Source organism: Manis javanica, chromosome 13 (assembly GCF_040802235.1).
Source record: "Manis javanica isolate MJ-LG chromosome 13, MJ_LKY, whole genome shotgun sequence".
Lineage (NCBI taxonomy): Eukaryota > Metazoa > Chordata > Mammalia > Pholidota > Manidae > Manis > Manis javanica.
In genome coordinates, this window is record NC_133168.1 from 95,364,067 (window position 1) to 95,480,512 (window position 116,446).

The following is a 116,446-nucleotide window of genomic DNA, read 5'->3' on the forward strand; positions in this document are numbered from 1 at the left end:
GGGTCTCCTGTGTAGGCCCTTGCCCCCGTTGGGGCCCCGCCAGCCTCCAGGCAATTCCCCTACTCCCTGATGGAACCCGTGCAGCGCGAATGCAGCCTCCATGCCCTGTGGACACGGGAAACCCCTTCAGGCCCAGTTCCCAGGGACTGACTGGCTTCAGCCCCACCTGGAGAGGCCGAGCTGCTGCCCAGGGAAGGGCACCGGGCAGGGGGTGTGGCCACGACGGGCGGGCCACCAGGACTGGGTGGAGGGTCCAAAGTAAAGGCAAGAGCGAGGGGCAGGTGTGGGCTGACCACCGTCTACACACACAGCCACTCTAGTGACAGACTGAGAAACAAATGTGTCCCGTCCTGCTACAGTCTCTGGCAGGAGATGGGGGCCACAGGCGTCCTGACCGCTCCAGCTGCATGGCCAACCTGGCTTGGAGCCCACGAAATGCTCAGACCGGCCCTGAAGAGACAGTGGCAGCCGTGGGTCCAAGGTGGGGCTGAGTGTGAGGTGCTCCAGCCACAGCAAGCCGTCGCATGCCCTGGAGAACGAGACTCCGGCGCAGCCTGGCAGGAGGCAGTCCAAGTGGCTCCATGCCCAGACTGAATGGAGGGACAGCTGCCCTCTCGGCCAAAGGCCTCTCGGGGTCAGCAGACTAGGCTTACGGAGTGGGAGAGGGCCCCCCAGGCCAAGCACATTCCCAAAGGCACACGGGGAAAGAGGGGCAGTTGCCAACTTAAGGAGCTGGACTGGGGCATGCAGCTACACCCCAAGGTGGCACCTGCACCCCATCCCTAAAATCAGGCCCCAGAGAAAGAGGGCAAGGGAGTGGGCCTGCGCATGGGAAGGGCTGGAGCTGGCAAATAAGCTCTCACACTGGGCCTGGCAGCAACTCAGCCGCATTTCATTGACTCATTTTGGCCTACAAAGGCCACTTGACCCAAACCGCCCTGGCTCTGCCGCCTTCATTTGAACACAGGATGCCAGCAGGCAAAGCGAGTTTCTGCCAAGTCTCAGCCTTTTATTGTGCACTTAAGTACTGGGGTCCTCCCCGACGGGCTGAGCCGGGTGCAAAGGCCCCGGGCCCCACCCCCAGGGGGCTCTGCCTGCCCCACAAGCTGCCCACCCTGGGCTCGGGCTGCAGGCTGCCTCCGGCATTCTCTGGGTTGCATTTCCCTACATCTGGCATCAATTCGCTCAATTAGACCCAGCCCCCATCCCTGTGATTTCTGCTTTGTGGGGAGCAGCCCTCCATCGGGGTTCCTGCTGCACCCTCATGCCCGAGGGCTGTCATGGGGTGGTGATGTCTGCCTGGCCACCAGCCCGGACTGCCTGGTACACGCTGAGGAGGGAAGAGACAGTACCCAGGAGGCCCACCAGCCATGGGGGGAAGCAGCCGGCCCACAGGATGCCCTGGGGAAGCCAGTGTATGGCGTTGGCCAGGTCAGCCACGTTGCTCAGCAGTGTTAGCACCTCAGCCTGGACCTGGGCCTCCATGGCCCTGCGCTTGCTCCTGGGCAGCCGGCTGTCAGAGCAAAAAGGAGACACCCAGGGAAGGGTGTGTGCCCACACCTACCCACACAGGCACGCAGACGGGTGACAACAGGCCTGCTTGTGAGTGAGGATTGGTGGGGTGGAGGTGGCTGTCCCCAACCACTCCTGACCCTTCCACTGGAACTGCGTCCCTGCCACCCCTCCCCACTCCAAACAGAGCCCATGGCGTGAACAGGGCACACCCAGCATGGAAAGTCCCTAAACCACACCTCAGTCCCCCTGAATCCCTGGAGACAGACAGGCAGGGAGAGGGGAGAGGGTTGCCTGGGGCAAGTTCCAGACCTGTGCCAGGCAGGGCTTTCCCCCAGCTCTTTCCAGGGATGTGAGGGTGACGGTGACCAGGAAACTGACTCTCCCATCAGCCTCCTGCAGGGGGCGCAGCCAGGAAGGCTCAGCCCTAGAGTCTTGGCTCTACCACTTCCTGCCTACAGGACCTCAAGCAAGCCTGTCTCCCCATCCGTACCACCCCTGGAGCCCCAGGCCCGGCCAGCTGGAGGAAGTCAGCCTTCCTCATAGGGGAACCCTGGAGGTCATACCTGGTGAGGGCCCCCGTGGGGCTCCTCAGCCTCTGTCTCAGCTTCAGAACCATCCACAGGGACCTGCAACACCAGAGAGGATAGGAGGACACCCTCTGGAGGGGCAGGAGAAGGAGGGGGCACAGGAGTTAGCCGCCAATGCTGGCCCGAAGGGAGGCTCGGCCACTGTGGCCACAGGGTCCCTGTCAAGGTTCCCGAGCTCTCCAAGCGGCTCACACCATCCTGAGCCCTCCCAGAGCTCCAGGCCTGGCTGTGCCTCTGAAGTTCCTGGGGACTTGTTCACAGTTGCGACCCTGACCTTCCCAGGCCATCGGCACCAGTGCACAGCTTCACCTGCAAACCACCAACCAAGGGCCGCAGCTCAAAGGAGCATCGTGCCACACTGGGTGCTGTTGGCCCAGCCTATCTCTACATGAGGACACCAGGCTGGCCCACAGCTGGACTGGCCTGGGGAAGCCGTTTCCCGCCCTGCCCCGTGGCTGGCTCACCAGGTAAATGTGGTCCAAATAGGCACCATGTCCTTGGTCCCCTCCACCCCAAACACACACACACCCTACACACTGGCCTGGCCTGTCTGAGGTGAGTTGGGACAGCTCTCTGGGCCTGGAGGGCAGGCATCTGCAGGCAGAGGAAGCAGGCAGCAGGCGGGCAGCCTCTGCTGCTCCCAGGGCACTCAGGGGCCCTGCACGATGCCCCCCAGGCTGACCTCTTGGCCCTGTGGCCTAGGAAAGTGGGTATAGGGATGTGTCGAGTTCTGCCCGTTGAAGGGCTGCCCTCAGCCAGACTTCACAACTGGGAGAGTCAGGGCCAGCCACCATGTACCCGTCCTCAGGGACACAGGGTGACACCTGCAGCAAGGGAAAGGGGTCTGTGTCAGAACCCCCTGGGGAACTAGGGCAAATGCCGATTCCTGGATCCCGGGTCCCCAGACCAGTGGAATTGGAACCTCTAGGCACCTGGCCTGGGCATCTGCATCTCAACAACCTCCCCGGGAGATTCTCCAGCACCCTGAGGTCTTAACCAGCACACACCAAACACTCCCGCTCCCCACCCTTGCTCACACCAAATACAGAGAAATGAATGGAATAACAGCTGGTCAGAGGGTTTCCACAGCATAAAGACACTCTGCGTAATACTGTGATGTGGACACATGTCAAACATTTATCCAAACCCATTGAAAATACAAACCGGAGCGACCCCTAATGCAACAATGGCCTTGGGGTGATCCATGTGGTGGGAATGCTGATGGTCTGGGAGGTGGAACGGGGTGGCAGTGGGGCACGGGGTGGCACCGAGGGATGGAATATATCAGTGTTGCTGTGAACTTAGAACTGTCTTAAAAAATAAAGCCTATTTTTAAACATCAGCAGAACCAAGGCTGCCCCTAAAACAGGAATGTGAGGCACTGAGAAGCCGAGAGCCACGGCCCCCTGGGAGGGGCAGCCTCAGCCCACTGGCCACCAGGGTCCCCGGGCGCACAGGGAAGGCCAGGGCCAGGCCAGACAGAATGTCCAGAGCCACAGAGTCCGTGACCATGAGGGACGCTGAACTCAACAAAGAGCCGCATCTGTGAAGCAGGACCAGAGAGCCCGGTGAAGGCACGTCGGCAGCGTGTGAGATCGAAGCCTGGGAGGGATCGCCAAGCACAGAGGGGGGATCGCTGGGGCGGACTGGGGGCTGCCAGAAGCTTCCCCTTTGGGGTTTGCTCATTTTCCAGACCATCTCCAATATGTGGATTTAGAACATTGAATGGGAGGCAAACAAGGGCGACTGAGGGTCAGTGTCCTATGCAGGGACAAGGGACGGCGGACGTGACGCTGCCCGCCCACCTCCCCGCCGGGATCTGGGAGACCTCGGCTGCCGTGGGAGGCCGGCTCCCCCCGGGCTTTCCGGGGCAGGAGACTCTGAGCAAACCTAAGCAGCCAATGTGCAGAGAGGAAAATGTTTGGGAGGAAACCATCACTTTAAAGCTCTAGGAACCATACGGTTTTCGGAAGCTTGGAGCCAGGCAGGAGACTCCTGGCTATTTTATCAGGGGATGTTTGCTGATGAAACGCCAGCAGCGCTCAGGGACCCTGGGAAAGACCACCACATCGGTCACTTCTGTCCAGGCCCCAGTGTGCTGTCTTCTTCCTGGGCCTGGTGGGTGCTGCCATGGCCTCCAAAGGTGTCCACGTCCTAATCCCCAGGACCTGTGAGTATCCCCCTTACACAGCAAAAAGGACTTTGCAGATAGGATTGAGGTAAGTGTCTTGAGATGGGAGATGATCCGGAGGGTCCTCATAACAGGGAGACAGGAGGGTCAGAGTCAGAGGAGGCGGAAGCAGAGGCCGGAGGGATGCAATTCAAAGATGGAGGCAGGGCCGTGAGCCAAGGGACACGGGTGCCCCCTAGAAGCTGGACAAGGCGGGGAACAGGCCTGGAGGTTCCAGAAGGCCCTGCCGATGCCTCAATTTCAGCCCAATAAGACCCATTTTGGACTTCTGACCTCCAGAACTGTTAAGATCGTCAGTTGTATTGTTCAAAGCCACCAAGTTTTGTGGCAGTCTGTCACAGCAGCCACAGGGGACAGATACAGCAAGGTGGCCACAAGGGGCAGAGGCCCACACACTCTGGGGTGTGGCAGATGGGCCCTGGGATCTCAGTGCTCCCCACAGCCTGCTGGCGGATGGCAAAGCCGCTTACCTGGCAATCCCCAGGAGCAGGGAGAGGCCCCAGAAGGCCGTGCTCAGTGTCCACCACCGAGCAGAGTCCACGGAGAGGATCTTGGCATCAGCAGCCCAGGCCATGTGCTCACAGGGGTAGTAGAGCTGGTCAGCTAGGTTGCCCAGGACAGACACACAGCGCACAAAGATGTCCTCCTCCTGCAGGGCCAGGAGAGAGAGGGGATTGGGCCTGGGGTCAGACTGGCCCACTGCTCACTTGAGGGGCACAGGCCAGGCCAGGTTGTGGCTGGCCTCTGCAGAGACAAGAGGCCTGGTTTCTGCTTCTCAGCAGTGTGGCCATGATGGCCCGGTGGGGTGTTGGGTCTCGCCTATGCTGCTCAGGGGCATCCCTGCGGAGCTACAAAATCCCAGGGATCCTACCTCACTAGGTCTGGGGTGGGCTGTGATCCCGCCTCCCTCTGGGCTTTGAATCACACTCCAGCTCCCCCATCCTGCCTGGGACTTTCTGGTGCGTTCTGGAACATTTTGCCCCTCCATTAGGATAGGGCCCCCGCCACCACCCCAATGTGTGCACCCCCCTGGTGTTTCCTGAGAAGCAGAGATGTCTGAGCCCTGCGCTGCAGACACACAGGGCAGGGGGACACACAGACAGGAGACCCAACACATGGGGTCTTCTTCTGGCCAAGGGACATACGAGGTACAAAAGGCCTCCCACCCTCTTCCAGGGGCCTCAAGGGAGTCTTCTTTCGCAAAGGAGATGTTGGAGGGGATGGGATAGCCCTCCAGGGATGCATGGGAAGCGTGCCCTTATCAAAGGGTAGGGGATGGGTGTCAAAACAGGAGGAAGGTCCAGGGAAACACTTGGGATTTGAGATGACTGGATGGATCATGGACACTGGGGCAGAGTGGGGCGCATCTGAGCAACGAGTGGCTCAGAGAGGAGACCCCTGGGAGGACAGCCGAGGGAGGGCATGAGTCAGTCAAGCTGGCATCCCCTGGGCAGACAGGATCGCCCTTGAAGCAATGCTCTGGACCTACCGGCACTCCTGTGGGATGATGCAGTGGTGTTATAACAGGAAACAAGAAATTGTATCAATAATCTACACATCCATCGACAGGGGATCAGTGAAACAAATCAACGTCTGGCTATATAGCAGAGTACTAAGTGGCCATAAAGAAGACAGGAGCTCTTTGTGCTATGGAGTGACCTCCCAGCTGTACTGTGAAGTGCAAAAGCCAAGCGGCCGAACAGCGTGAATGGCCCACAACTATCTGTGTAAACCATGTGTATTCGCTGTGCAGGCACAGGCTATCTCATGAGGAAAATGCAGGAAGCTGACAACGTTGACTGCCTCTGGGGGCCAGAGGATCATGCAAAGGAGAGATCTTTTTAATTATATAATCTTTGGGAAATGTGCAAATGTATACGTTTTTTTAATTTAAATTACAATGAGAACATTTGATCATCTCAAAAAGGAAAGTAAAATTGAAAAAAAAAAGTAAAAAACTGAAAGGAAAGGAAAGTTGAAAAAAGTTATAAACTGTCCACACAAGTTGCCTTCAGATAAGGCAAAAAAATGCCGACCGCCCGGGGTCTGCACCCCCGCCCTACAGCCCCCCCATTACCTCTGCCCCCAGGCCATACTGCTTAGTGTAGATAAACATGGCTGCATCGTCAAAGAGTCGCAGGACGGTCCTGCAGCGGCTCAGCTGGGAGGACAGTTCCAGCAGGCGTGTCCCCACATCTGACCTGGCCGGACACCGGACCACCAGGGCCCCGCCGACCAGCTGGCAGCAGTAGCTGAGTGTGCGGATCTGTGGGAAACCAGAGGCAGTCAGCCCCGCCCTGCTCCTGGACGGACCCGGATCACCCCCCACCTGGCCGTGGGCCCCATGGGACCAGGTGGGGGGAGAGTCTAAACCAAAATACAATTCTAATAAAAGCTGAAAGTTTAAAGAGATCCCTGTAGGTGGAATCAATGGAAAGACAGGACATCAATGTCCAAAAGGCACTGTGGAGACGCTAACAGAGCTGGCTCATGTCACAGAGGGCCACAGCCTTCGGAGACACATGTGACAGAGACAAAAAAAAAAATACAGAACCCCCATTTCCCACTTCCTGGTTCCTCCTTTTCTCAGCAGGCTGGAGGACTAGGCGGGAATGTACATTTGCAGCTACCTGGCTGGACCAAAGTTCATGACTGAGCTGGGGAGTGGGGAGATGATCGGGGTTCAGCCAGTGGACAAAGGGATGATTTGCTTGAATTACTATCGTGAGAAGGAACCCACTCAGTGGGTGATTTGGGGTATTCAACACCCTTCCCTCTTTATATTTCGTCCGTTTTTTTTAAATTGCTTTTTCCTGTTGTTTTATTCATTATTTTTACTTGTAATTCCTTTCCAGCCTCTTTGTAAGGAAAAAACGCTGCACTTTAAATGCCCAGTTGTAGGGGATTTGGCTGGAACCTAATTGCCCTGCCACCAGTACATTCCCTGGTACAACCTGAACGCCCACCTGTTTAAGAGACTGGCTGGGACGAGCGGACAGTTTGCCTTCTGGGGGATGGATGGAGTAAACCTAAATGTCCAACCCAAGAGGATGTGGTCCAGCTGTAAGGGAAGCCCTACATAATCCCGCATCCCCATAGGAGACTGTTGGGGACAACCCAGCAACCAACTACAGTGACTCAGTGAAATCCTAAATGTTCAAACATGGGGATTTGGTTGCCATGTAAATGGCCTGCCCTATTGAATTGGCTGAAACAACCTATATGCCCAACCATAAGGGATTTGATGGCAACCTGAATGTCCAGCCACAGGGGTAGTACTGAGACATCGTAAATCCCCATGAGATTGTTTGGGACAACCCAGTGGCCATCTTCAGTGGTACGGCAGGATCTGCTCGGTAGTGCAAATACCCTGCCACACTGGGTTAGCAGAAACAACTAACACGTCCCCAGCTGGAGGACAGGGCCTCTGCGATGGGGGATTCTGAGCGACCCCGCCCCTGGTTGGCCTCACTTTCCCCGCCTCACCAGGCGGTCCCGGCCCCTGTACGACTCCAGCGCCGATACGAGGCCGCTCAGCGCGGCCATGGCAACTCCGCCGTGACGTCACCGCGCGCCGGCGTCCTCTCACGGGACGTGGCCTATAGACCACACCTCCCACCTGGTAGCGTTCTGCGCAAGCGCCGCCGCAACGCTTTGTACCCCCCATCGGGCTCACTGTCCGCTGCGGCGGGCCCAGGGTTTGTAGCTGCGCCGCCGCCACGTGTGCGCTTCCCTCTTCGGGCCTGTGCACCCAGGACGGTACTGCCCCACAGAGGCGCAGAAAAGAAGAGTCCACAAAAACGATATCCCAAGCAAAAGCCTCATCCTGGTGGCTCTGCTTCAGGGAGGGCCATTTTCATTTTCATTTCTCTGCCTCACCCTTTCTGCAGTGTCTGCTTGTCTGCGTGGTGCACGTGTATGACTGTTGTAATACTGTATAAGGCATTTGTAGGGAGTTAAGGAAACTCATAGAATAGACGAGAATCTGGTAACCGGAGTTAAGCTCCAGAGAGAGTAACTGGGTGGCTGGAAAGGGGATTCGATTGTTCACCTTTGTCCCACTTTGTAGCTTTTCATTCTTCCAGTTCTATTGGGATATAATTGACATAACTCACGGTGCGTGTTTCAGGTGTACAGTGTAAAGATTTGACAACATATTTTGTGAAATTATTACCACACTAAGTTAACATCCATCACCTCATGATTTTGTAGCTTTGGAATTTTGCAACACTCCTCTGTTATCTAATCAAAGAAGTCAAAAGTTTTCAAAAGGGAACATGACCAGTTTCCTTTTTTTTTTTCTTTAATTGAGGTAAAATTCATTTAACATGAAATTCACCATTTTAAGGTGTGCAATTCAGTGACAGTTAGTACACCTACGTCAAAAAATGTTTCTAGTTTCAAAACATTTTTATTACCCTGGAAGGGGACCCTGTTTGAAGCCATCCCTCCGTCCCTTCCACCACCACCACCACCACCCCGCAACCCCTGCCAGCCACCATCTGCTTTCTGTCTCTACACATTTGCCAATTCCATACATTTCCCATAAATGGAATCCTCTACTATGTGACCAGCTGTGTCCAGCTTCTTTCACTTAGCATGATGTTTTTGAGGTTCATCCATATTATCGGTTACATCAGTCTTTCATTCCTTTCGTGGCTAAATAATATTCAATAGCATGGGTGGGATTTTGTTCCACATTGTGTTTACCTGTTGATCAGCTGATGGCCGCTTGGGTTGTTTGCATCTTTGACTGTTGTGAATGGTACTGCTGTGACCATGGGTGTGCGTGGACTGTTCCAGGGCCTGCGTTCACTTCCTCTGGGGAAATATCTCAAAGTGAAATCGAAATTGCTGTATCATCTGGTAACTGTGTTTGACTTTTTGAGGAACCGCCAGACTGTTTTCCACAGTGGGTACACCATTTCACATTCCCACCAGCAAAACACAAAATTCTCCACATTCTTGCCAACACTTTTTTGTTGTTATTGTTGTTATGGCCTCCTACTGGGGGTAAAGTGGTATCTCACTATAACTTTGTTTTGCATTTTCCTAATGACATTGACTGGTGGCCTTTTGCAAAATATTTCCCTTGATTTCAACTCCTGTTATTCTTCCTGCCTCATTCACTCCTGTCCAGCCACCTTGCCTTCCTCCTGTCCCTTGAAGTTGCAGGGCCTTGGCATTCGCTGTTCTCGCTGCCTGGAATGCTCTTCCCCGTGGCTCCCTGGCTGACCTCCCTGCGTTCTCACCACGCTCTCCCAGACACTTCCAAACCACACTTCCTGCTGCCTTGTTTTTCTCCTTAGCATGTCCCATTAACACAATTGTGTATTTTGCTTCTTTAGTTGCCTGGTTTTTTGTTAAGTTATCTAGTTATTTGTCTCTCCTAGACAGAACATAGACCCTGCCAAGGGCAGAGATTTTGATCTGTCTTGACCAAAGCTACATCCCCACAGCCTAGCACAAAATAGGTGCTCAGTAAGTACCATCCCCAGGGCCCAGCTCTCGCTCATGGTCCATCCACACTGTCCAAGGGAAACCTGGTCCACTGCCATGACTTCCTGAGCCACTTCTTCACTGGCCTGTCCCTCATGTCTCTCCAATCCTGTCTCCTGCTCCCACCTACCTCCTGACCATTTCCCCTGCACATCCCATGATGCTCCCATGCTCAGGAGGTCCCAGCTAACAGCATCATCGCAAACACCTTGCTCTCTGGTGTCTCCATCTCCTGGCTGCCCCACCAATCACCAGGCCACTCGGCACACCCCTGGACCTCATGCTCACCCCTTCCTCTCCACACATCCCAGTGGTCACCAACATATCCCTTGAATTCACCCACTTTTTCCCAGCCGGCAGCCCCTCCACCGGGAGCCCCCACTCTCTTGTGCCTGGACCTCAAGCCCCTGCCTTCCCCACCGCATCCCAAGAGCATCTTTAATCTTCACATCAGACCGCAACCCTCCTTGCTTAAGACTTGGATGCAGTGTCTCTGTGCACCCCCACCCCGAGCTCTGGGCTCTGTTCCCGCAGCAGAAAAAATCCAAGTCCAGCCCAAGGCCTGCAGAAGGAAGGGGACCTCGGGCTGCGTAAGTGACTGGATCCTTTCTCTCAAGCCTCTGCTATCCCCAGCAGCCTGGTAACAGCACAGTGCATTTTTCTGTGTGCCAGGCCCCGTGCTGGGCACCAAGCACAGAGCAGTGTGCCTGGGGGGAGGCACCGACCAGCCCTCCCCATCATTCTCCACCGCCCTGCTAGGGCTGAGCTTGACCTTTGAGAAAGAGACAGGCGCTGGCCTGCCATTCACAGCTGACTTTGTTGTTGCTAGGCGCTGACCTGGCAGTCACAGCTAGGCCCTGGTGTTCATCTGCAGGACATAAATAATTTCGCAGAACGCCAACATCAGACAAGGCCACTCTGTGACCGTTGTGGAACAAGACAAAACAAGCTCACTCCATAATCGTGTCTGAACACAGGCAAAACATGAACCCAGTCGGAACCACAACATTGTGCAGACGTTTGCTTTTCCTGGCTGATCTGAGCGACTGCGCTTCGTTTTACAGAGCACAGGTTTATTCCTGCTTCATTCCTTGGACTTCTTGATAAAAATTATGAAGATCTTCAATGATAGAATAATCACCTCTCCCCCTTGCTCCCTGAGAGCATGCAGGATCCACCTTCCGGATACCCCTTGCCCCAGTGTGCTGGAGGTCAAGGCTCAAATGTGTATTTGCATCAACCTGGCTGTGCCAAAGCCCTCAGCTGGGCTCTGGCTGGGGAGCAGATGAATGGGGCTCCACGCAGTGGACAAAACCCCAATTCGCTTGAATTTCCTGAGAAGGAACCCACTCATTAAATCAGTCCTGGGGGCCGAAACACAGTGCAGGGATTATACGCAACAAAGCTGTATGAGAAAGTTTAAACTGGCTCAGAGATTAGATTTTAATTGTCCCCACCACAAGAAATAATAACATGACGTGACAAGAGATGTTAGCTAATGCTATGGTGGCACTTGTATTGCAATATAAAATAAATAAAAATCAATTCAGTATGTTGTACACATCACACCTGTACAATGTTACCCATCCATTATATTGCAATTTAAAAAAAGGAATCCTTTCAGGAGATGATTGGGGTTATCATGAACGATGAAGGCTCACCACCCTTAGATCTTTGTTTCATCTAATTTTTTTTAGGAAATTGCATTTCTTTAAAAAAAAATTATGTATTATGAAAGGTATCTTGAAAAACCGAATTTAATCTTAACCATTTCTTTCAGTGTCCAGTCTAGCGGCATTAAGTACATTCACATTGCTGGGCAACCATCCCCACCATCCATTTCCAGAACATTCTCATCTCCCTGAACTGAAATTCCGTCCCCATGAAACACTGACTCCCCAGCCCCTTTCCTGTTGTTTCAGACATTATTTGTATTTGTCAGATCACCTCAAAAAAGAAAGTCAAAGTTCCAGCCAGTGAAAGCATCCCCCGTAGAGCACAGCCCCATTTCTGTACGCCTCCCCAGAAGCACCGAAGGCAAACCAGGTCTGGTCAGTCTTTCCTCTCATCCGCCTGAGATGCACACTTCCCTGTGCTGTGCACACACTCCCTTGCCGCCGTCACTAATAAGCCTGGATTTGCTCGACAGCAGGTGTGTTTCTGATGGTCTTGGAGCTGGGAAAGCACTGATATCTTTAAGGAAACCTTGGAGGTCTGTGAGCCCTGGAGTGACATTAAGTGGTGCAGGAGCTCAGAGAGGTTTCTCTGTCCTGTGTGGGGAGTGTTAGGAAGCAGAGAGCAGGAAAAGTCAGACACCAGCAGCCTAGTGCATCACACCCTCATTATTGCTCATGTCCTGACGTGAGAACCATCCTCAGCCCCATTTTCCAGATGACAAAGTCAGACTGCGAGAAGTCAAGTCACTTGCCAAGCTCCCTCGAGCTCTTGGAAGGCAGGATCCTCTGGGCTGGCTCCTTATGTCGCTCCCGGCTGCCCCGAGAGTTGCTAGGGGACCACTGTGACAGCGTTATCCGGGGAATTCCTTTGGGTCGCAATGGACAGGTCTGGTCCACACTCAGACGCAGCCATGGAAGGAACACGTGAGCGTCCTCTAGGACACTGGGGACAGAGGGACTCTCAAGGGTCAGGCTGGTTGCCAAGTGCCTTCTCTAAAATGAATTAGCCTCATGCCAGCCTTTGAGGTAAGTACGTGGTCCTCATTCATCTGTCTTATGGGAACTGAAGCTCAGAGGAGCCTACTTGCTTATTCCAAGGGAACTCAGCTAGTAATTTCAGGTCTCAGATTCTCTCATAAGCTATTTGAAGTCTTCTCAACTCTCAACCATTTTAGGTGGCAAAAAAAATCAAAAAGGTAAACTTAGACCCTGAAAAGCTGTGGTTTCATTAAAACCCTCAATGTGTGTTTTCTAAAAAAGTCGACATGAGCCAGTAGTTGTGGGCTGCAGTGATCTGGGAGGGCTTCCTGAAGGAGGCAAGCCCCAGCCAGGATCACTGGTGGCTCCAAAGAGGCTGCTGTCTGGGTGCCCAGGGAGGAGGGTGGTGGAGACACCTCTGCTCTGACCAAAGATAAGAAAGTCCCAATCAGCTAAGTGTGGTGCTGGGAGCCTGGAGCTGAAGGTCAGAGAATGGAGTGGGAGGTGTGTGAACCTCAGAGAGCTTGGAGGGGTGAGGGCAGGGTGTCCAGAAGAATAGTCAGAGCCCAGGACAATTGCAGAGGGCAGAAAGACCAGTGAGGAGGTGTGTGGCAGGAATAGGACAGTGGCCAGGGTTGGGCAGAGACAAAGTGGATTCCCAGATGCAGATAGGACAGCCATGACCTTGACAACTAAGTGTATCACACAAACTGGAGAATGTTGCAGTGGTTAATTCTGTAGCTCTCCCCAGTACTCACTCTGCACCAGCCTCAGGGCCTTTGCACCTGCTGTTCCTTTTGCCTGGAATGCTCCCAAATGCCCCTTCCCACCTTCTCAGCTCTTTGCTCACCTGTGGTCTCAGTGACTCCTTCCCTGACCACCCTATTTAAAACTGCAACCCTCACACCCTCACACCAACCTCCCACCCTGATGACACTTTACCCACAGCCCTCAGCACCTTTGTAGTCTGCAATTTAGGTTATTGTATTTATTCATGATTGCCTGTCGCCTGCTGCCCCACTGTCAACTCCACAAGGGCAGGGCTCTTGTGCTGTTTTGTTAACTGACGTCTGCCTAGAACAGTGCCTGGCACTCAGTAAGTGCCAAAGGAATGGTATTAACATCTCTCCTTTCCCTGGGTGCAGGCACGGGGGCTGCTCCTGTTCCTTAGGATGCCCTCGGCTCGGAGCCCACAGGAAGTCTGCAGTGTGCTCAGTCCCGTTATCTCTGACCCCTCGCAGGTGACGCCATGTCCCACGAAGGCCACGATGGCCCTCCTGCCGTGTCCGCTCTCACGCCCGGCCTTCCTCAAGGCCTCGCACTTCGCGCTGGGGCCCGACCCGCGGCTGCACGCGGGCGCCATGCAGTCCACCACGCACCGAGACTTCCCGGGATACGCGGGCTGCCCCCGCGCGGGGCTGGGTGCGCCGCCGCCGCGCGCGTGCCTCTTTCCGCGGGGCGCGCGCTGGGAGGCCGGTGGCCTCGTGTCCGAGACCCACCGCGCGTTCCTGCCGCCGCCGCCGCCGGCCCCCGGGTCCGCCACGCGGGAGCGCACGCAGGGGCCCACGCTCGCCAAGCTGGCCAGCAACGTGCCCTTGCAAGCCGACGAGCGCGCGCGACCTGGTGTCTCCACCGCGCGCGCCGACTTCGGCGAGCCCGAGCAGCCGGCGCGCACCCGCGAGCTGATCCAGGGCGCGTACCTCATCTCCGACCGCGACTCGGTGCCGCCCGGCGACCCTGCCAAGTTGTTATCACGCACACCACCTTCCAGGCGCTCTTCCCGCCCCGTGACGTGGGCCCTCAGCCCTGCGCGCACTGCTGCCACCTCGGTGAGAGCGCCCCGGCCGCCCCAGGGGTCTGCTCCACCACTCGAGGTTCCAGCGACCACAGGGGACATTTGGCAATGTCTGCAGATCGTTTTGGTTGTCGCCACCCAGGGAGGGCGTGCTCCCGGCGGCGAGTGGATGAAGGCCAGGGATACCCCTAGCCATCACAGCATGCACATGACTGCTCCCCACTGCCAGGAATTATCCAGCCCACCATGTCAGTAGTGCCCAGGTTGAGAAACCCTGGAGGCCACTTGAGCCTGTACGTGCATCCGCAGAACGGCCTACCTCCTGAATCATTTCTGGGGACTGTACTGAGGGCAGAAGCCACCAATGCTGGTCTGGGGGGTCAGACACACCTAAGTCCCCCCACCTACACCCTAGCTTGGCCACTTTGGCAGTGGTGTGACTCTGAGCAAGTCAACCTTTCCAAGCTTTAGTTTCTTCACCTGCAAAACGGCTGCAGTGACAGGGCGTACTTCATAACAGCTGGTGAAGCTGAAAGAACCCAGTAGTTTTGTAATTTTTATTGTGTTAAATTGTCATTTTATTTTTATGTTGTTGGTAGTTGGAAGTAGTGAGATGCTCTGGGCATTTAGGGAGCGCTCAACAAAGCATAGTAGTCCTCCATGTGATTTTCTAATTCTGTGACTCCAGGGACCCTTCTGGGGACACCACTAGTCAGAGTACCTCCAAGCTGGGCTCAGGGATTGTCAGACCTGAATTTGGTAACGTTCCAGTTCTGAATTTCTGTGATCTCTGACAAGTCATCTGACCTCTCTGAGGCTCCAGAAGGCTATAAAGTGGGGGAATAAGCCAGTCCCCCAAATGCAGGGCAAAACACTTAACCTGGATGCCTGGCTCAATGCTTGGTAGTTATTCTGATTATCATTATTTAATTATCTGGTGTGTTTTCCTAACAGCCCTCAGGCTAGGCTAGTCAGGACCACCCGCTGCGAAGGGCAAGGAATTGGACCCCCTGGGCCTGAGGCGACAATCTCACTCTCTGTCTTTTCTTGCCCTTCTTCAGGGGGCCCCAACCCCCTCAGGTGGGACCACAGGAGAGAGGACCAAGGGACCTCCTGTCAGAGACAGTTCCAGGCCCTGCCGAGCCCACCAGCCTCGATGTGTAAGAAGGTAAGTCAAGGCAGGGCTGGTGCTGCTTGGGGAGGGCTGCGGTGGGGCTGGGTGTTCTTGGCCTTCCTACCCCTGTCTACCCACAGGCCTCCTCTAGTGTGAAACTGGGAGACTTCAAGACTGGCTATGGGCCAGTCTATTCTGAGCAGAAGCAAGCCTACAAGCCCCAGGGCCTGCCCCCAGACAGGTACAAAGCGACAGTGCCTCCCAACAAGACACTGCAAAGGGCTTTCAGAGACCTGTGGGGTGTGCCACCTAAGGTTCTAGGGCCATTACTGTGCTTTTGAGGTCTCCATCACCTGCAGGCAAGCCCCTACATTAGATCCCCATGGCTTGCCCATTGGGAAGGCTGCCTCTCTCCCTGTTCCTAGGATTTCCAAGGACCTCGATCAGATGGTCCCCCCTTTATCTGCAGGTATGACAAGGCCCAGGCCTCGGCCCACATCCACTATGTAAATATACCTCCTGAAGATGGCCTCTTCCTTGACAGGACCACCAAGGCCGAACACTTCTATGCCCGGGAGCCAGGTGAGAGCCCGGCGCCTGCCCCCGCCCCTGGAGCCCAGGGCAGCCTTCCCGATCTGCCCAGCATCTACTCTGCCTCTGGCAGATCGCTATGTTCTTCACCACGACCGCACCCCGGAGTCGCACATCCTAGAAGGAAATTGGTGCCCCGGCCACAGCAGCCTCACCACCTCCTCCCACTTCTTCCATAGCCAGGTCAGTGGGAAGGGGGAGAAGGCGTCAGGGCTCATCAGGGAAAAGAGCTTCCCAGGCAGAGAAAACAGCAAATGCTAAGGCCCCTGAGGTAAGCATGAGCTTCACATGTGTGCGGAGATCTCCTGGATCTATTTGCATGATCTAGGGTAAGTCGCTTCACCACTCCGAGCCTCAATGGCTCTGTCTGTAAAATGAAATAACAATACCAACTCCCAGCTCCAGTACATGGGGCCCAGAGAGGGTGGAAGCTTCCGAGGTCACACAGTTCTCACCTCTTACCTCCAACAGTGTCCTGGGACATCCCGGACACGGGAGCTTTCCAGATGCCATGTGGTCCTACAGCCGATGCCCGCGACCAAGCCACCCAGCCGCTACGTGGCTCATGAGAAATTGCAGAGTCACGTGGACCTAGGGAACTCGTCGCTGCTCGGACAGTTCTTCCAGACCACCATGGGCACGGACTACTGCCCCCCTGGGCCGCAGCAACCACAGAAAGCGTCCCAACCTCCACTTGCTGCAGAGCAACCTGCCCCAAGGTACCGGTGGTGAGCTCGGCCCGGCCCCGCCCCGCCCCGCCCCGCCCCGCCCCGGAAGCCCCGGAAGCCCCGGAAGCCCCGTCTCCGCAACCGCGCTGGCTCCGCCCCCAGGCCAGCCCCGCCCCGCCCATTGCTCGACTCGGCTCCACCTCGTGAAGAACTAGATCCCACTCCTTGGACCAAGATCCCAACCCCGCCCCCTCGTGGTCTGACTCACCATCCCCCACCGCCGCCATGGCACCGCCCCCTGCAGGACTATAGCCCCGCCCACCCACACCTTCCGCTGACGCTAACCCCGCCTCCTCTGTCGGACTCTCCCCACCCTGGGCCAATTAGCCTACCCTACCTGCCCCTCCCCCGACGCGCCCTGGCTCCAAATCCGTCCTGAACGCCAACTCCAGCGTTGGCTCTGAACCCCGTACCCCCTCTCTAGTCTCGCACGACCCTGTCCCTTGGGCCCCGCATCTCCCCACTCAGCCCCTCAGCTCAACTACCCCCAACCAAATCTCCAGAACAAGATTTTTTTACCACGAACCAAAAGATGCTGAAGCCGCATAGAACAGCTCCGGCCTCCGTGACGGACCAAATGCTACAGCGGGTGAGGGACGGGGAGGGGGTGCCTCCCTGACCAGGTATCCCCCCAAATCAGTGTGGCGTTATCTCAAGATGTTTTTGCAGTGACCTCAGACTCCGAATGAGCGTCGAGTCCGCTCAGGGTCCCTCTAGGGTTACCCCAGGCTCCCGCGCATCTTAATGTCATTCTGAGCTCATCCCCACAGTCACGTCAGGATCAGCACAGGGGCATCTTCGTATCACCTGCCATGGTTATACCCCAAGCTGAGGCTCAGCTCAGGGTTGCCTAGGGTCACTCCACCCCTGGGGTCATTCCAGGGCCTCCCACCCCCGGTTTCCGTCTAGCTTCTCATCCAGCACCTGTGATCAGCCCAAACCAGGCCCAATCACCAGGGTGATCCCCCAGGTTGCATGGTGTGGGGACCACGGGGTGGCGCAGCAGGTCAGCCACCCTCCAGGCGGTCCTGCCAAGCTGTTACCACCCTGACTCCACAATGCAAGTATAGCCACATCGAACCCCCACTGGGTACCAGGCGCTTCTTCTTAACCCATCACAAAGACGACTTTACTGTCAAGTATCAAGGCCCAGCAGTGCTGAGATGGGGCAACTTCCAGGAGAGCCACGTGCCTCTGGGCTCACCCCACCAGTGTGGCTGGGGGGTTGGGCAGGTAGGCCCTCAGGCCCCCCAGGCCCCTATCTACTCGTACCCTAGGCAGCAATAAACACTGCTTTGGCAAATCCCACCCCTCTCCATTGGTCAATCATGGAGGATGCTCGGAGAGGTAGGGACTGGACAGGAAAGAATGACTCCATCAGGAAGACCCTGAACAGACATTTGTGTGGAGCCTGGGGGTCACTTCACTCTGGGCAGGAAGGCCATCCCAGCTATTGCCAAGGCTTGGTGGTGGGACTCAGTGTAAGCTGTTTGGGTTCAAGGACAATGACTTGCTGTCAGCATTGAGCAGAGACAGTATGGTGAGGCGTTGAGAGCACAGACAGGTTCCTGGGTCGAATGGACAGTCCAAATCCTGACTCCCCCTGGATGGTAGTCTTGAGCAAGTCACTGAATCCTTCTGATCCTCCGTTTGCTCATCTGTAAAATGAGAATTGTTTCCACTTGTCTGTGTGTGGCTGGGGGGTCGAGGAGGGAGAGAGCATCCCTCAAGGATGAAGGGGAAGAACGGAAGATGAGGTAGGTGTGCGAAGGAGCTTTCAATCATTGAGAGACTGGGTGGGGCATGGAGAGGCCATGGAGAGGTGGACAAGCTGAGAATGGCCAGCAGTTTCCCCCATTGTGGGCAGAGGCTGGAAGCTCAGTGGTGCGCTGGTTGGCTGGGTGGCTGGCCTCCCCAGGTCAGAGCTGGGTCCAGGGCCAAATCAACAAAAACTGTCAGGATATGACTGAATCAAAGGGGGTAGGTATCCAGCCAGGGACAAAATGAAAAAGAGTGGAAAGGAAGAGGATGGGGTGAGGCCTTGAGGCCCGTGGGTGACAGGGCTTAGCAAACATGGCAAGGAGCAGTACTCTGGACAGCAGCGCCAGCTTGGAGGTCTGAGGTCTAGTGAGATTAGCACCAAGAAGCTGGTGCTGTGTGGGATAGACAGGTCTTGGTGGCCATGCCCGGGCCCTGCCTCTGCAGGCTGTTGAGAATCCAGTTTTAGGGAATGAACACAGCTCCCTGGCCTGTAGTCAGACCTTCATAGACCAAGGACCCCAATCCAGTAGGCCACTAAGAGCCAACCTCAAGGGTGGCCAGGAGCCCCTCCTGTGAGGCCAAGGTGCCATTTCCACAGGAAAGACAGGAATCCAGTGTTGGGTCCTAAGGGACAAGATGGCCTTTTGGCTGCACTCATGGATCCATGTTAACTATAGGGGTCTGCTAGCTGCAGAACATCTCTTCTGCTGGCTTCCACGAAAGATTCCCATAACTCTCTTCTGAATTACCTGCTGATAAACTAGCATTTCTCAATCTCAGCACTACTGACGTTTTGGATAGGATCATTTTTGCTGTCAGAGACTGTCTTGTGTATTGCAGGATGTTTGCCATCATCCCTGACTTCTACCCACTACATGCCAGTAACACACTTCCTCTTTCCCACCCAGTTGTGACAGCTAAACACATCTCCAGACATTGCCAATGTCCCTTGGGGGCACTGGTTGAGAACCATTGCAATAAACCCACCCTACAATAGTTCCCAGGATAAAATCAGGCTCTCCTGATGAAGCTGGTCTGCTTGTTGACCAAACTACTCAAACAAAAAGCATTTTCCTTTTTGCCTTGCCTGCCAGGAAGCTCAAAAAACTTAACTTTGGTGCTCAATTCCATATAGCTCCAGTTGCAGGATTATCTGTGCTCCTGCCTTGTTCTAAGAATGGTTTAAAAACCACTCAGACACCAGATGAGAAAAAACAGGTAGGAGTTCCAAGGAAGCAGATTTTATCACCACTTGAAGCATTTTCTAAAAATGGAACTGAGCAGCCCTGGGATGGCTTGCCAGGAAATAACATAAACTTTACTGGAAACATTTTTAATGCAGAAAGACCCTACATCATCATGATTCTGGGTGTATTTTGTGGAGCTATGTCTATCCCTCCTATATCCCACCTCCACCCCCAAAAAAGGCACTTCATGTAAACTATAGAAACTAAAAAGGCTTATGAAATAAGGTTAATAATTTTTTTAAAAAAGCTTTATCTAGCATAAGCAGAAAGCGGAAATAAAAAAATAGAACTGAATGTGGGAAAACAGAATAATTTGTAAGGGAAAACATCTTGTCAATGTTAAGTGTCAGAATTCAGACGGTCACTTACTGTCTGTTCCTGGACAAGTGATGTCATGCTCTGGGTCTCACTTTCCTCATCTGTAAAATGGGGATGGCAATAGTTTTTCATTCCTAGAGTGGTTACAAGAATGAAATAAAATGTTCATGTACCATTCTTACTACAGGTCCTAGCCCTTGGCTGCAGCTCAATGAATAGTGCCTAAATTTTTTTAACGTCTTAGGTAATTTTTGTTACAAGTGACAGAAACCCAGCTCTCTCTAGCTAAGCAGAAAGGAATTTTATTGACTTAAAAACAAGAAAGTGGAAATTAGGTCTAACATCAGCTGGTTCTCTCTCCCTCACCGTTTGTCAGTCCGGTGTGCCTCCAAGCGGTGGCAAATAAAAGGACGCTGATTGCCCAAATCCTTATGATCAGAAAGCCCCAACGGAAATGGGGAGGTCTTGCCCCCAACAACTCAATTTGAAATTTGAGGAAGCCTCTGATTGGACACTTTGAGGCATGAACCAATCACTGTGCCCAGAGGGATGCAATGCTGTGATTGGATGGCCCAGTTTAGCCCACCCCTGAGTGGTGTGGTTACACCAAGCTCCCCAGGATCTTTGACTCTGGAGCCCAACTTTGTTAGACTCCGTCCCCTAGCAACAGACCAGTGCCTGTCCTAGGGCTTAGCATCTATCTTGCCCCAGGTTACTATCCGGAGGGTGGAAAGACTCAGTAATAGACTCTTCCCAATGAGGGTAATTGTACCTTTATGGATAGGGAACGTTCAGTGTTTGAGAGTAGCCTGGGCATCAGGCGGTCCTAGAGCTCTGATAATCCCAATCTTATCTTCTAGGAATGGTTTAATTTACTTCCTAACTTCCTCTTTTAGCTTGTGACGGACAGTTCTGGTGGGGCAGTCTCACATAATGCAAGTCTCTGCTTTGAGGAGGAGCACAGAGAGAGGGAGCGTGTGTCTGTCTGGCAAGACCTTACTGAAGACTTCATGATAATGCCCATGTATATCAACATCCTGACACTTTTCTCCAGAGCCCTTCAAACCACAGTCTCAGGAGACACATGGTTAGAGTCCCAAGATAAAATAAGCATACAGCTTTCTCATTTACCGGGGAGGGTTCTTCCAAAGACAGGGCTGTCATATAAATCCAGGCAGGTTGTGCACTCTACAAATAGGGAGCCCTATTCATTTACGGTGAATGTTCCTGTTAGAATGGCCACTATTTCAAAAGATAAGAAATAACAAATGCTGGTGAGGATGCGGAGAAAGAAGAACAAACCCTCCTACACTGTTGGTGCGAATGTAAATTGGTGCAACCTCTCTGGAAAGCAGTAAGGAGGTTCCTCAAAAATCCAAAACAGAAATACCATTTGAGCCAGTAGTTCCACTCCTAGGAAGTTACCTGGAGAAAACAAAATCCCTGACTCAAAAAGATATATGCACCCCTACGTTTGTCACTGCACTATTTGCAACAGCCAAGAAATGGAAGTAACCTAAGTGTCCATCAGTAGATGAATGGAGAAAGAAGAGGTGGTATGTATACACAACAGAATATTATTCAAACATGAAAATAAAAGAAATCCTACCATTTGCAACAACATGGATGGATCTACAGGGTATTATGCTCAGTGAAATAAGCCAGGGGGAGAAAGACAAATATCGTATAAATTAACTTATTTGTGGAATATTAAAACAAAGCAAGACAGAAGGAACAAAACAGCAATAGACTCATAGGCACTGAGAAGTGACTACTGGTTACCAAGGGGGAGGGGTTGGGAAGGGTGCCCAGGGGAGGGGGAGGGGGATAAAGGGGCATAAAAATTCGCAGTCACAATATAAATTGGCCATGGGGACTGTTGAACCACTGTGATGTACATTTGAACCCAACGTGAGATTGTGTATTAATGACACTTTAATAAAAAAAAAAATTTATGGCGATTGTTCATATGTGGTGGTCCTGGCCTTGTACCTCACCTTTGCTAAGCCAATTCCACATTTTAAGTTACTTCTCTCAATACTCTTCCCTTTCCAGGGAAAGGATACTAGTTTTCCAGGTACCAGTTTCTAATTAGTCAAGACCATTGTGGATTCAGGGACAGAAGCCCACTAAAACTAGCTGAAATACCCAGGCAATTTGTTGGCTTATGGTATTGGATAGAATGAGGGCTCTAGCTTCAGGTATGGCTCTATCCAGGTGCTCAGCCAATACTGTCAGAGCTGTTGCTCTGACTCTCTCTTGTATATACTGGTATACTGTATGCAAATTATTCTTCCAGATCACTGGGGAAGGTGAATGCAGGTAGAATGAGGCCCTATATAGAGCTCATGACCCTAAAGGAAGAATGAGACTTTCCAACATAATGTTCTCATCCCAGACCTAATCACTGTGGCCAGGGAATGGCGTTCTCTGACATGGTACTGGGGGTGTTGTGTCAGGCACAGGTCCAACTGGAGTAGTGGAAGGGGGAATCCACAAAGAGAAAGCAAGAAGGTGTTAATAGAGATTCTTAGCAGGTAGAAACAACAGCCGTCATTACAAGAATCAGTTGTAATGGGATCATCCTGAGGTGGCTGCATGAGGAACCAGTTACATAATCCAACTGCAGTCTCAAATGTCTCAGATCTGCTCTGGACTTTTCCAGAGAGGTGGAAAGCTGGTCTCAGGCCATATATTCAGCACAGATCTAGAAGGTTAAGATCAGAAGACTCCTGGAGGCCTGATTCTCTTGAGGCTGTGTTCAAGGGTAGGGTGGTGTTCAAATTCACCAGCCAAAGACCATCAGAAGCACACCTGTAGTCAAGGAAGTTTTTGGCTTGCTGTGGCACAGAGGACCACATACCACGGAACCAAGGGGCACCTTTTTAAGAGGGAGTTGGGAGTCAGGAGGGCATCTCACAGGATTCAGGCATGTGCTGGGTAGTTTTAAAGAGTGTTGAAGAGAGTAGAAGCAATCCTAGGTGGGTGCTGTCAGGAAGCAGAGCAGATAGGTGACCGGGAATTTTGGTGATTTTTATCTCAGAAAGAGGATGGAACTGAGGCTGTCACTGGTAAGAAGTGGCAGTCACTTGCCGCACTCACGTGCATTAGGCGGGAGAGAGGGATGTGTATCCATTTTTGTGGTTGCCAAGCGTCCTTGTCTCTGGCTTGGTTCAGACATGGTCACAGAGTGGCCTTGTGTGATCCTTGTTTATATTCTGTGACCGTTGTTTGTGTTCAGTGAAGAACATCAGGGCCCAGCTGCCAGCTTGCCACGCCAGTTTTGCACTCTCTCTTTGTGGGGATCTGTGTCTCCAGGTAACGTCTGCCCTGCGTCCTTCCCAGACTTGACCCAGGCTTCTGCAGAGATCACCATACTAGTGAGCGGCAGGCACAGGGGGTCTACCAGTGATAGCAGTGAGTGACCCACCAGCCAGGAATACTCAGGGACAGTGTCCCCAACACTCTTCCTTGGGGAGCTCTTAAAAGGAAACGCTGGATTAAGCCAAGATGAACAAATGTATAAACTGCAGGGCTTCTCAGAGCCTTGACTTCACATAGGTGCCTTGAGAATGCGCCAGAGAGAGAGAGAATGGTGTTTTCTGAACAAAGAGTCAGAGACATGGCAGGAAGCTGAGACAGAGAAAGAGCGGCGGCCAGGGCAGGGGGGTGGGTAGACAGAGGGGCAGAGGCATAAAAAGTGGCAGGAACAGAGGCAAAGAGATTGAAATGGAGAGAAACACAGAAACAAGGACTGACAGAGGAAGGAACAGAGATGGGGAGAGAGACGGGGCAGCGAGAGCGGCGACAGGGACAGGAGCAGGCAGGAGCAGAGAGGGGCAGCGGCGCTGACTGAGACGGGGGCACAGCGAGGCCGGGCGCGGGCCGCAGAGACAAAGGCGCGACCGGGGCAGCCGGGCCGGGACAAAGGCTGGCCCGGGGGGCGGGGGCAGCGATGGCGACGGCCGCGGCGGGCGCGGGCGAACTACAAGTCCCAGCAGCTCCCGCTGCGGCCCTCGCCCGGCCCCTCTGCTCCCCGGGAGCGCCTGGCGGGGCCGCTGGGCCGAGGGGGCCGCCGGCGGGGCTGGAGGGCGGGGGTCTTCCTGCGGGCCCGGGGGGCGCGGCGGGCCGGGCAGGGGCGAGGGGCGCCGGGTGAGTGTCCCCGCGAGCGGGCCGGGCGGGCGGGGACGGGGGCGGGGGCCGGGCGGGGGCGGCCGCGGGGCGCGGCCCGGGGCGACCTCTGTGCGGCCCCCGCCCGCCCGCCGGTCCTGCAGTGCCGGGACGCCGCGCGAGGGGAGGGGGCGCGCCGGCCTAGCGCGCCCGATCCACCGCCGGGGCCCCGGGGAAGGGCCTGGAGGATCTGGGCGCCTTCCTTCGGGAGGTGGGGGGGCCGCCTAGCCGGAGGTCGGGGGCTCAGGCAGCACCCCTCCCCTGGAGGCGACCCAGACCCCCTCCTCCAGGAACCTTGGAGGGGACCGCGGCATTGTTCTCCCCTGCCTCCGGCCTGGGGTCGGGAGTTCAGGAGGACCTCCCCGGAGGGGACGATACAGGGTTCCCTCGGCCCCCAGGACCCCAGTTACTGTTCCCCTCACTCTCCAGTGTTGGGGTCCAGAGTTCTGGAAACCCCCTCCCCCAGGAGGTGATCTAGGGGGCCACCTGCCCCCCAGGAACTTAGGGAGGACCTCAGTTATTTCTCCCCGCATTCCAGCTAAGAGATGGGAATCTGGGAGACCCTCGGGAGGCAATCTAAGAGTCCCCCTGCCCCCCAGAAACCCAGGGTGTACCCAGGCATTGTTCCCTCCATCCTCCAACTGTGGGATCTGAGCTGAGGAGGCGGTCTAAGAACTCTGCCCTGTCCCTTTGCTTACCCACTCCCAGCTATTGGGTTGTGGCTCAGGATGTCCCCTCCCCAGAAGGAAAGCCAAAGGCCCCCAAACCCCAACCATGGGGTAGGTAGCCCAAGACATCACCTCCCCATCAGGTACTTCAGAACTCCCTTTGTCCCTCTAGTGGGGGTCCCAGCTATTGTTTCTTCACCCACCACCCTCCCTTCAGGTATGGGGGCTGGAATTTAGGATCTTTCCTCCAAGAGGGGACAAAAGTGTCCTGACACCCGTTCCCATACTCCAGCCATGGGATCAGTTGCTCAGGAATCTCCCCCTTCCTAGGAGGTGGCCCAGGAGCCCCCACAACCACCGCGCCCCCAGCCCCAGTAACCCAAGAGGGGCCCTGAGTATTACTTTACCCACCCCACCCCCTAGCTGGGGTCAGAATTCAGGATCTTCTATCCAGGTGGGTAAGCAGGCACACTGCTGGACACCTGTGTCTGCCCTCCTGGCCATGGGGTCTGTGGGTTTCCATGTCCTGCCACAGGTCCCACAGATTCATTCACCACCCTCTCTAGTTTTAGGAACAGGTGTTTGGAAACACAGGTGTTTGACAGTTACATGCACGCAGGAACTTGAGGTCAGGCATTCAGATAGTCTCTTTCCCAGGAAGTAAGCTGGGGTGCCACTGCCCTCCCCTGGTGACCCACAAAAAGTACCAGATGTTGGCCCCCTGACGTATCCCCCATATAGAGGCTTCAGAGTTCAGGATGCCCCCTCTCTGGAAAGTGAACTACAGATCACCCTTCCTACCTGGAATCCCCAAATATGCAACCCCAACTATAGGATGGGGGTTCAGGCCCTGTAGTTAGGAGCAAGCCCGGGAACTCTGACACGCACCCTCTTCTGCATGAGAGGAGTCTGAGCAAGGGGGTTGGAACCCAGGACTCCCTCTCCTCACAGGACTCAAGCGTCCCTGGAAAGGAAAAGTCCAGGATGGAGGGAAGGGAAGAGCCGTGGAGCTGGGCTCTGGAGACCTCTAGTGCCAGAGCCCATGACTTCCATCCAGGTGTGGGGCTGAGAAGGGAGGGTGCCTCCCCCAGCACCATGTCCCACCAGGACCCTCTCCTTATTCTGGCTGGGGCAAGTCACAGGTCTGCCTATAGTCTTGAGACAGGAGAAGGATCCGTCTATGTGTCCGGGAGTGAGTTCTGGGTCATAGCCTGGCTCCCTCTCCCTCCTCTCCCCAGACTGCAAAAGAGACCAATCCCCGGACCCTCCCTCGATCCACTCTCTGTCCTTACCTCGCAGATCCTGCCCTGGAAGCAGCTGGCACTTCCACATCAGGGATGCGACGCTCGGTGCTGGTCAGAAACCCAGGCCACAAAGGCCTGCGGCCCACTTATGAAGAGCCTGACTCTGACCCAGAAGAACTGGACACCAACCCTGAAGAGCTGGACCCAGTTTCCGAAGACCCGGAGCCTGACCCGGAAGACCTCAACACTGTCTCTGAAGACGTGGACCCCAGCTATGAAGATCTGGAGCCCGTCTCAGAGGATCTGGACCCGGATGCCGAGGTTCCGAGCTCTGTCTCCGGGACCCGGGACTCAGATCCCCAAGATCTCGACCCCATGTCTTCGAGTTTCGACCTCGACCCAGATGTCATTGGCCCTGTCCCCTTGGTCCTCGACCCTAACAGCGAAACCCTCAGCCCCACCACTGCCCCAGACCTGGACCCCCTGTCATCCGGCCTCACTGCCACCCCCGAGGTCCTGGCCACCAGCGCCGCAGTGCTCCCTGCCCCCGCCAGTCCGCCCCGGCCTTTCTCCTGCCCTGATTGTGGGCGAGCCTTCCGCCGTAGCTCGGGGCTGAGCCAACACCGCCGCACGCACAGCGGTGAGAAGCCGTACCGCTGCCCCGACTGCGGCAAGTCGTTCAGCCACGGCGCCACGCTGGCCCAGCATCGCGGCATCCACACGGGTGCGCGGCCCTACCAGTGCGCGGCCTGCGGGAAGGCCTTCGGCTGGCGCTCCACGCTGCTCAAGCACCGCAGCAGCCACAGCGGTGAGAAGCCGCACCACTGCCCCGTGTGCGGCAAGGCCTTCGGGCACGGCTCTCTGCTGGCGCAGCACCTGCGCACGCACGGAGGCCCGCGGCCGCACAAGTGCCCAGTGTGCGCCAAGGGCTTCGGGCAGGGCTCGGCGCTGCTCAAGCACCTGCGCACGCACACGGGCGAACGGCCCTACCCCTGCCCGCAGTGCGGCAAGGCCTTTGGCCAGAGCTCGGCGCTGCTGCAGCACCAGCGCACGCACACAGCCGAGCGGCCCTACCGCTGTCCGCATTGCGGCAAGGCCTTTGGCCAGAGCTCCAACCTGCAGCACCATCTGCGCATCCACACCGGTGAGCGGCCCTACGCCTGCCCCCACTGCTCCAAGGCGTTCGGGCAGAGCTCGGCGCTGCTGCAGCATCTGCACGTGCACTCGGGAGAGCGCCCCTACCGCTGCCAGCTCTGTGGCAAGGCCTTTGGCCAGGCCTCCAGCCTCACCAAGCACAAGCGGGTGCACGAAGGCGCCGCCGCTGCCGCCGCCGCCGCCGCCGCTGCTGCCACCGGCCTGGGCCTCAGCCCTGCTTCCATGTTGAGGTCGGGGCAGGTCTCTCTCTTGGGTCCTGATGCTGTCTCTGTGCTTGGCTCTAGCCTGGGCCTCAGCCCTGGCCCCAGCTCTGGCCTTGGCCCTGACCCTGTGCTGGGTTCCCACCCCAATCCCAGTCCCAAACCCACCTCTGGCTCCAGATCTACCCCAATCCCGGATCCTGTCAAATCTTCTGACCCTAAGCCTGGTCAGGACACCAGCCCTGACCACAGATCTGATCCTAGCCCCTACTCGGATCCCATGCCCAGCCCCGCTCCCAACCCTGAGTCCTTCCCTGAGCCCTGCTCTCCCACCCATGACACTGTCAGCTCAGCCCTCCCTACTGGCGAAAGTCCCGAGTGGGGGCAGGAGCAAGGGGCACTTCTGGGGCCTGATGGCTGAAGGGGACGCTGGCACCCACAGGGGCCTGCAGAAGTTGTGTGTCATGCAGTTTAGTAAAATCCACTGCCTCCTGGTTCTGTGCTGCGGCTTGCCTGTTTTTCTTCTCCTAATGCACGGTCCCTTCCTAAGGGAATGGGAGGGTGTGACCTGAGCCAGCCATACATCTGGAATCCCGGTATCTCGGATTAGGCCCACCACATCCCCAGGCTTCCCAGCTTCCCCACAAGGTTTCACACTAGTCAGAGACAAATTCATCCTGGAGGTGGTCTAAGAAGGATCCCATCCCTCTGGCTTTTCCACAAATGGGGGAATCTCTGGCGCGTTGATAGTCTAGTGGGCTAATAACGGATGCTGATATAAGATTATGAGGGTGGCCTGACCCCATCTGCTCCCCTAACCTACCCTTTGCCCTAAAGCTCACATTATAGGTACACGACTGTAGGAGGTGACTCATTTATGCGTTCAACATAAATCTGTTGATTGCTGGGGTCTCAGCAGGGAGCAAGATAAGTACGGCCTTGGCCTTCAAGGAGCTCACAGATACCGAATTCAGAAACATTTAACAAATAGTTCCAGGGTATAGTGCATTCTAGAAGAAGCATAGCAAGACTTATTTAGTTGAGGATGGCTTTCCCAAGGAGGGATTTTATAATCCCGATAACCAGTAATTTAATAATCAGTACTGTTTGCCCAACCTTGTGCTATGCTCTTGCATTTTGTTAATTAATCCATGAGGCAGATAGCTGTGACTGAGTATTCCCATTTTGCAAAGAAGAAAGTGTAGCACATGGGGTTTAAGGGACTTATGGAAGACAGAAGTGGTGGTTGATAGCACCTAGATTTAAACCTGAATTGTCTGCCCTGCAGACCCTGCATTCTTAACTATTATGCTCCAGGGCAAGAGTGTGCAAAGGCCCTGAGGCCACAGAGATGTGCAAGAGGAGTTGGTGGGGCCAGACCCTAAGGCTCTGGTAGACTGAGGTGGGAAGTTTACTTGTCATCCCAGAGCAATGGGAAGCCACCAGCAGGTTCTGCCAGAGGATATGAATTATTCTTTGAAGATGCTTCTCACTGCTGAAAGGAGAGTGGAATGGAGGGGGTCAGGAATGGAGCCTAAGATCAAGGAGGAGGTTGCTGCTGTGGTCCAGGCCAGGAATGTTGGGGAACTCTAGGCTGATGGCTATTCGAGTAGAGAGAAGTGATCCTATCTGGGACATAATTAAGAAATGAAATAGGATTTGCTGACAGTTCAGATGTGGGGGGCAGAAGCGAAAGGAATGGAGAGTGAACACCAGCTTTCTGGGAGGTTGGAGGGGGTCATCCCTGAGATAATAGGATGCAGGGTTATTGCCGGACACCGCAGAGGGTAAGGAGTCAAGCACTGGACATGGAAATCAAGAACCGGCACTGGACGCGTACACGACAGGGACCAGGACCGAGCCAATCCTACGCAGGAACGCTCAGAGGACCCCCATTCCCCAACACAGTGTCCGACGGTCGGCGCTAGGATCTCGCAACCGCCTTGGGTCCGCAAGCCCGCACTTGAGGCACGCATGCGTACTGCTCCCGCTGGGGTTGTGGCGCAAGGGGCGGGCCCGGATCCGGTCCTGCGGCTCCGGGGGCACCCTCGTCACGTGGCCGAGGCTCCTGTCAGCTGATGCGGGAGTGTTTGAAGCTGGACCGGGAGGGCGCGACGCTGCAGTGACGGCCGCGGGCGCTCGGACCCCTGCTGCCCCGCCTCGCCCGCCGGTGTGCGGCCCTCCCCGCACAGACATGGCGGCCCCCGGGGGCCGGTGCGGTTCAGGTGAGGGCGCGGGGCTCCAACGCAGGCGGCGAGCAGACCGCCGGCCGGCTTCTCCGACCTGTGGCGGCGGGCCTCGCATTTTCCCTTTCCTAAAGTCCCGTGCTGACTTGTCAGCTTCGCGGTGATGGAGATAAAAGCAGACGGCTCCTAGAACCTGGGCGGCGGGAGGGCACCAGCTTCCCCGAGCTCTGAGTGGCGGGACTGCCAGTTGCCCTCTGGACCCAGGCTCTGCTCGGAGTTCCTAAACTCAGGCAGTGGGCGGGCGCCAGCTTCTCCCACTAGGGACGGCGAGGATCCCAGGATTTCCATTCTGAGCCTAGGTTCAGATTGCTAAGCTTTGCTAGAACTCAGACAGCGGGCACCAGCTCTCCAGTCCGCACGTGAGATATCCAGGCTTCCTTCCTCAATCCAGGAGGCCTGGGTTGCTCAGCTTTCCTGAACTCAGATCGTGGGTGGCCCCTTTCCAAGCACTTTGGTCTCCACCTTTTTGGGGGGAGCCTGGAGGAAGACCCCTGTGTTGGTTTTCCCTTCATGAGCTAGCTGGGGACACCTGAAAGGTGCCCCAGCTGGTAGGGTCTGGGGGTATTTACTGTGATCCCAGCTAGGGAAGCGGCTTCCCCTCCGGCTTCCCACCTGGCTGTCTCATAAACAACCACAGCAGCATCCAGGCTCCAAAGGGATGGGTCAGGAGCTGGCCCTCCCTGCAAGACAGGCTCTGACAGTGCCTGCAGCCATCCTGGCAGCCGGGGCAGGTAGGGGACCAGCCAGGCCCTGAAAAGAAGCAGCATTCTTCCAGTGGGGGGTAATGGGGGCTGTCAGGGAGGGTCCTGGGCTGCTGTGAGCAGCTTTGACCCCAGTGGTTGCTGAAACTTTGTGCCTACCTCTTAGACTGGTCAGGATTCAGGGGAATAATCAGTGCTCAGAATAGTACCTATTTGCTCAAAAATTACTGAGACTCGGGCTGAACTGAGGCTTTTATCTTCTCTGCCTCACTTCATTCTCAGAGTACTGTCAGGGTTTCAGCCTCAAGGGTATAGACGTCATTTCCACTTTTCAGATGAGAAGACTGAGACTTACAAAGGTGCCCAGGATCCCTCAGATGGGAAGTGGCAGTTCTGGGATTTGGTCCTAGGGCTCTATTTCCAGACAGCTAGCGCCCTTAATAAAGATACCATTTTAGCTCATAAGCTAACACACGGCAGTGCTGTACTGACATCCACTGGCACCCAGTGGGCCTTCAGCAAATGTAATCCTGTTACCGTCAGTCCCCCATCTCCATGCCTGGGGCTTGTGAGAGCATCACCCGGGTCAGCCAGGCCATGACGAGTGGGAAGGTCATTCTTGGGGTGTCTGTCCAAAAAGAAGAACTGGAATGTAGCTGAGCTCCATGCTCATGCCTGGAAGCTGGAGTTGGGATGAGCCCAGGAGTATCTTGTGAGGAGCCAGTGGAAGAAATTGATTCTCTCCCCACAAATCGGCCACAGGAATAATGATGGGATGTTTTGATATTCTTACTATGTACCAGCCCCTATGATAAACCTAAATATCAAATTCTGAGTTCTTTCTTGGCTGGAACACGGGACCTGCCTCCCCTGTTGGCAGGTGGGCCTACCTGGGCCTGGCCTCCACTGCCTTCTCCTGCTCTCACAGAGACCGAGCGCCTCCTGACCCCCAGCCCTGGGTATGGGACCCAGGCGGAAGCTTCGCCGGCCCCTCCAGAAGAGGAAGACCTCCGCCGCCGGCTCAAGTACTTCTTCATGAGTCCGTGTGACAAATTTCGGGCCAAGGGCCGCAAGCCCTTCAAGCTGATGCTGCAGGTGGTGAAGATCTTGGTGGTCACTGTGCAGGTGAGACACCAGCAGGATGCCACCTACAGCCACTGTTCTCTTGGAAGGAGAATCTTGTAGCTGGAGCCTTGTCTTGACTCCCTGGTGACATGATTACAGTGATAATGGCAGCAATCAGGAGGCTGCCTGAGCTCAGTATGGGAGCAGCTCCCTGTAACCTCACAAACACCTTCTGAGGTCCCAGCACCTGCTATCGCCCCCCATTTGGTAGATGAGGCAACTGAGGCTTAGAGAGGGACTTGTCCAAAGTCACATGGCAACCGAGTGTTAGGAGCTGGCCTTTGAACGCAGACAGTCTGATGCCATGAAGACTCTCAAAGAGAACCAACCCAGTGGCTTAGACAGATTAGTTGCCTCCCGTTCCCATGCCAGATCCTGTGCTGGGCTCTGGGGACCCCCAGATGCATCAGACCCAGCCCCTGCCCAGCATTGCTGCTGGTGTGTTCTAAGGCTCTGGCACATTAGCACACTCATCACTTCCCCTCGGGAAAGGGGCCCCATAGTAGTACTTACCTGTAGGTTGGGGTTCGGCACAGAACCCGGCACTTGGTCCACATTCAATAAACATTTGCTGCTCTTGTGAGGCAGGTGAGCTCCCCTGCGTGCGGCTCATGGGGAACGTGTGGTGGGCAGGGCAGATGGGGCGTGTGTCCTCAGCAAGTGGAAGTCCTCTCTCTCTTCCACTTCTACCCCAAGGGAGGCCCCACCCCAGCAGCATCAACCTCTCCCTGTCCCTCCCACCAGCTCATCCTGTTCGGGCTCAGCAACCAGCTGGCAGTGACATTCAGGGAGGAAAACACTGTCGCCTTCCGGCACCTCTTCCTCCTGGGCTACTCAGATGGGGCAGATGACACCTTCGCGGCCTACACGCGAGAGCAGCTGTACCAGGCCATCTTCTACGCTGTGGACCAGGTGCGGGTGGCCAGGGGAATGTGGGCATGTGGGCAGGCGGGCAGGGGAAAGCAGGCAGGGCTGATGGACCCCTCCCCTTTCTGCCCACAGTACTTGCTGCTCCCCGATGTGTCGCTGGGCCAGTATGCCTATGTGCCGGGTGGGGGCGGCCCCTGGGCCAATGGCTCAGCTCTGGCCCTCTGCCAGCAGTACTACCACCGGGGCCACGTGGACCCAGCCAATGACACTTTTGACATTGACCCAATGGTCGTCACTGGTGAGTGATGCAGGCAGGGTGTAGTTGGGAGCTCAGGCTGGGGAGATCAACCCCCTAGTTCTGCCTGCTCGTCTGGGAGGGGGGGATGTCAGTTAATAATCCACTGTATGCAGTGTACTTGGTGGAATTCTTGGCATGAAGAAAGAGCCGGGCCTTACATTTTAATATCAATAACTCACTAAACATTTGGGGGCCCTGTGGTCTGTAGGGAATAAGACCAGGCCCTACCCAGCAGGAGACAGGAGGAAACGAGCAATAAATATTCATGTACAAAGTGGGAAACAGAGTAGGGAAGCAACTGTCGGGGACCCTGGGGAGACTGTGTCCCCCTCAACCCCAGCATCCCTTCTCTGCCTCCCTGTCCTCAGACTGCATCCGGGTGGACCCCCCTGAGAGACCCCTTGTGCCCCCCAGCGATGACCTCTTTCTCTCGGATGGCAGCACCAGTTACAAGAACCTCACGCTCAAATTCCACAAGTACTGCCCAGTTGATGGAGGGGCCGCTCCAGTGCTGGGCTGAGGGCTGGGGAGGCAAGACAGCACGTGTCCTGGGCCCTGGCAACCACTTCCCTGCAGGCAGGGGCTCTGGAGACCTCATGCTGACCCCTGTCATGGGAGCGCTTCCTCTGCCAGCTGCAAAGTCAGTGGGGCAGGCGCGCTGCCCCTCAGGTGCCGGGAGGGCCTGGCAGAGCCCCTTACCCAAGCCTCCTCACTGCAGGCTGATCAACGTCACCATCCACTTCCAGCTAAAGACCATCAACCTCCAGAGCCTTATCAACAATGAGATCCCAGACTGCTATACCTTCCACGTCCTGGTGAGCCCACGGTGTCCAGGGTGACGGCAGTGGGGGCCCGCAAGGCTCTGAGTCGGGGGGTAGGGACCCTTGGCCTGCCATGGGGCTGCTGGGGTAGTCTGGGGCCCCAGAGACCACCACTCCTGCAGGTCTGGGAGCCCAGGCCTGCCAAGGTTCACTCTATCCCCTCCTGTCCCACCATACCCCTGCAGATCACATTTGACAATAAGGCCCACAGCGGGCGTATCCCCATCAGCCTGGAGACCCAGGCCCACATCCAGGAGTGTAAGCACCCCAGTGTCTTCGGGCATGGTGAGCCCCCAAGCCCCAGACAAGTACCAACCAGGGGTCCCAACATACCCAGGGATCCCCAAGCCCCAGACCAGTGGGGACTGAGCTTCCAACTCACCCAGAGTGACCCATGAGCCCATTGACCAGCACAAACCAGCCCTGCAGCCCCCTAGGCCTGGCCCTACCGGAGCCCCCTCCCCACAGGAGACAACAGCTTCCGGCTCCTGTTTGATGTGGTCGTGATCCTCACCTGCTCCTTCTCCTTCCTGCTGTGTGCCCGCTCCCTGCTCCGTGGCTTCCTGCTACAGAACGTGAGCCACCCCCAGCACTGCCCACGCACCGAGCCAGCCTCGCCCACTCCGGGGCGACAAGGGCGGGCCTTTGGGAGTGGGGTAGGGGCGGTGGTGGGAGTGTCCTGTGCCTGGATGTGTCCTCACCCCGCCTGTGTCCTGCAGGAGTTTGTCAGGTTCATGTGGCGGCAGCGGGGACAGGTCATCAACCCGTGGGACCGGCTGGAATTTGTCAATGGCTGGTACATCCTGCTGGTCACCAGCGACGTGCTCACCATCTCGGGCACTATCATGAAGATAGGCATTGAAGCCAAGGTGGGTCCTGCCCAATCCCTGCTGGGAAGTCTGACATCTTCCAGATCTCAGACTCACTGATGCCTGTCTGGGGCCACAGTGCCCCGGAAGGGCCAGGCCAGGAGGGGTGACGCTGATCCCGCCCGTAGAACCTGGCAAGCTATGATGTCTGCAGCATCCTCCTGGGCACCTCAACGCTGCTTGTCTGGGTCGGCGTCATCCGCTACCTGACCTTCTTCCATAAGTACAATGTAAGCCTCCCACGTGCTGGCCAGGCCCCTGCTCCCCAGTTCCCACCCTCTGAATACATTCATACACAGGAAGGCGATCACCAGCCACTGTAAGTGGCCTGTCATGAGTCCCTTCCCATACCTGCCCACCCCAGACATTCCTGTCACCACACCTGGACAGGAGGCCACGGGAGCCGGCCCCTTCATACCCACCCAACCGAGTCCAGCCATGTAGTGGCCCCAGGTACAGGTGGTACAGGGGCCCCCCACCTTCATCTTGGCCCCCGTCTGCCTGCTGCAGATCCTCATTGCCACGCTGCGGGTGGCCCTGCCCAGCGTCATGCGCTTCTGCTGCTGTGTGGCTGTCATCTACCTGGGCTATTGCTTCTGTGGCTGGATTGTGTTGGGGCCCTATCATATGAAGGTAGGGGCTGGCTGGGGGTGCGGGGGTGCTCATGACCCCATCAAGGGGCCCCTGGCTCCTGCAGGACCACTTCTTAAACCCTCTGACCCCTGGTCTGTCTAGCATGGACTGGGGGACACTGTATGACCCACCTCAGCCCCTGGTACCTCACCAGCAGGTCGACAGCAGTTCCGTCCACTGCCCCTGCTGACTTGTGGTGACCCGCCCTGCCCCCAGCCCTGCCCTCGGCTCCCCCTGACCCCGTAACCCCATTCACCCTGCTGCCTGGCCGGCAGTTCCGCTCGCTGTCCATGGTGTCAGAGTGCCTATTCTCGCTCATCAACGGGGACGACATGTTTGTGACGTTCGCCGCGATGCAGGCTCAGCAAGGCCGCAGCAGCCTCGTCTGGCTCTTCTCCCAGCTCTACCTCTACTCCTTCATCAGCCTCTTCATCTACATGGTGCTGAGCCTCTTCATCGCGCTCATCACCGGCGCCTACGACACCATCAAGGTCAGCTGCTGGCCTGTACAGCCTCTCCCACCTGGCCAACCCCGACACACACACACTCAGCCCTGAACTCGGGCTCCGGGCCCTTCTGCACCGGCCACCACCGGGTCTGGGGGGACACAGCAGTGTGAGGAGAGGACCCAGGGGGAGAATGTGGGAGATGCTGCAAAGCCAAAGGAGGGGTGGCTCAGTGCCGGGGGCGGGGGCAGGCCTGATAGCATCCTGGTCACAGCTGTTGCAGCCCTGGTTTTTTCAAGATGGGGCTCCATCCAGGTGGGGGTCCCACACCTGGCTTTTGCAAATAGGGAAACCAAACCGTAGTTGGAGTGACTTGGCCAGCGTCAGGTACTAAGTGGACAGTGTGATCATCCTGGGGGTGGGGCCGGGCAGGGGCTGTTTGGTTTGGGTTGTTCTACAGGCTTTGGGGGTCAGGAAGAGAAGGGGTCAGAGAAGAATATGGTGTGGCAGGTAGACAGATTTCTTTAGGCAAACATGTCCAAGGGCCTGTTGGGGACCAGCCCTGTGCCAGGCACTGAGCATCTAGGAAGCAAGGCACACGTGGTCTGTCCACGACCCGTGGGCAGGACGGCTGATACTGATGCAGGAACAGGGGGCCAATAGGTAAGCGGTATTAACAAATATGGAAGGTCACAGAGGGACCCCCTGCTTCAGACTTGTGGTGCGGTGAGGCCAGGAAGGTTTCTGGAATGTGTGCCCAACACTAGTCTCTCGCCACATGTGACTAAATTTTGACTTTAATGAAATACACTTCCAAACCCAGTTCTTCATTCACACCAGCCACCCACATATCAAGTGGTCAAAGCCAGTGAAGCTAGTGTCTACCAGATTGGACAGCATAAATATCCAAATTTCCATCCTCCCAGAAAGTTCTGGATTGATGAGACTGAGCCCCAGGGAAAAGGAGCAGCCAAAGGAAACGCCTAGGGGCCGGGAAGGACTTGGGGAAGAGATGGTTGCCCTTCCGTGGGATGGGGATGGGGACACAGGCTCCTCTGAAAGCTAGAACTTCACTCAGGCTGGAACGCAGATGTATACATTCCCCACCCCGTGCCCGGGTACAGCCACCCCACAGACACACTCCTGTCACTCTGGCCCTTGGTGTCCCCATGGGTCTTGCTCCGGCACTTAAACGTGACGCCTGTCTATCAGCCTTGGATGTACAAGCCCAGACCTTGCTCCCACTGTGTGCAAACTTAGTAGGTGGCTATAAATTACCCAGATTGAGTTAGGCATGACTCTTAAGCACTGGCGCTGCAGCAGAGGGCACCAAGTGACCAAGAAGCGGGGTGTACACACATTCAAGGTAAGAGAATGCCTCCTTGTGAAGCAAACCGTGAGGAGCAAAAAGTGGTGGGCACAGCAAGTGCAAAGCCCCAGAGGTGGGGGCCTGGTTGGTGGAGGATGAAAAGTGAGGGCACCGGGAGGGAGGGCTGGAGGGCAGGGCAGGGCAGACACCAAGGGGCCCCTTTGATGCTGGGCCACCCTCCTCTCTCCGCAGCACCCGGGCGGTGCCGGTACAAAGCAGAGCGAGCTCCAGGCCTACATCGCTCAGTGCCAGGACAGCCCCACCTCCGGCAAGTTCCGCCGTGGGAGCGGCTCGGCCTGCAGCCTCCTGTGCTGCTGCGGCAGGTTCGAATCCCGAGTACCCAGTCCCGGTCGGGTGGCTCTGGGGGAAGGGGCGCATGTCGGAAAGAACTGCAACCCTCCGCCGCCGCTGACACCGACCCTCCTCCAGGGAAGCCTCGGAGGAACGTTCGCTGCTGGTGAATTGACGCAAACCACGACTGCCACTGGGCATTAGCTCCCTGACTGCGGAAACCGCACTTATTTATTTTTAGGGGTTGCTTTTAAAAACCGGTGCCCTTCCGCGCCCTGAGGGACCGGACCACCGCGTCGGACACTGGGGTGGGTTAAATAAACAGGAGAAATTAACTCGTTCTCATTTTTAGCGGGAGGGGCGTTTCCTGCGCAACCGGTCTCCTGTCTCTTTAAGAAGTGCGACCTTCCGAAGATGGCGGGGGGCGGGGCCGCGGCGCGCCCTACGGCAAATAATTTAAAGGGGCCGCACCAGCGGTCCCGGGCTGAACGCCGGCGGTATTGACGCAGAGTGGACCCCGGCTGCGGCCCGTGGGTGAGTCCGGGTTTCTGTCGCGTCTTCACAGGCGTCCGCGGCCCTTCGGGAGTCATTAGCGAGCCCTCAGCTTTCCCACATCTATCCTCCTCCGATTCCCGGTAGTCCCCGACTTTCTGATGCTCCCGTCCCCCAGTTGCCAGCAGGTGTTTACGCTCCGGTAGCCAGGTGTACCCTAGGGTGGAAGAGGGGACTAGTCCCCATGAATTTTCCAGGTAATGTTTCAAGGGCCCAGTGAGTCCCCCAAATTTCCGTTAGTATTCTAGCGGCGCCACATCCTCAGCCTGCCAGAAAAGTCCAAGTAATATTCCAGCATTCCTCCCTAGGCCCGCTCGAACGACCCGAGGGACGTGCCCACTCAGCTCCCGGTTTTCTTGGTAACAGTCCAGTATTCCTCAGAATCAGTAAGTTTCCAGTGACCCCCACCCCCCACCCTTGATCCCAGCGTGTCTGGTTACGTCTCCCAGCAATGGCTCCAGCATCGCTCTCGACGTCCCAGTGATGCTCCGCACTGCCAGAGACCCAATAACTTTACTAAAACGAGACAGTAAATCTCCAGCATTAACCAGGAACACCTTGAGAGCCCACCCCACTCCGAGCGTCTCAGGGTCCTTCCGACACCTCGGCCGCGCCCCAGGACCCCAGTGTGGCAGCTCCCGGCAGCACTTCCGGGGTCAGGTTTGGGCCGGGAGCCGGGCGTCTCCCTGACCCCCTGGCTTGCGGGCCTCAGTTTTCGGCTGGGGTACGGGAGTGCGGCCTAAGGTTCAGTGGGTCAGGATTAATCAGTCCCTCAGATTAGAAGCCGGGGAGAGGGCCACTTGTGGGAGGGATCCGTGCCCTTCGAAGACCCACAGCAGCGCTGGCTGCTGACAGTGGGTGTCCCGCCGGTTGTCCTTTGGCCCCAAGGTGGGTCTGGACAGGTAGGCCTGGTGAAGGGAGCCAGGCGGGAAGCCAAGGACCAGTCTCACTCCCAAGAATGGGCCGCGAGATCAACCTGCCCCACCCCTCTACTCCGCAGCGCCCCCCAAGCGGTCCCCAGACCGGCGGGTACTAAGAGGCAGGGCTTGTGCTGAGGGGCAGGGCTTGCGGCAGAGGAGGGGCGGGCCCACAGTGAAGACTTGCACGGGTTCCTCCTGCCCCGCATTTCCCCAAGACTCCAGACTTCCAGACCTGCCGCCCACCCTGAAGCATCCGATGGAGGCTCCGCTGCAAACAGGAATGGTAAGGGCTGGTGGGTGTGTAGCACTGCGAGGACTACTAATCCCGACATGCTCAGCGCACACCATGCGGTCCCGCGAGAACTCGGCTGCGTCTGTGCAGGCGTTACTACGTTTCCCGGCGTGCATCACCGGCCGCCGAGCCGTTGGGAAGAGTTTCGCCCCCAGGGAGGGAGCCACGCCAGCCCATCCTGCTGATGGGGATATCGAGGCCTGGCCCAACTGGCACCTCCTTGGGGGCGAACTTGACGGAGTGGGATGGGGCATGGGGCGTCCTGGCCCCCAGGGAGGGCTCGGTGGGGCGAGTATGCGATGCGCAGCCAGTGCCTTTCGTCCCGCAGGTGTTGGGCGTGATGATTGGGGCTGGAGTTGCGGTGGTCACGGCCGTGCTCATCCTTCTGCTGGCGCGGAGGCTTCGCGTGCCGAGTGAGGACCCGGAGGGCCCCTCTGGGAAGGCTGCAGGGTGGGGAGCTGGAATGCTCGCGTCCCTGAGGTAGTAGAGACGCGGTTTGCGGCACTCCGATCTGGTGGAGTCTGCGCAGTGCTCAGAGTCACCCTCTCCCCACTGATCCCAGAAACTCCAGCTCCGGATGGACCGCGGTATCGATTCCGGAAGAGGGACAAAGTGCTTTTCTATGGTCGTAAGATTATGCGGAAGGTGAGTCTAGGACCCCCTGGGGCGCCGCTGACCATACCGAGGCCCTGCCCGTTTCCTTGTTACATATCTCAGTAAGCCCACCACCTTCCTTGATTAAGCACCTCTGGGTCTCCCCCACTCTTCCCGAAGGTCTGAACTGGCAGTTGATCCTTCTCCTATCCTTAATCTTCCCAGGTATCACAATCCACTTCCTCCCTGGTGGATGCCTCCGTCTCCACCACTTCCCGGCCACGCATGAAGAAGAAACTTAAAATGCTCAACATTGCCAAGAAGTAAGGCTGTGCTGGGTGGACCTGGCTTTGGGAGCTATCTCAGGGGCCTTTGGAGTGATCTGCACACACTGAAGGGTGTATCTCTGGGTTCTTTGAACCCCACAGACTGTTTTGGTAGTCTTCCCACATCAGAGGCACCTTCTCAGAGATGTCCCACTGGACAGGGTGTCTCTGGGGTCTCTGCCCGCTAAGGGGCTATCTCAATGATGTTTCCCTGCCGCATGGGTATCTCTGTTATTTGGTCTCCATCAGTATGTCAGACACATTGTCATTCATGTAAGGGTCTACATCTGGGGTTCCCGTGCAGACTACTCCCTGTGTCTCCCCACACGAGAAGTGCCAGACTGGGAAAATCTCAAATGTCTCTTATCTTCTGGGGGGCTATCTCTAGCTTTTGTTCTGTAGGTTTTATCTCAGCAATCTCTCTACATCAGAAAGCATCTCTCTATGTCCCCTACCTTGGAGTTCTTCCCACTCTAAGAAGCCAGCTCAAGGGCTTCTGTTCTCCCAGGAGTTGCTTCAGGAATCTTCTTGCACTAGAAACATAGGAAGGACATGTCAGGGGTCCAAGGGTTACATCAGGAAATCTGAGAAAGGCTCTCCCAGGGATCCTTCTAAGTGGGGAGCTGACTCGGGGGTCTCCTGACCTCATGGGGCCTACTTGAATGTCTCAAGCATGTTTTCACACTAAGGGGTCATCCCAGGGCTGCCTGTGATCAGCAGATTTGTTACATGTGCTATCACACAGCTTTTTATGGTTTGGGCAGGAGGGCTGCCTCTGAATTGTCATGTCCCCCCACATCATGGGGGCTATCTCAGTGTCCGCCTGCCCTGTAGGAGCTGCCTTGGTACCATGACCTTCACAGGGCATCTCAGCTCCCTTTGACCTGGGCAAGGGCTGGCCCAGGGACCTCCCTGATCAGGAGAGGAGCTATATCTGGACTTCTCTATATCGTGGCGTTGGACTCGGGTCTGCTCCTACTACAGTGGTTGGTGTCAAGAGTCTTCTGACCATCAGAGGGGCTAGCTCGTGTTTTTATGTAACATAGGAGGAAAGACTATCCCAGGGATCTTCACAAAGAACATTCTAGGCTGTATCTGGGGTCCCTTCATGTATCAGAAGCTACTTCTAGGGTCTGTCTACAGTAGGGAGAGTTTGAGGAGTAAAGCTGCAGTTACTGGCAAGACTGGCTCAGGGCTTCCATGATGGGCAGAGGTGCTGTTTCTGGGGTCTGTCCACATCTTGGAAGTATGTCAGGGGTCTGCCTAACTGCAGGGTGATCTCAGCGGCCTGTGACTAGCGAAGGAGCGAATTCAGGGTTTTGCATCAGAGGTCAGCAAACTTCTTGTGTGAAGTGCCATATAGTACATATCTTGGGCTTTGAAGGCCTAAGATGTGTTGTAACAACTATGTTGTAACAAATCAACTCTGCTGTTGAGTGAAAGTGGTCACAGACAATAATTAAGTGAATGAACATGGTTGTGTGCCAATAAAACTTTATTTATAAAAACCAGTGTAAGGCCAGAATTTCCTGACCCCTGTTCTTTGTGAGCCTGGAGGGGAAGGCTCTGTGGGAGTCCCAGGCCTGCCTGAGTCCTCTCTCTGCGCCCCCCTGCACCCTTCTCCTACCAGGATCCTGCGCATCCAGAAAGAAGCTCCCACACTGCAGCGGAAGGAGCCCCCACCCTCAGTGCTGGAGGCTGACCTGACGGAGGGTGACCTGGCCAACTCCCACCTGCCCTCTGAGGTGCTCTACATGCTCAAGAATGTCCGGTCAGTATCAGGGTGCAGGCGGGGGGCTGCAGAATCGGGGACCTGACCTGACCGGCTTAGTTGCCCCTCCCCTTTCCCCCTCCAACAGGGTGCTGGGCCACTTCGAGAAGCCGCTCTTCCTGGAGCTCTGCCGACACATGGTCTTCCAGCGGCTCAGCCAGGGTGACTATGTCCTCCGGCCGGGCCAGCCAGACGCCAGCATCTACGTGGTGCAGGAGGGGCTGCTGGAGCTCTGTTTGCCAGGACCTGTGAGTGGACCTCCCCAAGGGTAGCAGTCCTTGGGTCAGGAGGGTTGAAGGTCTTCTGAGATGTGTCGGCAGGAGTCAGGAACAGATGCCCAAGGGTGTCTGAAGTGGTCCACGGTCACGGTTAGTGACGGCCAGGAAGAGGATGCTCATCGTTATGACCGCAGGGTTCTGGGATCGAGGGTCAGTGATCACCGGGTGGGTGAGGGTGAGGGCCAGTGGCACGATCAGGGGGCGGACTTCCCATTGGCAGTGCCAAGGCAGCCCTGGTCAGCGGCCCCCCACCATTCTCAGGACGGGAAGGAGTGTGTAGTGAAGGAAGTGGTCCCCGGGGACAGCGTCAACAGCCTTTTGAGCATCCTGGATGTCATCACTGTGAGTGACCAGTTGGTGTGGGGGGCAGGGAGGCTGGGTTCAAGGACATACCCAGTGGGCTGGGTTGGAGAGGTCACCTGGAGGGCCCCAATCCCTGACAGGTCCCTGAGGTTGTGGGTGGTCTGTCGAGAAGGGTTGGAGGGGGCAATGGGAAAGCTACAACCCCTGCCCTTGATTCTTCCCATTCCCCCACCTCCCAGGGTCACCAGCACCCCCAGCGGACGGTGTCTGCCCGGGCTGCCCGCGACTCCACAGTGCTGCGGCTGCCGGTGGAGGCCTTCTCCACCGTCTTCACCAAGTACCCCGAGAGCCTGGTGCGCGTGGTGCAGGTCAGCGGCCTTTGACCTTCTTCCACCGACCCCAGGGGGGGCCGGGACTCCGCAGCCAGCAGGAGCTCAAGCTGTGCTTATCTGCCCAAACAGCCGCCTGGGGCCTCCTTGACTCCTCCCATTAGGCATCTCCGCTCCCCCACCCCCGCCCCTAGGCTTCTGTCACGTGATTGTGGATGTCTCCCTGCTCCCTTCCTGTCCCTGCAGCCCCTTACTACTCCTGACCTTGACCTTCGCTCTGCCCCATCTCCTGTTTCCCTGCTTCCCATCCTGGCCTCTCACCCCCTTAACTGCTTTGTTTCAACTTTCACCGGGCTCACCCTTTGGTCCTTGGCGCCATCCATTGTGGCCACGCCCCTCAAAGCAGCCCCCTGTTCCCGCCTCCGCAGATCATCATGGTGAGGCTGCAGCGGGTCACCTTCCTGGCGCTTCACAACTACCTGGGCCTGACCAACGAGCTGTTCAGCCACGTGGGTTGCACAGGAGGCCCAGGGGGCTGGGCGGGTGGGGGTGTGCCCCGTGCCTCGGGAGACTCCGTGCCTCGGGAGACTCGCTGCGAGGGTGCTCTCTGCCCCCAGGAGATCCAGCCACTGCGCCTCTTCCCCATCCCCGGCCTCCCAGCCCGCACAAGCCCGGTGCGTGGTTCCAAGTCGGCGGCCAGCACCTCGGCTATCGAAGAGCCAAGGGAGACCCCTGGCCGGCCACCAGACCCCACCGGGGCCCCACTGCCTGGACCTGCAGGTAGCTGAGGTGACCCCTGCCTGGGCCTCTCCCCGCCTCTGCCTCCCAGTCTCTCTCTCCGTTCCTCAGAGACTCCTGCCTGCCCCTGCCCATTCCCCCAGGGACATCTGGCCCCAGCCCCTGAGAGCCATTGCAATAACTTTGCCTGGTCCTCCAGGCCTCGGGGGCTTGGACCCCTCCCAGACCCCTGTCAGACCCCCCCACCCCAAACTGAGGTCTCGGCTTGGCGCTCTGAGGGGTGGGTGCCTGAACACATGTCTTCCCCAGGGAACCCAGTGAAGCCTACGTCCCTGGAAGCCCCATCTGCCCCCCTGCTGAGTCGCTGCATCTCCATGCCAGTGGACATCTCAGGTTTGGGGCACCGGATAGAGAGGGGGCAGCAATCAAGCTTCTGGGTTTGAATGCAGGCCTGCCAATCTTGATTTTTCTCCCCTGTGAAATGGGAACCCTGGCAACACTTTCTCTCGTGGCTTTTTGTGGGTGCTCACGGAGATGGTGTTCTCCCAGCTGTGGCGGGGATTCCAAGGGAGAGTTTAGTGATTGATTAGTCATGTCTGCATGGATATGGCATTCAGCAGGGAGGTCAGCTGGGGCCACTCTCATCTTTATTGCTTTTATGGCCCCTTGCCCACCACAGGCTTGCAAGGTGTCCCCCGCTCAGACTTTGACATGGCATATGAACGGGGCCGAATCTCCGTGTCCCTTCAGGAAGAGGCCTCAGGGGGGCCCCAGGCAGTGCTGGCTCGGGTAAGGCCCTGCCTTCTCCCTACCCCTCCCTGTGCCCTCCCAGGCCACTGGCCGGTGGTGGACTCCCCTGAGGAGGAAGGTCAGGTAGGAGCACAGAGATCACAGGCCTTGCCCCATTCAGTCCCCCACTCAGGAACCCCGGGAGCAGCCAGCAGGTGCCTGTGAGTACACGGAAGCCAGCAACTTCTGTGAAGACGAGTCAGCCACCGGTGGCTGCCCCTTCGGGCCCTACCAGGGCCGCCAGACAAGCAGCATCTTTGAGGCAGCGAAGCGGGAGCTGGCCAAGCTGATGCGGATTGAGGTGGGTGGCTGAGGGGGCCTTGGGGATGGAACTGGGGGTCGGGAAGCCTGGCTGGGCAAGTCTCACCTTTCTTCCTCCCCAGGACCCTGCTCTCCTGAACAGCCGGGTCTTACTGCATCATGCCAAAGCTGGCACCATCATTGCCCGCCAGGGGGACCAGGTGAGACTGACCCCTGACCTCTAATCATGCAACTCTAACCCAAGACCTCTCTGATCTCTGACCCTTGCATTGTGACCCTATGTGTAGATATCTCAGTCTATGCTTTCCAACCCCTGACCCTCAGAACCTCTTACTCTGACCCTCAGCCCTCCTGCCCCATGTCCTTCGGACCTATTGACCTTTCACCTACAATCCCTGAGCCTTTTACCTTAGGGCCCCAACCCCTAGATCTCTCTTCCCTGCCCTGGCCTTTCATGCAACTTCTGTTTTCTGGCCTTTCAGTCCAGCTCTATGCTCGGAAGCTCTTTGTCGACTCCAGTCCTGGGTCCCTTCCAGGATGGGAGCTCGGTAGATGTGTGCAGATCAGAATCTGGACGTGAGGCCGCGAACCAGCCCCAGGAGCTGGCTTTCGCTGCCTTCCAGCAGCACCCAGAAGGGACAGCAAATTGTATCCCAGTTCCCTACATTCTCCAAATGGGAAGCTGAGACCTACTCATGGTCTCGTAGTCCAGAAGCACAGGGGAGGGTTCTGGACAGAGGGGGCCGAAGTTGAAGTGCAGACACTGCCCTGACACCCTGTGTGACCTTGGCTGAATCATCCAGAAAGTTCTCAGCTTTCTCATCTAGGGAATGGAGGTGCTAACAGTTGACTAGGATTGTTGCGAGGATTAACGTGGAGATGGCTCTGAGCTGCCTAGGGTTTACAAGGATGACCAGCCCTGGGCTGGAACAGGGGTTGGCGTGGGGGTGGCTTTCCTGTTATCTGGCTGGGATATCATTCTGTCATTTGACCAGTGGATTCAACTATCACTTCAAAAGGGTGCACTCTTTTCTGCAGAGGAAGTTGGGTGGAGCTTCTGCCAGCTGTTTGTGGTATTTGGGGGACAGGCAGGTTGAGGCAGTGTGGTCACACCATGGCTTTTGCAGGGGGCCCCTGGATCCTTACTTATTTGGGAAACTTGGGCTCAGCCCAGCCGCCCAGCCTGCTAATGGGCCAAGCAGATCTGCAGCTACTTGAGGCTCCTTGGGCCCTCAGGACTTTGTTAGGGACATTACTTTGCTATGCCTTCTTTTGAAATTTAACACCAGTGGTTTTCAACAGGGGGCACTTTTGCCCCCCTCCCCAGGGGACATGTGGCAAAGCAGAGACTTTTATTGATTTGCAGGGTTGCTACTTAGTGAGCAGAGGCCAGAGATGCAAGAATGCACAGGATAGCCCCTGCCGCAAAGAATTACCTAGTTCACAATGTCAGTAGTGCCAAGGTTGGGAAACTCTGCTTTATACAAATATTTCCCAAAGTGTGTTTCATGGAACACCTTTATCACAATGGTCAAATAGGTTTGGGTACTGCTGTTTGTTTTATCCCTTCATGAAAGCTTTTAGTGAGTATTATGAGTGTATTCAAGGCTCTTGAGAAGTCCTGCAGTGAACAAGCATGCTTCCCAATATGACGAGTGTCACCCTAATATTAGTAACTCCCACTTATATTCTAAACAATGGTCTGGAAATTCTGTCTTGGAAACTTCCAGCATGCGTATCTGTCTCCTGGGGCCCCTTCTCAGGGGGTCCCCGCAGTGTTCCGGTGCTCACTGAGGCTTTGTGGGGTACCAGACGGGTTTATGGGTTGCATGAGGAAGGAGTCTGTCTCTGGGAAGTTTCAGTTTCTCATTCATAAAAACATGGAACAGATGGGTGTCTGGCTGGGCAGGCCAACCCTAGAGGAGAGGGGCACGCACATATACTGAGTTTGCTGGGTCCCCTGTGCTGCCTGCCCCAGAGGCAGGAAACACCTATGGCGTCCCTGCCCTGGGGAAACCCACAGTTCTGACAAATGTTACACTCAGAGGATTACACAAATTCTTGTAAAATCGTTATGTGCTCAGTGCTTACATGTAAGATGTTCTCAGCTCTACAAAATCTGTCTTAGGCAGGGCAGCGCCTCTGCAGAAGTGGCCTCCAGCTGAGGAGGAAAGGTGGGGAAGGATTGACCAATTGGTGCAAGGGGGAGGAAAGAGCTTTCTAGGAAATAGCTTGTGCAAATATCCTGTGGTGAGAAGAGAGGTTGATCTCTAGGAAACAAAAGAAGTCGACAGGGATGGGGTGGCACAAGGGAGCCAGGGGCAAAGGGGATTTTTAAATATTTCTCAGTGGTAGTTTTATAGAGATGCAATTCACATACAATGCAATTCACCCAGGAGAGTACAATTCAGTGGTTTTTTTGTACATTCACAGAATTGTACAACCATCACCACTATCGATTTTAGAACACTTTCATGACCTCATGAAGAAATCTCATATCCTTTAGTTATCAACCTCCTACTTCTGAGCTGAGCAGCACATATATCTATATTCCTGTTAAGCCCCCAAGGCAGACATTATTAATGGATCACCATCCCCAACAGCCTTAAGCAATTCCTAATCTTGTGTTCCTATAGATTTGCCTGTCCTAGACACTACATATAAATGGAATCACATGCTCTGTCCCTTTGCCCCTGGCCTCTCTCACTGAGCATGAGGTTTTCCAGCTACATCAGTGTTGGTGCATCACTCCTTTTTGACTGAATAATTGGTTGTATCTGTCTACCACATTCATCACTTGATGGACAGTTGAGTGATTTCCACCTTTTGGCTATTAGGTGTAATGCTGCTCTGAATGTTCTTGTACAAATTTTTATGGGATGTATGTTTCCATTTGTGTTGGGTATATATATCCAGGAGTTAAATCCTGGGTCACAGGCAACTGTGTCTTTCACTCTGCAGACTGTTTTGGGCTGTAGCCAGACTCTTTTCTGAAGCGGCTGCACCGTTCCATTCCCACTTGCAGTGTGTGAGCCTTCCAATTTATCTGTGTCCCATCCAACACTTTCTAATTCTAGACATCTTAGTACATATGACATGGCATCTCATTATGGTTTTGATTTGCATTTCCCTAATGACTAATGATTTTGAGCATTTTTTCACGTGCCTATTGGCCTTTCGTAAATCTTCTTTGGAGAAGTGTCTGTTGAGAGCTTTTGTGCTCTTTTTGAATTGTCTTTTTATTACTGAGTTGTAAGAATCATATATTCTGTATACAAGACTCATAGCAGATGCATGATTTGCAAATATTTTCACCCATTCTATGTGTCGTCTTTTCAAACATTTTTAGTTTTGATTAAGTCCAATTTATCTACTTTCTTTTGCTCTTCATGTTATGATGTCATATCCAAGACTCCATTGCCAAATTCAAGATCATGAAGACTGGCGTCTCTATTTTCTTACAACAATTGTATTGTTTTAGCTCCTACCATGGCTTTGATCCATTTTGACATAGTATAAGGTAAGGGCCATGTGGCTGTCCAGTTGCCCAATACAAGCAAAGACAATTTAAGCTCAGCCTCGGCCCAGTGTAGCCAGCCATTGCAGCTTCTTGCTGGCTATGTTGAAAAGAATTCATGGGCTTCTGCATGAGCTCAGTTTGGTGATCCATTAGCAATGTCTGCCCCAGGTGCCGAATAGTAATATAAACATGCTGCTCAGCTCAGAGCAATCCAAAGCCTTCACTGCCTCCCCTAACTTGTCCTTAACCTTTCCTATGGAGGATATTGATCTGAGTTGGGGATAGGAGTGTTGCCCCTGTGCCCAGCTCCTGGCCCCTGTCCCACAGGACGTTAGCCTGCACTTTGTGCTCTGGGGCTGCCTGCATGTCTACCAGCGCATGATTGACAAGGCTGAGGACGTGTGCCTGTTCGTGGCCCAGCCTGGGGAGCTGGTGGGACAGCTGGCAGTGCTCACTGGAGAGCCCCTCATCTTCACCCTACGAGCCCAGCGCGACTGCACTTTCCTGCGGATCTCCAAGTCGGACTTTTATGAGTATGGCAGGGCCCATTGTTGGGTGGGAGGGGCACTGGAGGGTCATAAGCCAACTCTTCTGCCCAGGGAAAGGTTATCCCTCTGCAAGCCCAGACGCCTTTCTGGGGCAGATTTAAGCCCTTCCAGCCCCACTTACTGCCCTCCAGGCTCTCACCTGCTGTCTCCACTCCCTAAGAGCTATTTCGGGCCACGCCCAGTACATGATTCCCCTACAGGATTATGCGCGCACAGCCTAGTGTGGTATTGAGTGCCGCGCACACAGTGGCAGCAAGGATGTCGCCCTTCGTGCGCCAGATGGACTTCGCAATCGACTGGACTGCGGTGGAGGCGGGACGCGCGCTGTACAGGTGCAGCCCTCGCCTCCAACTTGCCATTTAGGCCCTGCCTAGGCCCAGGCCCTGACCCTTCTGACCCACCCCACACCCCAGGCAGGGTGACCGCTCAGACTGCACCTACATCGTGCTGAATGGGCGGCTCCGTAGTGTCATCCAGCGAGGCAATGGCAAAAAGGAGCTGGTGGGCGAGTACGGCCGTGGAGATCTCATCGGGGTGGTAAGCAACGCCCCACTTGTGTCCTCTGATCTCCCCCAAGGCCATTTTCCCCGCTCCTCCCAACAAACACATTCCCGGTCATCAGATGATGCGGAGGCCCCGACTTCTGACCTCGCCCATCCACTTTCCCCAGATCCTTTCGTAGGGCCGGGATCAGGGGCAAGCTCATTGCGTAGTGAGTCTGATCTGACTCTGCCCCCAGACCTTTCTTCATCAGTGGAGGAGACCCCCGCCTGGGGTGGATGCCTGTCCTCTCCCACTCCACAGAACCCTAGTGGGTAGTGAAGCTTTGGTTTTCGCCATCTCCCTCTTGGAGACTGGGTACCGCTGCTTCTCTGCACCCATGGTCAACCTCCCACTTATCTTTCCGGGGCCTCCTCGCTCAAGCAGCCCTAGTCATACACATGGGCCCCCAGGTGGAGGCGCTGACACGGCAGCCACGCGCTACAACAGTGCACGCTGTGCGTGACACAGAGCTGGCCAAACTCCCCGAGGGCACCCTGGGCCACATCAAACGCCGATACCCGCAGGTACTGCTGGACGCGTCCTGGGCTGGCCTCACAGGGGCGGGGCGCCAGGGGGTGGAACCATAGGAAGGAGGCGAAGCCGCCCGCCCACTGAGTGCGGGGCTTTGGGGACCAGGACCCAGTAAGAGGAGGGAAAGTGGGACTCGCACAGTTGCTGCTGTAGTCTCACTGGACCGCCGGTCCCCAACGCCCCAGGTTGTGACCCGCCTCATCCATCTCCTGAGCCAGAAAATCTTGGGGAATTTGCAGCAGCTGCAAGGACCCTTTCCAGGTGATAACAGGCCGCCCCTGGGAATGCTGGGAGATGTAGTCCTATCGAGAACACCGCGGGAGATGGAACCCCAAACCCACAGCATGGTGGGGAACAGTCCCGCTTGTAAACCACGCTCTGGGCGGGCCTTGGGGCCGGAAGTGGAATCCGGGTCTCGGTGTATGCTGGTGGATAGAGTTCGGATTCCTAGGCATGCCGTGAAGCAGTCGGAGACTCAGGTGTGCTAGTTAGTGGTATCCAAAGTCTCAGTCGAGCTGAGGGGCGGAGTCTTTAGGGGTGAGCTTGGTTCTGGGTGTCAGGGCCTTCTTGGGGGGATGGAGTCCACTTCCCAAACACTGAAAAAGGAAGTTCCTTTTTCAGACCAGAGTATGCTGGGAAATGGAGTTCATGAGCCGGTGTTTGGTACCTAGGGCATGTTGGGAAGTGCCTTCTGAAGTTGCCGGCATGCTGGGAGATGTGGTTTTCTGTCCAGCACCTGCTGGAAGATGTAGCTTTGCAGAGTTAGGTACACTGGGGAGTAAGGGCGGGAGGTTCTATGTTACGGCGACCCGACCCTGGGCCAGCTCTGCTACCTCCATATCCCTTTTCCCCCAGGGGCTTCTGCCTTCACCCCACCATATGAATCCCTGGGGTGGTGGCCAGGGTGACCCGTGGCCAAGAACCACCCCCACGCCCAGGACCTTAGCCCGGAGAGGGAAGGTTTTTCTGAACTGAGACGAGACAGATGGCATGGGACCAGGCATTGAGGAGAACTGCCAAAGCCCTGCACGCAGGGTTTAGTGGTTTTGAAACACCTCGAGGAGGAAAATGAGCAAGGAGGAGAAACAGGGGAGGGGACAGGTCAGTAAGAGTAGGGGAAGGACATGTGGGCTTGTGCGGACTGTTAGGGGATGCGGCTGGAGGGGAGGAGGCAGTGAGAGGCCCGGGCAAGAGACAGAGGGTAAGGGCCTAGGGTAGAGTGTCAGTGGAGAACCTGGGAAGCCGTATATAGACCCAAAGTGTGTGGGTTTCTGTCTAGCTTTGTGTTCAAATCCTTTCAGTGAACGGGGCACCAAAGCCAGAAAGGTGTAGGAGCATGGATCCATCCCTGCAGACACGGTGGAGAATCGGAACAGTTGTGGGGTTGTGTAACAGACCCCGTTGAGGAGATTAAGGCCAAAACTGAGGGCTCCACTGGCCAGATCCAACCAAAACGGGACATGGATGTGGCTGTGGGTTCAGGATGGGGACCATGATTTCTGCTATGGCTTTGTTTGCCTCTGCTGGAGGATGCCTCTGCCTTGCAGGGGTTTCTCAGAAGGAGGTGGTAGGTCTCTCCAGACATAGCACTGCACAGCATATCTCCTCCATTGGGGTCTCAGCAGGCTCGGGGCTAGGCGTCCCCCCTCACTCGGAGCTCACCAACCCAGCCAGCAACCTGGCAACAGTGGCGGTCCTGCCCGTGTGTGCTGAGGTGCCCATGGTGGCCTTCACTCTGGAGCTGCAGCACGCTCTGCAAGCCATTGGTCAGTCGGGGACGGGGGCGGTGCATGAGAGCAGGCCATTGGTCTGGGGAGGACCCAATGGATGTGGGCGGGGCACTCGCCAATAAGTAGAGATGCCTGCGTGGGGGGTGGGGGTGGGAGTCATTGTTTTGTGGCAGACGCCCCCAGCTCCGTGGACCTGGGCTCCTGACCCCCTTCCTTCCCCATCCCCAGGTCCCACGCTCCTCCTCAACAGTGACATCATCCGGGCCCGCCTGGGGGCCTCTGCCCTGGACAGGTGTGTGTTGGGGTGTGGAGTGGAGGGAGATGGTGAGAGAGAAGCTTCAAGCCTAGTATTCTTTCAGTTCTGACTGAGTTCTAGGCTGTGACCTGAGGAGCATGTGCCCCCATCCACCTAGTCAGTTGGGAGACAAGGGGGTGAACCTGCCCCAGGAGCACACAGGCACAATATGGGGGCCTGGGTGTCTAGGGCCCCTTCCCCCCAGCAGTAGAGCTACATGGTTTCTGGGCAGCATGGGACCCTTGACCAACCCCAGAATAACAGTTGCGCTCCCCCGCCCCAGCATCCAAGAGTTCCGTCTGTCAGGGTGGCTGGCCCAGCAGGAGGATGCGCACCGCATCGTGCTCTACCAGACGGATGCTTCGCTGACGCCCTGGACGGTGCGCTGCCTGCGCCAGGCTGACTGCATCCTCATCGTGGGCCTGGGCGACCAGGAGCCCACCCTCGGCCAGGTCCGGGGACCTTGCACGGTGGCCTTCGCCGACCTCACCCCATGCCCGGCCCTCCTGTGCTAGCGCAGGACCACACGCAGCCTCACCGTGGGGCTAGGTGACCGGGGGACCCCAGCTCGGCCCCGTGTGGGGGGAGGGGAGGACACCGGTGATTGGTGACTTGTCCTCCCACCCCCTGCAGCTGGAGCAGATGCTGGAGAACACTGCGGTGCGCGCCCTCAAGCAGCTGGTCCTGCTGCACCGCGAGGAGGGCGCGGGCCCCACGCGCACGGTGGAGTGGCTCAACATGCGCAGCTGGTGCTCGGGGCACCTGCACCTGCGCTGTCCGCGCCGCCTGTTCTCACGCCGCAGCCCCGCCAAGCTGGTGAGCCTGCGCCTGGAGCTGGGCGATCCGGGAACTGCACTTCTCCAGACCTTCAGGGCGTGGCTTAGAGGCCTGCGAGGCTGGGGCGGTGCCAGGGAGGCCCGGATGTCATCTCCTGCACCCCAGTTCTCATAGATCGTGTCTCTCTTCTCCCCCTACCCCCCATCCCAGCATGAGCTCTACGAGAAGGTTTTCTCAAGGCAGGCAGACCGGCACAGTGACTTCTCTCGCCTGGCGCGGGTGCTCACAGGCAACACCATCGCCCTGGTGCTGGGCGGGGGCGGGGCCAGGTGAGGGGTGGGCCAGCGCGGGGGCGGGACTTGCGTCCTGGGAGCCACTCCACGGGGACTGGCACTATCCTTGCCTGCGGGGGAGACGGGCTTTGGGGTTCCCCAGCGGGTCCCTGGGTCTGCTTTTCCTCACAGGGGCTGCTCACACATTGGAGTGCTGAAGGCTTTAGAGGAGGCGGGGGTCCCTGTCGACCTGGTGGGTGGCACATCCATTGGCTCCTTCATTGGGGCGCTGTACGCCGAGGAGCGAAGCGCCAGCCGCACCAAGCAGCGGGCCCGGGAGTGGGCTAAGGTGTGTGCTGGGGGCAGAGATTCCCCCCAATCCAGGAGCACCCTGAAACCTGATCCCAGAGGGGCTTCTGGGCTTCTGACCTTTTCCTGAGCTCCACCTGGACCTGCCTAGAGATACTTCCAGCATCTTGCGTGACCTCCTAGTGGGTGACCCTAGTCCCTAAGTCCCAGGACCCCTGAAAACCTCCTTGTTAGTGACCCCAAGTGACTCCTGTTTGACTCCCGGCCCTTTACTCCTAGAGCATGACTTCGGTGCTGGAGCCTGTGCTGGACCTCACGTACCCTGTCACCTCCATGTTCACGGGGTCGGCCTTCAACCGCAGCATCCACCGTGTCTTCCAGGACAAGCAGATTGAGGTGAGCACCGCTGCCCGCCCCGCCCCCAACCCTGCTCATGGGAGCCCCTGCTCCGCCCCGTTCTGATCCCTGTCTCTGTAGGACCTGTGGCTGCCGTACTTCAACGTGACCACAGACATCACTGCCTCGGCCATGCGTGTCCACAAAGATGGTGGGTGCCCCCGCCGGCCCCATAGCCCCTGTGGCCGCATGGGGATGGGGTGCAGGGAGGGCAACCAAGTGTCTGGGGCATTAACATGAGTGACCATCACCTTGGCCTGATTGCGGAACACTAACCATCACCCACTAATGCCCCAGAGCCCCAGGTACGTGTGTCCTCTGGGGTGGGGAGCTGGGAGTCTAGTCGGGCACCTCACCCCCTCACGCCATCCCTGCAGGCTGTGTGTGGCGCTACGTCCGGGCCAGTGCCTCCTACTGTCCCTACCTGCCCCCACTCTGCGACCCCAAGGATGGGCACCCGCTGGTGGATGGGTGCTATGTCAACAACGTGCCAGGTCAGCGAGCCCACTGGGCTGGCCGGGCCTCTGAGCATGTCTGAGTGTGTCTGTGCGTGTCTGTGTCTGTGTGTCCTGCCGGGCAGGCTCCCTGTGGCGGTACGTGCGTGCCAGCATGACGCTCTCGGGCTACCTGCCCCCACTCTGCGACCCAAAGGACGGGCATCTCCTCATGGATGGCGGCTACATCAACAACCTGCCAGGCAAGTGACTGCCTGCCCGCTCGTGCACACGAGAGCAGGAGCGTCCATGCGCAGACACACCTGTGCAGGGCTAGGAATGCCTATGCAGTCAAGCAGGTGTACGTGTATGCCTGGGGACAGGAGTGTGTGGAGTTGAAAAGCATGTGCATGCTGTATCAGACAGAAGTGGACACACGCACACACAGATATGCATGCACACACAGAGATACATGGAGATGGGACACTGTTATGCATGCACACCAGCTGCCACGTACTCACGTGTGCTTGCAGAGACTCATGTAGCAGGTATTCACTCATGCTCTGGACAGATGTACATGTTTAGGTACACGTGTTGATGAAATAGGACATGTCTTTGCCTGCTGATCCATCCACACTCACACTGCCTCTCCCTTGAACATGCGTGCATGCACACGCATGCAGACAGGAAGGGCGCCTGCATGACCAAGTTTAGCCATCTTTGTGCCTGCTGACATGTGCAGGGGAGAGGCAGGTGGGTGTGCAACTTAAAACTTCACATTCCCAGCAGCTCACACACACAAGGAGATGTATATGCTGGCTGCACATGCACTCGCAATCCTGTAGGTCAAGAATCAGCAAACCATGCCCGACAGGCCAAATCTGGCCCCTTGCCTAATTTTTTAAAATAAAGTTTTATTGTCTTATAGCCACACTCAATCTGATACTTTGTCTTTGGCTGCTTTTGTGCCACAGTGGCAGGGCTGAATAGTTGTGACAGAGACTGTATGGCCCACAAAGCTGAAATTACTTTCTTTTTGGCCCTTTACAGACAAAGTTTGCCAACTCATGCTGTAGGTGCGCTTTACAGGTAGACGCACTAATGCAGCCGCACCTGTGTGAACAGGTGCACACAAACCCACAGGCGGACAAGCACTAGGGAATGCACGGACGCTATAGTCACGTGGACTGAAATAAACACAGGCCTGGATGCGTGTACAGAGGTGTAGGCACCCCCAGAGGTGTGTGTGTTCACCACCCGCATGGGCAGCTGCACACAGATGATAGGAACGCATGCAGAAGCCCACAGATGGGTGGGCGTGGGCACATGTACCCAAAACCACAAGCTCGTGAGGGGCATGTGCAAAGTCTGATGGAGGCTCGGGGGTCATTGCCAGGATCCCCCAGGCCCACTCAGGGACCCACAGTTGATCGCACAGACATGCAGACAGACCAATGGACACACGTCCTTGCTGTCCTGCTTCCCCAAATCACCTTATCCCTGCTTGCTGCTCTCTGTCCCTGTCTCAGCTCTGATGCCTCTTTTCCCACCTAGATTCTCTCTCCTCCCAGGGCTCTGACCCCCAGTATCCCTTCATCCCTGCACATCTCTGTTGATGTCTATGCCCCCCTGCATTTTCCTCCCCCAGGACTCTTATCTCTTGGCATCTTTATCTCCACATTTCTGTTTTCTCATCCCTGAGCTTCTCTCCATCCCTGATCCCTTCTTCTCTCTTCCCTGGTGTCTTTGTGACCCCTAGTCTCTTCCTTTCACCTCTCTGTCCCCCGTGTGTGTGTCTCACCTCCTGTCTTTCTGTATACCTGACCCTGATTCCCCAGACAAAAAGCTCCAACATAGGACCCCACTTTCTCGACATCATCTTGACCATTTCCTTGCCCTTTGCATGTTGTTTGTGTGGGCTTTTTCTTTGCTTTTTTTTGCATGACTATTTGCATGATGGGACTGGGTTGACCTTCCCTACCCTGGGCCCTGGTGGGAGTCATCTGATGACACCTCCCCGGCCCCACAGCGGACATTGCTCGCAGTATGGGTGCCAAGACGGTCATAGCCATCGACGTGGGGAGCCAGGATGAGACAGACCTCAGCACCTATGGCGACAGCCTGTCTGGCTGGTGGCTGCTGTGGAAGCGGCTCAACCCCTGGGCAGACAAGATTAAGGTACCAGACATGGCGGAGATCCAATCCCGCCTGGCTTATGTGTCCTGCGTGCGGCAGCTGGAGGTCGTCAAGTCCAGCTCCTACTGCGAGTACCTGCGACCACCCATCGACTGCTTCAAGACCATGGACTTCGGGAAGTTCGACCAGATCTATGTGAGCAGCAGGAGCAGTCTGGTGCCAGTGTGGCGGGCCGGCAAAGCTTTACTGCTCAAAGCCCAAAGCAACATGAGGGGGAGGGTTCTAGGGCTCCTTTCCCAGGTGGGATCTGTGAGTAATGGAATGGTGATTGACTTGGGATGTCTGCAGTGTGTGGCAATGGGCTTTGGCTGTGCATGTGCTGCATATGCACTAGTCTCCTATTATGCACCAACTGCACTGTCTGAAATGCCGTCTAGAGATTTCTGATGCCATTTCTACCTCGGTGGGACTGAGAACAGTAATCAGGAAGTAATGTCTGCCACAAGTGCAGGAGAGGGATGTAGCAGTGTATGTCATGTGCCACTGACCCAGAAATACTGTGAACTGACCCTGCCGACTGGAACTTATCAGTAGCTGCTGCCCAGACCCCTGGGTAAAAACGTCTGATGTCCTGTTCTGAGCTCACTGGGAAAGCATGCAAGTGGGATGAGCGATGTCTGTTCTGGGTATGGGAGGTGGTGGTATTTACTGATGACCCACGTACTTGCAGACCTCCAAATAAGCTTGTGCACACCACCATCTCGTGTCATCTGGCACTTGGCACACTGCACGGGGCTGAGTGAAAGAACGTGGAAGGATTTATTGGTAATGTCTGGCAAGGGCACAGGATGGGGAGACGTGAGGATGTGACTCACGTCTGAAATAGGTTGAGTCTCAAATGCCAGTTTCCCTGGACCATCAGACTTTTAAGGGGCAGGGAAGGGGCAGACCAAGTAGGGATAAGCCAAGAAGACAAGGCAGAAAAAATTGGGGGGTGAGGTTTGCAAACATGGCCTCAGCCCCCTTGTTTCCTGCAGGACGTGGGCTACCAGTATGGGAAGGCCGTGTTTGGGGGCTGGAGCCGGGGAGACATCATTGAAAAGATGCTCACAGACCGGCGGTCTGCCGACCTTAACGAGAGTCGCCGTGCTGATGTAAGCCCGTGCCCTCTCCTGGCAGGGCCACTCTGACCACAGACATTCCCCCCAAAAACTCAGATGCCCCCAGACCTCCCTGGATTTAGCTGAGCCACCAAGGCCAGAAAGCTCCCCCAGGATCTCCTAGCCCTTAAAACACCACTGGGCCCTGAGACCAAGGACCCCAGGACCCCGGAGACCCTCATGCCCACCACCCACAGGTGCTGGCCTTCCCCAGCTCTGGCTTCACGGACTTGGCGGAGATCGTGTCCCGGATTGAGCCACCCAAAAGCTATGTTTCTGACGGCTGCGCTGATGGTGAGGGGCCGCGGGCACCCTCAGGAGGGTGGGGCTGGTCCTGCGGTCAGGGGGAAATGGCTGGAGATGTCAGGCCAGCCTGTGCCCCTCACCTCCCCCCTGCTGCCCGGTTGCAGGGGAGGAGTCCGATTGCCTGACAGAGTATGAGGAGGACATGGGACCCGACTGCTCCCGGGACGAAGGGGGCTCCCCTGAGGGCGCAAGCCCCAGCACTGCCTCCGAGATGGTAAGAGATGGCAGCCCAAGGCCCCCATGAGGCGAGGGGACACAGCCGACGTGTGCTGCCGCGTACCGGTGCCCCATACTGTGTGACGCGTGTGTGGGGGGCACTCCTGTCCCGCAGGAGGAGGAGAAGTCCGTTCTCCGGCACCGACGCTGTCTACCGCAGGACCCTCCCAGCTCGGCTGCCGATGCCTGAGGACTTAGAGAGGGACCCCCTGGGGTGGGCCCTGCGGGGTGGCTCCCTTTCCCTCTGTCTGCTGCTATGCCTGTGACCCGCTGGGTCCACACACTGGACTGCCCTGTCCCCAGGGGAGGGGTCTGCTGCATTGATGGCACTTGATCAGGCACTCCCAATAAACCTTCCCCTCCCAGAAGAGGCCTCATGTCATCTTTGGGTTCTGTGGCACGTCACCCCACCTGCCATGCTCAGGACGGCTGGAGCTGGGGCCTGAGACAGTTGAGCTGGTCACAACCCATGGGCCAGACTCAGACCCAGCTTCCCCCACTGGGTTCCCACTCAGTGCTGGCTCCAGACCACAGGGCTTCCGGATGCCACATGCACCCCATGAGGATCAGAGATGCTTTTGGGTGCCTATCCTGGCACCCCTCATTTTCCCTGCTGGGATCCCACAGCCTCTGCCCCTTGGCTGGACCTACTGTGTGCAGGCATTCTGTTTCTTCTGTGTTTCTACTGTGTGCACTGCTGATACCCTCTGCACACGCAAGCATGTGCACACAATTACATGCACATGGCTTAAGAACTTTCAGGGACTCCCAGCCAACAGTGCCCCTACTGTGTGCTGCGGTAGGGGCACCTGGTCACTGCCCCTGCCACATACTGGACCAGAGTGGGGACTTGGCAAAGAGTGTGCTCATTCACAAGACTATTATGAGGGTAACAAGGAGCCCTAATTTTTTTTTTTTAGTTGTGTGTGTTTTATTATAAATTATATAAGAAAATAATATAGTGTGTGTGTGTATATATATATACTGAAATATATATGTATGAAATATACATTAGAAAATATACATAATAATTTGCTACTTAACCATTTTTTAATAGTCCCTGTGCTGTACTTTACATCTCCATTAATTATTTATTTTTTAACCGGAAGGTTTATACCTCTTAATCCCCTTCACGTATTTACCCACATTCGCACTCCTCGCCCATGGATCATGAGCCTGTTTTGTCTGTTCTTTTGCTTTGTTTATTAGATTCCACATATGAGTGAGATCATACAGTATTTGTCTCTGTCTGGCTTACTTCACTTAGCATAATACCCTCTAGGGCCATCCATGTTGTCACAAATGGGAGGATCTACTTTTTTATAGAGGAGTAATACCCCATTGCATACATGTACCGCCTCTTCTTTATCCATTCATCTATTGACTGGCACTTAGGTTGCCCATATCGTGACTATTGTAAATAATGCTGCAATGAGCACAGGGTGTGTATATCTCTTCAAAGTGGTGTTTTGGTTTTCTTCAGATTAAATACCCAGAATTGGGGTTGCTGGATCATAATGGTAGTTCTGTTTTTTACTTTTTTGAGAAACCTCCATATTGCCTTCCACAGCACCTACACCAATTTACCTTCCCACCAACAGTGTCCAAGGGTTCTCTCTTCTCCACGCCCTCACCAACACGTTATTTCTTGTCTTTCTGATACCAGGCAATCTGACTAGTGTGAGTTGATACCTCTTTGTGGTCCTGATTAGCATTGCTCTGATGATTAGCCACGTGGAACCTTTTCATGTGCCTGTTGGCCATCTGGATGTCTTTGGGAAAATGTCTGTTCACATCCTCTGCCCGTTTTCTCTTGTTTCTTGTGGGAGGCCTGTATCGCCATGAACTTCCCTCTTAGAACTGCTCTGCAGCGTCCTACAAGCTTTGTAAAGTCGTGTTTCCATGTTCATTTGCCCCAAGGTCCTGTGTTTTCCTCTTTGATTTCTTCATTGACCCGTTGGTTGGTTAGCGGCAAAGTTTGGTGTTCATGTGTTTGCGTTTTTCTTGTAAATGATTTCTAGTTTCATACTGTTGTGGTTGGCAAAGATGCTTGATATGATTTCAATCTTCTTGAATGTATTGAGACCTGTTTTATGGGCTAACATGTGATCTCTCTTGGAGAATGTTCCATGGGCACTTGGTCACACTGCTGTCAACCGTCCCCACTATCCAGCCCCAGAGCTCATTTCCTGTAAAACCAAAACTCTGTCCCTAAGAAACAGAAACTCCCCAGCCCCTCCCCCAGCCCCTGTACCCACCATCCACTTTTTGTCTCTGAGGATGTGACTCCTCTGGGGACCTCCTGGGAGTGGGATCAGGCAGGATCTGTCCTTCTGTGTCTGGCCTGTGTCACTGAGCACAGTGTCCCCAAGGTCCATCCATGTTACATCAAGCATCAGTATTTCCTTTTTATGGCTGAATAATATTCCATTGTGTGGCTATACCACATTTTGTTTATCCACTTATCCATCGATGGACACTGGGTTGCTTCCACTTTTTGGCCATTGTGAATCATGCTGCTGTGAATATGGGGTGCAAATATCCAACCAAGTCCCTCCTTTGATTATGGACCCAGAAATAAAATCACTAATTCATATAGTAATTCTAGGTTTAACTTTTTGAGGAACTGTCCGGCTCTTTCCCACAGGGGCCGCACTGTTTTATGTTCCCACCAGCCATGCACGTGGGTAGCCTTAGAGGGTTTTTGAGCAGAGAATCAGAATATTTCAAGAGGCAATAGTCAGATCTGAGTTTGCAGAAGGGAGTGGATCGAAGGACCAAGGAGAGATGATGAAGCCTAAATTAGGGCAGCAGACACCGGGGCAGTGAGGAGGGGACAACACCCAAGAAACACATGAGAGAAAATTTGGCAGAACACAGATGCTGATACGCAGTGGGGGACCAGGCAGGGGACGTGGAGGAGGACAAGGGTACCTTGGCATAGATGACTGCGGAGGGGCATCTTTAAGGAGCAGGGGCAGGGGGCGGCTGGGTTCCGTTATTGAGCACATGGAGTTTGAGGGGTCAGAGGGGCCCTCTCGGGGAAGACATGGGATGGGAGATTCAGAGTGAGATTAGCACTGGGAAGAAGTCTGAACCAGCGGGGGTGGGTTGAGCCCCCTAGCTGCGGTGACTGCAGGTTTGGGGAGCACCGCTCCTCAAGGGGAGCTCAGGTGGAGCTGGAGACGTGCTGGAGCTTCCCAGAGGCCCCAGGTACTTTGCTCTCCCAGACTGGGAGGCCTTAATGCGGGCATTTACTGCTCAGGACTCCGGAGGCTCCAAGTCCAAGTCCAAGTGTGGGCGGGGTTGCTTCCTTCTGAGGCGTCTCTCCTGGGTTCATAGATGCTGTCTTCTCTCTGGGTCTTCACGTGGTTTTCCCTCTGTGCCTCTGTGTCCTAATCTCGTCTTATAAGCACACCAGTCAGATCGGATCAGAGCCCAACCTGAGGACCTCATTTTCCTCAGTCATTTCTGTAAAGACCCTGTCTCCAAATGTAGTCATGCCCTGAGGTTCTGGGGTGTCTTGGCCCGTTTGGACCGCTATAACAAAGTACCATGGAGGGGGTGGGTTATAAACAACAAAAATGTGCATCTCATGGTTCTGCAGGCTGGACGTCTGAGACCAAGCTGTCAACGTGAGTTCTGGGGTGCAAACTGCTGACTTGTATCCTCACTTTGCAGAGAAAGCGGTATCTGAAGTCTCTTTTACAAGGACAATAACCCCAATTAGCGAAGGCCCCACCCTCCTGACCCAATTACCTCCCAAACGCCGCCTCTGATACCATCACATTGGGGGTTAGGATTTCAACATAGGACTTTGGGGCAGGGTGGGGTGGATGCACGCCTTCAGTCAGTTGAAGAGGGGTTAGAACTTCCACATATGCGTGTGGGGTTACACAGTTCAGACCATCGCCGCAGCAAAAATATTTCTGCGTGGTGAGGTGGTGAAGAGCACAGGAGTCAGACCGCCTGGTTCAAATGCCCATTTCTTCTAATTCCTAGATTTCCTGAGCAAGAGACCTGGCTTTTCTGAGCTTTGCCTCTTGTATGAGTTTCCTACTGATGGTGTAACTAATTGCTACAAACTCGGTGGCTTAAAATGACACACACTTACTATCTTACAATGCTGGGGGCCAAGTCCCGAGTGGGTCACACCAGGCTAACATCACGGTGTCTTCAGGGCTGTGTTCCTCCTGGGGGAGCTGGGGGAGAGTCTGTTCTGTTGCCTTTTATAGCTTCTGGAGGCACCTGCACTCCCTGGCTCGTGGCCCCTTCCTCCTCCTTCAAAGCCAGCAGAGGGCAGTTGGATTTTTCTCCCACCGTATCACACTGGCCCCTGCTTCCATCACCCAGCTCCTCCTCTAACCGTCTGGCCTCCTCTTATAAGGACTTCTGTGATGACATCGGGCCGCCCGGGTAAGCCAGGATCATCTCCCATCTCAAGATTCTAAATTTAATCACATCTGCAAAGTCCCTTTTGCCACATAAGGTGACATATGCACAGGTTCTGGGGATTCGGACTTGGGCGTATTTGGAGGGGGTGAACACACTCTCTCCCAAGTGCATGGGCTGAGCCAATAGAAACCCCTTAAAAAATTATGTTTATTTCTAGGACAATTGATTGATCATTATTGATGTTCACGCCTGGAATGCTGGCCCCTTGAGGGTGAGGAGCTTGGTCTCCTGTATCCTCATTGTTGAATCAATAGCTTCTTCCTCCCGGGGAGCCTGGTCTTGGGGTGTCAGCACCATGGACAGGGAGGTGCTGTCCGAGGTGCTGCCAAGGGCCCCTCTCTGCCCTCCCTGTCCAGCCCCCAACATCACTGCCTTCTCCAGATCTCTAGGATTTGAGGGACACAGGAAGCTGAAAATTCACCCCAAGTTTGTCCCCTGTAGACGTCTCCATCTTCACTGCCTTGCACTCCACCTCACGCATTCTGTTCTTTCTCTTCCTCAGACTCCCCACAGATTCCAGCCCTGAAGGCTCCTGCACTTTGTTCTCTGTGTAACTGAACAAGCCCATTCCCAAATATCGACCTCTCTGAACAGTCTGAAACCAGTGTCTAAAGTACTTCCCCACCCACCCCATTTCCTTGCCTTTAAGTCACGTTCACTACCCACAGTTGTCTTGTTTATTGCTTATAATCTCTCTGTCCGAGACACACTCAATTACAGATTCACTGCAAATACGAGTTCCATCAGCAGAGAAACTGCACAGACCAGCTCCTGGCTCATAGCTGCTGCTCAGTGAATGTGGAATGAGATCAAGCTCTGAAGCTAAAGCAAAGATTGCTGAGATGTCTCCCACTCTCTAGGACTCTTGGAGCGCCCCCCCAAATGAAACCACATAACTTCCCCTGTTCTTCAGGCACACAAGAACACAAGAACAGCAGCAATAACAGTAACAATTAATTTATGGAATCTTTGAATTCTCACAACAGCTCTATGGAGAACATATTGTTGTTATCCCTGTTTTAGAGAAGAAGAAACGGAGGACCAGAGAAGGACATAAGTTACCCAGTTGTTAAGAGATGGAACCACTTACCCACTACCCTGTTCTGTTTCCCCAGGAAGTGGATTTGTTGAGATTTCCATTCTTGGCTGCAGTTCTGGGAGCAACACTTGACCCTTGGAAAAGAAGTCCCCCTCATGGACCTAGGAAGATCCTCTCTGGTCACTAATTAGTGGGGGGCAGGGTGGGGTGACTCTGCCCTGTCTTCTGGGTGACAGTTTTCTCTCCTATGTCTTTTACGTAATTTTAGTTCTTGACTCAAAGGGTTGCTTTGTGATTTAAAGAAAGTGAAACAGCTCTTTACAGGAACGAACACACACACACACACACACACACACACACACCACCACCACCACCACCACCACCACCACCACCACCACACACACACACCCACCCCCACCCCCTTTCCTGGATCCAATTTTGTTCTGCCACCAGGGGCGGTGCTAGAGTGCTGTTTGGGTGTCTGGCCCCTGGATTGGAGACTTCATGGGTGGAGCTTTCTCTGCTGGGCTGGCTCTGGGAGGGTCAAGTGTGCAGCACTTGGCTAACTCCTTACTCTTTTTGTCCTTTATGGTAAACAATGTTTATTGGGGATGGGTGGTGCTTTTTCCATTATAAAATGATTACCAACATGCTGAAGTACATTTGAAAGCAAAGCATAAAGTAAAGGTAATGTGTGTTCATCTGGAAATATACATTCATGATGTATGTTCATTAGAACATTCGGAAGACACAAGAGTATAAAAGAGGAAAGTCATCCGAATTCCACTGCCTAGACATGAATCCTGTTAATATTTTCTCTTTTCCCAGTTTCTTACTTTATATTCAGTTGAAATGTCCCGGTTTTGCTTTTATTGAAACTCAGCTGTGAAAAAAAGATGGACAGATTTGATGACATGAAAACACAAACAAAGACAAAAGACCCAACAGAGCAACAGCCTGGGAGGTACTGTTTGCAACATAAATTATAGGCAAAAATTGATAATTGCTTATGTTTACTGAATGCCATCTGCGAACCAGGCACTATTCTAGGTGCTTTATATATATATATATCAGGTTAATTTAATCCTTAACCCTGTGAAATAGATTCTAACATTATCTTTATTTTACAGATGAGAAACAGAGACACAGAGAGGTTAAATGACTTGCCCAAGGTCACACAGCCAGTAAACAGCAGAGCAGCTTGATCCCTGGGGTTCACACTCTTAACCCCGAGACCATCATGGCTCTTTGGAATAGTCTAAGTTGACACCCAGATGATGTAAACAGTCTAGAAATATAAATAGCAAAAAAAAAGAAAAACAGAACAATGGCAACAGCATGCCTGTTTCACTAGTAATAGGACAAATTTTAGTTTTCATTCTTTAACTTGGCAAACGTTAAAAATTTTGAAAACATCAAGGCTTCCAGAGAATTGGATAAATAAAAAGCATTACGACCCTCTTGCACAGGGGAAGTGTACATTTTTCGGAAGGGAACTTGACTGTGGTCAAAATACTCAAAGCACATAACCTTTGACCCAGCCGCTCTATATCCAACAACTGAGTCCATAAATACATGTGCCTAAAGATGTGTGCTTGCCACAGCCTGGCTTGCCATGATGCCACCGCCTGTAAAAGTGAAACATGGTCACAGAACCCAAGAATGGACTAACAGTTACCAAAGGGAAAGGGACGGGGAGGATGGGTGGGAAGGGAGGGATAAGGGGAGGGAAAAAAGAAAGGGAACATTACGATTAGCATATATAATGAGGGGGGCGGGCACGGGGAGGGCTGTGTAACACAGAGAAGGCAAGTAGTGACTCTATAGCATCTTACTACGCTGATGGACAGAGACTGTAATGGGGTTTGTGGGGGGGGACTTGGTCATGGGGCTGTCTAGTAACCATAATGTTCCTCATGTAATTGTACATTAATGATACCAAAAGAAAAATTGGGGAAAAAACTTCTTTGGGCAGTTCCCCAATTATGAACACACTATATATCAGTTACAAATAAACTAGAATCCATTCCCCCATAAAAAAAAAGTGAAACATGGAAAAATCTCAGCGAGTGACAATAGGGGCATAGTTAGACAATCAGGACAGCCTTCCAGGCTGTTGCTTTGTTGGGTCTTTTGTCTTTGTTCATGTTTTCATGTCATCAAATCTGCCCATCTTTTCTTTCACAGCTGACCACCCCAGACCAGTGATGTGTCCAGCATCGGCTACAGCAGAGTCACAGCAAAGGGACAGACTGGCCATCTCCCTGCCTGGACTCAGTGTCTGCTGCCTACGTCCCAGTTCCCTGAACCACATGTGCACCTGGCTGGACACTGAGGTAAATCCTGGGGACCAGGACAGCAGGGAGGGAAGGGGGGGGTATCGTATGGGAACACTCTGCAGCCGTTACCAACACTGAGACAGACCTATATTCATAACGTGGAAAAATCCCTGGCGTATTGCTCCATGGGAAAAAAAGCCACATGATGTTGTATAGAGCACGACTGCAGGTATGTCAAACATCACAAATGATACACAAGTATCTACATGCATAAGACGCCCTGGAAACCTATTCCAAACAGCTGACAGTGGTTCCCTCATGGGGAGGGTGAGTATTTAAGGGTAAATTTCTGTATTTTCACTTTTCGATCATTTTTAAAGCCCCAGAAAATACCTTGCTGCTAAATATTCCTTTAAAACACGACTCTACCTCCTCTCCTCTGCTACCATGGCTGCTTGATTATTTAACCAATCCTTTCCTGCTGGGCATTTAAGTTGTCTCTAAAGTTTCACTGTTATAAATGAATAGAGATGAACATCCTTATATGTTAATTTTCATGTGATCTATTGTGATAGATCATTTTGGGGAGTGGGCGGACTGACATATTACCAACACCGAATTTTATAATCCATGAACACATGTATCTCTATGTTTATTTTGGCTTTCTTTGATTTCTCTCAATAGTGTTTTCTTATTTTCCATGTACAGGTCTCGCATACATTTTGTAAAATTAATCTGTAAATTTTTCATTGTTTTGAGACGATTGAAAATTGCATTGATTTTTTTCAACTTCCAATTGTCTGTCATTAGTTTGTAGAGATAGAATTCATTTTTTATATATTGACTTTGTATCCCACAACTTTGTTAAACTCATAGTAGGTCTAATAGCCTTCTTGCATATTCTTTATGATTTCTATGTAGATTATCTATCATATTTTACTTTTTTAATTTTTCATTTATTTAGATGAAACTGGAAATTCATCAAAGTTTAGCTTCTTCTTTTCCAATCTGTGTGCTTTTTTATTTCTTTTCTTGCCTTATTGCACTGGCTAGGACCTCCAGTGTTGAATAGAGACAATAAGACCAGACATCTTTGCCTTGTTTCCAATCTTGGGGTAAAATGTTCCATCTCTTGCTATTAACTATATTGTGTCAGCTGTAAGTTTTCACAGGTGCTGTGTATTGAGTAGAGTAAATTTCCTTTTATTCCTAGTTTTCTGATAGGTTTTTTTCAGTATCAGGAGCAAGTGTTGATTTTTTTTGTCAAATGAGTTTTCTATAGTTTTGAGATGATGATTCTCATCTGATTTTTCTTTTCTAATCTTTTGATGTGGCAAGTTGACTGATTTTCAAATGCCAAACCAACCTTGCATTCAGGACAAACCGCACATGACCATGATGTGTTTTCCTTTTTAATGTATTGATGGACCTGTACCCTATTTATGTTGTTAAGGATTGTTTGTGTCTGTATTCATGAAAGATATTAGCCTGTGATTTTCTTTTCTTGTAATGTCCCTATCTGGTTATAGTATCAGGATAATGCTACCCTTATAGAATGAGTTGGGAAGTCTGCCCACCTCGAATATTTTGTAGAAGAGTTTGTGTAGAATCAGTTTTATTTCTTTCTTACATTTTTGTGGAATTCACCAGTGAAGCCATCTGGGAATGGAGTTTTCTTTGCAGGAAGGCTTTTCATCACAAATTCCATTTTTGTACATTGACATGGGACTATTTAGGTTCTCTACTTTTTCTCAAGTAAGGTTTCATAGTTTTGCATTTCAGGGAATTTGCCCCATGCCATGTAAATAGATTTATTGACATAAAGTTGTTCATAAAATTCCCTCATTGCCCTTTTAGTGTCTGAAGGGTCTGTAATGATCTCCCATCTTTTATTCCAATCTGCAAGTGCTTTTCAAGCCTGTGCTTCTGCCACATTTCCTATGGTCCCCTTGGCCAAAATAAATGACATGGCCAAGCCCTGAATCAGTGTGGGAGGGGACTCCAGGAATGGGTGGGAACACGCACATGTGAACAAGTCGGGAGCCGTTACACCAACGATCTTCTACTCGCAGTTCCTCCCTGTGGCAGGTTTCTGCCCCTAAGGAACAGATTCGTTCACATTACTTGCTTAGAGATTTCGTGTGACCTGTTTTATTTATACAGGTGTAACAAGAGTATTGAACGTACATTAAGACTGCTTGCTGAATGGTCTCCCTGTCTACACGTCACCCTGCATCCAGAGCACTCGCACAATTGTAATTAAACAAGTGTATCTTCAGCTGCTCAATGTCTGTGTTCCCACCAGAACATAACCTCCATGAGGACAGACTGTCTTTGTCTGGGTTGAACCCCTGCTCCTAAGACATATTAGATGCTCTGTTAATTCATGCGTTCTAAGTGAAAACCTATAATGCTGTACACCACTCCACACCTTGACAATGACCTTCATGTCCAGGATACATAATTTAACAGGGGAGTTGAGGAACAGTAGGGGGGACAGTGAAATAGCATCCGCAGACGTGAATCCAGTGCCTACTACATGCATGATTCTGCTAAAGGGATAACGCCGTGGCCAGCAGAGCTAGAAGGTCCTGCTGCTCTCAGTAGTGAGCTCCCTGTTCGTGGGAAGAACCAAGGATAGGCTGCACCAGAGGAGACGCACACATGCCTCCCCATACACATGCCCTAGAAACTGCCTTCCCCGAGGTCACTACAGAACACTATGCTCCTGCACCTACCAAGAGTGTGCACTCTGACCTCACGGGGCCTCCAAGCCAACCCCGAATGCAGGAGATCAGCCCCGCCTTCGAGGCACCCTCGCCTCCCTCATTCTTCCTCTCTGGGCCACGTCCTCCAGTCCCCGTCTCATCGCCCAAAGGCTTCAGTTCTGACTTCCGCACAGGCATCCTCAGCCCTAACCATGGTTCTTGAGAGGCTTCCAAGCCATGGCATCTGGGCAGACCGCAGCAGCACAAGACCCCAGAGTCTGTACCCGAGCTGCCTTTTCTAGCATCTCCCTTAGCTGCACCCTTGGGGATGGCCAGGCAGTGGGGAGTCCGCAGGGTGACCCAGAACCTGCGTCTGCGTTGCATCCCCTCCCAGATCCACCAATGTCAGAAAAGCGGCCAGGGTCCCCTTTCCCCTCCACTCACCCCTCAACCCTCCTCCCTGACAGTCACCTTGGTCTTCTTTGCACCTGGCAGGTCCAGGCCTCACTTGATCTGCCCAAAGACCTCCTCCTCGAAGCAGACAGAAAATGTATTCCCCTCAGGGCATGAGATGCATTCCCAACCCTTGAGGTCATCTCTCTCCCCTGACCTAGGTCAGTACGGAGGGAGTGCATGAGGGTGTGTGCGTGCAGATACTACATACTTGTGTTCCCTGGTGTGCTTGTGTGGGTGTTACTGGGGGGCTTTTGAAAATGGCCCAAGTGTGTATTTGTGGATATTTATCAAGTATTTATTTGTGTGTCCCACTGTGCATGTGTGTGTGTGTATAGGAGACTGTCTTTTAGAGCAGTTCCAGGTTTGTGGCAAGATTGAGCAGAAAATACAGATTATCCGTACAGCCCCTGCCTCCCCACTGGAGTGGTACCTTTGTTACGGTCAGTGAACCTGTGTGGACCTGTCACCGTCACCCAGGGTCCAGAGTTGACATTAAGGGTTCCTCTTGGAGTTGTGCGTTCGTGTGTTTGGGCAAACGTGTAATGACACTCATCCCACATCGTGGTGTCATATACAGTATTGTCACTGCTCTGAGAATCCTCTGTGCCCCACCTGTGCATTCCTCCCTCCCCCAACCCCCTGGCGACCACTGATGCTTCTATTACCTCTGTAGCTTCACCTTTTCCAGAATATGTCATGGAGTTAGGAGGCCACAGGCTCCCGCCCTCTCAGATTAACTTCTGTCACTAAGTAATAAGCATTTAAGTTTCCCCCGCGTTATTTCATAGCCTGACAGCTCATTCCCCTGACGAGCTGGCTAATACCCCACTGTCCTCACGCACCGCGGTTTACCTATCCGTCCCCCTACCGAAGGACAGGTGGCTTCCGAGTCCCACTGTGTTTCTGTGGGAGGAGCTGCCCCTCTGGGATTATCGTACATCTGAAGAGGCCCATGGGCACCACCCACCGCGACGTGTCAAAGCTATGAACTCTGGGCTGTCCTTCAGGCCCTGAAACTCAACCTGCCCCCAACGAAACTCGGCCCGCTCCTCCCCCGCACAGCCTGGCCCCTCATCCCACGGCCCCATCGCAGCACAGGACACGCTGCGGTGAAAGGCGGCAACCTGCGCATCTTCCAAGTCTCCTCCCTTCCTCTCCTCGCCACCCACCCCAATCGATCAGCAAGTCCTGCCAAATCTCTCTCCCAAATGCACTCCGAACGCAGGCTCATGGCCCCAGACTCAAAGCCACACCCTCGGATGGCCTTCTGAGTGAAGCTTCCGCGACCCACCTGGCACCAGTAAGGTCACCTAGGGGACAGCCCCGCAAGGTAGCCTGGAAATTCACAGACATGCAGGGACTATGCATGGAACGTTCTCAACTATGTTTCCAAATTTGACTTCATCCCCTGCATGCGTGCGTGGTTTTCAGTGGGGGCGGCTCAGCCTGCTGGGGTCACCTGGCCATGTCCAGAGACCTTTTTTGGCTGCCACAGTTGGAGGGAGGGAGAGCTGATCCTGGCCTCTAGTGGGTAGAGGTCAGGGACTTGCTCAGCATCATACAGTGCACAGGACAGCCCCCTGCGGCAATGAGTGACCTGTCCCCCAACTGTCAAAATAGCTGCAGCTGAGAAACTTGCTCTAAAATGTCTCAAAGTGATCCACAGACCAGCACCAGTCCTGACCTGCTGCTTACCTGTCCAGAGGAGAGAGTATGGAAAGTAGGGAGTGTTTAGAAACTTTGCAGTAACTTGACATAGTGATTTTATGACCATTTGCATGTCTTTGAAATTCTTTTTAATGAATAGAGTTTTCCAGAACAGTTTAAAGTGTACAGAAACATTAAGCAGATTATAAGACAGTTCTCCCAAGACACACAGGCACATCCCCCCCTACTAGTAACATCTCACACTCCAATGGGACATTTTGTTACAATTCATGAGAAGTTTTGATACATTATTAACATTACATACATTACTTTGACACAGTATTAACTGAAGGACATGCTTTATTCAGCTCTATCCAAGGTTTTCCATGAAGTACCTTTATAGGGTCCTGGATCCCACGGGACATTTAGCTGTCTTGGGTTCTTACGCACCTCTTCGGTGGGGCGGTTTCTTGAGTTTTCCTTTGTTCGGTGACCTGGACCGTTTTGAGGCGTGAGGGTCAGGTTTACCAGAAGGCACCTCTCGATGGGAATCTTTCTTCCCTTTTCTGATTCAGCGAGGGTGGTGGGCTTTGGGGCAGGGAGACCACAGAGGCTAAGTGCCACCACCCTGACACCAGGGTACATGATTTGCCATTCCCAGCATCTAATCACGACTGCTCGTGTTGACCTTGATCCCCTAGGCAGGTGGTGGGTGTCTGTCAGCTTTGTCCACTGCTAAGTGACTCCCCTTCCCTCCTTTCCATGCGGCCCAGCTGGGTGGAAGCCGCAGTGCCCAGCTCCACCTGTCCTGGGCGGTGGGGTGTCCATGTGAAGTATTTGGAAGTCTGCATGCCAGGTCCCGGGCCTTCATTTGTTAGGAAATCCAGTCATTTATTTACACCAGTACCGACGTGCAGATATCATGGATATTTATTTTATTATTGGGGCTACAACCCAACACGATATGGGTTTTCTTGCTCAGACTGCTCCAGCTTTGGCCATCGGGAGCTCTCAGCTGGCTCTTGTGTTCCTTTGGCACACTCCCATCCTCACCTGTGCCTTGCTTTCTGGCACCCAGGCATGTCTTCTTCAATTTTATTTTCCTAGACATTCCTTTTCAGTGCATTTGACAGATTAGAGACAAGAAGTGCGCCTTCACTGGAGAGAATTTGAGAGGCTCTACGGTCCAGCTCCAGGGACCTTCCCTGGGCCCGCCATGCTTGCTCCTGCCCCAGGGCCTTTGCCCCTGCCGTGCTCTCTGCCGGGAACGCTATTCCTCCAGCTGTAGCTGTTCCTTTTCATCATGCTTGGCTCTGCCCCATCGCCCTCTCCTTGAAGAAGCTTCCCCTCTCCCGCTAAAGCAGTCCCCGCCCCAGCTGTCTCTAGCACCCTTGCTTTATGATCCTCCCAATAGTCTGTCCCTGTTGAAATGATGTCTTTGATGTATTTTTTTATTGTTATTTTTATTTTTTTTCTGAAGGATCTTTTTTTCTGGAGGATTTTCCTTCCACTTCTGCATTTCTTTTTTATTAAGGTCTCATTGATATACACTCCTATGAGTGTTTCTCATGAAAAACATTGTGGTTACTACATTCACCCGTATTATCAAGTTGCCCCCCGCACCCCATTGCAGTCCCTGTCCCTCAGTGTAGTGAGATGCCACAGAGTCACTACTTGTCTTCTCTGAGCTACACTGTCTTCCCCCATGACCCCCCACACCAAGTGTACTAATCATAATACCCCTCAATCCCCTTCTCCCTCCCTCCCCCCCGCCCTCCCCCACCCCTCCCCTTTGGTAACCGCTAGTCCCTTCTTGGAGTCTGTGCGTCTGCTGCTGTTCTGTTCCTTCAGTTTTGCTTCGTTGTTATTCTCCACAAATGAGGGAAATCATTTGGCACTTGTCTTTCTCCGCCTGCCTGGCTTATTTCACTGAGCATAATACCCTCTAGCTCCATCCGTGTTGTTGCAAATGGTAGCGTTGGTTTCTTCTTATGGCTGAGTCGTATTCCATTGTGTTTATGTGCCATGATGTTCATTGCCTCTAAATGCAGGTGTCATGAGGACAGGGACAGCTCTTGACATACACACCATTTTCTGTTTGTTTTTTTAATTATTTTGAAATGTCTCCCTGAGGCCCCTGGGGGTCTGATAATGATCTTCCTCTACTGGGGCCATACTTAAGAGGGGCCACCAGGGACACCGTGTGCCTGGAGAGAACAAAAACAGTGGCCCTATGGAGATCCCATCACTATAGCTCGCTGTGAGCTGAACATACAGAGGGGACCCCACCTTCCTCTGCTTGGAGACCCCCACAACCACAGGCCTCATCCAACTGCATTTGAGGGTCGTGATAGTTTAGAGAACGTGGGCCAGCCTCAGAATGGAAGAGCGGAATAATGGTCTGGCAGGACCTGGGCTCAAAGCCTCCTCCCATCTTGCCATGTGGCTCCAGGACTCTTAGCCTCAATGTTTTGCTTCTGTAAGATGGGTGCAATACCCACCATGCCGCGGGTGAGGATTAAGTGAGTGTGCTGGGCACACGATACTCTCAAAAGTGATGCCTGCTGGTACGATGCCCCAAGTGCACACACACACAGAATTGTGCAGGTGATATTTTTAGAGGTTCAAACACTCCCTCAAGTCTAGTCCTGAACACATGACCTACGAACCCTCTATGTCATCCCCACCCCCAGCTTAATAACCAGGACCTAATGAGCTGGGAGGCCTGAGAACCCAGGCGAGGGAGGAGGCGGGAAGGGAGGGCTGGGGCCGTGGGCGCTGCAGGGAGGGGGCCGCCCTGTGCGCACAGGGAGCCACTGTGTCTGGAGCTGTCTGAGCCCCAGGAACAAGCCCCCGAGGGCCAGGTGGGACCTGATTCCAGCCAGTCGTGCGTGGGTGGGGCAGGCTAGCCCAGCCGGGCCTTCCAGTTGGCCCAGTGTGGGGGCTGGGCAGGCCCTGGGCCCAGTGCCTGCAGCAGGGGGCACTGTGCCCAGCCCTGCTGCAACACCACCAGATGTCCCCAGGCCCTCCCAGCCCGGGACTGCTGAGGGCAGTGGGCCTGTGCCCAGGCCCCCAGGGAATGACTGTCCCAGTGAGCTGGCGGGCACTGCTTCCACCCTGTTTGTCCTTTGGGGTCCACAGAGGTCAGGAGAACCTTCTCAGGAAGAGCAAACACCTGTGTGAGCTGGCAGGCCAGGCCAGGGCAGCTCCGCATGCCAGAGGCCTCTGATCCCCTAACAGTGCCACAGATGTGGAAACTGAGGCCCCACTGGGAGAGGACACATCCGGGTCTTTCAGGGGGATCGGAATAGGAGCCAAGGCACACGCACCTCACACACCCCCACGCACACACACTCACACACCGGCCCCTTTGTGCACCACACCCTCTCCTGCACAGGCACATCCAGACAGGAGGGCCCACGCCCCAGCTCCCTCCCTCCCTCGGGTGCACCCACCCCCCAACCGGGTCACGCCTGGAACACACCTGGGCAGTCTCCTTAAGGGGACCCAGGCATTTCTACACACGTCGTGCCCCCCCGTCTGGGGTGGGATAGGGTCTCAGCAAACTGCCTTGCTATGGTGCTTCCCCAGCTCATGGAACTTTCCATACTCGAGAAAACACTGATTGTGTGTGTGTGTGTGTGTGCACATGTGTGTGTGGACTGAAATGCCATCCATACTTGTAAAGGCTCAAATTCACACATTCCATTACATGGTATGCACCTACCTGGTCTCATTTCCATATGACACACTGATGCCCCTAGGTGCACACACATACTACCCTTACACGCCCACCAAGCCATTCAAAACACAGCTGCTTATACACACACACCTATACACGTACTACACTCATATATTCACAACCGGGCACACCAGATGCCCACAGATGTGCTCACACATAACAAAAGACGTCCCCTCAGTTCATATTCAGAAAGCAGACACACCTGTGTGCCTTGTCACACTCATGCTCACACACAGATCCATACAAACATCCACACATTCACACAAATGTAAACCCCAACTTCACACACACAAATACACTCAGAAAGTAATACGTGTCAACACTCATGTAAACAGATAACATACAAACCCAAATACACATGGACACTTACCACACACACTCAACTATATCCATATTTATGCACCTACACATGCAGGCCCACAAAGGCCTAACTTTCACAAACACACACACTGTTCATAATTACACACAGTTAAGAGGCACACAGAGGATGTTTTGACACAAAAACACAAAGGAACACAAACATCCACAAACAGAGGCTCAGACACTGACAGATACACCCAGTGACACCCACACAATCGCGCGCATTACACAAATATCTGCACACTCATACACACAAATACATTCACACACACCTCCAATCTGACATACAGACTCCTACCACACACCAACACATTTACTAATGCAGAACGCAATTCCCAGGTACACATGCACACGCATTGGAACTTTACATTCTCAATTTTACACACTGTCACACTAAGTTCACACCATGTGTTCAAATGCAGTTACCCACAGATATATTCATATGTAAATACACATATATGCACAAAGATACATTCTGAAAATGCTCCCCACATATACACACCCAACATGTACTTAACCACGCTCAGCTGTATACAAATGCACTTGGACACAAACACTCCCCCACCTACACACAGTCGGAACCCCCAACAAATTCTGTTGTTAACACCAATACACACGCAAACGTTTGCAAATACACCCAGTAACAGCCATCCAACCATCCTCATTGATACAATTCGCCACGCTCCTGTGCAAATACACTTGCAGTTTCTCACACATACCCCTTCACTGACACTGATCACACCTTGTACAAAACACAAGCACACTGCGATGCACACTCACAAGGCCACTGACACGCACACTATATTCTCAGGATACAGATCCTTGAACACAAAACGCATGAAAAAACACGGACACACACATACACGTGCTGTCACAGTCACGCCCTGATACGGACACGCAGACACCCACCCATAAACATTCGTTCACCGTCGACATGCATTCAGAAACACACACTGATGCGAATAGACACATTTTTGTGCGCTCTCAGCGCACGGTCGGAAACAGGTGCACCCACGCGCACTGTGGGAAGGAGCACCCTGCACAAACGCCCCCGCTCGCACGCGAGGATCTACACTTTGTCCGCACACCCGTCCGCGAGCAGAGGGTCCCCGGCCCTCCCCAGTGCGCGCGCCCCCGCGCCCCCGCGCGTCCCTGCAGCCTCCCGCCGGCCTCGCAGTCCGGGCGCGCCCCACCGGGCGGCGCGCGGCCGGGCCAGCGGCGCGGGTCGGGGTCCGGGCCGGGGGCGGGGCGCACCTGGGCTCCGCCCCCGGGGCGGGGCCGACGCAGCGTCGCGAGCGCGAGCGGCCGCACCTGGCTCGGCGGCGGCGGGCCCGGCCCGGGGGCGAGCGCGGCGCAGCCCAGCCCGGCGAGCGCGGACCGGCCCGCAGCCCCGGCGCCGCCATGGTGGAGGCGGCGCCCCCCGGGCCCGGGCCGCTGCGGAGGACCTTCCTGGTGCCCGAGATCAAGTCGCTGGACCAGTACGACTTCGCGCGGGCCAAGGCGGCGGCCAGCCTGGCGTGGGTGCTGCGGGCCGCGTTCGGGGGCGCAGGTACGGGGCCGGAGGGCGGCAGGTGCGGGGGGCGGAGCGCCGCGCCGGGAGGCCGGGGCCGTGGGAACAATAGCGCCGGCCGCCGGGGGTCCCCGGGCCTCCGGGCTTCCTGCTCGGCCCGGGCCGTGGACTTTGGCCGCCGGGCCGCGGGAGCGCGGTGGGGGTGGGGCCGGCGTCCCGGCTCCGCGCGGAGACCCCGGCGCCTGGAGCCCAGGTGAGCGGGGGTGGGGGTCGCCGGGGCGGCCTGGCGCCACACGCCCTCCCCCTTACTCCCATCACGCGCCCGCGCCCCGCAGCCGGGACCCGCACCCCGCGCCTGCCCTCCCTGCGCTGCGGCCGGCGAGGGCGGCTCCGGGAACCTCGCTGTCGCCTCCGTGAGTCCGGCTGGCAGCTGTGACTTATTACCCCATTTTGCCTAGGAGTCTGGCGAGCCCGGGAGAAGGGAAATGGCTTATCCCGGAGCGCCTGGGGTGGGGACCCAGGTGCAGGGCCTCCCCCCGCAGGGCACATCCTCTCCTCCGTCTCCCAGGCCCACGTGCGTGGAGGAGTCGGGCCACCCTAAGGAGGAGGATGCGGGAGGGTCCCTGGTTTTCGAGGCCCTGGGCTGGTGAAGTCAGAGCCCTGGGGCGGCCCCAGCACAGCCCGAGCTGGGAGCCAGAGCCCAGCGGTGGGGAAGACGGGTTAATTAAGGTCTGGGCCTTTCCCCCCCACCCCCACGCCCTGCCCGCCCACTGGACCTGCCTCCTGGTCTTGGCACCAGCTGGGCATGGCCCATCCCCCACGTCGGTGGCCTTCCCAGATCAACCTGTTCTGGGTGTGGGTCTGGGTGACAGCTGTCCGACTCTTGGTTCCACCCAAGCCTCTTTTTCTCTTTCTGCCAGTCTTTCCCCTGCACCCTCACATGCAAGACGCACTCTGGGTCTTGTCTGCTTCCAGGATCTGCTGGAGGAAGAAAGGGGCTGAGTGGAGTGGGGGAGACAGCCAGGCCCACCTCAGCCGCTCACATCCCAGGTTATGGAGCCAGAGAGAGCTCCACTTTGGGAATTCAAAGAATTGGGTTTGAGCCCCAGGTCCAGCAGATTGTGGATGAATTGACCCAATTCTCTAAGCTTCCATTTCCCCCTCTGTGAAAGAAGGCATTTGTTCACTTATTTATCCATTCCACAAATGTCTGGGGGACACCCACTCTCAGGCCAGGACAGGGGGATTGGGACCCCAGTCTCTCCTTCGCTGGACTGCTGGTCGGTGGAGGGAGTATGTATGGACTTAAGGATTCCATACTACGTGTGGCACGTGGTACATGCTAACAGATGCTCGCTGTCAGTACTGCTGCTGTGATCGGTGGTGGTTATTTTTATTAATAATATTAATATTATTCATCATCTCTTGGTCGGGGGACAGAGCAGAAATTGCTGTCCCATTTTGCAGAAAGCAAGGTGAGGTTCCCCTGAGGACATGCCCTGACTCACCCACTGTGTTCATGCTGATTCAGCTCCTGGAGCTGTGTGACACCTTCACTGAGGGTTCAGTTCAACCTGTCCCTCACCCACCTCTAAACAGGGGGCTGAGGGAATTGGGGAGTGAGCTCAGCTTGATTTGTGAACTCTGGGACTCTACCTTACTGATACCTTAGTGGGTGCCAGGCTGGTGCTGGGTGTTCAGGACAGAGAGGAGAGGATGGGACAGACTCAGAGAGAGGGGTGTGGTGCAGAGTGGACAGTGGGGCCATCGGGTGGAGGAAGTCCCTGAAATCTTCCAGGGAGGGGACGAGAAGGGAAGGCAGGGGGTGGGGAGGATTTGGTCCTTGCAGGATGCATAGGAGTTTGCCAGGGGAAGGAGGGGACTTGGGCAAAGGGCTAGGGTGTGGATCAGCAGGGAGTTCTCAGAGAAGAATGTGCAGGTCCTGGGGATGGCCAGGGAAGTGGGGGGCAAGGGGCTAGGACTGTGGAGGACCTCTCAGGTCCTGGGTGGGGATCTGAGGGCACTGGGGAACCACGGAAGGTATCTGGGCACTGACAAGATGAGATGAGTTATGCAGTAGTGCTGGAGGATTAGTGGATGGGGGAGGGGTGGTTCTGGTGGCCGCAAGGCACAGGTATGAGGAGGCTGCGCAGGAAGGCTCGCCTTTGGGATCTGCAGAATTCTAGCTCAGAGATAAGAAAGGGTGCCATCTGTCAGCAAGTTTGGGAAACACCACATGCAGGCCTTCATGCCTTCAGAATGTCAGTGTGATGTGTGGGGAAGGTGAGGTCACGTCAGCTCGGCCATTTACTAGCTGTGCAATCGTGGGCAAATTCGCTCCCTTCTGTGGTCTCGGTTTTCTCATCTGTACAGTGGGGATAAGAATGCATCCTGAGAGTTCAATGAGCAAATGCCTGCAAGGTAGTCGAGGTATAAATGCCAGCTGTGCTGTCCCATGTGGCCACTAGCCACATGCGGCTGTTAATCGAGATGTGCTACAAACAAAATACACAGCAGCTGCTGAAGATGATACAGAGAAACAAAAAAGGACGGTGAACTGTCTCGTCCTCATGATGTTTGTGCTTACATTGTTGGAGTGATTTCTTGGCTGTATCTTGGGTTAAACGTATTACTCAAACGTTACTCGTTCCTAGTTTTTTAATGTGGCTCCTGGAAAATTGAAAACTGCATATGTGGGGGGCATGGTATTACTATCAGACCGCGCTGTGATATGGTAAATGCTCAGTAAACGTTCTAGAGCATAGAGCCGTGGTTCTCAGCCAGGGGATAGTTTGCCCCGTAGGGGACGCTTGGCATTTCTGGAGACTCTTTCAGTTCCCACAGTTTGCCACACCACTGGCATCTAGTGAGTAGAAACCAGGGATTCTGCGCAACCTCTTAGAACGCACAGGACAGTCAAAGAGCGCTGGTAGTGCCCAGGTGGAGACACGCGGGCATAAAGTGCTCAAGAAACACGAGCTGTTGGTAACACTAGCTCAGGGTTCCATCTCAAAGGGCCCTGACAAGTCGTGTGGGAAAGCAACTTGTTGAATTTTGCTATTAGCAGCAGGATATGTGCCGGAGGCTGGGGCAATGGGAAGGAGGATTTGGATTCAGGAGATTCCAGGAGGTTGAAACCAGATAGCTGACGAGCTGTTGGGCGGCAGGGGTGAAGTGAAGGAGGTGATTTCTCACTGCTATGGGGACAGACAGAAGGAAAAGGTTTGGAGCAAGATGCAGACAGAGGCTTATGGAAAATGCCCCGAGGGCAGCGGGACAGGCCGCCTGGGCTGCAGCAGGTGGCAGTGCTCAGATGACCGTCATAGCTGGTGGGGAGTGGGGTGGCATGTCTGTGTACGAGGCCGCTCAGACAGAGCTATCAGGAGCCCGGCATTGGAAGGGCACATGGGGAGCAGGCCTGGCTAAAGTGGTGGGAAAGAGAAGGATGGGACCCTGGAAGCCTGGGGGAGGAAGGCTTCTGGAACAGGGAGGTGCTGGGCAAAGAGCCCAGGCGAGATAGGGGCCCACTGTTGTGAGTTGGCCAGCCACCGCCGGCCTTGGGAGGCCAGGGCTGGGGGGCAGGAGCCGGATTGGGGGGTTGGGTGGAAGGAAGCAGAACCTGGAGACCTCTTCTTTCAGGGTGCTCGGCTGAGAGGGGCTCGTTAAGTGGGAAGGTGCAGCGTGATTTTAGGGTGCGGGGGAGGAGCTGGAGTAGGAGGCAGTGAAGGAGGATGCCAGGGTCCTTGCTGGTGAGGGGACAGGGTCTCTAAGGAGCGGACTGTGAAGACAGGTACCTGCAGATCTGGCAGGTCACATTCAGATGTTTTAGCATCCTGCCCCCCAATCACTCAAAAACACAGAGAACCCCGAAATACAGAACACCTGGCCTGCTTGGAATAAGAGTGGGGCCTCCCTGGAAGGCCCCCCTTGAGGGAAGGACCCCCATGTTGGCCTGTCACCTCCTCCTGGACCTGCCCACACCATTCTGACAGCTTATTTGGATAGTTCCCCCGACCCCCGGCTCGTCTTGGGGGCCCTGCCGTGTACCTCTCCCTCCACATTGCTGCCTCTTGAACATGGATCTCTCCACAACGCCAGCCCCTCACTTGCTGCCCCTTCTGTACCCCCATCACAGCCACCACCCTTTCCCCCTTCTTCCCCTTCAGACCCAGTGGGGCCCTGGGTGCCACCCTCTTTCCCCAGCTCCTCCCTTCAGTTGCCAGGTTCAGACCATTCACCCCCTCAAAGTGTCTGCAGTCTGCCCTCTGCCCAGTGTCTGATCTTGGTGCTGGCTGGCAAGCCCCCCAACTCCTCAGCTCCTTCCACCCTTGCCTGCAAGCCCAGAGAAGGTGTGGAGTCAGCTCCAGGCCTGAGTTTGAATCCCAGTCCCAGCCTTGCCCAGCTGTGTGGCCTTGGGCAGATTACCTCCCTTCTCTGTGCCTCAGTTTTCTCATCTGTAAATCGGATCTACTTCTTCCTAGGGTTGGTAAAGTGTAAATGAGGCCTCACGGTTGGTGCGGGGCACCCAGGGAGATTGATTAAGTGATATTGTTATTGGGGAGAGGGGTCTGTATTGGTCCCCAACAAGACCCCATCCCGTTGGCCTCCCCCTCCTGGGTCTAAGAGCCCCGTCATCTCCCCGCGCTGCGCCTTTACCTGCGGCCCCTCTGCCTGAACCACTGTCCCCCTTCCCCTGGCCGACTTCTCCCACCTGCGCGAGAGGTCCCAGCCCGGGTCCCCTACTCCCCCTTCCTGGGCCAGCCCCCGAGCCCCTCGTTAACTGGGGCGATGTGATTGCGTGCGTGTGTGGGGGGTGCCCGGCTGCCCTGACCCGCCGTCTCCCCCACAGAGCATGTGCCCCCAGAGCTGTGGGAGCCCTTCTACACGGACCAGTACGCGCAGGAGCATGTGAAGCCCCCGGTGACGCGGCTGCTGCTCTCGGCCGAGCTCTACTGCCGGGCCTGGCGCCAGGTGCTGCCGCAGCTCGAGTCGCCCCCCAGCCCCTCGGCGCTGCTGGCCCTGCTGGCACGGAGGGGCACGGTACCCGCCCTGCCGGAGCGCCCAGTGCAGGAGGCTGACCTCAGGCACCAGCCTCTCCTCATGGTAGGCCCCGCCCCTGCCGGCTAGGCCCCTCCCACCAGGTCAAGCTTCCCCCCAAAGCCCCCTACCAGGCCTTGCTTTCTCCTGAGGCCCCGCCCACCAGGCCTGCCTGACCCCACCCACCGGGCCGGCTCCTCCCAAAAGTTCCCACCACGCCTGTCCCTCCCCAAACGCCCCCTAACCAGGCGGGCCCCTCCCCGAAAGGCCCCTCCTACCGTGCCCGGCTCCTCCCAAAAGGCCCTTCTCTGGGCCTTGCTCTGCCTGCGTCGCCCGCGCCCTGGTAAGGCCTTGTTTGGGACCTGAAGGTGTGGTCCACCGAGGGGGCTCCTCCAGGACCCCCGTCCCAGCTCCTTCCCGGAGGCACTGCCCAGAAGCCTGCCTGCTCCTCAGACTCCCCCCCTGCAGGCTCTTCCTCCTCATGGGACCCCCTCTGCCCTCACCCTCAGCGCTTGCCCCCGCAGGGAGCCCACCTCGCTGTCATTGATGCCCTCGTGGTCGCCTTCGCCCTGGAGTGGACAAAGACCCTGCCTGGGCCCTTGGCCCTGGCCAGCTTGGAGCACAAGCTCCTCTTCTGGGTGGACACGGTAGGTGGGGTTGGGCCAGGGCGGGCCCAGGGCGGGCCTGCCCAGTGGAGCGCTGACCTCTGCCTGCTCCCCAGACTATCCGGCGGCTGCAGGAGAAGACGGAGCAGGAAGCCGCCCAGAGAGCATCCCCCGCGGCACCTGCGGATGGGGTGGCGCCTGCGCAGCCGTCGGTGAGGCCAGGGCAGTGGTTCAGCGGGTGGAAGGATGGGGGGGGGCGGCCAGGGGCGCCGTGCCTCGAGGCCATGCCTGCCCTGGAGGGCCGAGGTGACCCTCTCTCTCTCTCTGCCCTCCCCCTCCCTCACTGCTCTCTTCTCTGCCTCTCTGGCCTCAGTGCCCCACACGCTGGTACTGGAAGCTGGTTCCTGTAAGTGGGGCCGTCTCTCTGCCCTGCCTGCCTTCTGCCTGCCTGCCTGCTCCCTCTCCTACCTCCCCGCAGCTGTGAGCAAAGGAGGGGGGCCCCAGCCCTGGGGGACAGGGCGCCCCTCTGTGAACCAGGAGAAGGGGTAGTTGTCTCTGTTGGCTTTGAGGACAGACTCCTCCCGTCCCGTTAACCAAGAGGGAAGAACGCCCTCCCTCAGCTTCCTTTCTAAGCTAAGGTGGGGGGACCCCAGCCCATCAGACACGTGGGTCCTGACCCCCAATGGGGAGGGCACATGGAGAAGACCCCCTAGCCAAGAGGAAGCCCCTCAAACCACAAGTGGGTAGGAGACCCTTCCTGAGACTCGCCAGCCTCCCTAAGGGCAAACCCCAGCTTTGAGTAGGGGTGTTCATCCCTGAAAGTGGGGGTAGACTGGGCTGGATAGGGTCCCCACCTTTGCTCACTCTGGGGCCCCCTCCCCCCACACTGGGGCCTGGGTTGGGGGTTCCTCTCCTGCCTACCTGCTTCCTCCGCATCCCCTCCTTGAGCTGGGGCCTGTGTCTTTTGTCCAGGGAGGATTCCCTGCATGGGAGGCTGCTCTGTGGGGTTCCTCAGGGCTGGGAGGAGCTGGGGTCCCCAAAGCCGGCCAGAGCAGTCAGGGAGCTGGACGTCCAGGGCTTAGGGCAGGGGTCAGGGCCATCTCCCCAGAGGTGTGCTTGGGGGCCCAGCAAGTCAGCACCCTCCCACCCTGCTGACGGCCGCTCCTCTCCCCCCAGCACGCAATTGCCTTCTGTTTGAAGGAGTCGGGGAGCAAACCCCCCATGGTAATGTATCCCCCGCCCCAGGGCGCCAGGAGTCCCTGACCCCAGTCCCTGCTGCTGGCCTGGCTGCTCGCAGACACCTCCTTTGCCTCTCGCTGCTGCCCTTCTCCTGCTCCAGGCTGGCCCCCCCACTCTGGCTCTGGGACCCCCGGCTTCACGCCCCCTTGTGGCGGAAACCCCAGGCCTCCCTGCCCAGCCTGCAAGACCACTGTTCTGGGGGCCAGCCTGACCTCTGACCTGACCCGGCTCCCACCTGCAGATCCGGTACCGCAAGGACCGCGCTGTGGCTCGACGCGCCCCCTGCTTCCCCACCGTGACCAGCCTCCAGGACCTGGCGAGTGGGGCTGCGCTGGCCGCCACGATCCATTGCTACTGTCCACAGCTCTTGCGGCTCGAGGGTGAGTGAGTGGGCCTGGGCCAGACCCTGTTCTTGGGAGCCTGGTGCTCAGGCGACCATCCCCAGAGTGGTGCAGTGATCATAAGCACAGCTTCCAGAATTGGCAAACCGGGGTTTGAACCTCTCCTAATTGGCTGTGTGACCTTGCACAAGTGTCTAAACCACTCTGTACTTCATATATAAGTCATTCCTGCAGCAGATATTTATCGGAATGTGAACTATGTGCCAGGCCCCAGTTTAGGTGCCAGGGATCCAATGAGAACAATTACAGACACACTCCTGACCTCAGGTGGCTCCCATCCTGGTTGGGAGAGAAAGACTGTAAGTTCACTGGAAGAATGCTCGGGTGTCGGTTGGCCCAAAAGGCACCGGATGGTCAGGAAAAGCTTTCTGAGCTGAGTTCTCAGGGAGCCTGGGGCTCCAGGTGGCGAGGATAGCAGCTGCAGAGTCCCATGGAGCAGCCTGTCAAGGTGCTCACCTCACGAAGGGCCTGAGGCTCAACTCGCAGGTCCCCCGTGTGTGTTGGCTGCTACTGGGCCTCGCTTCCCCAGGGCCCTACCCTCCTTGCCACGGAGCCAGGCCCAGGCATCCACCCTGTCCCCTGCAGAGGTGTGCCTCAAGGACCCCATGTCTGTGGCCGACAGCCTGTACAACCTCCAGCTGGTGCAGGACTTCTGTGCCTCTCGCCTTCCTCGCGGCTGTCCACTCTCCCTCGAGGACCTGCTGTATGTCCCACCACCCCTCCAGGTAAGGCCATCTTGGGGCCTCAAGGGCTGAGGCAGATGTCCTGGGTGCAGGCCCCAGGGGCTGACCCTGCTGTCCACCTCCAGATCAACCTGGTGGGGCTGCTGGCTGAGATGTTCCTATGCTTTGAGGTGCTGAAGCCTGACTTCGTGCAGGCCAAGGACCTGCCTGATGGTCACGGTGAGGCCTGGCCCAGGGCTGGGGCGGGTGGGGGTACCTGCCCGGCCTGACCCTCCTCTCTGTGATGCAGCTGCCCCCCTCCGGGCCACGGAGGCCTCCACATCTCAGAACAACAGTGGCAGCAGGTAGGGGACCCTCGTCCAGTGAGGCCCCATGGCCACAGTGGGCTCCTCCTCCAGTTCCGGGTTGGGGCTGGAGGTGCTCTGGTCTCCACCCCCTGCAGAGGAGGGGGCATGGAGAGGGGCGCCCCTCGGCTGACATCCATCTCTCGGCAGTTCTCCTGTCTTCAACTTCCGTCACCCACTCCTGTCACCTGGCGGGCCCCAGTCCCCGCTCCGCGGATCCACAGGTGAGGGGAGAGCATGATTCGTCACCGGAGACCCCCATCCAAACGACAGCCCCAGCTGTCCTCATGTCTCCTGAATGACCCGACCCCATGGTGACACAGCCCCCCCACAATGACCTCCCCAGTGACTGTCCTAAAAGGACACCCTAGTGACACCAAATGGCTCCCGGCTATCCCCCCACATAATGACCTGTCAGTGACTCAGCCCGGACACAGCCTGGCTGACCCTACCCAGCGTCCTCAGTCACCCCATAGTGACCACCGAGTCAGTCACCCCTGCTGCCCCTTCGCAGGCTCACTGAAGTCCTCCCCATCCATGTCCCACATGGAGGCCCTTGGCAAGGCCTGGAACCGTCAGCTCAGGTGAGGCTGGCAGGGGCCTGGTGATGGGGAGTTGGGGCCAGGGCTTGTCCCAGGGGCTGACCCCTGCCTCCGGCCCCCCAGCCGCCCCCTTTCCCAGGCTGTGTCGTTCAGCACCCCCTTTGGCCTGGACAGCGACGTGGATGTCGTCATGGGAGACCCCGTCCTGCTCCGATCGGTCAGCTCAGACAGCCTGGGTCCCCCACGCCCCGTGCCTGCCCGGACCCCCCAGCCACCCCCGGAGCCCGGCGATCTGCCTACCATCGAGGAGGCCCTGCAGATCATCCACAGTGCCGAGCCCCGGCTGCTCCCGGATGGGGCTGCCGACGGCAGCTTCTACCTCCACTCCCCCGAGGGACTCTCCAAACCACCGCTGGCTTCCCCCTACCCACCCGATGGGCCCACCAAAGCAGCCACCTACTTGCTCCACCCAGAGGGCCCCTTGAAACCATCTCCCTGCCTGGTGGGGGAGGTGGTGAAACCGCTGCCCCCCTCTGAGGCCTCCCCGAAGGCGGCGGCTTCATCCCCAGCCTCCAGCAACTCTGAAGTGAAGATGACCAGCTTTGCTGAACGCAAGAAGCAACTGGTGAAGGCTGAGGCTGAGGCAGGGTCCCCGGCGGCCACCCCAGCAGCCCCAGAGGCCTTGAGCTCAGAGATGAGTGAGCTTGGAGCACGGCTGGAGGAGAAACGGCGGGCCATTGAGGCCCAGAAGCGGCGGATCGAGGCAATCTTTGCCAAGCACCGCCAGCGACTGGGCAAGAGCGCCTTCCTGCAGGTGCAGCCACGGGAGGCTGGAGGGGAGGCGGAGGCAGAGGTGGAGCCGGGCCTGGCCCCTGGTGCAGAGCGGCCAGCAGGTGAGGGCCAGGGGGAGCCATCTCCACGGCCCAAGGCAGTGACCTTCTCACCAGAACTGGGCCCAGTGCCCCCTGAGGGGCTGGGGGACTATAACCGGGCAGTCAGCAAGCTGAGCGCGGCACTAAGTTCGCTGCAGCGGGACATGCAGCGGCTCACGGACCAGCAGCAGCGGCTCCTGGTGCCGCCCGAGGCCCCTGGGCCTGCCCCACCACCTGCTGCCTGGGTCATCCCAGGTCCCACGACAGGCCCCAAAGCCTCATCTCCCAGCCCCGTCCGGCGTGCCCCAGCCGCCCGGCGCAGCCCTGGGCCCGGCCCCAGCCCGACACCCCGCAGCCCGAAGCACACACGGCCGGCAGAGCTGCGGCTGACACCCCTGACCAGGGTGCTCACGCCCCCCCACGATGTAGACAGCCTTCCCCACCTGCGCAAGTTCTCGCCGAGCCAGGTGCCCGTGCAGACACGCTCCTCCATCCTCCTGGCGGAGGGATCGCCTCCTGAGGAGCCCACAGCCCGGCCCGGCCTCATCGAGATCCCGCTGGGCAGCCTGGAGGAGCCCACGGCTGAGGACGAGGGAGACGGGAGCCCCCCTGGTGCTGAGGATTCCTTAGAGGAAGAGGCGTCTTCAGAGGGAGAGCCCCGGGCTGGGCTAGGATTCTTCTATAAGGTGAGTCGCCTGAGCCAGTGGGGAGGGGGCCAGGTGGGCAGATGTCAGGGGTGGGGATGGGTGGAGACCCGGGTGGGTGGACAGGTGGGCGGGTAGATGGGGCTCTGATGGGACGGACAAATGGATGGGGCTGGTGGATGAGAAGAGTGCATGATCGGACGGTGTGTGTGGCCAGACGGGCAGATGGGGTGGACAGAGGGATATAGCATGGGCGGGTGGGTGATGGGCACACTGGGCTAGGGTCTTCTTTGGCCTCTCCTCCCTCAAGGCACCCCCAGTCTGGGCCACTTGTAGTCAGTCATGTCCTGATGGGTCTCTACTGCCCATCTTCCAGTCCCTGGCTATTTTTAACTGAACAGCCAGAGTTTTGTTTTGTTTTAATGTAATTTAGAGTTTGTTCCTCCCCTGTTTAAAACCCTGCTGTACCCCTGTTCTTAGAAAGAAGCCCTTCCATGGCTTGAGTCTCTGCTTATCTACAACCTCATCCTATGCCGTTCCCCCAGCCATAGGGCCTTTGCACTTGCTGTTCCCTCTGCACCTGCTGTTCCCTCTGCCTGGAATGCTCTCCTCACCCCTCGCTCCTCCCAGTGAAGTCCTCCTGGCTATTCTCTGGGGTTGCTTCCTCCCAGAAGCCTCACTTGGTACCCCAGGTCCAGAAGTCCCTCCTCAGTGTAGCCTGGCAGCTGCTTCTGCTGGTGTTCACCCCCATCAGTGTGACACCAGGTCATCTTCCCCACTGGGCTGAGCGCTTTGTGCAGCAGCACCCGGGTCTGCCCTGGTCCCTGCTGTCCGCAGTACCTAGCATGAGATTGTGCACAAGGTAGGTGCTGACCAAATGCCTTCAGGCCAATTACAAAAATGAGAGGACAGGTGAGTGGCTGGCAAGCCGGGTCAGTGGAAGATCAGCCGCTGGACTTGGTGCCTGCCTGCAGGGTGAGGACAAGCCCGAGGATGAGATGGCCCAGAAGCGGGCCAGCCTTCTGGAGCGGCAGCAACGGCGGGCAGAGGAGGCGCGGCGGCGGAAGCAGTGGCAGGAGGCTGAAAAGGAGCAGCGGAGGGAGGAGGCTGCGAGGTGAGGCTGGGCATGGCCTGGGGACCCCTGCCACCAGGGCCGCAGCCTGACTGCTTGGTCCCTTCATCTGCAGGCTGGCTCAGGAGGCTGCTGCCCCCGGTCTGCCAGCCCCCACAGCCCCGGTGGCTGCTCCTGTGGCCTCTGCTGCCCGCGTCCCAGCCGAGGAGGAGGTGGGCCCCCGGCGGGGCGAATTCACGCGGCTGGAGTATGAACGCCGGGCCCAGCTGAAGCTGATGGACGACCTTGACAAGGTGCTGCGGCCACGGGCGGCAGGGACAGGGGGGCCAGGCCGGGGCGGGCGGAGAGCCCCCCGGCCACGCTCTGGCTGCTGTGATGACTCGGCCCTGGCACGGAGCCCTGCCCGCAGCCTGCTGGGTAAGGGCCCTGGGGTGGCTGGCCTGCCCCTTTCCAGGGCTGGATGGGTGAGGCTCCCCGGGTACATGGGGAGGGGAGGGTACATCTAGAGTGGGCAGGGCCAGTGTGGGCTGGTAGGGGTCTCAGGTAGGGATGCCCTCACCTGCTGGATGGAGATTTCCAGAGAGATGGGGGCAGCTACGAAGTGCGGTCAGAGGTGTTGGCCAGGGCTGGCCCAGAGCTCTCTGGGGCTTCCTGGATGAGGCCCTCTTAGCTGTTTGGGGCTGAGGACACACGGGTAAGGGTCTTGGGCAGGGCTAGCCCCATATTTCCTCCCCAGCCTGTGGGTAAGGCCCCCTTGGGCATTTGTGGTAAAGGGGCTCTGGGTGGCGCCTGAGCCAAAGCCCTGTGCCCCAGGCTCTCGCCTCAGCAAAGTCTACTCCCAGTCCACCCTGTCCCTGTCAACCGTGGCCAACGAGGCGCCCAGTAACCTCGGTGTGAAGAGGCCATCTCGGTGAGTTTGACCTGGGCAGGCAGGTGCCATGTTCCAGGTGGGCTCTCAGGGTCTGTGTGTGCACACGTGTGTGCCTACAAGTGTGACATGGCATGAGTGTGTATCAGCCCCTGAAGGGGAGAAAGGATGCTCTGCGGTGTTCTGTGTCCCTCCACATAGCAGGGGGCCTCACCCCACACTGACTGCATGCCCCTCCCTTCCTGTCCCCCTGCAGGGCTCCATCCCCGTCCGGCCTCATGTCCCCCAGCCGCCTGCCTGGGGGCCGGGAGCGGGACTGGGAGAATGGCAGCAATGCCTCCTCCCCAGCGTCGGTGCCCGAGTACACAGGTAAGTGGGACCTGGAGGGGGGTCAGCGCTGGGCCCTGCCTGATCCTGGGCCTCCCCACTGACAGCCCTGCCCCTAGGTCCGCGGCTGTACAAGGAGCCCAGCGCCAAGTCTAACAAGTTCATCATCCACAACGCCCTGTCGCACTGCTGCCTGGCGGGCAGAGTCAATGAGCCGCAGAAGAACCGCATTCTGGAGGTGAGCTGTGCCCTGGGGGGGGGTCGCGGGTGGGCCAGGACCACGGCGCTCACCGCCTCCATCACCCACCAGGAAATTGAGAAGAGCAAGGCCAACCACTTCCTGATCCTCTTTCGGGACTCCAGCTGCCAGTTCCGGGCCCTCTACACGCTCTCCGGGGAGTCGGAGGAGCTGACACGGCTGGCAGGCTACGGCCCTCGGACGGTCACGCCCGCCATGGTCGAGGGCATCTACAAGTACAACTCGGACCGCAAGCGCTTCACCCAGATCCCCGCCAAGACCATGTCCATGAGCGTGGACGCCTTCACCATCCAGGGCCACCTCTGGCAGAGCAAGAAGCCCACCACGCCCAAGAAGGGCGGCAGCACCCCCAAATAGCCCTATCCCGGTGGTCTGTGGGCTGGGCCCCGTGCGGCCCCCGTGCTCTGGCCCTTGTCCGCCTGGAGGACAGCCGGTCGGAATTCCTGGGTACTGTCTGTCCCCAACCTTGTTTGGGTGGGGCTGAAGTCCCCACCCCCTGACATTTGTCCTGTCCTGCTGTGGGGGCTGAGCTGGGAGGTTCAGGGACTCAGGGCTCGGCTCAGTCCCCCGTCTGTCCTCCCCACCTTCTTGAATAAAATAATTGCGCGAGCTCAAGGGTGGGCATCTCCTCGAGGCTGGCCAGGGCTCTCAGCGCCATCTCCTGCCCTCCACTGCCTCTTGAGCCCCCGTCTCTCCTGCGCCCCCTCAAGGGCCCCAGGGCAGCTTCTAGCAAGGTCTGTCACACTCTCCCTGCCAGCAACCCCCCAGCTGTTTCTCAGCCGCCTCCTAGCTGAGCCCCTGGGCACATGAGGCTGCTGAGCAGTGTGCGGGCGTGAGTGTGGCTGTCAGTCCTGGAGCTTGGCCTGCAGTCCACTGCTGAACGTGACCCCTCCTCCAGCTACCTGCCTCCTATTCTAGGCTGGGTCACTGCCTCTGGGCCAGGGATGCCTCCTTTTTCTCCTGAGCGCTGAATCCAAGGCTCCGGTTGCCTCCTTGCCATGGCCACTGGGCCCCTCAGATGCAGGACCTCTGCCACAGTCCAGGCCGGCTCGAGCTCCCAGACTCGATGCCTTCGGCCCGGTGGCCCTGAGCCCGGTTTCCCCGCTGCAGCCCAATACCAGTGTCCCACCTCCCGCCTCACTTTTCTCTGTCCCATGGCTGCCCCCCGATCCATGCTGACACCCCGGGCCTCCCCACACCCCCAGATGCCTCCTGTCACAAGCCTGTCCCCCACAGCAGCTCACATGGCCTGTTCAGGACACAAATCTGATTAGGTCTCCCAAAGCTTAAAATCCCTTAATAGCTTAGAGCCCACTAATGGCTTCCCAGAGCTTAGGACTAAGGACACACCCCAGCTGTGGCGTGGCTGAGGCCCGGCTCTGGCTTCCGTCCAGAGAGGGAAGCGCCTTGCTAAGATCACAGGGCTTACAGAACCCATCTGCCTCCAGAGCTCTTTGAACTGCCATCCCTTGAGGGAGGTCAGCGCCTGTGCCAGGGGAGAAAGGGTTCAGGAGGTACTCCCTGGCCCTAGGGGCAGGGGCCCAGGAGACCTCCAGGAAGCCTCAGGCGGCAGAGACACTGGCCTCCAAGCCCAGAACTGGCTCTGCGGGGTGCGGGTGGGGCAGGGGCCCTGGCTGGGAGCCCGGCCGCCCCACCTCCTGCGCCAGCCAATCAAGGGTGGAGGGAGCCTGAGCCCAGGGCCAGGGCGCCACGGAGGTAGCAATCCCTACGGGCACCTGGGCGGCAGGAGGGGAGGGCAGGAAGGAGGCGCAGACCAGGATGTACAAACAAGCTGTATTGGGGGGGTCTGGTGGCAGAGGGGGTGGGGGCCGTCAGTCTTCCTTCAGGCTCCCGAACACGGCGGCCGGCACGCTCTGCTGCTCCAGCCGCACCTCTGGGGAGGAGGCAGGGAGGACGTGCTGGATCTCCGGGAGGGGCGCCCCCGGGCCCCCCGACCCGCTAGCCCGGCAGACCCCTTACCATTGGGCTCCAGGTCCATCTCGTCCTCGTCCTCGTCCTCGCCCAGCTCGATCTCGTCCGGGTTGGCCTGCTGTGCCAGCTCAGCCAGCTCCTCCCGGGAAGCGTCGCTCCTGGTGGGGCGGGCTCTCAGCGGGGCCGGGCACCCCAGCAACCCCTACTCCTGAGGAGGAGCTGGCGCCCCCGCCCCCAGCCTCACCTCACAAACAGGATCTTGCTCTGGGCCCGCGGGGGCTGGTCCCGCTCAGCCTCGGCCGCCAGCTGCTCAGCCCGCTGTTCCAGCAGCTTCATGTCATCCATGCCGCTCTGGCCAGGAGCAAGGTCGGACACTGGTGGGGGGTGAGGGGGTCAGACGCCCACCTGCGCCACACCGACCCCTCCACCCACCTCACTCTGGGTGCTAACAGGCACCCTCCACTTGTCCCCAGCCTGCCATTAGTTCCCAGGCTCGGGATGGGGACACAGAGGTGGGTGCCGAGGCTCCTGACCCAGGGGACAGCTGGGCAGGGGCAGCCCCCTGCTGCTCACCGGTGCCCGTGGTGCTGCCCGACACCTTGAGCATCTGCGAGGCCATGAAGTTGACCTGTGTGTTGTACGTGGCCTGCACGCTGCGGCGGATCCGCAGCATCTCCCGGATGGTGTCCTCATTGCCGTGTCGGACCTCGAAGTCCTTCCACGTCTGCCAGAACGCACTGGTCGTCTGTGGCAGGCAGGTCGTGTGCGTGAGCTAGCGGACTCGGCGGCAGCTGCCCTGGCGCCCCCCCTGCCCTGGCAGCCATCCCTACCCGGGGGTCGCAGATCTGGGAGCAGAAGCTGTAGATAGCCCGGGCGCGGTCGATCTCCCCAAGCTTGCACTCCATGTCTGCGAACCGCAGGCACATCTCCCGGGCGTGCTCGTCTGACAGCACCTGGGCGACAGCTGCGTCAGGGAGGGCAGGGCGTCGGCAGGAGGGAGCTCAGGCAAGCCGTCCCCAACACTCCAGGCTGGGCCCTGGGCTTCCCAAATGCCCCTTCCCAGCCCCATGCGTGGGCACGCTCAGAGCCTCCCGCCTGGCAGCTCCAGGTTGGGGTGCCCTCCACACCACCCCCACCCCTGGCGGCGGGCACCTCAATGGCCTTCTGGTAGATGCCACGGGTGTGGGTGACTCCGTAGATCTCAGCCGCCCGCTTGATGTAGATGTTGAACATGTCATACTGCTGGGCGGGCTCCACGGCCCTGGTAGCGCGCTCATACACGGCCATGGCATGCCGGGCCAGGCCCCACTCCTCCTCCAGCTGCGCGTACAGCAGGTACAGCGCTGCACCAGACCAAGGGGGTCAGGCGGGCGGCCCGCCGTGCTGCCCCCACATGCGCCCGTGCCCAGCCCGCCCACCCAGCTCACTCTTCGCATATTTGGGAGGGCAGCCATCCAGCGCCTGTTCAAAGAGGTCCCGTGCCCGCTCCAGCTTGCGGCCCCCATAGCGGGCAATGAATTTGGTCAGGTAGGAGCTCCAGATGTCGGACACGTTGGGCCACTTGAACAGCGAGATGCCACGCTCGTACGCCTGCCCCGGGAGGGATGCTGTGTGAGCCCACGGGGTGAGGCTGCCCAGCCCCACCCGCTGGGAGACTGCCCTGTCTTCCAGGGCCCCTTCCCTGCCTCGCTCTGGCTGGGCTCCTCCCTGTGATTCTGGCACAGTCAGCAGGGCCATATGCTGCCCTGTCTCCCTCAGCACCACAAGGACCCCAAGGGCAGGGCTGGACTAGTCCTAAGGCACCAAGAGGTGACATCACGGGTGAAGGGCTGGGTCCTCAGCCCCACAGTGGCTGCAGCCAGTGCCCTGGAGAGGTCACCACCTGGGCCTAGGTCACTCAGGCAGGCAGTGGTGGGTAATGTGTCCAACCTCCTCGTCCCTGTGCATTCATGGTCTCTGCATGTACAACCAAAACCCCTCAGGCAGTGGGCAGGGCCTCACCACATGCACACATGCACGCATCCCATGGGCCTACAATGTTCACGCGGGCGGCAGGGAGGACGGCCTGCACTCGCCTACACTGGCACCCTCTTCCTGTCTCACACACACACACAGAGGTGGGGTGCAGGGCCTCTACAGGCTGAACTGTGCCCCTGAAGTTGATGAGGAAGCCCTGATGCCCAGCACCCAGAATATGACAGGGTCGAGAAAAAACACCTTCAAAGACAGAACAGTTAAAACGAGGTCATCAGCACGGACCCTCACCCGGCATGACTTGGCACCCTTATAAGAAATCGGGACGCATAAAGAGACACCAGAAGTGTGTACAAAGACGACCATGTGAGGACACGGCATGAAGACGGCCGTCTACAAGCCAAGGAGAGAGGCCCCAGAGGGACCAGCCCTGCCCGCACCTTGATCTCCAGGACTGGGAGGTGATGCATCTCTGCTGCGTCAGCCCCCCGCTGCGGCACTCCTTCGGGGCAGCCCGAGCACCCCCCCAGTGCCGTCTGGGACCTCCAACTCGGCCCCCTCACCTTGAAGCTCTCCTCAAAGTACTTGTGCTCTTCCAGGAACATGGCGTAGTTGATGACAATCTGGGGCGTGGCAATGCGCAGGTCCAGGATGCGGTCGTACACAGCCTTGGTGGACTGCAGGGTGGGGCAGGGCTCGTGGGGCGTCCTGGGCATAGTGGAGGTCCCACCCCGCCCCTCCCCCACTGCAGGCTGGCGACAGCTCACCTGGAAAGTGCCGAGGCTCTCCTCCAGGTCGGCGAGCATTGACCACACCTTCAGGGACTTGTACACGCGGTTCTGCACCGGCTCTGAGGCGTCAAAGTACTCGGCCCGGCGGGCGGGCAGTGCTGTCGCCTTCTGCCAAGAGAAGGCGGCAGAGAGGGTGCTCGGGGGCTGTCCCAGGCCCGCCGCCCACCCGCAGCCCCCACCACAGCTGGGCGCGCACTTACCCTCAGCAGCTGCAAGGCCTGCTCATAGTTCTCATGCCGGAGCTCCAACTCGCCACACTCACACCACACGCCTGCCAGGTCATCCACCTGCTTGAAGCTCACCTTGGTGGCTTTCTCCAGGATGACGCGGGCCTGCCAGGGCGGTGGAGGCCAGGCTAAGACGCTGCCCGCCCAGGCCCACCCAGGAGAGAGCACGAGCTTGCACATTCACGCAAACGTGGCCCTGGGTGTGCCTTGTGGGTTCCCTGGCCCATGCCCATGCACTCATGGCACGGCACTCACATCGTCCAGCTGTCCGTTGTCCTCGTAAAACTTGGCAAATGCCACCCACAGCGTGTGGGGCTTGCCTGTAGCCTTGAAGGGATCTACTGTCTGCACTGCCTCCGTGTATGTGTTGATGATCTGGGCAGGAGGGGCTGGGTCAGGCTGGGTCAGGCCCGACAGGCCTGCAGCCAAGGGAGGTGGGGACGGGGCCGCCACGCACCTCCCGGGGACGGCCCTGGTGCAGGGCCACACGCTTGTGCCACTCGTGGACATGGTGTGGGTTCTGGCGCAACAAGACGCTGTTGAGGAGTAGAGGCCGCCGGCTGATGAGCTGCTCAAAGCGGGCCAGACGCAACTCCAGGTCCACGTCGTCTGGGACCACCACGGGGCCAGGGAGGAGTGAGGCCTCAGCACCCAGCCGCCTCGGTCTCCAGGCCTCGGCATAGGGCTCCAGGCCGTGCAGATTTACCTGCTGCACCGCCTGGGCCACCTCAGGCCCACTCTGACCCAGACTCGCCTCCAGCCCCTACCCGTCCCCTCAGCCAGCCTTTCCTGCCAAGCTCTGGCCCAGGCCCTCCTGAACCACCTCTGCCATCCGCCCAGGCCTCCCTCCTTGCCAGCGTGCACCCCATGCCTGAGCTATATCCCAGCTCCCAGCTCCTCGCCAAGGGCCCAACCGCACTGCCCACTCTGCCCCCTCCCTGCTGGCCTGACTGCCCCCAAGACACCATGGCTCGGGGCCCCCCCGGGCCACCTGGGCCGCACCCCCGCACCAGCCCAGACTGCCTGGCGGCTCACCCTCCTCCTCGCGCCCCAGCTCCGAGGCGGTCTCCATCTTAGCTGCGATCATACTCTCTTCAAATTGGGCGTAGCTGTCGAACACCTGGGTGAAGTCCCGCACGGTCATCACGGTCCGGATGGCCTCCTCGTACACATCCCGAGCCTGCGGGCAGGGGCAGGGCTGAGAGGAAAGCGCCGGCAGCACAGAGGCCATGTGCCCACTGGCATGGACACGGGGAACCCAGCAGCACTGGCCTCGGCACCCACCCTGAGTCAGAAGCCCTGCAGGGCCTCCCCGAGGCCTGCCCTGCCCCATCAGGCCCTGAGCAGGGGGGCCCTGCACGGCCACAGGAGTGGTCCCCTGCCGCCCTACTCTGCTGGAGCCACCTGAGGGCCTAGGCACCCCCTCAGCAAACTGACAGTGAGGCTCAAGGGAGGCGTGTAAAGCGCCTGTCACCAAGCAAAAGGGAACAGGTGACTACCCTCCATGCCCACACAGGTTCACCCCGCAGGGACCCAGCTTGGCCACAGAGGACTCAATTGTTGCTCAAAGGATCCCCTCAGTGCCGGCCTATGCCTGCTTCTCCAGCTCATTCTCTCAGTCCCCCCTGCCCCTGCCAAACCTAGGCCCCACCCCCCCACTCCTGGACCTGGCCAGCCCTGCCCCACGGCCTCTGCCCAGTACCCAGCTCCCGTCCACTGGCCTGTGCATTCTGTTTAAAGATAGCAGCATGAGGAGTCTTTGTCAAACACACCCCTGGTCATGCCTCTGTCATGCTCATGATCCCCGGCAAGATATGGCCAGCCCCTCCTCAGCCTGCAGGGCTCCCCCATTCCCTGAGGCCCCAGGCAGCCCCTCTGGGGATCTGTCAGAGCTCCGCACACTCCCCCATCCTGAGCTTACCACCCCACCGGCCCACACAGTGCACACTAACGTGGACTCTGACAGTAACCCCAGCACCTCAGGAGTGACCCTCACGTCGAGTATCTGCATCCTCCCTGGTGAAGGAGCGACTGCCCCTCTCACTTTGCTGATGAGGACACCGTGGTTTAACGGGCCTCAGGCCATGCGGCCCGGGAGAATCTGAGCTGTGCCGCCTCTTACCCTCAGGAAGGCAAACATGCAGGGCACATGTGTGCGCACAAATGGCAGGTGGTTTCTGCTCACACGTGTCACTGCAGGGCACTGGAGGGAGACCCCGCCCCACCCAGAAGAGTGCGAGCCCATGCACCTTCTCAAAGTGGCCGCTGCGGATGTAGTAGTCGGCCAGCGAGCACCAGAGCTTGCCCAGCTGGTCGGTGAAGCGGGTGAGGCCCCCGCGGATGATGGCATCCACATTGAGTGACTGCACCTTGTCCGGGTTCTGAGAGATGAGGTCACAGAGCTCGTGCCACAGCTGCAGGGCCACGGGAAGGAGGCTCAGTCTCAGTCCCCAACAGGGAGAGCCCTCCAGCCAGTAGTGGGTGCCCCCCAGGCCCACCTGGTAGTTGGACTTGCCGGCCTTGGACACAAAGCGCTCGTCATTGACCACGGTGGCCAGGCGCTGGGCGGCCTCATCCAGCCGGTCGCTGGACTTCAGGTACTCGATGTACTCCTCTGCACTCTCAGGGCTCAGCTGGGCACCCACCGACCCCCCTCAGCAGTCAGTGGGGCTGCAGGGCAACACTGCCACGCCCCCTCCCACTCAGAGACTCTGGGCCTCCTGTCAGCCGCCTGCCACCGTCCTGGCAAGAGGCGGCCCTGCCCACCCGGGTGGAGTAGGTGCCCAGCCTGGGCCCCTGGTCCAGTCCCAGTGCTGGCTGCTGCTGTGGCACGGACACCGGTGGCCCAGCCTGCTCAGCCCAAGCCTAGCTTCACCACATGCCCCTGCCCTAAACAGCAACTGCGCTCAGGAGTTCATGAAGCCTATTGGACATTCTGAGTTTGAGAAAACTGTGCCCCATCCCACTGTTTCTGCTCGACTCTCAGCCCTGCCTGTTCTACACCCGGTTCATGCCCCAATCATTGCTCTCACATGGCTGAGGCCTCACTCTGCTCTGTGCAGTCAGCCCACACGCATCCATCTCTGCAGTTAGAGTGAAAGCTCCACACAGGCAGGCAGGGACTGTCTGTGTCACACAGTCCCCAGCTCCTGTCTCAGTGCCTGATGTGGAGCAGGTGCTAGCAAACTATTTGGCGAGTAAATCAACCAACCACAGACCGAGTCCTGTCTGTCTCAAGGAGCTTTTTTTCCTATAACCTGTCTGTTAGCTGCCATCCTGCACGGGGCTGGTAGCCCAGAGCCAGTGTCTAGAAACCCCAGATCCGGGAGCTGGCCCACGGGCCTCACCCCAGGGGCTTACCTTGAGGAAGCGCCGGTAGCCTCGCACAGCTGTCTCAGGCAGAGGGTGAGAGCGCAGGAAGCGCAGGTACAGAGGCCAAATCCGGGAATGCTGGGTGATGGGCAATGCCCTGAGGGCACGGTCGAAAGTGCGGCGGGTGTGCGTGACGCGGCCCTGGTCCATGAGGAACTGGCAGTAATCTAGCCACAGACGTGGCATCTGGAGGCATGGGGAGAGGCAGGCAGGTCTCAGCTGCAGGCACCAAGGCCAGACCACACAGACACCAGATGTCCCCCGACTAAGAGGGCACCAGGAACGCTGTTAGCTCAACTTCACGTGCAGAGGCAACAGGATTCCAACCCTGGACTCGAACACCCCAATGGACTCTGAGCCCCTCTTCCCCGTGTGTCCCCAGGCCCAGCCCCCACCTTGTGCATGAACACAAAGGCCCTCTCGTGGCAGTTGTTGACATCTTCGTAGGCAGGGTCGGTCACACAGCGATGCTTCACCTGTGCCCGGCGTGCCTTCAGGTAGCGGTACCAGAGCTTGTAGCTGGAGCATGGGGGCAGGCGAAAGACAGTGACTGGTCAGTTATGTGGAGCCCACAACCCTTTGCCTTGCCCGATGAGGCAAACGCTGGGAGAAGGGGCCTGGGGACGGGTGACGAGTCTCAACATGTGGGAATAGACGGGGACATCAGAGAAGGTGTGCTGATCTATCAGGGGAGGTACACTCAGTGGTGGGGAACACTGAGCAGTCACTTGGGGCCTACTGGCCAGGGCCATTCCCACCTGCAGGGCAGAAGCTTCAGCGCCCGCTCATACAGCTGGTTAAGCCTGGGTTTCGGGGCACCTTGTTTAAACTCGATGTAGCGGAGCCAGCACTTGACAGAGAACTGGTTCCGCATGATCTCCTCCTCATAGGGGAGGTCCTCTTCCTCCTGCAAGGCAGGAAATGGGGAGAAGAAAGATCTGTGTTCACAGCCTGAAAGCAGCACTGTTTCGCTACAAACTCCAGACCCACACCGACTCCCGCATCCCAGTGCCCACCAGCAGAGCCTAGATGCCAGGACTCTGGTCCAGACATTTACCCCGCAGAATTCTACTCCCCTGCAATCTGACCCAGATGGTGCCCTCTCAGTCACAGGGTTCTAGGCCAGACATGAGACTGTCACCCAGACATCTCTCTTTTTGCCTTCCAAATCGAGCCACCAACTCCCTAGTGGCCCAAATCACCAGATTACTTAGGATGCCAGGCCTCTGTCCTGCACACCATGACTTGCCTCCTTACAGCATGCCTCTTTCTGGACACCAGGCCTTTGGCACCTCAGGCTCCCACTAGCCAGTCTAGCTCAACTCTGCCCCAGAACTTGGAGGTGTGACAATGAATAAAGGAAACCTCATTGTGCTTTGAAGCCAGACACTGACTTCTCCTCTCTAGCTATGAAAGCCCCAGACAGTGTCTTCTTCCAATACAAGGGTGTTCTGTCTACATTGGAAATCTGTTTAGTGCAGCCTTCTTCATTAATTCTCTTAGCTAGAGCTTCCGGATGACCTGTTGCAGCTTCCACATCAGCACCTGCTGCATTGCCTGGCACTTCTTTGTTTTGAGGGGGCTTCCTCACTTAAATCTTATGACCAACCTCTGCTAACTTCATGCTTTTCTTCTGCAGCCTCCTCACCTCCCTTGCCTTCATAGAATTGAAGTTAGGGCGTTGCTCTGTAGATTAATTAGGCTTTGGTTTAAGGGAATGTTGTGGCTGGCTTGATCTTATATCCAGACCTAGAAAACTTTCCCCACATCAGCAATAAGGCTGTTCTGCTTTCTTCTTATTCGTGTGTGCACTGAAGTAGCGTTTTTACTTTCCTTCCAGAACTTTTCCTTTGCACTCTCACAACTTGGATGTCTGGCCAAAGATGCCTACCTTCAGCAGGCCTATCTCGGCTTTCAACATGCCTTCCTCATTAAGCTTGATCATTTCTAGCTTTTGAGTTAATGACTTGATTTTTTATCTGATAATGTTCCGGCCACCCATGCCTTTACTGACTCTGACGCTACCAGTCTCTGAAGATTCACGTGAACTTCCGTTCCCCTTCCGTTCCCCGCATGTCCCATTTCCGCCCCAGGCCTGTCACTTCAAGCCCTCTACCGCGACGGCAGCTCTTTACTCAGGCCACCTGAGCTCTGGCACTGGCCCTTTGCTCCTAACCATCCTGGTCCTCTCACAGTCCGCTCTCGGGCTCGTTAGGGTCCTCCTGCCCGCAGGCTGACATAGCATTGGCCTAGATCCCCGGGGAGGCCAGACTCCCATTCCCTACGGCACCCAAGCCCTGGTGCACCCACACCGGCCACCCCCCACCCTGCCCCGGACTCACGAAGACAAGGTCCGACCGCTCGGGCCGCAAGAGTCGCGCCATCACTACCACTTTCCTGGTTCTCCAGGCACGCGCGGGAGTCGCGTTACAATGACGTCTCCCGCCGAAGACCCGCCCTTTCGAGTCAGACCTCCTTCCTATTGGCTGATCCCTTTCCGACCTTGCTGCCAGTGTTGTTGACTTTCACTTGGAGCGCGCGGGAGACGGGGAGCAGGATAGAGGCTCCCCGAGATGACCTCACCCGGGGCTCCTCGACCAATCAACTTCCGTCGGAGAGCCCGGGAGCATTGGCTTTGGGCGGAAGCGGCTTTGTAGCGTAGGAGAAGCGAGATGGGGGTGAAACTGGAGGTGTTTCGGGTCAGTGCACAACGGAGCGGATGGGAGGCTGGGCGCGGGGTCTTGCTGATCTGAGGGAGGAAGCTCTGAAAAGCAGGCACTTTGAGAGAGGGCTCTCTGGGGAGAAAGCCCCTGAGATTTGAGAGGGACTTACGGGTGGAAGCCCAGCGGAGGGGGCGCTGGCTTAGGGGACCCCAGGAGGGCTGATATGAGGAAAGGCCTCCAAGAGAGGAGAGATCTGAAAGGAAAGCTGCAGACCCAGGGGGAGCTCGCGGGCTCAGGGTGTGTGTGTGTGTGTGTGTGTGTCCCTGAAAGGGAGACTCCTTGATTTAGGGGGATAGTTTCCAAGAATGAGGCCCCCCAGATTTGGGTGTGCTCCCGGGATCTGCCTGGGTGAGGGTGGGGGTGCGGATAATAAGTTCTCAGGGAGATGCCTTTGATTGTAGTAGAAGCCCTTGTGTTCCTGGGGGCCAGTGTGTGTGCGCGTGTGTCTGTCTTTGAGAGTCTCCCGGATTCGGAGGGGGCTTTCAAGACTAAGGTCTCTTGGATTATGGTGGCAAGACTTTAAGGTATTTGAAGCTTCTGTACCTTGGTGGGAGTTCTGGGGTTCTTCGGGAACCCCGAGGACGCGCTGCTGGGTTCCAGGTTCTGCACATTGGAGAAGGGGGATTATCCCTGCCTCTGTTCATCCAGCCCCCTGCCCTTCCAGATGACACTGTACCTCACCTTCCCTGTGGCCATGTTCTGGATTGCCAATCAGGCCGAGTGGTTTGAGGACTATGTCATACAGCGCAAGGTGGGCATAGGGACAGTGCTCACGGGTTCGTTCCACACGGTGGGAGCGGGGCATGGGCCGCCAGCCTGCTGGAGACCAGTGTCTGCCTCCTGTGAGCCAACCCTTTCCTGGCTGTGGGGTGCTAGAGGCTCCTGGCTTGTGCCTCCAGCTGTGCCTTTGTCTCCACAGAGGGAGCTATGGCCACCTGAGAAGGAGGACCAGGTAAGTGAGGTGCTGTTGCTCCCACCAGAGGGATGGGGATGGAGGTGCCTGGATCCCTGTGGCTTTGATGAGTTTGAATCAACACTTTACCCTCAATTGTGAGCAGAAAACAGAGAGCAGAAGGGTATATGGTTCCTTAATTGCTCTCCCCCTGAAGGATGAAGCTGAGCCCTCCTGGATGCTGGTTGCGGTTGGCACAGGGCCTCCAGGGCAGACACTGAACTCTGAAGCCGTGGCCTGGGGGAGGAGGGGGTAGGGTGGTGGGAGAGGGGTCCAGGCCCTGAGATGTGGGCCCCCCTCCTTCCTTCCTGTTCCACCCCCTTTCCCATCCCCAGCGCCAAGAGCTGGAAGAATTCAAAATGCGGATACGGAAGCAGAGGGAGGAGAAGCTCCTTCGTGCTGCCCGACAAGAGTTCCTGAGCCCTCCAAGTGCCAGTGCCCTAGCCCCTCCATCCGTGAAATAACACGCACGCAGTTCCTTGTTGCTCGTGGAAGTGTTTTATTGTCTGCTTTCAAGGGCCAAGTGGGGTCCAGAGCGGCTCAGGCCCTCAGGGGGCTTGTGTCTGGGGCTGGGGGCTGCTGTTCCGACGGAAGCTGAGAGCAGTCGGGTCTTGAGGGGTGAGGAGGGGCTGGGGGCTGAGGGTCCCGGCTCGTTTCTGCACTCCATCCTGTGGATGGAGAGGGGTCAGCCAGAGGCAGGGGTCAAGGGCAGAGTCCGCTAGGGGTGACACATGCACTGGAGGGGAGGTGCAGGTAGGATCCTGTCAAGCTTCTACGTACCATAGTCACTCAACATTTAGGAGGGTATTTGGGTGTGAAGTGGTGGGTCTTGGGGTCTTGATCAGAACCCAGGCTGTGTGTATGTGTGACATAGACACCTGTGAACGTATGGGGGGGTGTATCTTGTGCAGGAGCTCGGACACCTCTGTGGGGTGTCTTCCCACGAAGGGGGTCTGTTCTCTCTGGCCTCCCTGGAGCCTGAGATGTAAGGGCAGGAGCCATGTGATCCAGCCAGGGCTCCAACATTAACGTTCCCATGCATGACCTTGGGCCCCTCCCAGCCCTGTCTGGACTTTCATTCTCCAGTCTGAAATTGGCTGGGTCCCAGGGACTCGCAGGGGACTCGGTTGGGGAAGGGGAGGGCGGGGTAATCCTCCCAGGCACTCATCCCTAGGGGGCACGTTCACTCCTCGTGGGGGTGGGGGCCTGGCTGGTCTCTCCGCAGCCCCAGCAGAATGTCCTACCTTGGGGCCTATGGGCTGGAAGCCAGGCAGGGCGCTGGCTGTCACACGCTGGTCATCCATGCGGCGGCTCTGGGTATTGGCCAGCATGTCCATGAGATTGTCCATCTCTGGTGCGGGGACACTCTCTGCTTGGAGCAGAGATTTGTGGGTATGAGCACATACACGGGGAACACAGCCTGGCTGGAGCCCCCAGGCCACCCCTCCCCCACCACTCCTTTTCTCCAGGATGCATGCCTGTCTCTCCCCACCCCCCACCCTGCCCCAAGACCCACAAGCATATGTGCCCCCAGGTGCCTGCTCGCTTTCTCAGATAGGCTCTTGCCCACAGACCCTCCCGCCCCCCAGATGGCCACTCGCCATGGACTCCTTCACCCTGCCCTGTCCACACCACCCCACTCCCCCACCCACTCTCACCGTGCTCGGAGGTCGGGCTTGGCCCTGCCTGCAGAGAGCAGCGCTGCTCCTCCATCCGGTCCCCCTGCACGTGGCTCAGCAGGTTGAAGAAGCCCTCCTGGTCTGGGGAGCCCGCCTGGGAGCCAGACACACTCAGTTCAGCTGAGCACCCCTCCCCTCCACACCAACCGGCCTCCACCCTGACCCCTCCTCAGCTCTCACCATGGTCCTGGCCCAGGTGCCGCTCTGCACGGCTGCTCCAAATGAGACCTGAGCCTCCCTGCCAGTCCTGGCCCCCCGCCCCAGCCGCCCAGCCAGCAGGGCGCCTTCACGTGGTGCTGCCCAAGGGAGAGGCTGCTGGCGCGGGCCTCCCAATGTCCTAAATTGGGGCCTGACTGCAGGGTGGCCTGGGGGCTGGGACACAAGACAGCGAAACATCCCAGGGGCTGTCCCCCAGCCCCAGCACCCCCCCCACCTCCTGGGGTCGGCACTGAGATCCCTGACCTCTGCCCTGGGGCTGGGTTAGGCACTCCACCCCTCAGGCCCACCAGCACCTCCTTGGGTGGCAACTGGGCCAGGGGTCCCAGGAGACTCGGCTGCTAATTAGGTGCCCTACAAACTTATTAGTCCTGTCATTCATGGGCCTGTGAGTTGGGGTGTAGGGGGTGGGGCTGGCTTACCTTGATGCAGGGGGCTGAGCCCTCGTCCACTTCCCCTTCCTGGTCCATCATGGTCCCTGAGCCCCGTCCACTTCTCCACTGGCCTTGGCCCCGGCCCTGGGCCAGACAAGGCTCTATAACAGACTGAGATGTGGGGGGGAGTGGTACCCAGCCCCAAATCCCCAGCTCACATCCCATCTGCTCCCACCCAAGCGTAAGCCCCATAAAGATGATCCAGATAATTGTTTCTGTAGCTCAGTGCCAGGGCTGCTGAAGGCGTAGAAGGCAGGTGACCTGCATTTGGATTTGGCTGGCCCAGCAAGACTCCCTTGAGTCTCGAGAACTCTCGGGACGGGTGTGGCAGCGGCAGGCCAGAGCGGTGTCCTCACGGGGGAGCAGGGTCCAGCTGGGCTGCTTTGGGAGGGGACAGGCCAACAGCAGGTCAGGCGGGGTCCGCGGCCCACCAGCAAAAGCAGTGCAGGAAGGTTTTGCCTGCGGGTGGTAGGGGAAGGGGAAGCTGGACCTGAGGACCCCTGAACCACCAGCCAGCCCAGCTCCCCCTGTCTCCTGGCTGCGCCTCCTCACTGCGCCTGCATCTGGCTGCCCACCACAGGCCCCAAGATGAAAAGGTCTGGATCTCCTGTCTCCTTGCCACCAATGCGAAGTGGAGGTGTCCCCTCTGAGCTGTGGGACTGACCCCAGTGCCTGGGACTAGGGATGGGAGGCTGGACTCCCAGGGGCTGGAGGGAAGGAAGAAAGACCCGGCCCCACCCCACCCCTGAGCAGTTACTGACTTTTCCTCAGTGCTCTGGGAGAACCCCCCTTTCCCCCTGCACCCACTCCACTCCCCAACATGCCTTTCTGGAAACTACTTAAAGTTTCTTCCCGGAATAAACAGGCTGCGCTGTCACTGGCCCTGCCCAAACGCCGAACTTGGGCCTCCTCCCCGTCAGCCCTCCCCCATCCAGGGCCCACATCCACACCCTCCTCACAGCCCCAAGTCCTCAGTGCCAAGGTGGTGTCTTCCTCCACGGATATACTCGCTTTCCGGGGCTGCCTTAACAAAGCAGCGCAAACTGGGTGGTTTAGGGCCCGAGACGTTTGTCGCCACCATTCTGGGGGCCAGAAGTCCGACCTCGAGGTGTGGGCGGAGCCACACTCCTTGAAGCCCTTAGGGGAGAATCCTTTGCCTTTCCCTGGCTTCTAGCGGCAGCCCGCAGTCCTTGGTCTTCCGCCGCTTTGAGCTGCAGTACTTCCGTTTCTCCCTCTGTCATCACACATTCCCCGTGCGTCCTTGCCTTCACGTGGCTGTCATAAGATATGGGCACCGGTCATACTACGTTAGGTGCCCACCTACTGCACTCTGACTGCATCGTAACCAATCGTGTCCGCAAGGATCCTATTTCCAAGTAAGGTCCCATTCTGAGATACTAGGGGTTAGGACTGCAGTATATGTTTTTTGCAACAAAACTCTTTTCAGGGATTGGGCAGGATGCATTCAGCCATGAAGAGCACAAGGTCCTGGTCACTCAGGTATAGTGGGAGGTGGCAGGCCCTACAGACTGTCACCCCCAGGAGACAGGCTGAGAAGCTCGCGGAGGTCCTGGCTTCCTCACAGTCTCCAGGCTTCCCTTTGCCCTGCATTCCATCCATCCACCCCGGAGCTGCAGGAGTCCCCTTCCCCCTGCTCAGTACTCTTCCTTGGCCCCCATTGTCCTCAGGAGAAATCCCAAACACCCAGGGGTACGGGGAATGTCCTAAAATGGACTGGCAGGGGATGTGCAACTCTGAGTATGCTAAAAGCCATTGTCCTGAACACTCGGTGGGTGAGTTGTGTGGTGTGTGAATTACATCTCAAAGCTGTGAAAGACTTGGTTTCTATGGTGGGAGTGGGGGAAACAGGTGAGGGGGGAAAAGCTTGTGAGAATGTTCGATATCTTGAGCTGGGGGATGGTCACATGCGTGTATACACCTCAAAATTCATCGGGCTGTACACTAAGGTTTGTGTATCTTATTGTATGTACCTTATTTTTTAAAAGTTAAATAAAATTTTTAAAAGGAAAATGGAAACTGCAGGAAAAACTATAACTCCTACCTAGGGTGGCCAACTGTCCTGGTCCACCCGGACTGTTGCAGTTTTAGCAGTGGAAATCTGTGGCCAGGGACCTCTCAATCCCTTGCAAATCTGGCCCCTCCAGCCTCACCTTCTGCTGGGCCTCCACCACCCTCACCCCACCCCAGCGCTTCCCCAAGCTCATTCCCTACTGCGCTGCCCACCTAACTGCATGGGTGCACCTTGTGTGAGACCTCATTTGCGTGGGTGCTGCTGGGTTATGCCCTGTATGTGACAAAGTACCAGCCCGTGGCTGGCACATAGCCGGAGCAGGCCCTGCAGTTTCGAGTCAGGAGTGAACTGAAATTTACGTGTGTGTGAGCACTGGTTGAGCATACCACTACATCCACATGATTGTCCACCCGTGGGAGTGTGTGTGCACCTGGTGAGCGCAAGGCAGTAACAGGCAGTCCTCCAGGGACAGACTCCTGCTTCATCTCCCAGTAGGTCTACTGCTACTCCTCATGTGGACTTGGAGAAGAGTCGGGGCGGTTTCGTGTCTGCACCCGCATTCCCTATCACGGTCTCTAGGTGGATCCAGTGAGAACTGGGCGCAGGTCCCTGACACAGGGCGAGTGCTGGCTTAGCTCCAACCCTCCCTTTCCAGGCCACCTCCTGAGTCGCCCAACCTGCTGCTGCTGACAAACCCTGGAGTATAGAAGGTAAGAGGGTCCCGGGTCTGCGGCCCCGCGGCCCGGGTGAGCACACAGCCTCCCTCGGGCATGGAGAAACGTCGGCAGCGTGGTGGCGTGCCTGGGGAAAATTAAGGGGCTGTGACCCTGCGATACCACTTGCTCGCTGCACGCAAGCAGCGGGAGTGTGGCTGAGCTCACGTCTGCGGGCGTATCGTCGGCGGCGACTGGGTGCCTGTCTGCGTGGACACACGGGCGGCCGGGCCAGGCGCGCGGGGGGGCGGGGCGAGGCTCCGCGGGGTGCGGTCCACGTGGGTGACGCGCGGGGCCACGCCCCCACCTGGGGACAGACGCGGAAGCGGCGGCGCCCCTAGGGGAAGATGGCGCCCTCGGGGCTGAAGGCCGTCGTGGGGGAAAGTGAGTGCGTCCCCTGGGGGGCGGGAGCCCGGGGCGCAGGGACCCTGAGACTCCGATGCCGGGGAGTTGGGAGCCGGACTGGGCGTTGAGCAACTAACCCTCGAGGGGGGCGGGCGGGGACTTGGTCCCGGCTGGACGCCCCGCCTCTCCCGTGTCCCAACGTTACAAATTTTGGGGACTGGTCTCCGGGGGACCCAAGGCAATCGGGCTAAGGTGGCGTAGGCAGGCGCCGGGGCTCGGGCTCCTGGGCTCTCTAAGGTGCCGGCTTTGCGGAAGCACAGCTTGACGCGCACACTCCTGGGTCTCATGGGGGCTGGGGCCGGGCTGAGTGCGCTTGTCAGCGACCCCAGGTGGAATGAGTGCTCTGGGGGCATGTCCAGGGCCCTGTCCAGGTCCAGGGCTGGGGGACGCCTTCCTCCTTGCTCTGTGCCCCGAAGCCCCACGCATTGTGAAGACCCAGGCGCCCGGGCCGCACGGGCAGCGGTTCTTGCGGGACGGGGTGGAGGTCGCCCCTCCCCCACCTCGAGCAGTTCCGACTTCAGCTTCTCCTTCCGCCCTGGCCGTCCTGATAACATTGGACATGACACTGGCCAGGCGGGGGCACCTCGTCCCTTCCTCCTCCCTCCGCTGGGCAAGGCAGAGTGTGGCTCAAGCCTGCAGCATCCCAACTGAAAAAGGAAACTCCTACACTGGGGTTAACGGGGAGACAGGAAAACCACTGATGCCAGTTTCTAGATGGGGAAACAGAGGCCGGAGGTTGGGTGATGACCACAGCTAGGAGCGCCTCAGAGTAGGGGGCCAGAGCTCCTGCATTCTAGTCCAGGGAAAGCTAATAAGGTGGGGTGGGGTTCTAGCTGAAACCTACACACCAGGGAAACTCGAGGGAGCAAGCAGATGGGGAGGCTGATAACAGCTCTGGAGGCAGGTGAATATATATGCAAGCCTGGCCTTAGGTTACTGGACATCGAAAGCTCATTTACTGAGGGGCTGCTTATGCCCCAGGCACTCAGACACTTAGGTACTGAGGGCACTTAGGCCGTTCACCTGTACTCTTCCAAACCTCAGTTTATTTGTTTGTAAATTGGGACTGGGGGGAGGAGTTAATAGGAATGAAGATGGAGGCCCAGCCCCCGGGCCCAGAAGGCTTGGGGACGTGGTGGGGACAGACAGAGGGGGTAGCATCCTGAGCCCACCCCTCCCTTTTGTGCAGAAATTCTGACCGGAGTCATTCGGAGCGTCAAAAAGGATGGGGAGTGGAAGGTAGGGGTGAGGCAGAATGCCTTGTCCAAACCCTTATGGGGAACCCTGAATATGAGACCCCCAAGAACACCCTGAAGAGGCTTCTGGTCCACAGGTGTGGAGTGTGTGTGTGGGGGGTCCTGGGTCCTAGGTCCTCCCATTCAGCCAGCTCTTGAACTCTCAGTCCTGCCCACTGCCCCACCCCCACCTCATGGGCAGTGGTGGCCTCTACTACCCATTTGTCTATCTGTGGGTCCATCTATCCATCCATCCGGATAGGTGCTCATCATGGACCACCCAAGCATGCACATCTTATCATCCTGCTGCAAGATGTCAGACATCGTAGATGAGGGCGTCACCCGTGAGTGAATACCACCCCACCCCCAGGCCTTGCTGCATAGATGGGACCCAAGGGTAGGATGCCTTCAGATTGCCCAGAACTTCTAAGTGTGCAGCTTCCTGCATAGACAGCCCTGAGGGTGTGACCCTCCCCCACCTGAGTGTGGGAGTCTGTGGTGAGCGACCTCCCACCAAGGACTCCCTAGCTGCCACCCCTAAGGGGTCAGCCTCCCCCACTGTGTGTAGAATGCTGTGTAGGACCCTGAGGGTGAACTCAATAGGGACCCCCAGAATGCATAACTTTCTCTTGGGGGACCCCAGGGTCTGTGAAAGTAAAGAACCCTGCCCAGGTAGCTCTTAGCTGTGACCCATGGGTGTTCACCTCCTGCATAAGACCCGTAAGGAACGCAGCACCCCCCAACATCTGACCCTCCTCTGCAAGTGTCCAACTGCCAGTCTGAGACTCCCCCTGTCCCTGGGCACCCATGAATGCCTCCTTTCTCTGTTTCTACTAGTTGTTGAAGACATCAACAAACGTCGAGAGCCCATCCCCAGCCTGGAGGCCATTTATTTGCTGAGCCCCACGGAGAAGGTGCCTACAGGAGCGAGAGAGTGCGTGTGGGTGGGTGTAGGTGCGCGTGCGTGTCTGCATGTCTACACGTGTGTGTGGGAACAGGCAGCGGCTGGGAGGCAGGGGCAGAGCCCGGAAGTGTCTGCAGGCACAGGACCAGGCCTAGAAAGTGATCTGCCTTTCCCAGTCGGTGCACGCCCTAATCGCAGACTTCCAGAGGACCCCAACCTTCATCTACAAAGCAGCACATATCTTCTTCACCGACAGTGAGTGAGGAGGAAGCGCGTGGGTGGTAGGGGCGAGGGAGCACGAGGGCCCCTCTGGCCTGATGCCCCATCTTGCCCCACCTCCCCACCCCCAGCCTGTCCGGAGCCCCTCTTCAATGAACTGGGTCGCTCCCGTGTGGCAAAGGTGGTGAAGACGCTGAAAGAGATCCACCTTGCTTTCCTCCCCTACGAAGCCCAGGTACAGCCCCAGCTAGTCCCGGGCAGAGTGTGGGAGTCCATGACCACCCCGAGTCAGAAGGGAGAGCCAAGGGACAGCGCAGACGACTGTGGGCCCCTGGAGTTCTGTCCCTCTGGGCGCCTGCAGGGGGCAGCGGAGCGCAGGCCTCTGGGTGGTGCCGCCCAAGGGGGTGGAGGCTGGGGCATTGCCCCACCCCCTCCCTCGGGCATTGGCTGGAGTTTGTCCCGCCTCGCGGAGGGCCGAGCCGGTTCTGGGGACCCGGGGACGTCCCAGGCAGGAAGTTGGGCAGTTGTGCCCCGACAGCGGCGGCTCTGGCCCTTGTGCCTCCCAGGTGTTCTCCCTGGATGCCCCCTACAGCACCTACAACCTCTACTGTCCCTACCGGGCCGAGGAGCGGACACGGCAGCTGGAGGCACTGGCCCAGCAGATCGCCACACTGTGTACCACACTGCAGGAGTACCCGGCCATCCGCTACCGAAAGTGGGGACCCCACCCCATGCTGCCCCCTGACCTTGACCTCATCCTGCATCCAACCTTTAACCTCACTTTTGTTCCCAGCCCTGGTCCTCACCCTGGTCTGACTCCCATCCCTAACCCCTAACTCCCATCCCTAACCCCATCCTTGACACCCCCAGTCTGTGCCTGGCTCTCCCCAACCCTATGTCCTGAGAACCCGTGTCTGCTCGCCCCACCCCCAGGGGCCCAGAAGACATGGCACAGCTGGCCCATGCTGTCCTGGCCAAGCTGAACGCCTTCAAGGCACACACTCCCAGTCTGGGCGAGGTGAGGTGTCCCGGGGAGGTTGGGGCGAGGTCCCAGTTAGGGACAGGGTCAGTGTCCTCATTCCTGCCCCTCTTCCCCAGGGCCCTGAAAAAACCCGCTCACAGCTACTAATCATGGACCGGGCTCATGATCTTGTGTCCCCACTGCTGCATGAGCTAACGTTCCAGGCCATGGCCTATGACCTGCTGGACATCGAGCAGGACACGTACAAGTGGGTGGACCCTAGACTCACCCCCGCCTTCACCGCGGACCCGGGTGCCTGGTCCTTGGCTAGTTCCCCTGAGCCTCGTGTCACCTCCTCCTGCAGGTATGAAACCACAGGACTGACCGAGGCCCGTGAGAAGGCCGTGCTGCTGGACGAGGATGACGACCTGTGGCTGGAGCTGCGGCACATGCACATCGCGGACGTGTCCAAGTGCGCACATGGGGAGGGGGCGGGGCGCCCCTTCTGCACCACAGTCCCCACCGCACCCTCTCCTCCCGCACTGTGGCCCAGTCCTGCCCTTTGGGTCTCGGTGAGACGCCCCTCTGCAAGCCACACCCCACAGCCCAACTCCCGGGTGTCCTCCCAGAGCAAGCTTGCACGAGGCCTGCTCTAGGGACTTCTGACCCCTCCCCATTCTGCCGCCACACCACCTCGCCAACCTCACCTCTGCCCGCCCTTACTGCCAGGAGGGTCCCAGAGCTTCTGAAGACATTCTGTGAGAGCAAGAGGCTGTCCACGGACAAGGTAGGGGGCGGGCCGGACGCGCTGCCGGGAAGGAGAGCCGGCTCCCCGCAGAGCGGGGGCGGGGCCTCCATCCGGCTGCGGGACCTCGGGAGGCGGGGCCTGGCCTCACACCCCTCCTGCCCCAGGCCAACATCAAAGACCTGTCCCACATACTGAAAAAGATGCCGCAGTACCAGAAGGAGCTGAGCAAGGTGAGCGCGGGTGGGGAACCCCCATTGTCCGCCCTTCCGCACCACCCCTACTCCCCCGCTTCTCCCCCCACCCTGACTCTCGGCCTCGAAGTGGTCTCTGTCACCCCACCCCGCAGTACTCCACGCACCTGAATTTAGCCAACGACTGCATGAAGCGCTTTAAGGGCTCTGTGGAGAAACTGTGCGGTGTGGAGCAGGTACGGGCCGCCTGGGACGGGTGTGTGGCCTGCGGGGGGTTAGGGAAAAAAGATCTGTATGAGGGGCGGGGCCTGCGGGGAGGTGGCACCTGGTTGGGGGAGGGGGGGCCTATGGCGGACGCGGTGGGACCTTCCAAGACCTAAAGAGGAGGAAGCGGGCCCAAAGTTCCTGCCAAGGATCCTGGAATGTCCCAGCCCTGTTGGGCCGTAGTGGCTAGCAGGACAGCTGGTCCCCACGCCCTGCAGGATTTGGCCATGGGCTCCGATGCAGAGGGCGAGAAGATCAAGGACGCCATGAAGCTGATCGTGCCCGTGCTGCTGGATGCAGCAGTGCCGGCCTACGACAAGATCCGGGTCCTGTTGCTCTACATCGTTCTGCGGAATGGTGGGTGGGAGCACAGGAAGGCCTCGGGATTTCCCCATTCGCTGGGGTCTCCAGTGATCCTGGGAAGCTCCCATTCCCACAGTTCCCCAGTGCGTGGGATATCCCCACTCCCCAGGCCGGCCAAATCCCACAGATACCCCTCCGTCGACCTCCGGGTCCCCTCATTGACATGAGAGTGCCACTGACACAGAGACCGCCTTATCTATGACTCCTCTCAACTAATTCCAGAGGATCCCCCGCCCTGCCCCCTCCTGGTCCCCACCCAGAGTTCTAACTTTAGGACTCCCCTTCCTACTGTCCTCAGTGGCCCTCTTGTTTATGAAGACCTCCCAACCGCAGGACACCCCCACCACAGCCCTGCCAGCCCCTCATGCCACCCCCACGCTTAGCCCAGGAACCCTCCTGGCCACCACCTGCTGTCCCACCTTCCCCATAAGGATCCCATCCACCTCTAGGCGTGAGTGAGGAAAACCTGGTCAAGCTGATCCAGCACGCCAACGTGCAGGCGCACAGCAGCATCATCCTGAACCTGGAGCGGCTGGGCGGCACTGTCAGCACCCTTGTGGTATGCTGGGAAGCAGGCTGTCGGGTCAGAAGCTGGGCGCAGGGCAAATGGCCTAGGGATGCCGGGGAGAGGGCATTGAATCAGAGCCTGGCACCGCAGGGCCAGAGGGCATATCACCAGGGCTGGGGTACACGGGACACGGTGTGGTCCTTGGGGGACAGAGAGCACTGTGCAGGGTCAGATATGGGGACCAGGGGACACCAGAGCTGTCCCCAGCAGTGGGACACATAACCAGGGGGTGCGATGTGGTCAGAGCCCTGGTCCTGGTGGCGGGGCAGTGTGGGGCGTGCGGCCTGAGTCCCGGGCGCAGATAACAGGGTCCGCAGCATTGGCATGAGGGCACACAGTTGACCTTTCAGAGGACCCCTGCCCCCGGAAAGCAGACACATACAGCTGCTTCCTTCCCTGACTCTCAGCTTAGCCTCTCCTGTCTCTCTCTGGCGCTACGCGCCCCGCTGCCCCTGACCCCGCCTGCACTGCTAGGTGGTGGCTGGCTGGCCCCTCTCACCCGGCTCCCATCTCTGCTGGCCCCCTGGCCCCCAACTCTCAGCTCCCCTGTTTCTCTGTGTTCTTCATCCTTTTTCCTTACTCTCTCATGCTGTCTTTCTGTCTGTCTCTCCATCTTTGTATGCACCACCCACAAGCCAGACGAGCCCCCAGCCCCATCTATGACCCACCTCCTTCTCCCCACCTCCTCCACGGGTCCCGCTGCGCCCCGCTGTAGGGCTCTGGGACCCCACGCCGGCTGCAGCGGAGGGAGCGCTCGGAGCCCACCTACCAGCTGTCTCGCTGGACCCCTGTCATCAAGGATGTGATGGAGGTACTGCTGGTGGGGACGAGCCCGGGGAGGGTGGGGACTATGGGACCTTCCCTCCCCCTGCCCCCATCCAAGCAGCGACTCAGCCCCTTCGTAGTCACAGCGCCAAGCCTCGGGGCTTATAGAAATCCCTCATTACGGGCGTGCCCCATGACATCCGATCTACTCCACCAGAGGGGCCCCAAGCAGGCACTTGAGGAATTGGGGTGGCAGAGAGACCCCTCCTCTGTCCCCCTCTATTCTCTTCCCCTGCCACCTAGAAAGCCCCCTGGTCTACCCTTCCCCACCCTGTGCCAGCTGCTGCCCATCCTGGGAGCCCAGAGCATCAAGAATCCCAAAGGACCAGGTCCCAGCTTCCTGCCTGCTGTCCCTGTGGGGGGAGTCCTATCCCTTCCACCTGCCTGGGGGCCCAGCAGCCTTGGACCCCACCCCCATAGACCTTGGATGCCTGGACTCCTGGGTCCCCAAGAGGCCGGAGCTGCAGATGGTGGCACCTGTCTGCCAAGACCTTGGCTCCCGGACACATGGTGGAGGGGCTCCAGGCGTTGGGCCCCACCCCCTGAGGCCCTTTCCCAAGCCTCCGTCTCCGGCCCCCAGGATGCCGTGGAGGACCGGCTTGACACAGAGCTGTGGCCCTTCGTGTCCGCCCCCGCCCCCACACCCAGTTCCCAGGCTGCTGTCAGGTGAGGGCCGTGGGGATTCAGCCCCCACACAGAGGCACCCATTGGGTGACGGGAGTGTGGGGGGTGGCCTCCAAATTGACCTCTGCCCACCTCCCTCGACACAGCGCCCGCTTCGGCCATTGGCACAAGAATAAAGCAGGCGTGGAGACACGCACAGGATCCCGGCTTATCATCTACATCGTGGGTGGCGTGGCCATGTCAGAGATGAGGGCTGCGTATGAGGTGACCAGGGCCACAGATGGCAAGTGGGAGGTGCTCATTGGTGAGTTATGACTGGGGTGTACCCGGCCAGAGCAGGGCCTGGCGCCGGATTCCCCCATGCCTGGGTACCCGGGGATATGCTGGACTACCAACTTTTGTGGGTGGGCTGACCACCAGCCTCCGGCGGGATACCCAAAGCCTGGAACCTATGCAGGGCTTGTGTCTGGGAGGCCTGGGTGAGGGGACATAGTCGTACTTCTGTGTTTATAAGGGGTCTAGACTCCTGCATCCTCAGAGTCAATTTCAGAGTTCCCAGGGACCCTGGTTGGAGGGTCCCCAGGCAGTGACCCCACCTCCCCACCCCTCTGCTCCTGCCCAGGGTCCTCGCACGTCCTCACTCCTACACGCTTCCTGGATGACCTCAAGATGCTGGACCAGAAGCTGGACGACATTCCTCTACCCTGACCCCCCCCAGCTCCGCCCTGGCCTGCGCCCTCCCTTACCAGAGAAATAAACACTGCCTGCTCTCTCCAGGCTCCGCTCACCTCACTTTCCTTCTGAGGGAGCTGGTGGGGCCCACCTCCCAGGAGTCCCATTCCCCTGCCCCTGCCCCATGCCTCAGGCCCCACCACACCCTGTTGTTCTGCCAGAGGGCATGTTAAGCCCCAGTGGAGGTTAAGAACTTGGGCCCAGGTTTGAATATTGCCTCCAGCACTGATAAGCTGAAAGGCCTTGGCCAACCTGCTGGGATCCCCCATCCAGAAGATGGGGCTACTAACGGCAGCTGCTTTGCAGAGGAGATAAAGGGTGCAGGAAAGCTGATGCTGGGTGGGGCCCAGCAGCCCTTGGCTGCTCCCATAGGATATTGAGTATTATGAACAAGCAGAACTGCCCTGCATGCCCACCACCCCCAAGCCCTCTGGGAACTGTCTCAGCAGGCCTGGGGCCATACAGGCGGAGGGTCTTCTCCAGCTCCTGGGATTAGAGCCTGCGTTTGTGTGAGGACAGTCACACAGCAAACCATACCCAGTTCCCACTTGGAGAGTTAGAACTCTCTCTGCTCATCCTCTGCCCCATTCCCAGGGCAGTCGCAGGGGCTCCTAACTGCAGGACTTATCAGAGCCTTCACTGGGTGTATTAGTCTGCTCAGGCTGCCATAACAAAGTGCTACGTTCCTGGAGACTTAACCAAAAGAAATGTATTGTCTCCCGGGCCGGGAGGCTGGAAGCCCAAGGTCAGGGTGTCTGCTGAGGCCTCTCTCCTGGGCATGTAGATGTAGATGGCCGTCTTCCCCCACAAGGTTTTCCCTCTGTGTGCACGTGTGTGTGTGTGTGTGTGTGTCCTAATCTTGGAAGGATACCGGTCATACTGGATTAGGGCCCACCCAATGGCCTCATTTGAACTTGATTATCTTGTGAAACACTCTACCTCCACTCTCTCCTGTGGTCCTGGGTGTTAGGGTTTCAATGTCTGAACGTGGGGTTTGGGGGGCTGTGCACAATCTAGGCTGCAACACTCTGCTAAGAAGAGGTGGGAACCTCACAGCGTGAATAAGACAGGTGAGGACCCTTCTTTCTGGGGCACAGATGCATGGCCAGGCGGCTGCCTGAGCCACCCAGTCTCCGGGCAATCAGGGAAGTCTTCTTGGAGGAGGTGAGGTGTGAGTTGAGAATGAAAGTGAAGAGAAGTCGGGAACAAAGGGAGGGAAGGGCAAAGTGGGGGCAAAGGTCAGGGAGTGAGGTGGAGGGGAGAGAGTCGAGTAACAAGTTCTGAGAGCCACGCAGGGCCTCAAAGACGGCGGGCCTTGCCCCGTGCTGGGGAGATGGGAAGCTACAAAAGGCTTCCAACCAGGGGCCGGTGGCGCCCAAGGCTAATGCTGGCAAGAGACTCTGATGGGTTGGGTGCTGGGGAAGGAGGCCCAGGGTGAGTAAGCCGGGTACAGCGCCCCCCGGGGGAGCGCTATGTATTTCCATGCTGTCACAGCTGGGGACGTGGCCGATGCAGGGCCAAAACCTGGAGGGCGTGGACGGAGTCAGGACACCCAGGACCCTTCCTTCCCTGCCCAGTGAGGACCTGGCCCTGATTTGGAGGGCACCTATCCTTTGGAGACTTCAAGGAGATCTGCGCACCTCCCAGAAAAGCCTCACACACAGTTTTGGAGGCGGGCTTCACAGAAGCCACCGATCCGGTAGTTCTCCGTTTCAGATGCACGCGAAACTCGTGCCCGCGCAGAAACGTGGATGTGCGAGGTCGTCGGGCGGGGGGGACGAGGAGTGCAGCGGCGAGAGTGGGGTGGCGCAGGCCCCCGAGACTGCCCGCCCAGCACGAGCGGCGCCCCGCCCGGCCTCAGCAGGGAAGCCGAGGAAGTGGGAGGGAAGCGGTCTTGGGCTTTAGCGGAGAGACTCGCCTCCCCCGAAAGCCCCGCCTTCCCTGCGGGGCCCGCTTGAGTAGGTGCGCGGTGAGCACCAGGGCTCGCTGCGGCTCCGTTTCCCCGGTGCTTCCATCTCTGGCCCCTGTGACTGGAGCTTGGCTGACCCTAGTCGGTCAGGAGCTACCCAGGATGGCAGGGGCAGGGCCAGGACAGGCAGACTCCTGGGATCCGTAGCCTCACCTGTTGACTAAACCAAAACCTCAGTGAGGCCCAAGTTGCCTTTGTGTTTTTCTTGTAGATTTCTGAAAGTGGTAACAAGTGTAGCAGCCCCAGCAGCAGCAGCAGCAGCAGCAGCAGGGGAAACACCCTGCAAGGCGAAGCAGAGGCCCTGGGTTGCAAGCACTGCCCACTCCTCGGCTCCTGAGGCCTCTGTGGACAGAGTGGGGCAGTGGGTCTGGACATAAAGGCCGCTGTGGGTCCCCTCTTCTCATTTCCCCAACTTGTCCATGTGCTAGAAGTGGGGGAGGGGCTCTTGACAAAATTCTGCATGCGAGTATTAACTGCAAGGCTGCCGGCTCCAGGCAGGTGCAAGGAGACACTCCCTTGCTGATTCTAACAGCAACAGTTGCAGAATTTGAACACATAAGCCAAGTCCCCGGAAATCTGCACCGCAGGTGGCAGTTCCTGTCTTGTCAGCCAGCACTGATATTCTAAGAAACGCTTAGAGGTGTGCTTTTCAATTTGTGGCTATCTTCGGGGAATAAAGTCAGAAAGTCTCCCTCAAGGCATTTCATGATGTGTGTGGGACTGCTCTTAAGGGAATGCAGTAAGAAATGAATTTGTAATAGAAGAAAAGGGGAATCAAATCTTTGTTCAAAACTGAACACTAACATTCACCTGAAAGTGAACTCAAGTAGCCCCAGAAACTTTGTAATCACTAAACGTTGGGGGTGCGGGGG

General features: G+C 57.1%; 10 protein-coding genes and 1 long non-coding RNA gene across 49 annotated transcripts; 8 read left to right on the top strand and 3 right to left on the bottom strand.

The window, feature by feature from the left end:
* Window positions 1–980: 980 nt before the first annotated feature.
* PEX11G (peroxisomal biogenesis factor 11 gamma) lies at window positions 981–20,482 on the bottom strand. 3 transcript variants are annotated; one of them, XM_073220418.1, is made up of 6 exons: window positions 20,367–20,477; window positions 20,052–20,134; window positions 6,371–6,559; window positions 4,764–4,942; window positions 2,079–2,141; window positions 981–1,513 (listed from the first exon to the last, which is right to left on the bottom strand). In XM_073220418.1, exons 2-6 carry the CDS (start codon window positions 20,130–20,132, stop codon window positions 1,279–1,281), a joined length of 747 nt encoding a protein of 248 aa, XP_073076519.1. In that variant the 5' UTR covers window positions 20,133–20,134; window positions 20,367–20,477; the 3' UTR covers window positions 981–1,278. The 3 variants fall into 3 exon arrangements, with proteins under 3 accessions (XP_073076519.1, XP_017520087.2, XP_073076520.1); XM_017664598.3 differs by lacking the exons at window positions 20,052–20,134; window positions 20,367–20,477 and adding an exon at window positions 7,780–7,897 and having other exon boundaries at window positions 984–1,513; XM_073220419.1 differs by lacking the exons at window positions 981–1,513; window positions 2,079–2,141 and adding an exon at window positions 3,212–4,357 and having other exon boundaries at window positions 20,367–20,482.
* SAXO5 (stabilizer of axonemal microtubules 5) lies at window positions 13,041–18,326 on the top strand. The gene is given in 10 exon segments (XM_073220420.1): window positions 13,041–14,192; window positions 14,195–14,275; window positions 15,303–15,409; window positions 15,496–15,596; window positions 15,825–15,937; window positions 16,020–16,129; window positions 16,418–16,627; window positions 16,629–16,674; window positions 17,178–17,262; window positions 17,733–18,326. Coding segments are annotated over 10 exon segments (1,656 nt in total). The 5' UTR covers window positions 13,041–13,618; the 3' UTR covers window positions 17,962–18,326.
* Window positions 20,483–23,295: 2,813 nt separating the features above from the next.
* ZNF358 (zinc finger protein 358) lies at window positions 23,296–27,931 on the top strand. 3 transcript variants are annotated; one of them, XM_037018493.2, is made up of 2 exons: window positions 23,296–23,318; window positions 26,138–27,931. In XM_037018493.2, the coding sequence occupies exon 2, from the start codon at window positions 26,176–26,178 to the stop codon at window positions 27,856–27,858; it is 1,683 nt and encodes a 560-aa protein (XP_036874388.2). In that variant the 5' UTR covers window positions 23,296–23,318; window positions 26,138–26,175; the 3' UTR covers window positions 27,859–27,931. The 3 variants fall into 3 exon arrangements, with proteins under 3 accessions (XP_036874388.2, XP_036874387.2, XP_017520090.3); XM_037018492.2 differs by lacking the exon at window positions 23,296–23,318 and adding an exon at window positions 23,997–24,152; XM_017664601.3 differs by lacking the exon at window positions 23,296–23,318 and adding an exon at window positions 25,749–25,895.
* A 1,538-nt stretch (window positions 27,932–29,469) lies between these two features.
* On the top strand, window positions 29,470–37,441 carry MCOLN1 (mucolipin TRP cation channel 1). Its single transcript, XM_017664580.3, has 14 exons — window positions 29,470–29,662; window positions 31,313–31,509; window positions 32,254–32,421; window positions 32,512–32,677; window positions 33,046–33,154; window positions 33,396–33,492; window positions 33,684–33,783; window positions 33,967–34,073; window positions 34,218–34,367; window positions 34,496–34,597; window positions 34,878–35,000; window positions 35,276–35,491; window positions 37,008–37,138; window positions 37,245–37,441. Exons 1-14 carry the CDS (start codon window positions 29,632–29,634, stop codon window positions 37,279–37,281), a joined length of 1,734 nt encoding a protein of 577 aa, XP_017520069.3. The 5' UTR covers window positions 29,470–29,631; the 3' UTR covers window positions 37,282–37,441.
* A 56-nt stretch (window positions 37,442–37,497) lies between these two features.
* On the top strand, window positions 37,498–57,800 carry PNPLA6 (patatin like domain 6, lysophospholipase). Of its 9 annotated transcripts, none has more exons than XM_037018080.2 (35): window positions 37,498–37,640; window positions 37,967–38,044; window positions 38,659–38,861; window positions 39,199–39,283; window positions 39,433–39,515; window positions 39,690–39,787; window positions 41,421–41,561; window positions 41,650–41,809; window positions 42,101–42,181; window positions 42,382–42,510; window positions 42,900–42,980; window positions 43,089–43,251; window positions 43,519–43,602; window positions 43,889–43,998; window positions 44,120–44,299; window positions 44,382–44,459; window positions 48,107–48,312; window positions 48,528–48,659; window positions 48,741–48,864; window positions 49,281–49,394; window positions 49,587–49,662; window positions 51,024–51,167; window positions 51,360–51,423; window positions 51,710–51,878; window positions 52,060–52,242; window positions 52,414–52,532; window positions 52,668–52,824; window positions 53,064–53,180; window positions 53,262–53,331; window positions 53,761–53,877; window positions 55,644–55,945; window positions 56,788–56,904; window positions 57,108–57,204; window positions 57,321–57,430; window positions 57,548–57,800. In XM_037018080.2, the coding sequence occupies exons 3-35, from the start codon at window positions 38,835–38,837 to the stop codon at window positions 57,620–57,622; spliced, it is 3,993 nt and encodes a 1,330-aa protein (XP_036873975.2). In that variant the 5' UTR covers window positions 37,498–37,640; window positions 37,967–38,044; window positions 38,659–38,834; the 3' UTR covers window positions 57,623–57,800. The 9 variants fall into 9 exon arrangements, with proteins under 9 accessions (XP_036873975.2, XP_036873977.2, XP_073076527.1 ...); XM_037018082.2 differs by having other exon boundaries at window positions 51,027–51,167; XM_073220426.1 differs by having other exon boundaries at window positions 37,580–37,641; window positions 37,969–38,044; window positions 38,794–38,861.
* Window positions 57,801–63,111: 5,311 nt separating this feature from the next.
* Window positions 63,112–68,731, top strand: LOC108399681 (uncharacterized). 2 transcript variants are annotated; one of them, XR_012124526.1, is made up of 4 exons: window positions 63,112–63,517; window positions 63,810–63,890; window positions 65,114–65,262; window positions 67,369–68,731. It is a non-coding gene; the product is annotated as an uncharacterized lncRNA (long non-coding RNA). The 2 variants fall into 2 exon arrangements; XR_012124525.1 differs by lacking the exon at window positions 63,112–63,517 and having other exon boundaries at window positions 63,525–63,890.
* Window positions 68,732–75,432: 6,701 nt separating this feature from the next.
* CAMSAP3 (calmodulin regulated spectrin associated protein family member 3) lies at window positions 75,433–89,131 on the top strand. Of its 2 annotated transcripts, XM_037018366.2 has the most exons (19): window positions 75,433–75,667; window positions 80,478–80,731; window positions 81,190–81,312; window positions 81,387–81,482; window positions 81,644–81,676; window positions 82,447–82,494; window positions 82,751–82,889; window positions 83,496–83,635; window positions 83,719–83,812; window positions 83,883–83,937; window positions 84,088–84,161; window positions 84,452–84,521; window positions 84,603–86,037; window positions 86,970–87,109; window positions 87,183–87,484; window positions 87,881–87,977; window positions 88,192–88,304; window positions 88,382–88,500; window positions 88,573–89,131. In XM_037018366.2, exons 1-19 carry the CDS (start codon window positions 75,520–75,522, stop codon window positions 88,876–88,878), a joined length of 3,786 nt encoding a protein of 1,261 aa, XP_036874261.2. In that variant the 5' UTR covers window positions 75,433–75,519; the 3' UTR covers window positions 88,879–89,131. The 2 variants fall into 2 exon arrangements, with proteins under 2 accessions (XP_036874261.2, XP_036874265.2); XM_037018370.2 differs by lacking the exons at window positions 81,644–81,676; window positions 82,447–82,494 and having other exon boundaries at window positions 75,434–75,667.
* A 1,165-nt stretch (window positions 89,132–90,296) lies between these two features.
* On the bottom strand, window positions 90,297–99,306 carry XAB2 (XPA binding protein 2). Its single transcript, XM_017664582.3, has 19 exons — window positions 99,160–99,306; window positions 97,576–97,724; window positions 97,213–97,336; window positions 96,806–97,003; window positions 95,944–96,078; window positions 95,695–95,859; window positions 94,481–94,625; window positions 93,903–94,054; window positions 93,701–93,820; window positions 93,419–93,550; window positions 93,195–93,326; window positions 92,991–93,104; window positions 91,881–92,043; window positions 91,606–91,796; window positions 91,284–91,406; window positions 91,027–91,198; window positions 90,698–90,827; window positions 90,502–90,611; window positions 90,297–90,415 (listed from the first exon to the last, which is right to left on the bottom strand). Exons 1-19 carry the CDS (start codon window positions 99,199–99,201, stop codon window positions 90,354–90,356), a joined length of 2,559 nt encoding a protein of 852 aa, XP_017520071.1. The 5' UTR covers window positions 99,202–99,306; the 3' UTR covers window positions 90,297–90,353.
* Window positions 99,307–99,314: 8 nt separating this feature from the next.
* On the top strand, window positions 99,315–100,976 carry PET100 (PET100 cytochrome c oxidase chaperone). 9 transcript variants are annotated; one of them, XM_073220436.1, is made up of 5 exons: window positions 99,526–99,777; window positions 99,942–100,064; window positions 100,205–100,291; window positions 100,460–100,492; window positions 100,599–100,852. In XM_073220436.1, the coding sequence occupies exons 3-5, from the start codon at window positions 100,205–100,207 to the stop codon at window positions 100,746–100,748; spliced, it is 270 nt and encodes an 89-aa protein (XP_073076537.1). In that variant the 5' UTR covers window positions 99,526–99,777; window positions 99,942–100,064; the 3' UTR covers window positions 100,749–100,852. The 9 variants fall into 9 exon arrangements, with proteins under 9 accessions (XP_073076536.1, XP_017520084.1, XP_073076534.1 ...); XM_073220437.1 differs by having other exon boundaries at window positions 99,945–100,064; XM_073220435.1 differs by lacking the exons at window positions 99,526–99,777; window positions 99,942–100,064 and adding an exon at window positions 99,315–99,516 and having other exon boundaries at window positions 100,189–100,291.
* On the bottom strand, window positions 100,968–105,875 carry PCP2 (Purkinje cell protein 2). 9 transcript variants are annotated; one of them, XM_037018267.2, is made up of 7 exons: window positions 105,735–105,875; window positions 103,924–104,096; window positions 103,083–103,199; window positions 102,810–102,932; window positions 102,151–102,265; window positions 101,737–101,861; window positions 100,968–101,160 (listed from the first exon to the last, which is right to left on the bottom strand). In XM_037018267.2, the coding sequence occupies exons 3-7, from the start codon at window positions 103,086–103,088 to the stop codon at window positions 101,041–101,043; spliced, it is 489 nt and encodes a 162-aa protein (XP_036874162.2). In that variant the 5' UTR covers window positions 103,089–103,199; window positions 103,924–104,096; window positions 105,735–105,875; the 3' UTR covers window positions 100,968–101,040. The 9 variants fall into 9 exon arrangements, with proteins under 9 accessions (XP_036874162.2, XP_036874161.2, XP_036874163.2 ...); XM_037018266.2 differs by having other exon boundaries at window positions 103,083–103,202; XM_037018268.2 differs by having other exon boundaries at window positions 102,810–102,922; window positions 103,083–103,280.
* Window positions 105,482–113,649, top strand: STXBP2 (syntaxin binding protein 2). Of its 9 annotated transcripts, none has more exons than XM_073220429.1 (19): window positions 105,482–105,563; window positions 107,161–107,210; window positions 107,469–107,550; window positions 108,044–108,120; window positions 108,287–108,365; window positions 108,461–108,564; window positions 108,896–109,044; window positions 109,263–109,347; window positions 109,428–109,558; window positions 109,655–109,762; window positions 110,020–110,077; window positions 110,203–110,268; window positions 110,385–110,465; window positions 110,712–110,850; window positions 111,306–111,415; window positions 112,140–112,235; window positions 112,830–112,915; window positions 113,020–113,177; window positions 113,496–113,649. In XM_073220429.1, the coding sequence occupies exons 3-19, from the start codon at window positions 107,478–107,480 to the stop codon at window positions 113,579–113,581; spliced, it is 1,686 nt and encodes a 561-aa protein (XP_073076530.1). In that variant the 5' UTR covers window positions 105,482–105,563; window positions 107,161–107,210; window positions 107,469–107,477; the 3' UTR covers window positions 113,582–113,649. The 9 variants fall into 9 exon arrangements, 7 of the variants coding, with proteins under 7 accessions (XP_073076530.1, XP_036874156.1, XP_073076531.1 ...); XM_073220428.1 differs by lacking the exon at window positions 105,482–105,563 and adding an exon at window positions 105,825–105,950; XR_001853713.3 differs by lacking the exons at window positions 105,482–105,563; window positions 113,496–113,649 and adding an exon at window positions 105,820–105,950 and having other exon boundaries at window positions 112,060–112,235; window positions 113,020–113,158.
* Window positions 113,650–116,446: the final 2,797 nt, after the last annotated feature.

Excerpts from the sequence above, each read along its gene's own strand:
- PEX11G (XM_073220418.1), bottom strand. The coding sequence starts at position 20,132 with ATGAAAAACTATTGCCATCCCCATTTTACAGATGAGGAAAGTGAGACC. Across the intron at positions 6,560-20,051 it reads CACTTGTCCAGGAACAGACA|ATCCGCACACTCAGCTACTG; the intron begins GTAAGTGACCGT and ends GGTTTCCCACAG. Across the intron at positions 1,514-2,078 it reads CCCACGGGGGCCCTCACCAG|CCGGCTGCCCAGGAGCAAGC; the intron begins GTATGACCTCCA and ends TTGCTCTGACAG.
- ZNF358 (XM_017664601.3), top strand. The coding sequence starts at position 25,823 with ATGGAGGGAAGGGAAGAGCCGTGGAGCTGGGCTCTGGAGACCTCTAGT. Across the intron at positions 25,896-26,137 it reads AGCCCATGACTTCCATCCAG|ATCCTGCCCTGGAAGCAGCT; the intron begins GTGTGGGGCTGA and ends CTTACCTCGCAG.
- MCOLN1 (XM_017664580.3), top strand. The coding sequence starts at position 29,632 with ATGGCGGCCCCCGGGGGCCGGTGCGGTTCAG. Across the intron at positions 32,422-32,511 it reads TCTTCTACGCTGTGGACCAG|TACTTGCTGCTCCCCGATGT; the intron begins GTGCGGGTGGCC and ends TTCTGCCCACAG. Across the intron at positions 35,492-37,007 it reads GCGCCTACGACACCATCAAG|CACCCGGGCGGTGCCGGTAC; the intron begins GTCAGCTGCTGG and ends CTCTCTCCGCAG.
- PNPLA6 (XM_073220422.1), top strand. The coding sequence starts at position 39,055 with ATGGGGATATCGAGGCCTGGCCCAACTGGCACCTCCTTGGGGGCGAAC. Across the intron at positions 41,562-41,649 it reads TACATGCTCAAGAATGTCCG|GGTGCTGGGCCACTTCGAGA; the intron begins GTCAGTATCAGG and ends CCCCTCCAACAG. Across the intron at positions 42,511-42,899 it reads GCCTGGTGCGCGTGGTGCAG|ATCATCATGGTGAGGCTGCA; the intron begins GTCAGCGGCCTT and ends CCGCCTCCGCAG.
- CAMSAP3 (XM_037018366.2), top strand. The coding sequence starts at position 75,520 with ATGGTGGAGGCGGCGCCCCCCGGGCCCGGGCCGCTGCGGAGGACCTTC. Across the intron at positions 87,485-87,880 it reads CCCTGCCCGCAGCCTGCTGG|GCTCTCGCCTCAGCAAAGTC; the intron begins GTAAGGGCCCTG and ends CCTGTGCCCCAG. Across the intron at positions 88,305-88,381 it reads GTCGGTGCCCGAGTACACAG|GTCCGCGGCTGTACAAGGAG; the intron begins GTAAGTGGGACC and ends CCCTGCCCCTAG.
- XAB2 (XM_017664582.3), bottom strand. The coding sequence starts at position 99,201 with ATGGCGCGACTCTTGCGGCCCGAGCGGTCGGACCTTGTCTTC. Across the intron at positions 97,337-97,575 it reads CTGAAGCTTCTGCCCTGCAG|CTACAAGCTCTGGTACCGCT; the intron begins GTGGGAATGGCC and ends CCCATGCTCCAG. Across the intron at positions 93,105-93,194 it reads AGAGCCTCGGCACTTTCCAG|TCCACCAAGGCTGTGTACGA; the intron begins GTGAGCTGTCGC and ends CCCACCCTGCAG.
- PET100 (XM_073220433.1), top strand. The coding sequence starts at position 99,490 with ATGGGGGTGAAACTGGAGGTGTTTCGG. Across the intron at positions 100,292-100,459 it reads ACTATGTCATACAGCGCAAG|AGGGAGCTATGGCCACCTGA; the intron begins GTGGGCATAGGG and ends TTGTCTCCACAG. Across the intron at positions 100,493-100,598 it reads CACCTGAGAAGGAGGACCAG|AAAACAGAGAGCAGAAGGGT; the intron begins GTAAGTGAGGTG and ends AATTGTGAGCAG.
- PCP2 (XM_017664591.3), bottom strand. The coding sequence starts at position 103,013 with ATGGGGCTTACGCTTGGGTGGGAGCAGATGGGATGTGAGCTGGGGATT. Across the intron at positions 102,266-102,809 it reads GCTCAGCCCCCTGCATCAAG|GCGGGCTCCCCAGACCAGGA; the intron begins GTAAGCCAGCCC and ends TCTGGCTCCCAG. Across the intron at positions 101,862-102,150 it reads AAGCCCGACCTCCGAGCACG|AGAGTGTCCCCGCACCAGAG; the intron begins GTGAGAGTGGGT and ends TGCTCCAAGCAG.
- STXBP2 (XM_073220428.1), top strand. The coding sequence starts at position 105,914 with ATGGCGCCCTCGGGGCTGAAGGCCGTCGTGGGGGAAA. Across the intron at positions 108,366-108,460 it reads ACATATCTTCTTCACCGACA|CCTGTCCGGAGCCCCTCTTC; the intron begins GTGAGTGAGGAG and ends CCCCACCCCCAG. Across the intron at positions 108,565-108,895 it reads TCCTCCCCTACGAAGCCCAG|GTGTTCTCCCTGGATGCCCC; the intron begins GTACAGCCCCAG and ends TGTGCCTCCCAG.